This window comes from Sorex araneus, chromosome 5 (genome assembly GCF_027595985.1).
Source record: "Sorex araneus isolate mSorAra2 chromosome 5, mSorAra2.pri, whole genome shotgun sequence".
NCBI lineage: Eukaryota > Metazoa > Chordata > Mammalia > Eulipotyphla > Soricidae > Sorex > Sorex araneus.
This window is the reverse complement of record NC_073306.1, coordinates 174,247,063-174,368,958: the sequence shown is the minus strand read 5'-3', so window position 1 is coordinate 174,368,958 and position 121,896 is coordinate 174,247,063. Positions and strand designations below refer to the sequence as shown.

At 41.1% G+C, this 121,896-nt stretch overlaps 2 protein-coding genes across 2 annotated transcripts; both read right to left on the bottom strand.

The window, feature by feature from the left end:
- Positions 1-825: 825 nt before the first annotated feature.
- SLC30A9 (solute carrier family 30 member 9) lies at positions 826-73,689 on the bottom strand. The gene is made up of 18 exons (XM_004608007.3): positions 73,439-73,689; positions 62,362-62,526; positions 55,920-55,982; positions 53,183-53,282; positions 51,038-51,130; positions 49,792-49,874; positions 47,100-47,158; positions 46,334-46,401; positions 42,636-42,738; positions 35,216-35,271; positions 34,156-34,291; positions 32,063-32,102; positions 31,053-31,124; positions 30,442-30,549; positions 25,536-25,701; positions 21,869-21,998; positions 19,437-19,550; positions 826-4,844 (listed from the first exon to the last, which is right to left on the bottom strand). Exons 1-18 carry the CDS (start codon positions 73,542-73,544, stop codon positions 4,800-4,802), a joined length of 1,707 nt encoding a protein of 568 aa, XP_004608064.1. The 5' UTR covers positions 73,545-73,689; the 3' UTR covers positions 826-4,799.
- Positions 73,690-92,689: 19,000 nt separating this feature from the next.
- On the bottom strand, positions 92,690-113,121 carry TMEM33 (transmembrane protein 33). Its single transcript, XM_055139202.1, has 8 exons — positions 113,007-113,121; positions 112,758-112,827; positions 108,908-109,002; positions 108,424-108,611; positions 103,923-103,990; positions 102,933-103,066; positions 100,765-100,848; positions 92,690-98,944 (listed from the first exon to the last, which is right to left on the bottom strand). The coding sequence occupies exons 2-8, from the start codon at positions 112,800-112,802 to the stop codon at positions 98,815-98,817; spliced, it is 744 nt and encodes a 247-aa protein (XP_054995177.1). The 5' UTR covers positions 112,803-112,827; positions 113,007-113,121; the 3' UTR covers positions 92,690-98,814.
- Positions 113,122-121,896: the final 8,775 nt, after the last annotated feature.

Sequence of the window (121,896 nt, the reverse complement as noted above, 5' to 3'; positions counted from 1 at the left end):
AATCTCAGAAGTAACAGAATTCCTTGACTTCCATAAATGTCAATGTCTCACTCAAAACCCATGTTCCTTCTTTCCTCAGTAGTCCAAGTCAGATCCAGCCATTTCTACCAAATTCATTTTTATTCAAATTAATTCAAATTCAAATCAATTCATTTGCTTATTTTATAATAGGAGAAAGAAATACTTCTTCCCACTTTCTATACCATGTTAATTATCCTGGGCCTATCAGCTCAGTAATGTCAAACCTCTTGAGTTCAATTTCTAATTCTGTCCCTTCCCAGCTGTTTCTCAAGAACATTATATACATGTAATGTCTGTATATAGCATATATATATGTATATATACAAGTTTCCTATCTGCCAAAAAGTGACAGTTCCTACCTACTTCATTTGTCCTTAAATAATATATATAAAATGATACTTGGCACTAAGAACTAAAATTATTCTGTTGATCACTATTATAATAAAAATAGGGATGTTTCACTTTTAAGACTATTTAAAAACCTCTAAGTGCTTAGAAACACAGGCACAATTTACATTTTACTATGTATTTTCTAAACTGTAGTGATTCTATTTTTCAATATGTTTTGATCTGGGGACAAGAACTAAATCCTCTCAAAAGACTCAAAAGTATTTGAATAATTACTTTGGCTAAGTTTATTGTGAAGTAAAATAGAAAAGGAAGTAACAACAGAACTTCCCACAGGATTAGCAGAGAATTCAACTTGAATCCCAGTATAGACTAGCTGAAGATGGTCACTTTTTGGTGTTATACAGTTTATTCCCTGCCCCCTACCTAAACAATATAGATACATCACAAAAGAAATAAACTAATATGTTTAATTTACTTTTGTCAAAATGTACTGATAATATATATTACTAAGAAATACAACTTTCTAGATTTACACTTTTACAAAACACTTTACCCTAACAGACTATTAGTAATAGTTCCTTTACACTGAAAAGTTAATATAAAATAATTAAAAAGTGTTACATACCAGGAACCTTACAAACAAGCATACTCAATAACAAACTGCTCACAAATACAGGTCATGTATTTAAGGTAAAATCCATCAGATCAGAATTTGGTTTTTAGCACATTAAATACAGAAGTATTTATGTTCCACAGACTTTCATTTAACAGGGAAAAATACCTCTACTAGGTAAACTGCGCTTATTTACATGATATTTCTAAGGGGGGAAAAGCATCCTGAGGGATCAGGATCATCTTAATTTGTCAGTGAAATCAAGACAAATTAGGTACAATGCAATAGGAACAAAAATTTTCTTTTTTTGCACAAAAACAAGTCTAAAAATGCTAGTAAGCTGAAATGCAAATATAAAGGTTGCCAAACCAATCTTCTATATAAATGCCTTCCAAAGTTCTATTTAGGAGTCAGAAATGAGGGATTTAGGGAGAGAATCTTTGAATCAACATTTTACCTTCAATTCTTTGCTTCACTGACTTCTGACAGTTTGGCAAATTGGGGGTCATCACATTTAAAGGAAATGCCAAAGCTTGACAAATGCAATCTAAGAAAGACAGTATAAATCCTAAATGCCTATGCAATTTGCTTTAGTTTCCAGCCTTCTACCTCAAAAAAAAAAAAAAAAGTTGTCCTATTTCAAACTTAAGCCATTTTCTTTCAATGGTATAATTTCAGGGGCCCGAATAATAGCACAGTCGTGGGGCGCTTGCCTTGCACACGGCTGATTGGGGTTCAATTCCCTGTATTCCATGTAGTCCCCCAAGCAGAGCCAGGAGTAATTCCTGAGTGCAGAACCAGAAGCAACCACTGAGCATCACTGAATATGGCCCAGAAACGAAAACTTAAGCCATTTTCTTTTGATAGGATAATGTATAATTTCAGCAAAAAAGGCATTATTCGAATTTTGAGATAACTGAGGTAACATTAAAATCACATTTCCCAAGTTCAAATCGAATGCCATTGTTATTCTGGGTTATATATATGGGGTGTGTGTGTGTGTGTGTGTGTGTGTGTGTGTGTGTGTGTGTGTGTGTGTATGTGTGTGTTTTGGGGGAGAAGGTTGTTTAGGAGTTCATAGAGATGAACTGTTTCTGAAAGCATTTGGAAAACTTCCAATCTGATCCGATCTCAGTTTCCTCAGCGTATGTTCAGTAATCACTTTGGCGCTGGATACAGCTGACCTCCAACACTGTTCATTAAAAACAGGTTCTTCATCCTCCCATGCCATGGGTCTGGAAAACTGCTAAGGGACACGGTGGGGCTGCCGCGGACAGCTGGTTTGGGATCCAGTCAGAGAAACAAATCCAACTTCCCTACTTCACATTACTCCGAGGAGTCAGGAGCTTTGGCAGGTGTCTTCTCTGCCCACTGCTTTTGAGAGAGAAACCATTTGCCTTGAAAACCATTTCAGAATATAAGGATTCAAAAACTATGTCAGGGCGAGATAAAGTAAGATGCACTAACTGAGGGAGAGGCAAGCGAGAAGAATTCTGAAGGATGCGCTGCTCGTCGACTTTGACAGAGGACAGCCCAGCACCGGGCACTTGTTCTGCGTGTGTCAGGAGACCCAGGACTGATTTCTGGTGTGGGCAGGCAGGGGAAAGAGTAGAGAAACACAAAAAGAGGGCTCAAATCCCTGGTTTCTGAAGTTCAAATTTCACGTTAATATAAAAGAAAGAGGGTGGGTGGGAGGGCAGATCCTGCTTCCATAGAAACACTCACATTCCTAGATAGGCTGTTCTTCTTTATGTCAAATTTCCTAAAATATGTGCAGAACAGGGCAGGAAAGGAATAATGGGATCATAAGTCTTCCATTACTTTTTGGGTATAGGTCTGAACTAAATCAAAATCTGATTCTTTTTACAAAGTGAAACAAAATAGTTTTTATTCAAAGAAATTTAAAGAGCTAGGAGGAGATAGCACGAACACGGGCTTCTCCAGGGGAAAAAGCCTCAACTTCAGATTCGTGAGACTCAAGGAAATATCAGGAATTGGCCCCTTTTTGGAAGTCTTAAAACCCAGTCTACTCTTTGGAATAACTTCTGCACATCCACGGTGAGATATTTTTTATAATGAGCTAATTATTCTTGTCTAGCTATGTGAAATTTTTCAGAATAATTTTACTAGGAGGAAACTGAATATAATTTGGTACTTTCCCATATGGCAGTGACATAGAATAACAAATGGCAGGTGGAAAGGGAAAGGTTGGGAATAAATTAAAATGGGGGGTGGTGGTGTTATTTTTTAAATTAGGGGTGAAGAACCTGAAGCCATAACAAATTGTACCTAACAATTTTATATCTTAAAAAATAAAGCTGGAATGTTATTTTAATTAGAATGTACAGCATGCAAAATGTTATGCAACGGTAAAAAGTATATACATGAATGCAGATTTTCCAGTAAAGCAAATGACATTTCTGGATGAAAAATTACCATTACAAATCCTTTAATCAAATGTTTATTTTCTTTCCACCATTACAATTCACTGAATTAATAAACTTCAAACTAAGTTTCCAGGTAGTGAGGCCTCTAGGTCGTCAGACCCTGGGGCTAACCACTCGCTGCCCCGTCCAGGGCTGACCGCTCTTGCACGGACCACACTCACAGCTACTGGAACAATTTAAAGTGCCGGTGAGTGGTTCAGATGGAGACAGAACTGTCATTTCTTGCTGCATTTTCAATTACTGGATTGTATCTTGTTTCAACCTGATAACTGATGAAGCTGTTTATATAAATGCTCAAGCCATACATTATGCTAAGTGCCCGTTCAGACCAGCAGGATGCTCCCGTTACAGACACACTCTGACTGTGATGTTACACAGAACATGACCACAAGTTTCTGCATGAGAATGACCTTTCTTTCTTTCAAAGCAAGAAATAGCCTGTAGTTCAGATTTACATAAGTAGTGCCTCCTTTTAAATAAATTAAACACAAAAAGCCATTCATTCTGTCTGTAAAATCATAAATATTTCTAGCCCAATTTATAGACTGTTCCAATGCTTACAAATGTACTTTCTCCTAGCAAATACCCACTACGGAACTAAAGCCAGTTTATAAAAGACAAAAACAAAAACAAAAAAAAACCACAACAACCAGAAAAATAAGTCACTCCTGACTCATGGAAAACATAGAGGGTTACTTTACCATTACAAAAACTACACCAAATTAGGGGGGAAGGCAAAGGGCAGGGAAGAAACTTGACGAAATGGGAAACCTGACAGAATGTACTGAAATGTTTCCTTCCAACTCGGTAATGAAGCCATTTCTGGAATGAACATTTCTGGATAACTAGGTAAGGAGACTGGTTGAGGGCATCATTTCTCTGGGTACAGAAGGAAGGGCATATTCTGACACAGAGTGCTTAAAAACCAGAACTGAGAATTTGCCAGAATGTTCTGAGCTGGGCAGGCTTTGAGGAAGTGAAATCTTTAGTAGCCACACAATTGAAAATCATAATCCCACGGCTGTGCTGCTTCTGTTTCCCACTGTGGGGAAGGAAACATGATTGTCAGGTACAGCACACCCTGGCTGGGAAAAGTCAGAAATCAGGGACAACTGAAGTTAACTAAAAGCTTTCCTACTGAAACATAGAAACATGATTTCCTCACTGATTTAACTCGAAATATGTCAGTTTAGAAATAAGAAGTGGCTTTAGTTCTGTGGACTGTTGGATGGACCTTTATACAAAATATCTCCCCTGTCTTTAAAAAAAAAAAAAAGGCTTCAGAACAGCACTGACACCCTCAGCAGGCCCCAGCTGGCTGGCCCCACGCCCAGCGCTCCTTCCACCGTGCTTCAATGCCGTCAAATCTATAAAATCTCCAAATCAACATGTCGAACTTCAGGATTTCGTTCCTGGAAAGGAAAAAAAAAAATCACATTACTCACAGAGCAGAAAAACTGTGGTTTCCTTATATGCCTTCAGATTACTAGAGGCACTGGAAACACAGGTCAAGCCGTCTCGTCATCATCTACAAGCATAGCTGCACAAGGAAAGGCAGGGCCGATGGACGTGCAGATACGTTGCGAGCAGCCCCACCTTCCTGACATTGCTTTCATGTTCTTTAATAGACAAGTTTCCAATGACATCTGCACTTATATGTTCATCGTGGCACTGTTTACAATAGCCAGAATCTGGAAAAAACCCGAGTGCCCGAGAACAGATGACTGGTTAAAGAAACTTTGGTACATCTGTACAATGGAATACTATGCAGCTGTTAGAAAAGATGAAGTCATGAACTTTGCATATAAGTGGATCAACATGGAAAGTATCATGCTAAGTGAAATGAGTCAGAAAGAGAGGGACAGGGGCTGGAGCAATGGCACAGCGGGTAGGGCATTTGCCTTGCACACGGCCGACCCAGGTTCGATTCCTAGCATCCCATATGGTCCCCTGAGCACAGCCAGGAATAATTCCTGAGTGCAGAGCCAGGAGTAACCCCTGTGCATCGCCAGGTGTGACCCAAAAAGCAAAAAAAATAAAATAAAAAGAGAGGGACAGACATAGAAAGATTGCACTCATCTGTGGAATATAAAATAACAGAGTAGGAGACTAGCACCCAAGAATAGCAGTATATAATACAAGGAGGTTGGCTCCATAGCTTGGAAGCTGGCCTCACATGCTGGGGGAAAGGCAGCCCGGATAGAGAGGGGAACACCAAGTAAAATGTGGTTGGGGATCCCGCGCAGGAAGAAAGATGCATGCTGAAAGTGGACTAGAGACTGAACATGATGGCCGCTCAATACCCTTATCGCAAACCACAACACCCAAAAGGAGAGAGAGAACAAAATGGAATGCCCTGCCACAGAGGCGGGGTGGGGGGGGTGACGGGAGGGATACTGGGTTCATTGGTGGTGGAGAATGGACAATGGTGGAGGGATGGGTCCTCGAACATTGTATGAGGGAAACACATGCACGAAGATGGGTAAATTTGTAACTGTACCGTCATGGTGACTCACTAATAAATAAATAAATAAATAAATAAATAAATAAATAAATAAGTGACACACAGGCACAAAAAATAGACAAGTTTCCAGTGATCGTGCTCATACGTAGAATATGATGAAATAAAGCAAGAAATTCCAACAGTCCTCAGTGGAAACAGGGTAAACCCTGCGGTATGGCAACAGAACTGTGGGAGCAAAAATGGGGGTGAGAGGACAAGAGACCTGGGGACAATAACAGGATCCTGGCACTCTGGTGGTGCACCTGGTGTGGCAGCACTGTAAGTATACAGAATAATAATAGTACTATTTTTCAAAAAATACATGATACTCCGAAGAAGAAAACATCCAACCCCATCAAAAAATGGGGCGAAGAAATGAACAGAATCTTTACCAAGGAAGAAATACGAATGGCCAAAAGGCACATGAAAAAGTGCTCTACATCACTAATCATCAGAAAGATGCAGATCAAAACAACCACGAGATACCACCTCACACCACAGAGACTAGCGCACATCCAAAAGAACAAAAGCAACCGTTGTTGGAGAGGATGTGGGGAGAAAGGGACCCTTCTACACTGCTGGTGGGAATGCCGACTGGTTCAGCCCTTCTGGAAAACAATATGGATGATTCTCAAAAAATTAGATATTGAGCTCCCATTTGACCCAGCAATACCACTGCTGGGAATATATCCCAGAGAGGCAAAAAAGTATAATCGAAACAACATCTGCACATGTATGTTCATCGCAGCACTGTTTACAATAGCCAGAATCTGGAAAAAACCCAAATGCCCTAGAACGGATGACTGGTTGAGGAAACTTTAGTACATCTACACAATGGAATACTATGCAGCTGTTAGAAAAAAGGAAATCATGAATTTTGCATATAAGTGGATCGGCATGGAAAGTTTCATGCTAAATGAAATGAGTCAGAAAGAGAGAGAGAGACATAGAAAGACTGCACTCATCTGTGGTATACAGAATAACAGAGTGGGAGACTAACACCCAAGAATAGTAGAAATAAGTACCAGGAGGTTGACTCTATGGCTTGGAGGCTGGCCTCACATTCTGGGGAAAGGGCAACTCAGAGAAGGGATCACCAACTATAATGTAGTCCAAGGCCATGAGGGGAAGGGTGTTGCGGGCTGAATGAGGGCTAGAGACTGAGCACAATGGCCACTCAACACCTTTATTGCAAACCACAACAGCTAATTAGAGAGAGAGAACAGAAGGGAATGCCCTGCCACAGTGGCAGGGTGGGGTGGGGGGAGATGGGATTGGGGAGGGTGGGAGGGATGCTGGGTTTACTGGTGGTGGAGAATGGGCACTGGTGAAGGGATGGGTTCCCGAAATTTGTATGAGGGAAGCATGAGCACAAAAGTGTATAAATCTGTAACTGTACCCTCACGGTGATTCACTAATTAAAAATAAATAAATTAAAAAAAATACATGATACTTTTGGGAAAAGAAGCCAGATACAAAAGGAAAATAAATAAGGAGAACTTAAATTCTAATTGTTTTGCTTTCACAGGCTATGTAAAGATGACTGACAGGGCCAGAGAGATATAGTACAGGGTCAAGGGACTCGCCTTGCACAGGACCAACTTGGGTTCAATCCTTGGCACTACAGACAGTTGTGCCTGAAAGTCAGCAGAAGTGATTCCTGAGCACCACCAGATGTATCCCAAGTCTCAACCACACACACACACACACACACACACACACACACACACACACACACACACACACACACACACAATTGTTCTTGACACCCAACTTTTGAATATTATGTTTAATGCCCTTGATCTGATGAAGGCTGATTAACAAAATTTTAAATGTACCAGTTAAAAAAAAGATGTATAAGATGCAAACTTTTTTCAATTCATCAGTGAAAAAGATGTATAAGATGCTAACTCAAATTGGATTCATTAAGAGCTGCTCCAGCTCATCTGATATTCATGCTTCTTGTGACCAACCCAGGCCCTCTGTAAAATACCAAACCTCTGCTTACTCTGCACACAAACTGCCACACAAGTAACATAGGCCTTCTTGCTACCGGCAATCAAACCTTAACTTCTCATTTCAGGGTGGTTTATTTTGGAATGCTCAATATCTGATCATTTTTATATTTGAGCCACACCTGGCTGCACTCAGGACTTACTTCTTGGCTCTGTGCTCAGAGATCACTCCTGGGAATATGCATGGAGCCATGTGCAGTGCTAGGGATGACACCCGGGTCAGCTGCAGGCAAGGTGAACAGAACCCCCTACCAGTTATTCTATCTCTCTGCCCCAAGAACACTCGCTATCTTTAAGAGAGAAATAATGGCCCTGTGACATGGTTCTTTTCCCGAAAGCCTCCCCGGGCTCTAAGTAAGGAAGAGACCCTCTCCATGGCCGTCTCCTCCCAGAGCCCCTTACTGCTTCTGCACTTGGAACTTCCGAACGTTTCCAAGGAAGGTTCTCAGGAATTTCTAGGCTGGGTTCACGTGAGCAAATTCAAGCATTTGAAGCTAGTGGCACAGAGGGTTTACTTTTTAGGGAGGGCCCAACGTTTCTTCGGGATGAAACAGAAATTGCAACTCAGGAAATGAGCCTTTCGGTCAGAGAACGGGCAGAGGAAGCCAGAAGCAGTAGGTCCAGTGCATATGCTGCCCGAGCCCATATGCTGCTGCATGTGGTGCCCGAACACGTGTGTCGCCCACATCTCCCCTTCTGAGATGTCTACTTTCCTTTCTACTGCTGAGGATGCATACTGGGCGCCCTCTCCACTCTGCAGAAGCCCGTGTTTGTTTCTCTCTCTCTCTCTCTCTCTCTCTCTCTCTCTCTCTCTCTCTCTCTCTCTTCTCTCTCTCTCTCTCTCTCTCTCTCTCTCTCCTCTCTCTCTTTCTTCCTTCCTTCCTCCTTCCCTCTCATTTCTCTCCTCCCTCTCTCCCCTTTCTCTTTGCCCCTCACCCCCCCACACCACAGCTCCTCAGAACATCCAAATTAAAAAAGAAAAGAAAAAAAGAAACACCAGATCCAAGAGACCAGGACAAGTCATTTTATGCCTCAGAGCAAAAGCAGCCTTCCCAGTGAAGCTAAGGAAAGTAAATTTGCAGAGACCAAGAGCAGCACCCCAGAAAGCTCAGAACCAGGACCAGGGCCTCTGAAATACCAACTTACAGACCGGTCTCTGTTCTGAGACTCGATTTAGTAAAGGAGGATGCAGAACAAATTTAGATCAGTCATTGAAACTGTTGCACTTGTACGTAGTCTTGAGGCAGGCACTGTGCTGGGAAGTGGAGACTCTCAAGACCCTGAGAGGCATAGTCAGGGAGACGAGTACAGACATGATCACTATAGCCGGGACACAGGAATTCAAAACGGGAAAATCCCTCTGCAGAAACGGGAATTAGGAGCAAACTCCGGGCGATAAATCACTTCAGGAGTTGAGAGGGTCCGAGAAGGTAGTAAGTTACTCCCAAAGACCAATGGACCAGAGAAAGCTATGGAAAGTAAATTCCAACCAGAGACCGATGAGGACCAAGACTGTCAAAAACAGGATCTGAGGGGCTGTCAATACAGGATCAAAAAAGTGGGGGAAAGGGTTGCTGAAAATAACTTTGAGAAAGTACCTGTAACTATGGGAAACTAGAGCAGGGTGTACCTATCACTTAATGCATGATCACCCCATGTGCTTTGATGCATACTGTCTATAAACCTTCATGTGAATGAGGCTTGGGACTCAGTTTTCATGGCGTGAGCCCGATCGAGTTTGCATGAGTAAATATAAACAGCTGCTCCCTGTTATCTCTTAAGTGTCGGCTGGTCAAATTTCGGTAACATACAATACGGTCATAATTCACATCTCCTGAGCGTTTACTCTTGTGTCAAGTACTGTGCTCAGTGTGGGAATCCTCCCAGTAACATAGTGATTTTCATTTTATGTAAGGGGGAGAAACCAAAGTGGGAAGAAATGAGCCTGTCAATTCAGTGACTTGAGTCAAATGAAACAGTTGCTGTTTGACAGTCTCACAAGGAATTAAGTGACTGTGCCAGGATATGTTTCAGGCCTGGTTCTACACCCCCTGCTCCCCAGACACCTATAACAAGGCACTAAATAATAACCCGGGAATAAAAGGGTGAGAAGGATGACCTCACTGAGACACAGAACCCGAGTCAGATTTAAGTGTGTGTGTGTGTGTGTGTGTGTGTGTGTGTGTGTGTGTGTGTGTGTGTGTGTGTGTGTGTGTTGGGGGTAAAGGAGGGGTCCAGCTAAAAGAGACAGCATGAATGAGGTGTGTGGGTAGAAAGAGATTGAAAGGACAGGAAACGCAAGCAGAGGACCTGCTGGGAAGGTCAGGCTAACTTTAATGAACTTCAATTCAAAACAACAAAATGAGGGACTGGAGTGACAGTACAGTGGGTAGGGCATTTGCTTTGCACGCGGCTGACCCAAATTCGATTCCCAGCATTCCATATGGTCCCCTGAGCACCGCCAGGAATAATGCCTGAGTGCAGAGCCAGGAGTAACCCCTGTGCATCGCCAGGTGTGACCCAAAAAGAAAAAAACAAAAAACCCAAAAAACAAAAAACCCAACAAAATGATATTTCCACTACATGTTCATTCTATGCCAGGCACTAAGTATGCAATGAGGACAGAAAACAAATATCACCCGCCTGTGATGAAGTTACGTCTAGTGAGGAGCTATATGTAAAAAAGCAGGCAGTCAAAAAAGATACATGAAAAAGTGCTCTACATCACTAATCATCAGGGAGATGCAAATTCAAACAACAATGAGATATTATTTCACACCAAGGAGACTGGCCCACACAGAAAGAACAAGAACAACCAGTGCTGGTGCGGATGTAAGGAGAAAAGGACTCTCTTTCATTGCTGGGGAATGCCAACTGGCTCAGCCAGCCTTTTTGGAAAATAACATGGGCATTCCTTCAAAAGCTAGAAATTGAGCTTCCATATCACCCAGCAATACTACCTCTGGGAATATATCCCAGGGGTGCAAAAAAGCACAGTAGGAATGACATCTGCACCTGTATGTTCTTTGCAGCACTGTTCACAATAGCCAGAATCTGGAAACAACGCAAGTGCCCTAGAACTGATGACTGGTTAAAGAAGCTTTGGTACATCTACACAGTGAAATACTATGCAGCTGTTAGGAATAATGAAGTCATAAAATTTGCTTATAAGTGGATGGACATGGAGAGTATCATGCTAAGTGAAATGAGTCAGAAAGAGAAGGACAAATATAGAATGACTACACTAATTTGTGGAATATAAAATATCACAATATGAGACTAACACCCAAGGACAGTAGAGACAGGGCCAGGGGGATTGCTCCATGGTTGGAAGCCTGCCTTATGAGCTGGGGAAGAAGGCAGCTGGGATAGAGAAGGGATTACTAAGTCAATGATGGTTGGAAGAATCACTCGGGATGGGAGATGTGTGCTGAAAGTAGATAAGAGGACCAAACATGATGGCCTCTTATTGTCTGTATTGCAAACCATAATGCCCACAAAAAGTAGAGAGAAAGTAAGAGGGAAATGGTCTGCCACAGAGGCAGGGGGTGGGGTGGGACGGAGGAAAGGGGGAGGGATACTGGTGGTGGAAAGTGTACACTGGTGGAGGGATGGGTGTTCGATCATTGTAATGACTGAAACTCAAACATGAAAGCTTTGCAAGTGTAGTTCACGGTGATTCAATCAAAAAAGAAAGCAGGCATTGACACTGTTCAAAACCTAGCCAAGGAAAGTGCGTGCATTTCTCCCATACATACATGAGTACACAAAGGAATGATACTGAATTAGGGGAAATTACAAGTGCAATAAAATGTAATATAATGAGTCTATTAAAATGGAAGACAGGAAAGAATACATAAAATAACCAAATCATCCTATCAAAGAATAAACAATGTTTTGTTTTTGTTTTGGGGTCATGCCCGGTGGTACTCAGGGCTTATTCCTGGCTCTGAGCTCAGGGATCAATCCTGGCAGGGCTCAGAGGACCATAGAGGGATGCCAGGGATCAAACCCAGGTCAACTCTGTGCAAGGAAAGCGCCTATGGCAGTCCTATCTATCCAGTCCCAGAAGAAACAATGTTTAAATCAGGAGGAATTTAAAGGATTTTATGTGGATTAAGAATATAATCCATTGGACGCCTCTCAACTCTGGGGGGTGGGAAATTTGGACCGATCCAGTGGTACTCAAGGATCACTCGTAGCTCTGTGCTCAGGGATCGCTCACAGCAGTTCTCGGGACCCTGGGTGCCGGCACTGGCTGCATGCATGGCTGTGTCTTAATCCCTGTACTATTTTTCTGGCCCCCTCAACTACTTACTAAGTTGAGAACAAATAACTTCTTAAAAGTTACAAACTTTGTAGTTCTGTTTTGACTTTCTAAACTTAATGCATTATTTGGTAACAAAATCAGTAAGGGGAGGAAAAACTGAGATTCTGATGATACAGTCAGGATTAATGATTTTTGATTTTTGAAATAAAAATACCCTTTAAACATTTGGTAACTCTTATGAAAAGAATCCACCATCAAACAAAAGCTGGTCCTGACAGTGGAGCTGAACTCCCGTAAAGCATTCCGCTCGATGTGCGCCGAGATCTTTCTAGTCACTACACTCAGGCTACCAAGGGCACTTTTCTCAGGTCCTCCTGTGAGCACAGCCATGGAAGCTACCAAACATGGAGGGCACTTTTGTTCTATGTTGTATTTTACACTTTTCCTCACGGATTATAGACATAACTTCTTAAAATGTAGATGGCATAGAAACAGATTTCCTCCAAGAGAAATGAATGTTACCGTCCCATTTCAATCTACCCTTACCTATTCCGATACAACTGGAAACTTTTCAACTGGAAAGTCTAGAACTAGTGTACACGGGAGCCTGAGCGAGGGAGAGAGCAGGACAGACTGGAGTCATGCTTGTGTGCAGGAGCCCAGGTCCGGTCCCTGGTACTGCACAGTCCCTCAGACACTGCAGAGTGAGCCCAAGGAGAAGGGTAGGAATACATTTCTGTGCAAGGAGGGATGGGCAAAATAAAACCAAAAAAATGATATCATATGTATTAATACCAATAACTACAGAAAAAAGAACCTTAATATACTATGCTTTCTCTACCGAACTCCTAAAACGTATTCAACACACAGATGATATTCTTGAACGAATAAGTAAAAGAAATAGGACTAATGTTCCTAATTGTCTTTGCTTAAGAATTTGGGTCACACTCAGTGGGGCTCAGGGTTGCTGCCTATCATTTAATTTTTATTTTCTCATTAAACAAACAGATATTGATCTGTAATATCTCAATCACTGTTCAATGCAACTGAAATAATGAACATACTACTGATCTTAGTCCAGCACTCACAATATAAGTTTACCTAAGAGATAATAACCAAATTATGTATTTTGTAATGCTGTACATTCATGGTAAGTAAATGTTCCAGGAGGAAAGAGAGTAAAGGAAAGATCATTTGCCAAGAGCATTTATCAGGAATTTACAAGTGCTATAGCATCTTTCCTTTGAATTAATTTCCTTTCCTCCTAGCACAAAAACCTTTATGGAAGGATAGAGGAAGGTCTATCCAATGAAATATAGCAACAGAACACACAAAGAGTTTAATAGTTCAAAGAACTTCAAAATAAGAACTGACTTTAGTTCACATTTCTAATATGAAACTTTATATTACTAAAATCTTTACAGAGAATCAGATGAGCTGTGAGCCACAAATATCACCTATTCTAATATGCAGATGAAAGGCCTCACTCAGTATGAGTCAATACAACTAATAGGATTTGTGCAGATTTTTATCAGACTATGCATTTCCACAGTAATTCAATAACTATTAAAATTCAAAATTAAAGCAACTACACGTAGATGCCAAAAAGGAGGAAATAGGCTAGTGTACGGAGTTTTACTTTACAAAAGAAAGTCATATCATTTTCATGCAAGGAAGAAAAATTATATCCATGTATTCGATCGCAGAGGCTCAAATGAATCTTTGGTATCCAGAGATTTTACTGCAACTCCACAGTCCTCTGCCCAAGTGACTGACCTTTTGTTTCCTGCTCTCTGGGGAAAAAGTTGACACCTTTTTTTCTGGAGGTAGAGCAGATGCTTTGTGGCCAACTTAAACAAAGTGATGATCAGGCAGGACACTTTCTTCCTGTCTTAAAATTAAGTCTGCTTTAATACTGTAGCCAAGATGTTCTCACATTAAAGTGCAGATTAAATCTAACTTACTGGCGTAAAGATATTATATAAACCAATACACCATGAGGTGGTTCAAGTTCTTATTTTCTTTTAAAGAAAAAAATCAGCCAAATAAAAACAGATTCATTTTAGTGGAACAAGAGTAAATGCTTTGAGAATGACCAATTTATCTTAAATCTGGCTTCTGACTTTCTATTCAAGTGTGAAACAAAACAAAGATTTATTTTTTAAAAATGCATTATTTCCCTTGCCAGGGAATTAAACAAGATTGAATAGAAAACCAAAAAATATTCAGTTTGCATATGATCCAGCACAAAAATAATAATCTCACATTTTACTTAGACCTCAAAAAATCACTGGGATCCTAAGACCTGGAGAACTACAAGGTCAAAACTACTTTCATAATAACGCTATGATGTTCTTTGTCTTTTGAGACTGTGCTGACATTTCGTCCACTATGGCAGGAAGCAATGGTGGATGGAACTGTAGGAAGGAAGGAAGGAAGGAAGGAAGGAAGGAAGGAAGGAAGGAAGGAAGGAAGGAAGGAAGGAAGGAAGGAAGGAAGGAAGGAAGGAAGGGAGGGAGGGAGGGAGGGAAAGAGGGAGGAAGGAAGGAGGGAGGGAGGGAGGGAGGATGGAAGGAAGGAAGGAGGGAGGGAGGGAGGGAGGAAGGAAGGAAGGAAGGAAGGAAGGAAGGAAGGAGGGAGGGAGGGAGGGAGGGAGGGAGGGAGGGAGGGAGAGAGGGAGGGAGGGAGGGAAGGAAGCCCAATACACAGATTGTTATTATGCTCCTTTGTTGCCATACCCTTAACCCTTAAGAAAAAAAAAAGGTGGGGGGGAAATCTAGTTGTCCTTTAAAATGTTCTTCACGATTAGAAAAAGTACTGACGTATTTAACCTCAACCCTAAGGACAGTTTAAAAGGCATTTTGTAACAAAAATGGGTGCATAAAGCCCTCCACTTGCTACGAAGTCTGAGTGCTACAAGGACCCGCCCCTGCCTGAGTGATGAGGGGCGTAGGAGCCTTTCTAGAGAATACCACTTTGCCCTGAAAGAATAGCACACTGTTGGTATTCAAATCAGTTATTTGACAGACATCTTTTTTTTTTTTTATTTTTGGGTCACACCTGGTGATGCACAGGGGTCACTCCTGGCTCAGGCACTCAGGAATTAACCCTGGCGGTGCTCAGGGAACCATATGGGATGCTGGGAATCGAATTCGGGTTGGCCGCGTGCAAGGCAAACGCCCTACCCACTGTGCTATCACTCCAGCCCCAGGCATCTTCTTTAAAATAAAAAAAAAACTGAATCTGCTAGTTCAAGAAAAACAATAGTAGTTGGTAGTGGTAAAATGCCTGTTTTCAAATGAAAAATCACAAGGCTGGAACATTCATCCTTGGACAAGAGCCTTAGGGCTTCCCAACTGAGCAAAGGAACCCCACCTGAAGGCACCACACTCAGAGTACAAATCCCATCCACAGTTACTCCGCAAGTGGTCAACTATAATGTTACAGAATTATGTATTGGTAAAGGACCCATTTAGACCACATCCAGCTAGAGTCACAAGAGGGTGGGGTTGGAGGCCCATGGACCACCCTGGGACCACACTCTGCAGTGCTCAGGGAGCCATGCAGTACGGGAGATAGAAGCCTGGGCCTTACCACTAATCTATCATTTTACTGTCTCCCTGACCCAGACCAACAGATTTTAATCTGAGTAGACGTAGAGAATCAACTATATCTACAGAGAGGTCTGGTGTCTGGGCTATCAGAAGATAATTTTCAGGCTCATGAAGTGTCCTGCCTGATCATCACTTTGTTTAAGTTGGCCACAAAGCATCTGCTCTACCTCCAGAAAAAAGGTGTCAACTTTTTCCCCAGAGAGCAGGAAACAAAAGGTCAGTCACTTGGGCAGAGGACTGTGGAGTTGCAGTAAAATCTCTGGATACCAAAGATTCATTTGAGCCTCTGCGATCGAAAATGCTCCATGGAACTTGCCAACCAGAGAGAAACACACCATGACTCCACGGGGAGCAGACAACTGAATTTTCACGTCTGAACTCTGCCCACAAATCTCCTCCCTGGTTGGCTTTAATCAATCTGCATCCTTTTATGTATTAAGCCATCATCATGAATAGCAAAGGATTCATTCACAGAGTCCTGTGAGTCCCAGTGACTTACCAATCCTAAGGTTATCCTTAGGAACCCTTTAAAAATTGCAAATACTGTTAGAAATGATGATGGTCTTGTGGAGTATGCCCCATGCATGCTATATAGTTTATAGAAATATCACTGATGCAGCTTCAGATTCCACACTGCAACAAAGATAAGAGGCTACCAATTGTTAATTTTTGCTGTAATATCAAAACAGACCATCACAATGATCTCAGAAGACTAAGGGTACTTAAAAAGACTATTCCCTTTCTTTGTATTCGTATGTCAAAAGAAAGCATGGCAACAGAATGAAGAAACAAAGAGGGCATGTAACTGTCAAGTTTTGCAAAAAGGCAAAACAATAACATGAAAAACATAAAGATGTTTTTCATTTTCAAAAATAGCTATCTTACATTGAAGTATTATTCATATTAACATACAGTTGCTTTGCTGTGTTTTATAGAATAAAAATGTCTTTTAATTTATGATTTGGTAAATATAACTATCATCATCATCATCCCACTGATTTTTCTCAAGTGGTTTCAGTAACGTCTCCATTGGTCCTAGCCCTGAGATTTTAGAAGCCTCTCTTTACTTGTCCTTTCCAATGGTGCCCCATTGGAGGCTCTTTCAGGGTCAGGGGAATGAGACCCATCATTATTACTGTTTTGGCATATGAATACGCCACGGGGAGCTTGCCAGGTGCTGGACACAGAGCAGGGCAGGAGCAACTCCATCATGCCCGGTTCCTGCTCCACGTCCTGTTTTACTTAAACCTTTTTGTTTTTTCTTAAGCCCCCCGCTTCTCCCCCCAGTCATCTGTGAGGAAAGGTCATTTGGGCTGAAAACTCGGCCTTGGCAAATAGTTTCATAACTGCTATTCACTGTTTATAGAAGCCATTTAGACACAAATAGGGTGAGTAGCTGCCAGAATGTTTTGAAAACATGTCTAGATCACCTCTCTGCCTATCTGTAACTGCTTGTTTATACTACTAGAAGCCGCCAGAATGTTCTGAAAATATGTCTAGATCACCTATCTGTAACTGCTTGTTTGTACTATTTGAAAGTATGTTTCCTTCTGAATCATGAAACTTGCATTTTTACTTATGCTTTTGTTAAAATTCGTACGTGTGGGTTGGGATACAAGCAGATGTAAGCACTGATTATAAAATTTGTGGCTTTTCCCTTGTTTGGGGTCTTGCTTGGGCCTGTGTGTCTAGAAGCCTGACCCCAGCTAGCTGGCTAATAAACTCCACTTGTTTATTACATTACTGGCTGAGCTCTTTGTGCAGATCCGGAGGGGGAAATTATCATCACCGGACCCTAACACAGGCTCTCCCATACAGCTGTGTTGCTCTCACAGCCATCTATATTGGAAGAAAATGATTAATTTCTGACATTCAAAACATAGTCATGAGATCTTTGGACCGTCTTCTTTGTTTTGTTCTGTTTTGGTTTTGGAGCCACATACAACAATACTTGGAGATTAGACCTGGCTCAGTGCTTGGGTTGCTCCTGGTGGTGCTCAAGGGTCCATGCGGTGCCAGAGACGGAAACCAGGGCCTCCTGCATGCAAAGCATGTGCTTAAACCTGTGGGCCTCTCCACATCTTAAGACCAAAATATCTGACAAATGCTCATTTGGAAACTTCAGAAACTGGGCTTGATGAACTATAAAGCCTGTGAACTAAAAAATTAACCTTTATGTCACCTTATTTGAAATGTTTTTATGAACTCAATCTAGAATCTAGATTATAAAAAAAAAGATAATGAAGTAGTGGTAGAAATATTTCTCTTGTTTTTGTTTCTCTTAATTTTTAACAAAGCTAAGCAATAGTTAACGCCAACTGGAGGAAAATACACTGTCATCAATAAGCCATATATATTAATGATCACTTACAAGTTTTATTCACTGAAAACAAATAGAACTCAAGGGTCACTAAATGTATGAAAACACTAAGGCATTTAAAAGTGTTCTGAATAAGAAAATCAGATACACTGAAAGCTAGACATATACTTAGATGTACAATCAAGTTCAACTTATTTCTAACTTTTGATCAAAGCCTAAATTCTAGAAACTTGTGAAATATTCACAAATATTCACAATTCACAATTTAAAAATTAATAAAAGGAGTGGAGAGACAGTACAGTGGGTAGGACATACAGCCTTGCACACGGCTGACTCAGGTTTGACTCGGCACCACCCCATATGGTCCCTGGAGCCCTGCCAGGGCTGATCCCTGAGAAGAGAGACAGGAGTTTGGCCCTAAAACCCAAAACTAACTAATTCTTTTAAAAATGGGCATCGGTGGGGCTGGAGCGATAGCACAGCGGGTAGGGCGTTTGCCTTGCACGCGGCCGACCCGGGTTCGATTCCCAGCATCCCATATGGTCCCCTGAGCACCGCCAGGAGTAATTCCTGAGTGCAGAGCCAGGAGTAACACCTGTGCATCGCCAGGTGTGACCCAAAAAGCAAAAAAAAAAAAAAAAAAAATGGGCATCGGAGAGCATCAGCATCCCTGATTCAAATCCATGGCACTATATATGATTCCCTGTATAGTGAAAGGGTCACTCAAGCACAGAGTCAGGAATAGCTCCTGATCACGCCAGGTGTAGCTCAAGTCACGCCGACCCCAGCAACCCCTACTCCCCCACACGCACACCATAGACACACCACAGACAAACCAGAATCATGAAAACGACCCAACTGCTGCCTGGTGCAGCCCTGGTAACCTCCAGCCCCACAGAGCAGGCTGGGCACTGACCCCGCAGGCCCGCCCCTTTGGGCCAAGTCCCACCAGCAGTGTTCTCTGGGCGGCCCAAGCACCAATGGGCGTGGCTCTGAACTTTCGACTTTAAAATGTCTTAGCCCTCTGACTACTTTAGAAACTAAACTACAGAATAGCGGTTAAAGGCACAGAGTTTAGTGTTCGAGTCCTAATTCCCCTACTTTCTCAGGAAAATGAAAAATAAACCTAATTATTTCCTCACCCAGTTATTTTCATACCCATCGTGACCAATTCTATCGTGAAGTAACTGAGGAGAATATGTGACTCAATTAGCAGAGTGTTTGACGTGGACTCTGTACTCCAAAAAAAATAGCTGACCTAACGATTATGAACACATCTTACTTTCAGTTCTTTCTCAAGTCTATCCACTTCAGCTCCCAAAGTGTCAATAATATTTTCTCCATGTTTTAGCATGAAAGTCTCTAGTTCTTCAGGAGTTTTCACTTCTTGTATTTCCTACAAGGAAATGAAAGCAGAAAAACAAACACACATTTTAAATATCATACTGTTCTTTGTAACACTGATGGTTTCTTTTTTAAAAATTATCATAGTACAGTGGGCAGGGCGCTTGCCTGGTAGGGCACGCAGCTCATGCAGGTTTGATCCCCAAACCCTGCCCGGAGTGATCCCAGAGCAGAGACAGGCGTAAGCCCTGAGCACAGCTGGGTATGATCCAAAACAAAAACAAATTATTATAACAAATACCAGCAAGGTTAATGAAAAGCTTAAAACTTTCAAGCCACAGGCAATGGGACACTGATCTCAAAGAACAAAACAAGGGGGTCTGGAGTGATAGTATAGTGGATAGGGCATCAGCCTCGCAGGGGGCTGACCCAGGTTCGATTCCCATCACTCATGTGGTCCCCCCAAGCACCACAGGGAGTGATCCCTGAGAGCAGAAGGAGTAACCCCTGAGCATAGGTGTGATTCAAAAACTAATAAATAAATACGCAAAATTAAAAAATTGATGCAAGAAAAAGTTAAACAGGTACATCACAAAATTTGTGGTGAAAAGAATGAATTATTATCATTAGTGCCAGGGCTATTCCATTTTTAAGAGCGAAAGAAAACATTAAATCTCTAACTCAGATAAATTTAACAAACAATTCTAAATGAATTAAAAACCTAATGGTAGAAAATAAACCATAAAACTTTTGGAAGAGAAAAAACATTTTATGAGATAGCAAAAAATGTCAAGGAAGATAGATAATAAAAAGCACAGTAAAAATGATGATAAATTTAACATTAAAAAGCACATTAAATCTGCTGTATAACAAAGTGAAATGTTAGTTCACAAAGCTGAAAAAGACATTTGCTAAAGAAGAATTAAGTACCCAGCATATGAAAAATGTTGCTAACCCTCTCAGAATGATTAAACAAACAGGGGGCGGGAACAACAGTGCAGCAGGTAGGGCATGTCGCCAATCTGGGTTCGACCTCTGGTACCCCATATGGTTCCCAGGAGTAATTCCTGAGTGCAGAGCCAGGAGTAACCCCTGAGCAACGCTGGCTGTGACCCAAAAGAGGAAAAAAAATAAAAGAAACATTTCCAATTTTGAGAAATATCGATGCTTCCTACCTGACCTCACTGTTACCAGGAAATTCTATACTAAAAAATAATATACCATTTCTTATCTATCATGATGATAAGACTATCAATACTATCTAAAAAAAAGGTGAAACAGAAACTTAATAATAAAAGTTAAATTGACACACTTTGAAGTCAAGTTTACCGATTTATAGGGAAGCTGAAGATATTTAATGACCCTTTATTTTATATTTATATGTGTCAGTGTAAAAATTCTTGCACATGCACAAAAAGAAACTTGAAAGAGAATGTTATAATTTCTAAAAGTTTAATAAACAATATAAATGTCCACCAGCTGAAGACTGGATTAAAAACCTATAGCAGTCACAATATGGAATGTTACATAGAAAAAAATTAACTAAAGATATATTGAACAGCATTTTAAAAAAATCCTCAAAAACCTGATGCCAAGCTAACTGCAGAGAATCAAATCATATGATGTCATTTAAATTAAATTTTAAACACCTAAAAATGTTTAAAATATGCTCTGCTAAGAAAACTATGCTGAAATCATAAAAATCTGCATGAAAACGATAGCTACTAAATTCATGATAATTGTTCACCTCAATGATGGATGGATACGGGGATATTCATCTTTTTGTAAAAATTTCTTTAAGATCTTAAGCAAATATAATCCAGTGATGTTAGGATTTAACAAAAGCCTAGTGGTAATTTCTCTGCAGCTTATTCTATTAGCCTCTGTAAATTTTCTTTTAAATTGATCTAAATTAAAAAAAAAAAGTATGAGTTCTAGAGTCACAGAGCTCTAAAGTTAATAACTGACATAACTACAGCTTTTCAATTTTTTGACGTTAATCTGTGTCCCAATTTGCCTATATATAAAATGAAAATATTTACCTCACAAGCTTGTACAGAATAAATTAGACATCACATATAAAATGCCTGGCACATAAAAAGCACTTTAATAATAAATCTGTTCTTCTGCTGTCTTCTCCTACCCACTCTATGGTAAATAAAAGGGTCTCTGTCCAATTTTGGAGCCCTAACAAGTTGAAAGCTGAAGTGACTTTAATATCTGCAAAAGAAAAAGTTTTATTTACTTAACACATCATTTTTCTCACCACATTATTTTTCTCACCACTGTGTATATGTAAATATATGTGTGTGTATATATATATATATATATGTACATATATATATATATTAAACCAATATGTGAACTTACTTGTAGCATTTGGTCAAAATCTTGTTTCTCCAAATATGATCTTGTAACAACTCGTCCATCAAAATCTACTTCTGCCTTAAATCTTACTTTACCTAATCCCATATCTGTGGCCTTAACATCATGAATTGCCCTGCAATCAATAACAAAGCACACAAATTATGACATACTTTATTTGAATGACACAAAGTCTAGAATTGTTCTTCCTCCCACCAGTGATGAAAAAAAATACCCTGGTCTCACTTTCAGAGAAAGGGTCACCAAGAAGTGAGCCTTCCATTTTCCAACAAATACCCATTTAGCACTTTTTGTTGAATGTTAATAAAAGCACAAACATATACATTATTTTGTGGATGTTTTTGTAAACATGAATATTATAAAGTTTATGGATTAAAAAAAAATCAACTCTAGGGGCTGGAGATATAGTATAGTGGCAGGGTGCTTGTTTCGCATGCAGCTGACCAAGATTCAATCCCTGGCACCCTAGCTGGTCCCCTGAGCACTGCTCAGTGCAGTCAGGAGTAAGCCTGGAGCACTGCCAAGTGTGATCCAGAAATAAAACCAAAAAAATCAACTCTAAATTGTTCTTCTATAAGATTCCCATTTTATATCATAATCTTTTTTCTTTTCTCAATAGCACCCTTAAGATTCCTTATACAATTCTGTGAAGTATTCTATTAGAACAAAGAAACAACAACTACCCAGCAAGGTTGGTACAGGGAATAGTGAACCAACACATATCCAACATGCCTCATAGGGTGCCAACTACACGGCTTGATTCATAAAGCATGATGGCATCTTACTTCACAGATGATAAAAGGGCTGCAGAGGGGCATTTCTGACTTGCCCTAAGGAATTCAGTTCATTAGTGGCAGAGCAAGGACTTACCTTCCCATCTTTAAACACCCAAACCCAGTGGCCTTCCCATCATACCATTCTGCCTCCCAGGAAAGGGAGTAAATGGTCAAACTAACCTTTTTTTTTTTTAGTGAATCACCATGAGGTACAGTTCAAACTTACAAACTTTTGTGTTTGCATTTCAGTCATCCAGAGATCATTTACCCATCCCTCCACGAGTGCCCATTCTCCTCCACCAATGTTCCCAGTATTCCTCCCACCATCCCCACCCCATCCCCCACCACCCTATCCTGCCTCTGTGGCAGGGCATCCCTTTTGTTCTCTCTCCTTTTGGGTGTTGTGGTTTGCAATAGAGGTATTGAGGGTCTTCATGTTCGGTCTATGGTCTACTTTCGGCACGCAGCTTTCAACTCGAATGGGCCTCCCAACATCCAACACTAGAGTAGTGTTCCTTTCTCTATCTGAGCTGCCTTTTCCCCTCAGCATGTGAGGCCGGTTTCCATGCCATGGAGCAGACCTCCTGGTCATTTTCTCTATTACTCTTGGGTTTAGTCTCCCATTCTGTTACTTTATATTTCACAGATGTGTGCAATCTTTCTCTATCTGTCCCTTTCTTTCTGACTCATTTCATTCAACATGACACTTTCCATCAAACAGAACTATTCTTCATCCCTCCTACTCCAACTCTTGGGAGTCAAACTTCCCTAGAAAACCGCTAAGAAACTCTTCTCTTTCTCTGATAAAAATTGTACCATATTCTCCTTATAATATGAAAGTAATACTAGTCTCAGGTGTTTTATAAAACTTAGGAGAGTAGTTGGGCTTACTTTCCAAGTTCATTGAATAAATACTGGAAGTTTTATATCCAAATTCCAATGATGCGCAGAACAACTAGGAAAGATCAACAACAGAGAAACAGAACACTTGAACACTAGAAGCCAACTAAACCTAACAGTCATCTAGCTAATTCTCCTAATTCTTCTAATACATGAAACGTTACCCAAGATGGAACACATGCTAAGCCATAAAACAAACCTCAGCAAATTTCAAAGGACAGAAATAATACAAAGTATGTTCTTGACACTACAGTGGAATTAAATAAGAAGACATTTAAGAAACTCACAAATATGAGAAATGAAACATCACATTAAGTAACCAATGGCCAAAGTAGAAATCATTTGTGAAAATAGAAAATACACTGAAATGAATAAAAATAAAGATATATCAAAATTGATAGGATGCAGTAAACATAATGCTTAGAGGAAATTTTAGAACAGCAAGAGCCTACGTTAAAAAAAAAAAAGTGGGGCTGCAGCAATAGCACAGTGGGTAGGGTGTTTGCCTTGCACGAGGCTGACCCGGGTTTGATTCCCAGCATCCCAAATGGTCCCCCAAGTGCTGCCAGGAGTAACCTCTGAGCATTGCTGGGTGTGACCCAAAAAGAAAAAAAAAAGGTAACAAGTAAAACTTTGACCCACCATCTTGCACATGGCTGACCTGGGTTCAATCTCTGGTGTCCCACATGGTCCACAAGCACCACCATGAGTGATTGATTCCTGAGCTCAGAGCCAGGAATAATATCCTGAGCAACACCAGGTATGCCCCCCTACATCACCCCCAAAAAAGAAAAATTAAAAAGACAACAACTTCACAAACTTCCTGCCAGAATAATAGTTAACTACCCTTTATTCTAAATATTTAAGTATATATATAGAATGTTAAAGGAAACTCTGAGAGACAACTAAACTGCTTTCTTGAAAGGATGCTATTCCGTGTGAATACAGTATTCACTTCACGAAATGCTGGAGATTAAATGAGGACAGGGTGCACTGAGGTCGCCAGGCCAGTGCCTGTTCCCTGTGCCCAATCAGGCCTGAGGGCTACCGTTAAAAGTGGGATGGGGTGAAAAAGGAGAGAGAGAACAAAAGGGAATGCCCTGCCACAGAGGCGGGGTGGGGTGGGGGGTGGGAGGGATGCTGGAATCATTGGTGGTGGGGAATGGGCACTGGTGGAGGGATGGGTACTTGAGCATTGTATGACTGAAACACAAGCACGAAAGTTTGTAAGTCTGTAACTGTACCTCACGATGATTCACTAATAAAAAATTTAAAAAAAAAAAAAGGAAGTGGGTAGGGTGAAGAGACCCTGCATAAGGCTGCCACAGAGCTTGCAATGGTTCCCATACCTGAGTCCTTAGCGCTACCCCTGAAACAACAAAGCTACTATAAAAAGTCAGTGCCCAGGAAAGGGCTCATTCTTTCATACACTTCAGTGACCTTCTATAATTTTAAAAGAAAAATTCCCCAAAGACAGTCATTTTAATACATGAATTTCATGTATTAAACTGGGCTTGGACTTGATGTGAAATGTAAGGATAAACACAACCTACATTTGGGGCTGGAGTGATAGCACAGCGGGTAGGGCGTTTGCCTTGCACTCGGCTGAGCCGGGTTTGATTCCCAGCATCCCATATGGTCCCCTGAGCACCACCAAGAGTAATTCCTAAGTGCATGAGCCAGGAGTAATCCCTGTGCATCTCCAGGTGTGACCTCAAAAAAAAAAAACCAAAAACAAAAAACCACCCTGCATTTATAGATTCAATTGGAAGCAATGCTTTCAAATAAAGTTTGAACCACCTCCTAAAAAAAAAAAAAAGAAAAAAAAAAGAAAGGATGCTATTCTGAAGAAGTAATAGAGCAAAGCGCTCTGAAGGTGAGGGATCCAAAATCCCTCCCAGAAGTGTGTGACAAGCAAATATTTCCATTTCTAAAAAAGTTCTAGACTCTTTAACAGTGTCAAGGCACAAGCTGACCTGACTGATGGGTCATTCTCCAGGAGCTCAGTAAGCCGCTGCAGCTGATCCGGCTGGATGGATCTCCCCAAGAGTGCTTCTGTGTTGGTGTAGATGAGGAATGCCGAGACAACACCTAACAAGGTGCCCACACCCAAAGAGCCGAGGCTGTCATACAGCGGATTGCCTGGATAAAGCACAAAACACAACCAGTCAGTTCTTTAGCATCTCCCACTATTTGACTCAACTCTTGTAAGCAGAGAACCAGAATTTACAAAGTCAAGGAACCTGAAATTCTTTCCTAATTTCTTTAATAAATGTTTCCTAATGACTATACTACAAAATGGGAATAGTATCTCATATGGGAAAAGTATATTATATGGTGTGATTTTCTTAAGACGTTTCTTGCATTTTTCAGATGAGAAATATCATACACATGTGAGTAATAGAGTGAAGACTCCATTTCCTTCAGGTCTGTCAGTAGCATTTTTCCCTTGGCTGCAATGACAAAATAACTATGAGATTAACAGCTGAAATAACTTTGGTTTATGTCTTACTCTTACCAGCTTCTCTGAAAGAACTAAAACATATAAAAAATACTAAGGGTTGGGGGGCAGGGAGATGACCCCTAGGGCTGGAGCAGATGCTTAGTGTATAGGATCTCCAGAACTGCATGGTCCCCAAGCACTGCTGGAGTGCCCCCCTCCAAAAAAAAGATAAATGAATGATGATACAGGTCACTCTTACTTATTCCCCTAAGTAGTATACATAGCTATTGCCATTCCAGACACTTAAAAAAGGACTGACTCACTGCATGCCATGAATACACGCAGCGGTCCTCAAGGAGTGATCTCTTGGCTAGCACATCAACATTATTCCAACACTCTCCAACACTCGACAGAAGTGTGAATGCTTTGGTGAGGGATGGTTCAAAGGACTGGAACACATGTTTTGTATGGGATCCTGAGCACAATCCCCAATCATCCCTGGAGGTGGTCCCTATGAACTGCAGCTCTGGGTCTGGCCCAAAAAGGAAGTGGAAACTCAAGAAGTGGGATCCAGCATTCCTCATCTTTGAAAACTCTCTAGGTAATTTAGATTCTAGTATTTGCTTGGGTCTACAGAACTTAATTCTTTTCTAGAACTAATTAGAAAAGCTTCACCATGAATATATAGGTCAATCTTTATAATAAATTTTACATACGTGGTTTTAATGATTAAAAATGTTTTTATTCTAAACATGAAATACCATATTTTAAGTTTAAATTTAACCCTTTTCCCCAGGCTCCTCCCCCAAACTTAACTATCTTACTGCTTGATAAAATAAAATTAATTTTACTATTAAAAAATCAACTTAGCGCATATGCTGCCTAAGCCCATGTGCTGCTTGTGTCCACCTGGCCAAGCATATGTGGTGCCCGAGCACATGTGTCGCCCACATCTCCCCCCTTGTGATGTGTACTTTCATGCTTTCCTGTCCAGTGCTAGGATGTGTGTAGAGCTCTCTCCATCCTCGGAGGAGCCCGCGTTCTTTCTTAAGCGTGTTACTCCTGCTGTTTTTTCTTTTCTACTTATCCCTTCCTCCTTCCCTAAAACCCTCTAAAATAAAATCTGTTACTTCAAAAAAAAATCAACTTAGTCTTACTAAGAATTTCATCAAAACGTAACATTAAAAATAAACAGATTTAGGGCCGGAGAAATGCTCCGGACCCGAATCCGGGCCAACAACACCAGGGATCCAGACGGAGGAGGTACAGCAGGCACACCTTCTCCGGATGGAACCCTGGCGACACTGAACAGCAACTAACACGGCTCCGGGTTGCGGGACTGGAACACATCCGAGCCGCGGGGGGGGCACTGGAGTGGGGCAGCACCTGCCCGAACTCCAAATGGTCCCGGCCGCCGGAAGTCCCGCCCTCGACCCACCCTTGGCGCCATCTTCCCACCTTCAACAGAGAAGAGGCCAGGCAGTCTGGTGAGCAACGCGGCCGGAGAAATGCTCCGGACCCGAATCCGGGCCAACAACACCAGGGATCCAGACGGAGGAGGTACAGCAGGCACACCTTCTCCGGATGGAGCCCTGGCGACACTGAGAAGCAACTAACACGGCTCCGGGTTGCGGGACTGGAACACATCCGAGCCGCGTAAGCGGCCGCGCGACCTTTTCTAAAAACTGAAAACATACAATCTTTTAATGACAAACCAATTATCAAATGCTTCCTTAGTAGGGCTGTCTTCCTTGGGGGGAAACTCCAACAACAATAGTGAGTTTTGTTTTGCAATATGGAATGTAATCAAGGTAGAGAGAAAATGAAGTGAAATTCGTCAGTTATACAGTTGGGGGGGGGCTGTGGCGGGGGGTATACTGGGGATTTTGGTGGTGGAATATGGGCACTGGTGAAGGGATGGTGTTTGAATATTGTGTAACTGAGACATAAACCTGAAAACTTTGTAACTTTCCACATGGTGATATAATAAAAATTTTTTTAAAAAAATAAATAAATAAACAGATTTATTTGTATACAAAACTGCTCAAAATATAGTACACCAAAATATTTGTAATTACAATTTATTTTTATTATTTTATTTTATTTATTTATTTATTTTTTGCTTTTTGGGTCACACCCGGCGATGCTGCACAGGGGTTACTCCTGGTTCTACACTCAGGAATTACTCCTGGCGTTGCTCAGGGGACCATATGGGATGCTGGGATTCGAACCTGGGTCGGTCGCGTGCAAGGCAAATGCCCTACCCGCTGTGCTATCACTCCAGCCCCTGTAATTACAATTTAAAATGAAACACTACTCATCAAATTTTTCACTTTTTGGTTCTGGAGCCACACCTAGTGGTGCTCAGGGGTTACTCTGCACTCAGGATTTCCTCCTGGTGGTACTCAGAGACTATACGGGATGCTGGGAAGCATATGGGATGCCGGGAACCATACAGAATGCCAAGAACAATATGGGATGCCAGAGATTGAACCTGGATTGAAATCCAGGTCAGGCAGGTGCAAGGCACATGCCCTACCTGCCCCAAAATTTTTACTATTTTTATCTTAAAAAAATAATCTCCCAGAAATCACAAGAATATTAACTGGAAATATTTGTTTCTTGGCATGTGTTTAATTCAAGAAAAATTTAATTCACAGGAAATATTCTAACATTTTTAAAAAATGTTTGATTTGCCTAATTATCATAAGAAAAGAATCCATTGAAAGTTGACTTATTAAAAAAAAAGGAAGTTGACTTATTTATCATGTCACCCTTTTAAACTAAGTCTCATTTATATCCAAAAATTATCTAAAATAGTAAGGTTAGCCTTAGGAACAATCAAAACTTTCAGAAACATTTGGGACCAAAGTAAACTTCAAAATGCTAGTCTTAAAAAGCACATCCCAACGAGAAAGACCTATTCATACTAGAGACTATTGTAAGAAACTGCAGAACTATGGAGAACTATGGAAGCTCATCACCTAACATTATTTTTATTTTATTTTTTATCACCTAAAATTATTTTAAATATACCAGGATTAATGGCTAGGAGTGGGAAAGTTATATTCCCAAAAAACCCCAACTTTAGAAATTGGATCTTTCATACTGAATTTTTTTTTTTTAATTTAGAAGATAAAATCAGTTTCCCTGTATTCTCATTCACCTCTATTCTGCTGCCCTTTCAGAGGTATGGCTGTGTAAACATTGCTTTGCTAGCTACCAAAATGAGGGCAAAAACAACTTGAGTCACGAAAAACAAAAAGTTACTATATTAGCACTAATATTAGAAAAACAAAAACCAAATGAACAACAACTACAATATTTATTTACTTATTATTTAGAACTTCAGAGTTCATCACTTTCTCTCATATATTATCTAAACCTATGTGGTCATGAAGACAAATATCATAAATACTTCCTTTTATGTATATGGTGTCAGATACTGAACCCAGGAACTTAAAGTATATGTGAGCTATACTGTATTCCCAGTCTCTCAAATTTTTGCAAGGTAAAGTACTTAAAGCTCAGAGGGTTCTATTACTATCAAGTCACACAGCTAGAAAGGTTTAGAGCACTGTAGAAATACTCTATTACCTGAGTAATGCCTTCTCAGCGGTGCTCTGGGGGCCAAGGCCACACTCAGGACAAAACCCCAGTGTTGCTTGAAACAAGGTGCCAACTTTGGAGACTTGACTGCTCCACCCCCTTGAGCTACCTAATTTACAGAGCCTTTTATTTTAACAAAGAGAAACTTCTAACTCAGAACTCTGAACATCTTTCGGGGGGCAGTGGGGGCCTTTTTGGGTCACACTCAGTGGTGCTCAGGGGTTACTCCTGGCTCTGCACTGGTGGTGCTCAAGGGACCATATGGGATTCTGGGGACATAAGCCGGGCTAGCCTCAGCCTCGTGCAAGGCAAATGCCCTACCCGCTGTGCTATCTCCCTGCCTGAGAACTCTGAACATTTTTACTCCCCAAATAGCCTAGCACAACTGAAATGTTTACTACAGAATTAGCATGTCAATATATTGATTTAGAATCACAGTGGGGGGCAGGGGAGATAGTAAGAGAGGTTAAGGTGCATGCCAAGTTCAATCCCCAGCACACACGGCCACCCATGTATCTCTGGGTTCCCGAGCACTGCTGGGTGTGGCCCTGGAGTCCAGCACCAGTGGGACCGGGTCTAGAGGATCCTGGGCCTTGCGGCCCCACGCAGCACTTCCTCTGCTGTACTGCTGGCCCCAAAGGGCCTAGTTTTGCAGGGAGTGCCCTCACTCCCAAGCCTCTTAGCACTGTGTCCGAAGCCCCCTGCAATAACATAAAATATAAACTAAAATTCTACTGGCATAATATACTATTGAAAATGTAGTATAAAAACATACATGTTAGAGAATTAAACAAAACAAATAGATCACCTGTAACTTAAGAAACATTTACCTGTTAGAGAAGTGAGGCCCATACAGGTGGCTGCTATTATCACCCCCAGGACGGCTGCAGTATCTTCCAATAATATAACATTTGTACTAGGATCTCGACTTTCCATTACTTAATTATTGGGAAAACAGGGAGAGAAGAAAAAAAAACTTAATGAAATCTTACCTTACTACCAGGTAATATTTAAAAAGAATCCATTTTAAACTAACATACAAATTGAAAAAAAATGTTCAAGATCTTGATTTTTCATCAGTGTAAATACAATTTGTTTAAATACTGACATAAACTGATATTTAAAGTCAAATTACTTTTACAAGTCATATAAGCATTTAGAGAAATATGTCAGCTCACAAATTAAATAGAAAGTACTGTTGTTCAGATAATACATATATATAACATACATTTTTTTTTAAAGTGCTGATGTATATGTAAGAACCACGTCAAGAAGCCACATAAAGGAGACATATTTTGCATCTATAATGACAGGTATATTCTAGGGTATGCATATCATAATGAACAAAGCAATGACACTAAGTAATTTTAAGCAAATAAAAGGGTAATTTTAAGCAAATAAAGGCTACTGAAATAAAACACCTGGTTTCTAAATGACATACCATACTTATAAAATGACATTCCTTTGGCCCGAGCACTCCTACGAAGTTCATTTAAAGCAACAAGCAGAGTTGCTGCAAGGGGGAAAAAAAGCATTCATTATCCACAAAGCAGAAACTTCATGCCTCCAAATTTTAAACAGGCCATCTCAAAAAGATAAATACACAAGCACTGTACTTTCACAGAGTGCTGAAATTTTCTATATTAACTAGTTATTCTCTAGGTCTAATTAATCATCAAAATGTAACAAACCTACATTTCCAAATCATGATAATTTATATAATACTACCACCACCACCACCACATGAATTTACCGGATTCCTACTATACATCAGACACTACAATAAGCACAATCACTTTTGATTCCCCAGCCTTTGGAGGCAGGTGGCATTATCCCATTTTACAAACTGTCAGAGATGAAGGGAACACTATGCATAAAAAGTGGCAGTGTTTCTGAAGTAAACACATTCTGAGCAGAGCAGTAAATTAGGCATTCATACATGACAATAACACTTCTCCGTCCTAATACTTCTACACCAAAAGCTTTCAGAAAGTCTGAAATATTGTATTACAAAAAGACAGCTTTCTCTGAGGAGAGCTACTAAAGCCTGAGCTTCACAGACGTAGTATAATTAGACTGTTTTCATATGCCACTTCAGATGTTTCAAGCACTATGATATGATATGAGAACAAATATAAATAAATAAATAAAAATAAGGAGTAGAGATGTGGCTCAGGGAGAAAGTTCATGTCTCCAATGCACTGACTGTCTCTAATGCATAAGGCATGGACTCAATTCCTAGCACTGCAAAAAAAAAAAAAAAAAAGGCAAAATAGTTCTCTTGACATGTGCCCCAGTCATTTCTGTCCCCAACATAGAAACAACTAAGCATTTGCTCCCTTAAAATAAACAAAACATAGACATCTATTCCTATCATTTTAATGGAATTTTAAGAAGATTGCTGAATATATATTACTAAATTGAGACTGAAGAAATGTTAATAGTACATACCTCCTTCAGACACCAATGATCCTGCTAAAATACAATAGGCCTAGAAAACATTACAATAAAAAAAAATTAACGTTTTGCTGAAGACTCACAACTGCTTATGTAGATGTAATGTTTAAAACAAAATCATAGGGGCCACAGAGATGGCTCAAGAGCTGGAGTGCATGCAAGCCCCGACACCACACAGTTCCCCAAATACCAACCAACACAAGTACTCTTAAAACCAAACCACGCTAGTAAACAGAACATAAATTTGAATCCGATTCAGGTAAGAATCTTGATGAGAAATAGCTCAAATGGAAACAATGAGCTATAGAGAATTTTCAGAAGAAATAGATAAAAATTTAAAACTATAATGGTCATATTACAATAATTGTAATTACAATGACAATAATCTGTATAGCCAAATCTATAGAATGTTATAACAGAACCTGAGCTAATGTAATAAAAGATTAGTGTAAAAACTTTTGAAGTTCAAAATAAACAGAAACATTAGAGACCAGAATGTTCTAAACATTGGGACTCTGAGTACTAGAGGCTCTGAAATCTATGCCCAGAGGAATTTCTGGATCGATATATCTGAATACCCAGTACCAAGGGAATCTTTCCTAAATCCTGGTTTAGAAAATTAAATAATTATATATAGTCAATATATAATCAATTGGGGGTGGTGGTAATATCGCTTTCCTCACAGTATACAGGATACTATTGAATTAAAGGTATCAAGAGAGCTTTTTAAAAGTATATATTTTATATATTTAAGAATATATTAAAAGCTACAGCAGCAGACAAACTTTAATAAATTTTTAATCAAAACTCTTAACCAACCATCTGCAGAATTTTCAACATCATTCTTTTAGAATGCCAGACTTCCCTGAAATAGAGGTTTGAACGTTTTGAACCTAGTCCAATACTCATATTGTTAGGAACTATTTCCCAGGACTACGTGATTTGCTTGAGTACACAGAAATAATACCAATTTAAGAACTAGAACACAGGCTTTACCACCACAATTCTAACCCTTTTACACTGCCTCTTATTGCCAATCTGAAAGGAAGCAATTAAGCTTTTCCTTTATACCGGGGCCACACCTAGAGGAGCTCAATCACAACGCTCACTGGCCTGGGGTGCAGGTCTGCTGGTCTGGTGTTCTGGTTCAGCACTGCAGTGCTGCTCAGGGTCTCGGGGTAACACCCGGCAGTGCTAGAGGGGTCTTGGGGTGCTGGCATTTGAACTGAACAACTCGTACATACTATTAGGTAGGGGCTCTACCACTTGAACTAAGTCTTGGCCACATAATTCTTTTTAATCCTCTCTGCTTGAGAAGGGACTTAAGATCCTCTTATCATCCAATAAATAAAAGGAGACAGGATAAATCAACCAGGTCTGAGATGAAACTTAACAAACATGAAATAGCCTGTGGGACACTAAACTCAGCCCAGGAAGTGTAAGGGGGGCCAGAAAACACAATGGATGGCACTCAGAAAACTGCACAGGGACGCTAGGATCACTCTGGCGGCACTTGGGGTCCTCCAGGGCCACACATGGCAGTACTCAGGGGTCTCCAAGGTACACCTACGGCAGTCAAGGGGCCATGTCTCAGATAGTCCTGAACACTGAGCCATCTTCCCGGCCCCTGAATGTATTACTTATTAAATTAGAGTTGTAGTCTGATGGAACTGTTCCTATATTAGTTACGGAAAGACACGTGAGGTTCCAGAAACCTTAAAACTCACACACAATTAAGTTAGCTAATCAGTCCCTAAGTTCAGAGTGATCTGACTTTTTTGCCTAGGAACACAATACTGTATGAGGTGTATGAGTGGAACTGAACATATTACTTACTGATGGATTTCTCTTGGCACAAGAATAAAGAGAAGTCTAAATCTACAATAGGAAGTGGAGAAATGAATGAAACTGCCCAAGAGTTAACAAAGGAGCAGTTCTTACTTGCACCTCTAGAGACATTGTTCAACATCACTGAATCATATGACAAAGATATGTCCAATGTTTTACACCAATACAAAAAAAAGAATTCTAGCATACGTAATCCCTATTTCTTATTACTTCAAAACTGATCAAGGGAAAAAGATTACCCATAGAAGGGATTCTATTGGTTGCGGATGAAGCAATCCCATGATTCCATGGTACCAAGATAATCCTGCACCCATCATGAATATTCCAACACCACTAATCAGTGAAGAAATATAACGCATATTTGAAAATCCATACCTGAAAAATAAAAACGATTATGTAGTTTAGGAGAAATACAAAGAGTCTTCAGGACACAAAACAAAAATTTTAAACTTCCTACAGTATCAAGATACTATGACCTTTTATTTAAGTAAACTATTGAGTGCCAAGCTCATATCTAATCAAAAAATCAACAAAGTGATAAAAGTTACAAGATATTTGAAAATATACTTTAAAAAGGAACTATGATTTAGTTGTTATTTTCATGTTAAATGACATTACTGTCATTTTATATGTCTAAAGAATTAACAGGTTCTAAGTGAAAATTTCAATTATTTTGATCTGTACCGTTTAATATATAACTAGCTATGTAAACCTATTTAATACTGAAACTAAATAAAATTTAAAATGTAGTTCTCCAATCAAACTAGCCACATCTCAAGTAATCTTCAGTCTTAAGTAATAAAACATAATAAACCAATCTATTTCTACCACTGGAGAAAATTCTATTTGGCAGCATTAAATTATTGAAAATACTTGGAAAAAAACTTCAGAAACTAAAGTTTTCAAAAATTTTACTGTATTTCAAATTTTTGGATATATATATTATATATATTATACATATATTTATAAAACTAGTCATGCAAAATTGTTTTCTTGACATAATGTACTGTAAATATGTATAGTTAGAAAGCTAACTGTCCTCTACACTTGCTTACCAATAGTTCTAGAATATTCAAAATATATTATTAATTAATATTAAAAAGAAAATAGTAGGACTGGAGCAATAACATAACAGGTAAGGCAATGTACTATCGCTCCAGTCCCCAAATCAATTAACACAAAACTACAGGTTTGTAAAAATTATAGAATATTTCTAAAATTCAATTACGTTTTCCCCTTTTTAATTTTAAAGACCTACTACCAAAACACATAGAAACAAAATAAAGACAATTTCCTTACGGATGAGTAGAATCTGGTGTTTGAACAGACTTACTGATGCCCACTGCTAGTAAACCCTATGGAGAAGAGAAAATAAAGAATAAACAAATCATTAGCAAGATGGGAAGTATAGGAGTAAAGCCAGTCTGAAGGGCACAATCTGATGATGACCAAGAAACACTTGGCATAGGCATTTTCAATAGTCTAGCAACTCTGGATTCCAGGACTTACCCTAAGAAAACAAAGATGAACGCAAAAGGGTTCAAAACTTACTGCTTATATAGAAGAAAAATCTAGAAATCATCAGTGAGTAAAGGCAAATGAAGGTCTAGAAACACCATGAATTACTCCTACAATAGTTTAAAACAGGTTCAAATAGGGGCTGGAGTGATAGCACATTGGGTAGGGCGCTTGCCTTGCAAACAGCCCACCTGGGTTCTATTCCCAGCACCCCATAAGGTCCCCTGAGCTCTCCAGGAGTAATTTCTGAGCTCAGAGCCAGAAATAACCCCTGAGCATCACTGGGCGTGGCAAAAATACTACAACAAATATATTTTTAAAAGTAAAAACAGGTTCAAATTTATCTGACCTACCACCAGTAGAGGGACAAAATATTGCTCACCTCTTCAAAAATCTATTATTCTTCAAGCAAGCAAAGTGTCACCTGCCTCCCAAGCCCACTGCCTGCATTATACCCAAGACTACACCTGCCTTCTCCTTTTTACACACCACCTATAATAAAGCACAGGAGACAGGCCAGCAGAATACACAATTTACCGTTTATACCTCTAAGATGAGCATAGTCTGTAAAATGATTTTTCTTTGTTGGAGTGGGGGGAGGGCTCAGGGTTGGACCATACTCAGGCGTTAAGAGGCTGCTCCTGGCTCTGTGTTGAGTGACTCTGGTTGTGCTTGGGGCACCACAGGCAGTGCTGAAGATCCAGCTGGGGTCAGCTGCATGCACGGCAAGAGCCTTCCTTGAGTGCTGTACCATCTCCCTGGCCCCAGGTCTTTAAGAGAGCTGTCATACGTTACTAATGAGTCTTTCCACAGTGCTTTTGGTTTTACTTTTATCTTCTATTGGGGGGCCACAATCAGCAGTGCTCAGAGCTTACTCCTGGCTCTACACTCAGGGATACTGAGTGTATCCTGGCAGGCTCCTGGGGACCTGGCAGGCTCAGGGGACCACATGGGTTCCAGGGATCGAACCCAGATTGGCTGCAAGCAAGGAAAGAACCCCACCTGCTGTACAATAGGGCTGTAGCCCTGAGTATTTCTACTGCTTTTTCTCCTGGTTGTGAGTCAAATTTTGGTAGTCTAATGACTTGTTTTTATTAGACGTATATACTGTGTTATAATGCATTTGTTGTCTTCCCTTGTGAGTTATGATAAGGTAATTAAATTATAAAACCAACATGATCCTCTAAAGCGGTGATGGGGAATCTTTTTTACCTATAGCCACGGGCATTTGGATATTTATAACATCATTCACATACAATAGAGGCAGAGGTGCCACAGATATTGTCAGTTAGAAACATGCATGTTCATCCTACACCAGAGTCAGACCAAATGATTTCATAGACCTTATATGTGAATAAGACATTCCCCACCCTAGTTCTAGAGTATCTGTTAGGAAAATTCTAGAATTGCTTTACATCAAAGTTTATTCGGTCCTGTTAAGGTATGAGTCTTCTACTGGCTTGAGACAATCAATGATGACTCCCCATGTCACATGGTTTGGTGATTACAGCCTGGCCTTGTATATAGGAGCTCTAGGAATTTCTCAGCTTAATGCAGAGTGCTTCTTTGGCCAGACCCATAAATTCACCCTTATACATATAAAAACTTAACTTTTAGCCAAGTTGTAACTCAAGAAAAACCCTCTGCTTATTTCTGCAGTACTCTCCTTGCAAAGCTTCCTCTGCTGTGAACTGCCTTGTCATTTCTAACTCCCTCAGACTATTACACTCTAACTTCTGCCTTCTCAATTCCATGACACTATTATCTTCCACTCTTCTGCCTTATTCCACATATGCATCAGTCAGAGAGATGAGAGCTCAACTCAGCTGTTGCCCTTCTTTTGAGACTCATGGTTTTGAAAACCACTGCTGTCCAGTGTTTGAAAATACTCTTTCTTATTTTTTTTGTTTAGTTATTTTAAGTTGCTTACATCCTTATTAGTCTATTTGGTGGAAGTACTTCTTATTTATGTGTTTGCAACTTGATTACATACCCGAGTTAGAGTTGTCACTGGTCAGCAGGTACAGCAATCTATCTACCACATTCTCTCAAACTCTGAATGGTATTTCAGAGTACGGGTACTTAAAAACATTGTAGTGTTTTAAATAACAATGAATTCTGAAACTATTAATCATGTATATTTCCCTGCCCACGAGTAATACTGGTCAAGCTCAGGGGCCTCTCCCAGTTCAGGACATGGGAACCATGCAGTACTGGGTACTGAGCCCAGGGTTCATGCATGTTAAAGAATGTGCTCCATCCAATCGGTCACACTAGCTCTCCAGCCCTGTGCGATATTTTTTTAATTTCAATTTTTTTATATTCACCTATTTTTTCAACAAAATATACTACGTATCCCTCCCCCAAATGTCACTCAGACCAGCTGGGGAAATCAGCTATAGTTACTATCAATTTAATATAAAAATGTAAGTACAATATTGTGTTTATATTAATAGCAAAGTATAAAATTTACTTTCATAATTTTTAAATTTTTTTCCAAAATCCTGATTTTTAACAAGAATTTAAATGTTTCATCGATCTATTTTGGGGCCACATTCAAGGGCTACTTCTAGCTCTAACACCCACCGTCACCACTGGTGGTGTCTGGGAAGTGTGACGGCAGAGATGGACCCTGGGCAGCCCACAGGCCAAACGTGCTCCTGAGCTACTGCTCCAGGTTAATAAAGGATTTGTTTGATTGGTCGGTCTTTGTTCTGGATCCACACCCAGCAGTGTTCAGGGTTATTCCAGCTCTATGCTCAGGGTTCGCTCCTGGCTATGTTGGGGGGTAGCGGGGCCGGTGGGGGGAGGGGAGGGGATGTGGGGAACACACACGACCGTGCAGTCCCAGGGGTCAAACTGAGCCTCCTGCATAAAGTGCATGGTAAGTCCATTCAGCTATCTTTCTAGCTCCCACTCAAGGATTTCTGATGCGTCTGACAATGTATTAGAAGAGGTGCCGGAATCCATTTCCTACTGTTACAATGACAAGGGATCAATCACACCTCTGATATGCCTTTGGCTGTGGCGCTCACACATTGCTCACCAGTAGTCACACCTAGCTTCGGTGCTTGTGCATACTGGGCTGTGGTGCTCAGGGGATGATACCCTGCTGCGGCTCTGGCTCTGGCTGGCCCACAGGGTGGACACTCCAGAATCACAGTAGATGCATGTATCCAACACTGGGGATCAACCTGAAACCTCACACTTGCTAGGCCAGCAGCTTGCTACTGAAGCACCCCTCAGGTTTGACTTTACACAGAGCCAATCCCAATGGTTTCCAGGGGATTTGGGGGGTGGGAGGGAAACCACTGACCACTGGTAATGCTTCCTCGAGAAGTACTCAGGGACCACAGGGTCACACCTGCCCAGCAGAGCTGTGTGGTCCCCAAGGGGAGATTCGCTCTTCCAGGAATGAGACTTGGGGTTCTGCACAGGTCAGCCACAAGCTCTGGCACCTTTGTGATCTCCCTGGCCCCTCAGGTTTAATTTATTTTGGAGTCGGGGGAGAGTAACGGAAAACAAGTTTGGACACCCAGTGGTACTCAGGGGCCTCTCCTGGCTCTGTGCTCAGAGTCCCAGTGGTGCTCAGGGAACCTTGTGGCATCAAATATCAAAGATGCTTTTTTTTTCTTTCCTTTTCTTTTTTACCAAAAGGTGGATTGAAGAAGATTGTAACAATCTCACCCAGAGCCAGGAAGATCCCTCAAGGCATGGAACAGGGCTTGTAGCAGGGCTAGAAAGGACCCCAAGAGCAGCACAGCCCTAGGGAACCGCCGAGTGCAGTCCCATAGCCCCGGCACCCCCAGGCCTGAGCTTGGGCACTCAGCCTTCTCCGGAGAAGGTTGAGGGGCCACTTGGAGTGGCTGCTGGGCCACCTAAGCACCACGTGCTAGGTCCCCACAAAACGCCTCGAGAGGGCTCACTGGCACATGGAGAGATGCTCCACATCACACCCCAGGGAAATGCAAATCAAAACCACAATGAGATCCTCACCCCACATTGGCGGGAAAGGCCTGTATCGAAACAATGGGGAGAAAAGGAACCCTGGTACACTGCTGATGCCAATGTGATTTAGTGGAATGCTGACTGACGTGGCTACTAGGAAAAACAATATGAAGACCTGAAAATAAAATGAAAATGGAAATTCCATATGATTCAGCAATACCATTCTTAGGCATTTATCTGAAAGATGGAAAACACTTATTTGAAAGGTCATTTTTCTGGTTTGGTTTGGTTTGGTTTGGGTTTGGGGTCATATCCAGTGATGCTCAGGGGTTACTCCTGGCTCTGCACTTAGGAATTACTCCTGGTAGTGCTCAGGGGACAAGATGGGATATCAGGGACAAACTCAGATTGGCCATGTACAAGGCAAATGCCTTACCCTACCCATTGTACTATCACTCCGGCCCCTGTAAGGTCATTTCAGTATACCTATGTTAATAGCAGCATCACAGCAGCCAAAACATGGAACCAACCTAAATGCCCATCAACAGATGACAGGATAAAGGCACTAGCATATATACTCAATAGAATGTTGCTTTGCTGTTAAAAATAAATAAATTAATTAAATCTTGGCTTTGGGGACAAAATATAGGGCTCCTGTGGTGATCACATTTAGCGAAATAAGGAAGTAAAGACAAATACTGAGTGGTTCAACTATGTGTGGAATATGAAAGACTAAAGAAACTAGGGGTAGGGAAATTAATTTCAAGATTCAGTGAATACAGGAAGGACTGGGGCAGAGGCAGTGGGATGGGATTAGAAGTGGTAGCAATCACACACAGAGGTATAAAGCCAAGTCCCAGAAGAATTATAGCAATATAGTATTACAAACCAAAGATAAGCGAAAGAAAAAAATCTTTGATTTGAAAACTCCAGGAGAGAATTCAAACTATTAGTCTAATGTGAAAAGTATTTTAAGATTTTAAGAGGGTCTGGGATGTGACAAAGTAGTACACATACAAAACACATGTCACATGAGGCCCACATTTGATACCAGGCACCACAAAAAAATTAAAATTATGGTTTTCATGAGAAAGTCTTAACAGCTTCCAGTGGCTGGAGACATAGTACTGCAGGTAGAGCGTTTACCTTGCACGCATCAGCCCAGGTTTGATTTCCAGCAACCCATATGGTCCCCCAAGCTGAACCAGGGGTGATTCCTGAGCACAGAGCCAAGAGTAAGGTCTGAGCAAAATATGGTGTGGCCCCCCAAAACAAGCAAACATAACAATCTTTACAGTTTTATCTGAAGAACTCATATTCAGAGGCCGAATTTCTTTTTTCTTTTTTTTGCTTTTTGGGTCACACCTGGTGATGCACAGGGGTTACTCCTGGCTCATGCACTCAGGAATTACCCCTAGTGGTGCTCAGGGGACCATATAGGATGCTGGGAATCGAACCCGGGTCAGCCGCGTGCAAGGCAAACGCCCTACCCGCTGTGCTATCGCTCCAGCCCCAAGGCCGAATTTCTAATCTAAGAACTTCTTCTATGTCTGAAATCTCCAAGCTCACTCTGAGTTGGGAATGGGCGACCTCTCCCATCTCACTGTTCTTCCAGGAAACTGGCAGTCACACTCATGACATACCTCTGGAGCCATATAAGCTCATTAATAGCCATGTTTCAGAGACTCACAGATAAATCTCGGAAGAGAGCAACAAGCTGCAAATATGCTTCTGGACCCCAAAGTCACCATCCAGTTAAAAATTAAACTCCAGCTGTATTATCCCACTCAAGATTTTAAAATTCCTGGAGCGTGCAAAACATCTCATACTCTACATCACTGATACACCAAGAGTAGTATACCACATTTGATAGGGTGTAAAGTAGAAGGCAACCAATCTCACACACACACACACACACACACACACACACACACACACACACACACACACACACACACACACAGGTACATGTACACAAGGCTTAACTTTTAAGAACATGTTACTAATCTCTTATACAAGGGCTTAATGGCTCCAGGGTGAGATATAACAATCTTCAGACACCTTCCTTTACAGAAACTTTTTTGGATCATTTTTAGTGGATTATTCATAACAAGCAATACAAAATAAAATTATTTAGATCCTGCTTTGGGGGCAGGCTTTGGGGGTGGTGGGAAAATCTAAATAATGGTGGTGGGAAGGTGTAATGACGGTGGGATCAGTGTTAAGATATTGAATGTAATAAATTATTGTGAACAACTTTATGAAAATAAAATTAAATTTAAAAAGAATCTCCTCTAGGGGGCCGGAGCGATAGCACAGTGGGTAGGGCGTTTGCCTTGCATGCGGCCGACCCGGGTTCAATCCCCGGCATCCCATATGGTTCCCCAAGCACTGCCAGGAGTAATTCCTGAGTGCAAAGCCAGGAGTAACCCCTGAGCGTCACTGGGTGTGACCCAAAAAGCAAAAAAAAAAAAAAAAGAATCTACTCTATAAAAGTCTGCCCAAATATTTGGTGACTGGTCATCCCACACATCATACTCACTTATTGGAAACTCTTAACCACCTATTTTGAAACACAGTGAAGATGGGCCAGAGAGACAGTACACGGAGTAAGACACTTGCCTCACACACTTTGCTCCCTGGCACCATAGAGAGTTGGTCCCCTGAGCAGAGCCAGAAGTAAGCCCTGAGCACAACGCAATGAGGTGTGATTCAAAAGACAAATTTAAATTAAAAATAATGCAATACTATGATCATATGTTTGTGTATTTCATCAATCAAAGTAAATTATTAATTTATTCTGCCAACTAAGACTTTTTTATTTTGTTTTTTGGGCCACACCCAGCAATGTCCAGGGGTTATTCCAGGCTCTGCACTTAGGAATTGTTTCTGGTGATGCTCGGGGGACCATATGAGATGCAAGGATCAGCCACATGCAAGGCAAGCTCCCTACCCACCACTGTACTATCATTCTGGTCCTAGGTTGGTCTTGTTTAAAAAGATCAACTTTTAGATATAAGACTTAAAAAAATAAACCTACCTTAAAATCACTAAGGGATGTGATTCAATGGTAAGGATTTAAACCTTGCAAATGTAAGAACATGAATCTGTTCTCTGGCTTCAAGGACTGCATTTCCTAGTGACACCAAGTGTAAACTCTGGCACTCCACAATCAAGTAGTGAGCACCACACCCAAACATGCAGACGCCGACATCAACAATAAAGGGAAAGGGAAAAAAAGCATATTCCTCACCTGATTACATGTATCTGATAAAGAGTGTATAGCTTCAGAGAACATACTTGCTGAACCTGTATAAATCCAGGCTAGAAATTTAAAGAAGCAGTTTAATCCATTGCTAGAAGAAAAAAAAGACAACATTTTTTAGTACAGGTATGGATAAAAATTTCACTGAAATGTTTAAATCAGCGTCTAGACTTTATACTAGAGAATCTACTTGAAATAAATTAAGAAGTACTCCTAGTTTTTAGGAACTCTGTTTTAAAATACAATTTGAAAAATAGATTATGGTATCACTGCTCAAGGAGTCATGAGCTATATCAACAGAGTAAGTGCTTTTTGAGAACGATTATGAGAAATTTTGTTTCTGGGGTAGGTCAAAGAGGATATGCTCTTGATGGTGTCTAGTAAACCCTGGCTTCTTTAACTGTGGGTCCTGACACAGTAACTAAATGGGGGTGGGGGGTGGGGTCATGAAAACAAGAAAAGGTTTCTAAAGACTGACCAAAAATTAACTCAAAATCAACTGCATAATGAATCCAAGGCGTTACTGGCTATGCTCCCCCATATGACATTTCTCAGGCACTGGAAAGTTTAACACACCCTGTAGGAGACCGATATGAAAATCAAGACTTCGGACACAGTCTGTTTGCTTCTACAGGGCAGATGGATGCCAGCCAAGCATCTAGGGGATGAAAGGGACATACTAGAGGATGAAAGATGCTAAAGTAAGTATGGTCTACTCTGAGGAAGCTGATGGCTCAGATTCCAAAAGGAACACTGGTAGAACAGTACATCATAGAGATGCCTACAGACCCCGCGCCAGGCTGTTTCATTCGGGCAACCCGGATGGGGGTGGGTGAGTTCCCCTCTCCATCCCAACGGAGCCAGCTCCTGCAGCCAAAAACCTCCAGAGCACAATCACCGCCATGCTCTCCACATCTTGGGTCGAGTATACATACGTGTGTGTGTGTGTGTGTGTGTGTGTGTGTGTGCGCGCGCACGCGCGCATGTACATATATATATATGTGTGTGTGTGTGTGTGTATACACACACACACACACACACCATAAGGGTCAACTTTTAACAACATGTTACTAATCACTTATAGAACGGCTTACTGGTTCCTGGGTGAAAGACAACTATCTTCACACATTTTCTTCTAAGAAAACTTTTTTGGATAATTTTTAGCGGATTGTTCGTAATAAGCAATAAAAACAAATTACTTTGGTTCTGTTCAGGATAGAAACATTCTAAATATGGTGGTGGGAAGGTATAATGGTGGTGGGATTGGTATTCAAATATTAAATGTAATCAATTATTGTGAACAACTTCATAAAAACTAAAATTGAATTTTTAAAAAAAAAGGAACACTGGTATGATTTACCTCAGGCTACCTCCAACTACCCAAGTCACTACATCTTTATTATAACTCCGTGACAGGAATATAAACAACTGCATTTATAAAACTTATCAAATGAAGATGGACAGCCCCCTTAAGCTACAATTTCACCTTCTCCTTCAGGTAATTTCTAGAAAGAACTGTACCTGCTCTTGCTGTCTGTTTAATCCATACCTGTTGGATAACTTTGGGTTGTCCTTGCTCCTCCCGAAGGGAGTTTAGGCTTATTGCGCCACTCCCACACGAGTGCCTCTTAGGCACACCCGATTCCATCAGGCACTAAGAATCCTACATTGCTTTTCTCTTTCCTTTATGTCACTTGCATGGTTTAGCAATGTCCTTTTTTATAGACACAGGAAGACAGTTCACGCTATGCTTTTGTAGCAAGGGAGTTAATTGACTCCAAGAAAATATTTACTTCTGGGCATCCATCATATTTACCAGACCACAGTGCTCAGGCCAGGTTAGTCTTTCCTAACCCCAGCAGGGTCCTTATTCAGTTACTTCTATTTGGGTCATGACTCACCAAGTTTTCAAACCACTGAACAATGGTTTCTACCTTAGATACCTCGTGAGATGTATCTTATCATAACTGCCAGCCATTTTCTGTTCCTAGGCTCCTGGAAACCTTTTAGCATTTTCCTTAACCCTAGAAAGTATTTACTACTTCTTAAAAGAATAAACAGCTTTCCTGAGTTTCCATGACAGGTTCCTTCCTTGTTCTTTATTCTTTCTCCGTCTCCTCTGTAGAATCTTTCTCCTTCACCCACATTAAATTTTTTATTTTACAAAGTAGTTCACAATATTTGATTACATTTAATATTCAAACACCAATCCCACCACCATTACACCTTCTCATCACCAAAATTTTCATCCCGAACCCCAAACCCTGCCCCAAAGCAGAACCAAAATAATGTAATATTTCCCTCTACGGTTGTTTGCCTCCTACTGTGAATTCCATCAAATGTGGTGCAGTACCCTTGGAGGATGAGTAGGGTGTGTCCTATGAACTGTCGAGTGGCCAAAGGTGTTGGAATTTTATTTTTATACAAAAGGTTCACTCATGGGTGAAACTTTAGAGACCCCAAAACTCTTGGGGGAGAGCTCAGAGACAGAAGCACCTCCCTTACAGATGAGTGGTCTTGAGTTTGATTCCAGTGTCATCCAGATGCACCAACTATGGTTCTGGGCAGCTCTTCTGTCTGAGACCCACCCCCACACCCATACCCCCAACAGAGTGTTCTCTCCTGCACACGGTGGCCAGGTGTGTGCAAGCACTAACACTGAAGTATGCGACACCTGGTGAGCAGCAAAGTATTGGTAAGCCTGTGTACCACCAGGTGTGGTATACCTGGCAGGCACCCAAATTAAAAAAGATGCACAAACACTGCAGCCAGGGGTACCATCCCTGGCACGTACGTGTGTGACCCCAACTGAAATGTACCAGCTCTGGGCTAGAGCAACAGAACAACAGATAGGAAGCTTGCCTCCCATGCGGGTGACCCTGGTTCAATCCCCGTCACCCAATAAGTCCCCTGAGCCTCACAAGGAGTGATTCCTGAGTTCAGAACCAGGAGTAAGCCCTGGGTACAGCCAGATGTAGTCCCAAACATAAAATGTACCACCCCTGACAGGCATCACAATGAGATGGGTGACCTCTAATATAGACCATAGTCAAATGTAGAATGCCATGATCAAGTGTGTATATGATCCTGACACCCTCTACCCCCCAGTCACCAAAAACAACAAAAAAAGCAAGAAAAGATAATAAAACATCTGTGGCTGGAGGGAATAACTATAATCTTGGCCAATTCAACTTTAAAAACAAAACAATCAAACAAACAAGAAAAAAACTAACAACTCCAAAGAAATTGGGAGAGGATTTTCATTCAGATACCAACTATTCTTGAAGGAAAAAAAACTTCTTTTAGGCTTAGGGCCCATACCTGGTGTTACTCTGTACTCAGGGGTCACTTCCAGGATGTTCAGAGCACCATGTGGTGTCAGGGATCAAATCTAAAGCTCCCACATGCAAAGGATGCACTTGAGCCCTATAAGTGATGTTTCAAGCAAGTACTCTGAGATCTTAACCATATTAAAAAAAAAAAAATACACCCAGAAAAAGAATAGATATGTGTGACCTCTTTCCCCAAAAACTTTACTGGCAAAAACAAGGATTTACTCGTACTTTCTCCTAAATAATATAAGCTTCCAACTCCTCATCTAGATATGTGTACTAAATGTATAAATTCAAATATATACATATTAAAAACTGAAGCATTTCTATTTTAAACGGTTTTTCAGTACTCACATACAAATGGCAACCATCACCACTTTTCCTGGCCCCTTCAAAAAAACTGATGTGAATCTGGAGCGTGGCTATTAAAAAAAAAAAAAAGAAATCTCTAAAACTTCCTATAAAACACTTAAAAACATTTAGAAGCAACTCTGACAGAAAATACTTCTTCTATCCAAAACTTTCAGTAACAAGACTTCTTATTTTTTTGTGTCCAGATTTTTTTTTTTAGATTTTTTTTAGCAGCAATTAAGGTCAGCAAAGTAGCCAAAATGCTGAATCCAGGCCTTCATTAGGCAAAGTATGTGTTCAGCCCTTTGAGTTATCCTTCTGAACCACTAACTTTTTCTGTTCCTTGAATAACTTCTAAACAAGGAATAGCACAAGGTTCCCTGAGCCCTGCCAGGAGTAATCCCTAAGCACAGAGCCAGGAGTAAGCCCTGTATACCACCAGGTGTGGGCCAAAACAACAACAAAGAGGGAGAAATAGAAAAATAAAGAAAACAGTATATCGAAAAGATCTAAATCACACTAAAACCTCATTAATTATCCCTCTTCTAATCTATATTTATGGATTATAATTGTTACATATTTAAATAAAACTTACATTTTTAATTCAAAACTTTTAAATTACAAAAACGTTAAAAAGAAACAGGCTAAAAGTCAGTAAATTTCCAAGTCTCTGGACTAGGATCGCAGACATGGTAGAATTTCACAATCCATGAGTGCTAGAATTTCACTTTGCAACCCAGACACAACATTATCGGAGAGATACCTTTACCTTAGTGTTTCCCAGGAAATCTGTATATTCTCTTAAGATTTTCTGGTTTCTAAATAGTCCTGCAAGAAAGGAATTTCATAATATATTTAATTTGTAAATATTCTTATCATATACTTTATCCTACATTTTTATGGGTTACCCTCTGCGCTGCTCAGAGGCCCCGGGCCACTCCCAACATGCTCGGCCCTGACAGCTCCGTGCTCAGACCCAGGGTGTGGTGCTCACAGTGCTTTGACAGGTTACGTGGGTGGGGAGGACCACTAGGGACACACCAGCAAAGCTGGAGATGAATCCAGGGCCTCACATATGCTCACCTGTTCTCTATCACCCGAGCTATCTCACCAGGCCCTGTCAGTGCCATCTCAGATGATCACAACTGTCCTCTTTAAGGTTGTGTTCAATACGCCCACTAGCTACCATCACAAACACCAGATTATAGAGGCAAAGGGTGCAGTTCAAGAGGCAGAACACATATTTGCATATGCGAAGACCTAGATTCCATTCCCAAAACAGCAAATGTCCTGCCCCCACCCCCACCCCACACACACTCCACGCCAGAGGTAGCCCCATTCTGATCCCAGCACCCCAGCGTGTGGGGGAAAAAAAAGTATACAGAATATGAGAAATCTGGGTTTGGTAAGATAGCACAGCAGGTAAGTGCTGGACCTGCACACACCAACTAGGGTTTGATCCTTGGCACCACAACTGGTCCCCACAAGCCTACCAGGAGTAACCGCTGAGCAAAGGACCAGGAAGAAGTCCTGAGCAACAATGGGTGTGGCTAAAATTAACTAATTAACTAAAATGGGGAATCAGGAGATAGTATGGAAGGTATGCGCTAACCCAAGTTTAATCCCCAACACTACATGAACACTACACAAAACATAATAGGCAGCTGTGTCTCTGGGGGTCCCCGGCACTCTGGGGTGGCCATGGTGATCCTCGAACTGCATCCTTGGGCCCTACTACTGAACTGCCAGCCCAGCTGGCAGAGTATTGCTGCGTGTGGCCCCAGGCCACCTGAGCACCACTTGGGAAGATCCTCCCCACCCCACCACAATCTAAAGCAGGATCTCAAAGGGATACACCATGTTCACAGCAGCACAATTCATAAGTGCCAAGAAGTGGAAGTAACCAAAACATTCATGAACAGATGAATGGAAAAACACTGTTAAATACAAACAATGGAATTACTAACCTAAAAAAGGGAAGACAGTGCTGATGGATGAACATGAAGCTAAATGAAATAAGAAAAACTAATAGGGGAGCTGAATACAGGGGTTAAGGTGCTTAGCTGCCTGCTCCCCGCCCTGGTTTGATTCCTAGCACCACATATGCCTGGTCCTCAAGCACCTCTAAGCAGCGATCCCTAGCAGAGTCGAGAAAAGCCCCTGAGCCCTGCTAGGCGTACCCCCAACCAGTACAGCCAAAGGAAGATAAATATTTATATGTGAGATAGCACACATAGGTACAGAAATTCAAGTTCATAGGAACAAATAAGAATGGAGGTTGTTACCAGTGGCTGGAGGTGCTGGGAGGGATGTTAAGGAATTGTTATTTATGGATGTAGTTTCAATTCTGCTGTACCAAAAAAAAAAGGTTCTGGAGATGCGTTTCATGACAATGTGAATATAGCTAATGCTTCTGAGTGTCTTGTGCATTCTCATCTCCCCCAAAGTGCTCATGTAAAAGGTATCCTCCTGGTAATCAGCAAAGAAACATTTCTGTCCCCAAAGATAGAGGTCAAGGTGGAGAGAATTTTGTACAAACACACCTTATCAAAGTTACTCTCGGGACGGGGGAGAGGGGTGTGGCTCAATGGTAGAGCACATGCCTGGTGCGTGCAAAACCCTGCGTTTGATCAGTGGTACCACACATCCCGCAGCCCTGCTGGTGCCCCTGAGCACTGCCAGGTTTGAGCACCCAGGGTAAGGCCTGCACTACCAAGACAAGCATCTCCAGGAGTGAACCCCAGCACTGCTCAGTGTGGCCTCCATAAAAAAAAATTTTTTAAAAGAACAATTATCTCCTTTGACTTCTCACCTCTTTTAGTTACTTTTCCATAATTGCCTCTCTTTGTTCAATCAAGATTAAAAAAAAATTCTGTAGGGCTCCATTTCCTTATAAAGGCTAACAGGTCACATAAAAGTTTCTATCCAAAAATCTGTATTTTTCTCCTGTTAATATATTTTATGGAGATTCAATCCCGAAACCTAGTCAGAGATCCTAAAAGGACAAAGCTAGTATTTTCCCAACTGCAAATTTCATCTGTTAATGCTCATCTTTAAAAAGTCATACAAGAAAACAAAATAATAATTCTGGGCCAGAGAGATAATTCAAATATTAAGGTGCCTGCTGAGGATGTGGCTGCAGCCACAACCCTGACTCAAATCTCCGCCCTGGGTATGGTCCCCCAAGAACCGCCAGGCACAGAGCCAGGTGTGGTCCCTGAGCATGGAGCCAGATGAGGCCCATGTGCATTGCCAGATAAGCTCCCCACCTCAAAAAAAAAAATTTTTTTTTAATTCCTACAGAAGAATTGAATCCCAAAATAGAAACTTGTTAGAACCAACAGAGCCCAAACCAAAAGACATGGAACCAGAAGAGAATACTCAGTTATCACAGGTGCAGACCCACAGGTGCAGCCGACATGCTGCATCTCACATGCTCAGCTTCAGCTTATTATACTCACTTTCTCGGTATTCTATTTCTGCTTCCTTACGCAATTTTCTCTCTCTGGCAAGAGCTTCAAGACTTCCCCACACTTCCAAAGATCTATGCACATAAACACAAGGCCAATCTTAACCATTTTACTGAATCATATTTAAATCTAGATGTAATACATATAGGAGAATCTTACAAAGCATAGATCCATTAGGAAAATGATGATAATGAAGCTGTGGCATGCACACATAATGGAATACTATGCAGCCACGAGAAATGGTAAAATTATGAGGTATGCTGCAACCTAAATGTTACTGGAGGATCTTACAGTAAGTGAAGTAAATCAGAAGGACAGAACTACAGGATGTTCTCACTACTCTGTGGTTTATCAAAGAACCTGTCTAAGAAAAGTATCAAAGGTGGGCAAAACATTGGCTCCAGATAACAAAAACAACACCACCAATGAAGGAGAGAAAATGAGGAGTGGGCAATAAGAAGCCTGGAAATAAGAAAGGGGCAAGGACCAGGGGCCTTGGGGGTCCCTGTGGTATAGCAGTAAGGCATCTGTGTATCACTAAACCAAACAAACTAGAAACAAACAAACTGAAAATTTGGGACCCAAACTAAAATCATTAAACTCAAAAATTTATCTGTTAAGGGGCCGGAGCGATAGTACAGCGGGTAGGGCGTTTGCCTTGCACACGGCCAACCTGGGTTCAATCCCCGGCATCCCATATGGTCCCCAACCATTACCAGGAGTAACTCCTGAATGTAGAGCCAGAAGTAACCCCTGAGCATCGCTGAGTGTGACACCAAAAAAAGCAAAAATAAATGAATAAATAAATAAATATATCTGTTAAGGTGCCAGGAGAGGAGATGGGAAGAATCTGAGGTCACTGGCAGAGGGATGGGGTCATGGGGTGATGAGATTAGATCTGGGAACACTTTATAGCTGAAACCCTATTGTACACAATTTTGCAAATCCTGGTGCTTAAAATAAAAATTATAAAGGGAAAAGAAAACTATAAGGTATTTAAAGAACTTTTCAAAACTAAATTCATAACATAAGCTCAATAGCAAATGTCTTACAAATTATAGCTATTTTAACTATAACATAGCAGTCACTTTAAGTAATTAACTTTGCAGATATAATATTCTGCTTTTAAAATGTTATTTTAAAAAGCTTTCAATATATCTGCAGTGTATTTTTATTAATCCCAATTTCAGCTTGTACTTAAAAACAAACAAAACAAAAAACCCAACTGTGTTCTTACTTTGCCTCCACATCTGATCTCAAAAACACAGTGAAAGACTCGGTATCTTCATGGGGACTTCGTCGTCTGATTTTTCGAAGCTGTTCTAGATCACTGAAGAAAGAAATTTGTTGGAGCATTCAGATAAACTTCATATAGTTTATGTACTTAAGAAGAATGCTAAAGTCAGATAAGAATATTACATTGTTTCTCATTTTAGACTACAGAAATATATAGTTTTTAAAGATCACTAGAAAGACTGTATTTGACACCAAAACTGGCCTAAAACAAGGTCAAAAAAATATTTATGGGGCTGAAGCGATAGCACAGCGGGTAGGGTGTTTGCCTTGCACGTGGCTGACCCAGGTTCAATTCCCAGCATCCCATATGGTCCCCCAAGCACTGCCAGGAGTAATTCCCTGAGTGCATGAGCCAGAAGTAACCCCTGTGTATTGCCAGGTGTGACCCAAAAAACAAACAAACAAAAAAAAATCATAAAGCTCAATCTACAAGTGATTAACATAATATGCAGAGATTCAATCCCTGATCGGTGGATGTCATTCATACTCTATGTGCAATGCAATGTATAAAGAGGAGGGGAGGCTGATGGACAGAACATAAAGTATCAGTCCTCAATTAAAAAATTTGAAATTAGGGGTCGGAGCAATAGTACAGTGGGTAGAGCGTTTGCCTTGCACCAATGGCCCACCCAGGTTTGATCCCACCTGGTCCCCCGAGCGCCCCCATGGGTATTCATGAGTGCAAAGCCGGGAGTAACCCTTAAGCCTCGCTGGGTCTGACTCAAAACGCAAAAAAAAAAGCCAAAACCCCTGTGCATCGCCAGGTGTGACCCAAAAAGCAAAAAATAAATAAATAAACAAACCTATACTGCTTCACTAGGGAAAAAAAAACCCAAAGATAAAAATAGAGTATTGTGAAATTATGTTACTAAACTATTTTCCTTTTTCTTAAATTCTAAAAGGTTTAGATATAAACTTTCATCAAATAAATAGCTAAACAGTATTTATTTGAACACTGGTCTTCACAAGAAAATTCTGAAAAGGCACAGAAAAGTCAAGAACAGGTACCAAAAAATATGTACTTGTGTATAATCTGTCACAAACTCACTGAACAAGGTGGGTCACTGACATCTTTTACTGTGTCCCGGGACTATTATCTAGAGACAGCAAAATCTAAGTTATTTAATTCAAAGATCCTTTCTAAAAGCTGAAACTAAAGACTCATCCGAGAAAAATAACACAAGAATCAATAACAATGCTATATTGTTTTAATAGTTATTTAAATTACAAAATTGATTATAGAAATTCTTATTTCCATATATTTTTCATACTAAACCACAGAATGCATGACTACAGAGGAGGACAAAAAGGCTGACTTCTGATCACTCTGAAAAGTCAAGTAATTTTCCACACAAATATTGATTCCCTAGTAACACAAAAAGGAAAACCTTTAATATATAAAATACATAATAAAAATATATAATTGATCACAAGAATTTATAACAAAATATAACAGAAAGTAAAATAATGTATACTTAACAGAAACAACAGACTATGCACATAAAGACAAATAAATGTATTCAACTCTGCTAATTACAATTAAAAATCAAAGTCTAATCTGAAAATATTACTAATAATTCTGCTACATGTAACATAGCAAACAAACTCCTGTATAATACAGATTCTTGAAGACTTTGTTTTATTAATTTAAAGATCCTAATAATAAAATAAATTTGAAGATCCAGAAAAGTTAAAATTGTTCAAGTTGCAGCAAAATTCAGTTTCATAAGCTAACAATTTTGACATTCATCTCACTGAATAAAAATATTTTCTCAGGGGCCAGAGCAATAGCACAGTGGGTAGGGCATTTGCCTTGACGCGGCCGACCCAGGTTCGATCCCCAGCATCCCATATGGTCCCCCAAGCACCGCCAGGAGTAATTCCTGAGTGCAAAGCCAGGAGTAACCTCTGAGCATCGCTGGGTGTGACCCAAAAAGCAAAAAATAAATAAATAAATAAATAAATTTTCTCAGGCTAAGAAAGAGGCATGGAAAAGTTTTTACATGAATAACAGTATGTAACATACTAAGAAATAAGTGGTTGTTTAGACAAATCAAATGACCACGCTATAAAATAAAGTGCATACCTGGATTTAAGGCAGAACTCATTCATTGCTCTCACTCCAGTGATGAAATTATTCTTAGTGTACTTTGGTCCATATTCCCTCTTCTTAAGGACTGCTTTGACTAAAATTAAAAATATAAAAGAAGGGGCTGGAGAGATAGCACAGCGGGTAGGGCGTTTGCCTTGCACGCGGCCGACCCGGGTTCAAATCCCAGCATCCCATATGGTCCCCTGAGCATGGCCAGGGGTGATTCCTGAGTGCAGAGCCAGGAGTAACCCCTGTGCATTGCCAGGTGTGACCCAAAAAGCAAAAAAAAAAAAAACATGGTATGAGGGAAACATGAGCACAAAAATGTATAAATCTGTAACTGTACCCTCATGGTGATTGACTAATTAAAAAATAAATAAATTTAAAAAAAAAATAAAAAAAATAAAAATATAAAAGAATACATAAAGAAGATAGCTGAAATTGCTAGAGTGCAGGCTTTATATGAGAAAGCCCTGGGTTTGATCCCCAGCACCGACGGTCCCCCAGCACAGCTGGGAAAGGACCCCCCAATACCGGCAGGTCAGGTCCAAAATCAGTAAATAAAACCAAACAGGTATTATATACAATGAACATCACATTGAAGGATAAATATATTCTGAGGGTTGCAAACTCCACACGTTACTGACATTTCTTTTTCCTCATGCTGCATTGGGGGGAAAAAAGCTCTCTGTGCAGAAAAGGATGAAATTATGTTTGTAGCCATTTAACTTTTGATTCCACATTCCGTATGTTAACTGACATCAAAATGCCTGATGGACACCTTGCTTGTATGGTTATTACTGGTCTGTCTAAACTGTTCAAATACAATTTAAATTGCTTACATAAGGGGTAAGAGATAGCTCAAAGGGTCAGAGTACAAGCACTGCATGCTGAAGCCCCGTGAGCACCAAGCTGGGAGTAGCCTATGAGTACCACCATATGTGGCCCCGAAACCAAAATAATTAAAAATTAAAAACAAATAAATGTCGGTCCAGGCGATAGTACAGCAGGTGTGGTGCTTGCCTGCTTGCATGTGGCCAACCTTGGTTCAATCCCCAGAGCCTCAATCGTTACCTGAGTGCTCCAGGAGTGATCCCTGAGCACAGAGCCAGGAAGGAGGCCGGAGTACTGCTGTCCAGCAGCAGAGCACCTGCCCTGTACTGTGTGAGGCCCTAGGTTCAATGTCCAGGACTACCAAAATAAATAAAAAGATGTTTTTGCTTTTTCTGGTTTTGTTTAGTACTTTGAAAAAGAAAACAATTATTGAATCACTGTAAGACAGACCCTTGCAAAGCTGTTCGTGATTAAGTTTCAGTCATACGAATCATACCGCATCCAACACCCATCCCTGCACCAGTGTACATTCCCAGCACCAGTGTCCCCACCTCCCATTACGCCCCCCACCAGCCTGCCTCAATGGCAGGCGCTGTTCTATTCCCTCCCTCCTCCCCTCTCCCTCCCCCCTCCCCTCCCCCTCCCCCTTCCCCCACCTCTTCTTCCCTCTTGCTCTCCTTTTAGGCAATGTGGTTTGCAATACAGATACTGAAAGGTTATCAGGTATATCCCTTTGCCTACTTGTAATGCCCAGTTCTTGTCCAGTGTGATCATTTCTAGCTATTGTCAGACTGGTCCCTTCTCCATCTTACCTACTCTGCCCCACGTGCACTGTGGTTGAAGTTTAGTACTTTAAAGCAGCAAGAAATCCTTGCTGGCCTGTCCTAACCCAGAAAGATGATGGCGACTGCAATCACAATTACTCTCCATTGAGGCTGGATACTATATATCACCTTCAAATCTATACTAAAAAGATCTGTTGTTAACTTTAAAAGAAAGAGTGCTCAGAGAAGTCAAGTAAATTTCCATGGCCATGCGGTAAATGGGTGCTAAAACACAGATGGAATTTTGCCCACCCCGAAAGCCACAGACTTCAACATTCCTAATTGCAGGCACATGGAGCGGCTCACAGTCCTGACCCCGGGGAACTCGCTACTTTGGAGGGGGAACCCATCTGGCTACATAAAGACCTGCAAATGGGAATTCATACCCCTCCGCTGCTCCTAGGAAACAGTAAGACAATAATGCCCAATGTCTGCCTGAATTTTAATATTCAGAATAGCTGTAGCTGCAGCTGGAAGATGATGTTTTTTTCCCTTTTCTTATCACATTCCTTTTCTAAAACTGATAAAGCAATCAATGGTTTATGTCATCTATCATTATTTTGGGCGTAAAAGAAATAATTACTATGAAATTTGTGATTAAACTTCAAAGTAAAATTCAGACAAAAGGGGCTGGAGTGATAGCACAGCGGGTAGGGCGTTTGCCTTGCAAGCGGCCGACCCGGGTTCGATTCCCAGCATCCAGTAGAGTTCCCTGAGCACCGCCAGGAATAACCCCTGAGTACACAGCCTGGAGTAACCCCTGTGCATCACCGGGTGTGACCCAAAAAGAAAAAAAAAAATTCAGACTTAACTCTTAAACTATATAAACATGTAGTGTGTCTACTGCTGATTATTTAATGCTGATGACTGAACCCAGGGCATCATCATACATGCAAGGCATGTGCTCTACCACTGATTCATATCTATCCTGGTCCCTTAGTATTTAAATAAAAGTAAATGTGAGCTATACTCTAAGAATAATACAATCATAAAGAGTGCTATATAAACTAATTAATATATACATGTATAATTCAAAAGACATTATTACAAAATATAAAATAAAGTATACTTACCTCTTACTTGGAGAGGGTCCTGCTTCAAAAGTGGAGCTTTGAGCTTGTCACCTATATTTTCTGCTACAAAGGAATTTTTAAAATGTTAACATTAAGGTCTTACTTTCATACGAATCTATAAAATTACTATCAGCTAACAATCTAGCAACGTATAAAAGATAGTATATTCATTTCCTGCCAGTGAGAATAGCATATACACAAAAACTGAAAACTGCCAGTATTGGTAGAAATATGGTAAAAAAGAAACTCTCGTTCACTGTTTATATGGGAATGTTATCTGGTTCAACCTCAATGAAAAATAGTAATGAAACTGTTTTGTTATCAAAAAGTAAGAAGAGAGTTTCGATATGAACCAAATGATACCACTTCTTGGTACCTACCCCCAAAATACAAAAACATAAAATATATATATGCGTACTTAGGTTCACTGCAGCACTAATTACAATAGTCAGGACACGAAAACCCAAATGTCTAATGACAGAGCAATGGATAAAGAATTGTGGTATATACAAGGGAGTATTACACAGCTTTAAGAAAAGATGAATTCAGTTTCCTGCAATTTGAACAATTTGAAAGGAACTGGAAGGCATCATGTTAAGTGAAATAAGATAAAGGAGTGGGGAGGAGCATAGCATAATGGGTAGGGCATTTGCCTTGCACGCAGCCGACCTGGGTTCGATTCCCAGCATTCCATATGGTCCCCTGAGCACCACCAGGAGTAATTCCTGAGTGTAGAGCCAGGAGTAAATCCCCGTGCATTGCTAAGTGTGACTCAAAAAGAAAAGAAAGAAAGAAAGAAAGAAAGAAAGAAAGAAAGAAAGAAAGAAAGAAAGAAAGAAAGAAAGAAAGAAAGAAAGAAAGAAAGAAAGAAAGAGAGAGAGAGAGAGAGAGAGAAAGGAAGGAAGGAAGGAAGGAAGGAAGGAAGGAAGGAAGGAAGGAAGGAAGGAAGGAAGGAAGGAAGGAAGGAAGGAAGGAAGGAAAGAAGGAAGGAAGAAGTTAGAGGAATGGGAACAATACCAGATGACCCTAACTCATCAGTGGCACACAGAAAAACAAAACAATAGATAGAATCAAATAATCACAAGCCCCTGGGCTAAGATTACAAAACTGAGAATCCCAAGCAAGGAGCTGGAGGGGGAACGAAAGAGGTAAACTCAAAGTGAAGAGGACTGCGGGCAAGCTGCTGTGGGAGACGTTTAATCACTTACTAACCAAAACCATCAAAGTTACCACTACCCGAGGCTGGAGGGACAGGAGAGGAAGTAGGGTGCTTGTTTTGCACGCAGTTAACCCAGGTTTAGTCCCTGGCATCCCACATGGTCACCTAAACGCCATCAGGAGTAATTCCTGAGTAAGAGCAAGGAGTAACTCCTGAGCATCACGAGGTATGACTCAAGATCTAAATTGGGAAGGGGGCCGAGCGGCAGTGGGTGGGGTGGGGGGTTTATGTTACCTAAACTAAATGTTTTTTTAAATTAAGATAGGTTTATCATAGATCAAGTTAGCTCTATCCTATGAATACATGAATAGTAAAACAGAAAGGCTACTAACTTCCCTCATTAACAACTTAAAGCTATAAAAATCATTTCAGAAGTCAAAGAAGTAGAATTTCATAAAATCTAATTACTCATGTGACTTTCAAACACTTTTAAAAAAATTAAAACAAAAAAACAAAAGAAATTTCCCTAAAGAGTAAAACAAATACATAACAAATACTGCATTCATGGTGAAACATAAGAGGATTCCTCTGAACTAAGGGAAAAACAAGCGCACACAGTGTTGATTTCTCCGCTTAAAAGGATTATATACTATACAGTGAAAAAAGGAGGCTCATTAAATGATTATTGAAAAAACAGTACTCTCCAAAAAATAAAAAGTAAAAAAGAAAAGTAAATAAATAGAAACTGAAGGCTATCTTACAACACAACCAGTTCCAGGTAAATCAATGACTCAAATGTCAAGGTGTTTACATGCCTCACAGATGACAATACAGAATTTTTATGTTGCCTCCTTCCTTCTCTTCTTCCTTTCTTCCTTCCTTCTTCACATGCCAGGGATCAAACCCAGAGCTTCCCACATATAAGGCAAGTGCTCTGTGGCTGAGTTATATCCCCACGCCAAGAAAAACATTTCTTAAATCAGATGTAAACAACATAAGGAAAAATGGATAAATTCTGCCTAATTAATTTTTGGAACATATTTTCACCAAAAGACCCTATTAAAGTAAAGGGGAAAAGTGAAATTTTATCAAATAGAATCAACAAAGTATCAATAAAATTTAATGTTTCCAGATTAGTAAGAAAAACAACACACTAGAAAAACAAGGAAGAAAACACTTCCTTAAAAGAAGAAATGTAAATAGCCAATAAACATAATAACTGTCTCATTATGAACAAGATCCAAATGAAACCAGAGGACATCATTTTATTTTACAATGATCCGATTTGAAGAAATGAAAATATTATCTTGGGAAACAAGTTGGCATTATCTAACATAGCTGAATACAAGCATAATTTATGACCGAGTAATCTACTTCCAGAGCAGCACTTGGTTTATAGAAATTTGTACAAGGACACAATAAGAGATATATGAATGTTCAGAGCAGCAATATGATCTGTTGTTTCAACTAGAAAAATCAAATACCCTTAAGAGATAAATATCCCGTTATATTTAGACAACACTTCATGCAGCAATGAATAATAATAAACTTAATAATGGTCTCTTTCAGTCCTTACTGTATGCTAGCAATATTCTTGAGTACTTTACATGAATTGATTATTTTAAATCATAACAGCCATTAAAGATACACACCACAATTATCTCCATGAAACTTAATGAACTAGACACATTTACCATTATTATAAATCTTAGCAACAAAATTTAATGAAAAGAGTATATCACAAAAGAAAAGAGACAATATGCTACCATAATAAAGCATAAGCTAAAGAGAGTTATACAAATGTCTAAATATAATTGTCTTCCCCCCTTAATTAAGAGACCGAAAAAATAAAATTCAGGATAGTCACATATATGAGTTTTTTAATATTTGAGGCTGGGAGACAGCTCAAAGGGCTGTCTTGCATAACCAGGGCGCCGAGTTTGATCCCTGGCATCGCATGTCCTCATTCCAGGGAAGGCCCCGGCCATCCCCAGGCCCAAAGGGACGAGGAGCAGTGCCTCACGGGGTCTATGCTCACAGGACCATCAGGCCACACCATACTAAAAGTTGCAAAAACAGTTCTATTCAATTAAAAACTAGTTTTTAACAATAGAAATTAAATAATCAAATGATTATTATGATTTTTTTTGGTCTAGACAGAGCAAGCAAAAGCCAAAGCATCTTTAGAGACACTATGTATCAATTTCTTAAAGTTTTCTGCAGAATAAAGGAAAAGCAGTGCAGTGAAGTAATTGGCTTTTAATATTCACCCAATGTCTGAACAACTAAAATCTTGTCCTGAGTTTCAGAGACAGCCCTTCTCTCCACAGTGATCAAAGCCATTCAACCAAATCAAACAAAATGAGCAGCTCCAAGAATGATATTTCTGGATAATTTTCTTACTAAAAACCATCTAGGTGTTACTAATTATACAATGTTAAGAATCATAGAAAAGAGATACTCATAATTGACTCAAGCTCAGATATAAATACTCATTTTACATAGCACCATCTGAATCAAACTCTCAGGGTTTACCTGGATTAGAATCTTTATGATTCCAGTAAGTCGCCAGATATTCTATCCATGACTACCTCAAAACACTTCCTTTAAAGCTCACGCCCTGGCTGCTTGCCACACATCTGCTGTCATTAACAAAATTAAAACTAATTTTACGAAAATTTAAAACATCTGAATGCTCCTTAAAAACTTAAGGATTCTTTAGTAATTCTCTGCCTCTTAATGAGCTATTCCTGACTTGATCGTGTGATCTGAATTATTCAAAAGTTGATCTCAAACCCTTAAATGCACAAATTAGCTTTCAATCAAGAAATTACTTGCTGTCTAACTGATGGCTAACAAGGTCTAATATGGCCAAGCAAATGCTGTAAAACGGAGGCAAAGTGAAATTTTTTAAATAATATATTTCTAGTACAAAAAAATAAGCTAACATCTTTATTCTGGCCAGCAGAAAGAAAAACTACTTGATTTTAACTTCAAGCATTTCTGTATGAGAACCACCATTAAATGTGTTTGCCTGTCTGAGTCTATGTTCACCACAGAAAAAGCATTACCAGGTATTTTCACTCTTAACTGCATTCCGTTATTATCTGTTTCTTCTCCCATTCTATGATCTGATAAAATGTTCATCTCTGGAACTTAGGGACTTAGTAGCTCTCCATTCCTTCACCCTCTAATATCAAACTTTCAGCATGTAAAGTAGTTCTCCATCACTATATGGAAAAGAAAAAGCAATGGCTCAAACTGCACAGGAAGGCCAAAGTGAGGACGGGGTACAGGCAAAAGAATGAAAACTTCAGAAAACATATTTCTCAAGGAATCTGTCCCATTGTCCCAGGAAAAACAGCCATTGAAAGGAAACACTATCGTGAGAAGTTTTATTCTTCTGGGGCTGAAGCAATAGCACAGCAGGTAGGAGGTTTGCCTTGCATGCCGCCTATGCGGATTTGATTCCCAGCATCCCATATCCCATATGGTTCCCTGGGCACTGCCAGGGGTAATTCCAGAGTGCAAGGCCAGGAGTAACCCCTGTGCAACCCAAAAAGCAAAAAAAAAAAAAAGTTTTGATTCTTCAGATACACTCTTGTAATATTCTATCTGCCTGGATTTTCATTGGCCTTAAAGCTGCTGCACCTCAGCCACCTCCCCCTTACTCATGAGAATTATTAAACAGGAAACATACGATATAAAGGTTTAGCACACTGACCCGGGCACTGCCATCTGTGTTGATTAAACCACAGTCAAGGAGAGCAACAGGCCACAGAGATGCCTCTAGACCCCACATCAAGCTGTCTCACCCAGGACACTCAGATAGGGGTGGGTGAATTCCCCCAGCTACCCCAACAGGCCTCACAAATCTCTCGGAAGAGAGCAACACGAGAGCAACACACTGCAGAGATGCCTCCGGACCCCAAAGTCACATCGAGTTTTTTTAAAAATAAATTTACCGGTGAAGGGATGGGTTCTCAAACATTGTATGAGGGAAACATGAGCACGAAAATGTATAAATCTGTAACTGTACCCTCACGGTGATTCACTAATTAAAAAATAAATATTTTTTTTAAAAAATTAAAAATAAAAAATAAAAATAAAAATAAATTTAATTAACCTCAGCTGTATCACTGTATTTAAAATTTTTGAATTCCTGGAGTGCACGGCTGCATAACATCTCATACTCCAAACTACTGACATACCAAGGCAAGGGCTAATGGCTCCAGAGTGAAATACAACAATCTTCACACACTTTCCTCTAAGGAAACTTTTTTGGATTATTTTTAGTGGATTATTCATAACAAACAATACAAAATAAATTACTTAGGTTCTGCTTTGGGGGTTGGGGTGGACATTCAAATATGGTGGTGGAAAGGTATTGGAATATTAAGTGCAATAAATTATTGTGAACAACTTTATAAAAACAAAATTACATACAATATTAAATTAAATTAAAAACCCTCCCCCCCCAAAAAAAATTTTAATAAAACCACATTCAAGTAGTTTGAGCCACCAGTGGTACACACCAACACCAACACATTAAAAAAATATATGGCTTGAAAAAAATAACAAAATGCATACAAATGATGGGATTAAACTAAAAATGAAATAAGCAGGCCAGAGCGACAATACAGCAGGCAGGTCATTTGAGCATGGCCAACCCAGGTTCAATCCCCAGCATCCTATACGGTCCACTGAGCACCCCAGGAGTAATTCCTAAGTGGAGAGCCAAAAGTATCCAACATTATGGCTAACAAGGTCATAGCCTAAGTAAATATTCAGATCCCTGAACAACACAGAGTGTGGTCTATAAGATAAATAACATTAAGAATGAAAACATATCACATACTTATTCAGCATATAAAGAGAGAATCAACAACTTTATGCTAAAATATGTTTAATTTAGACTATGTGGGCAAGTTCCTAGGGAGGGAAAGACAACCAAAAATGAGTGAAAAATCCACTGTCATCCTGTTATTCATCGATTTGCTCAAGAGGGCACCAGTAACATCTCCTTTATGAGACTTGTTACTGTTTTGGGCATATCAAATACGCCACGGGTAGCTTGCCAGGCTCTGCTGTGGAGAGAAAAATAAATAGGAAAAAAAAAGTTTTCATTAAATCAACTGTTGAAATAGCTTGACACAAGAAAACACTAGTCCAGAGTTTCATAGGTAAGTTTCATCAAACTTACACTCTAGAAACAAATGATTTTATGCCAAGGATTCAGGGAGAAACAAAGGAGAAAAGTAAGTTAAAAAGATTTATACGTACCTGCATTATCAAGGGACTGTTCTTTTCCCTCTTTGTGACTCTGTGACCCCTGTCCTTTCTGATCATTTGTAGAGTACAACTTGACTTGACTCTGGGCATGGATGTATGGGTGACTGAAGGGAACTATACTGGAAAAGTTTCCAAATGTCACTAAATTCCGCCATTCTAAAGCAAAACAAAAGGCAAAAAATGCACAATAAGGATCTTATACTCAATAAAACACAACTACTATGAGTAAAGTGCAATTTTATAGTGAATTAACAGATAAAATAACAACAAGATAGCAGTACAATTGTCATACTGCTAGAAATCCAAATGCATCATATCAAGTCTCTCAGCTCTCAACACAGGAAGTGTTTAATGGCCCCAAGGTAAACACAAGAATGTGTTTTCTCTAATTCGTAAACTTATTTATGTGAAAGCTTTAACATATATATATGAAAAATAAAATATGGGGGCTGGAGTGGTAATACAACAGGGTGCCTGCCTCACATAACCTACCCCAGTTTGACTCCCAGCATTCCATTTGGCCCCCCAATGTAAAGGTTTAATATTGGTATTTAGTAGGGTATTTCATACTTATTCCTTAAGGTATAAGACTGAATCCTGCCAGGATTGATTGATTCCTGAGTACAGAGCCACGAGTAAGCCCTGAGCAGCAAAGGTGTCCCAAAAGCAAAAAGACAAACATCAAGTGAAATAGCTATATTTAGTGATTCTACTTTGCCTGCTACTTATATTAAAACACTTGACATACTGTAATGTACCTACAGAGTAGAAAACAGAGGGCAAAGGTAAGGAAAACTTTCTGCTCAAAATTACCCATGTCACTATGGATGCAAGCAAAAAGTCCTCGCATTTTCTGCCTGTCTGACTGTGACAGCCCAGATTAAATGGCGGAATACAGGAGAAGAAAAACAAAGAGCAAAAAAGAAACTACCCATGTCCCCTTATGCTAGCTGGAGACTTATTCCTCTTTCAGTTTACAATAATAAGTGATTATATTAATCAGTCATTTATACAGTCACTGATTTTTTAATCAGATAATTAGATCAACATTTGGTGTAATTTCTCAATATATGGGAATTTCATTTGAGGGAAAAATAGAAAACTAATTATGAAGCACTTCAGCTGCTGCCTCTGGGCTGAGTGTGGGTGTTGGAAAACTGAAATGCAAAAAATATATATAGTTCAGAGACGACAGAAGAGATAGAAAAGTCTGTCTCTAGTCTCATGAGCCTTTTGTCTCTATTTTAAGTATGAGTTTTTAGAACTGTAAAGCCTTGTCTGAATATAATTTGTATTTTCCTAACTGGAAGTTAATAGCTCAGCGGGCCAGAGCACACACTTCACATATGAGAGGCCCAGGTTAGATCCCTGGAACCTATGGCTGCCTGAGCATGGCTGCAGTGAACCACCCCCCCACCAAGCACCAAGGCAGGTGTGATCCTAAAAATTTAAAAATTAATAAAACTTTGGGGCCGGAGCGATAGCACAGCGGGAAGGGCGTTTGCCTTGCACGCGGCCGACCCGTGTTCGATCCCTGGCATCCCATATGGTCCCCCAGGCACTGCCAGGAGTAATTCCTGAGTGCAAAGCCAGGAGTAACCCCTGAGCATCGCTGGGTGTGACCCAAAAAGAAAAAAAAAATTAATAAAACTTTAGGTGAAATAATAAAAATTATATCACTAAGAGCTACTAAATTTTTCTAAGAGTTTAGGGGTAAGTATTTTAAAAATTGAAACTTTGGGGGCCAGAGAGATTGCACAGCGATCCTGTGCAATCTCTCTGTTTTCCATGCAGCTGACCTGGATTTGATCCCCGCCACCCGACAGGATCCCCTGAACCCACCAGAAATGATCCCTGAGTATAGAGCCAGGACTAAGCCCTGAGCATGGCAAAGTGTGGCCCAAAAACTGAATAAGTAAACCTTGGAACTTTTCTAGGCCAGGGATGCAGCTTAGCAGTAGAGGACTTTCCTTGAATGTGTGAGCCCCAAGATTGCTCTCTGGTGGCATAAATTTAAAAAAAAAAAAAAGAAGCTTTTTTTAAAAGCCCACAAACTTTTCTAAATGACTGACATGAAAATACTGTTTGTATTAATACAGAAATATAAATTAATGTATGTATACATATATATGTATACAGATAGATGTCTGTGTCTTTTTAAATAAAGGACATTTTGACATGTCACAGAATGCATCAGGAAACATTAACCACAGGTACTGGGAACAGTGAATATAATCTGAAGGAAGTGCAGGAAGCAACACAGCCAAGTACTTGGCAATTAATTGTTGAAGGTCCAGCATGCTTTTGGTTACTTGCCTCAATTTTTTTTGTTTTTGTTTTTGGGTCACACCTGGCAATGCTCTCAGAAATTACTCATGGCTGTGCTCAGGGAACCATATGGGATGCTGGGAATCGAACCCAGGTCAGCCATGTGCAAGGCAAACACCCTACCTGCTGTGCTATCACTCTAGCCCCATTGCCTTGATTTCTTAATGCTAAGTAGAGCAAATACAAGTTTATATTTCAACACACTAAAATGTGTAGCCTATTAATAAAACTAATGAAGCACAGCTAATGTTGTATTCTGCAAAGAACCCTACTCTGCAGGAAAGCAACTTTACCAGGGCATTGGGGTTCTGACATGTCAGCCCTAGACAGATAGTTCTCTGATTATTACCTATATGGACACTATGCTCCTAACATCCTTTTTCACCCACTGATGGAACAGCTGCACAGTGGGAAGATGTCTGAACTTTCGTGGAGCTGCCCTTCTCCAACAATTACCAACTCAAGGCCAAATCTTCGTCTCTACCTGCAGCAGTATCCCCTAACTTCCACAGCAATTTTTTATATAATACTTTCTCTCTCTACCCAATTTTGTCTCTACTTTTCACCAATACAGTTCTTAGTTCTTACAGTATTTACTTCAATAATGCTCCATATAAACTATTTTTCCGTGTTTTGTTTTCTGGGTGACACACCTAGTGGTTTGGGGAGGCTATTCTTAGCTCTCTGCTCAAGAGTGACCCCTGGTGTGCTTGGGGAACCAGATTCGAGGCCAGAGATTGAATGAGGATCAGCCACGTGCAAGCCAAGCACCTTACCTCCTATCTTACTTATGCCTGCAATCTATATTAATTTAATGCAAATCTCATATAGAAGAATTTTATTCATTATTAAATTATGTGACTGATTATGTCTTTTTTTTTTTTTTTGCTTTTGGGATCACACCTGGCGATGCACAGGGGTTATTCCTGGTTCTGCACTCAGGAATTACTCCTGGCGGTGCTCAGGGGACCATATGGCATGCTGGGAATCAAACCCGGGTCGCCTGCGTGCAAGGCAAATGCCCTACCCGCTGTGCTATTGCTCCAGCCCCCTGCTTATGTCTCTTGTAAGCTACAGACGTCTTTTTATTTAGTGCAATTTTCATACTGAAAAAACCAAGGCATTTTTCCTAGATTTTTGTCCTGGCAGTTTTCCAGAATATTGCTAAGTAGATTCACATGGCTTTATCTTGTTTTATAGTTTCTATCATTTAAACTTAGAACATTTTGTTCTAAATTATGATGTTGATTTTTGTTGTTGTTGATGCTCTGGAGCCATACCTGGCGGTGCATAGGGGTCACTCTCAGCAGTACCCAAGGGACCACGAGTTGCTGAGGATTTGATAGGCCTCCAGTACCTAAAGCAACTGCTCCAGCCCACTGACCTATCAGCCTGCCCCTCATACTTCATTAGGACAAAGCTAGGTGTTAAACATGGATGAGTCCTTTCATTCAGACTCGCATATAATTGTCTTTTTATTTGTGACAGTATTTGTTGGTCAATGCCTGAAATCATTCATTCTTCAGGTGGTAATTTTATCACATATTTATTAGATCCAGAGACTATATAAAACAAAAGCACGTGGCTGACCTCTTATAGTCTAGCCCACTGATGTGCCTATAGCAGCACACGTGTTTGGTTTTAACATACTTGCTTATATTCTGATATACATTCTTCGTCCCTCTCGGAGAGCCTAGCAAGCTCCCTGCGGCGTATACAATATGCCAAATGTAGTAACAATAACAGGTCTCATTCTCTTGACCCTGAAAGAGCCTCCAATCATTGGGAAAGATGAATAAGGAGAGGCTACAAAAATTTCAGGGTTGGGAAGAATAGAGATGTTACTGGTGCCTGCTCAAGCAAATCGATGAACAATGTGGTGACAGTGATAGTGATACAGTGATTTATTAGTTTGAATACTTCAATAAAAAAAATCTCTAATTTATTTGGCAATCCAGCAGTATACTTCATCTATTTTATACTTCATATATTCCTACCAGTTACTCAAAATAGTAAGTTTATAACCTTCCATAAATGAAGCAATATATAACTTTATAATTTCATCAATTTGAATGCTATTTGATGTTCAATCCATTTTAGTTACCCTGAAAATCCTCAAACTGTCTCAGTTTTGGCCAGTAGGGGTCTCTTCAAATTTACTCCTGCCTTTTGACACTATCCTAGCAATTTTTGATAGTGTCCTTATTAGCTGGGTTTAAAAGTTCTTAATTTTTAACTGCAGAATTTCAGGTATTAGCAACCTTACAAGTACACATCTCACATTAATACAAGGCCAAAAATTACACAAAATCTGAAAACATTACTGCCATTAACATCTTATATTCTAAAAATAGACATGAGACACTTGATTCTACCTTTAAAAAAATAAAGCAGTAGGAACAAAAATTTGCTGAATGAATTACCAAATTCTAAGAGGCAGATAGTTACATATACATATAAAGCTCATGATCTGAAATAAGGTAAAAGAACTATTGTCTAAATGTGTATATTTGTTTGTATCTGCATTGGATTGTTAGAATAACTGAACTAGAGAATCTTGTGAGTTGAAATAATTGTGTTACCTAAAAACAGGTTCAAAGAGTAATGGTATAGTTTGAAACATGAATTTCTAGAGTTAAAAAAATTGGTTGCAAAACTTATCCTACCAATGTTTTGTTTGATCTGAGACTTTTTGGTAACTAAAATTTCAAGAGCTACTTAGCAAAGAGTTATAGTGAATTAATCTCAGATGTCAGCCTCATACTCTGAAACCTTAGCATTGCACCTTGGTAAAAAGTTTGAGATAAGAATGGAGAATTTCATGGAAAATGTGGGAACTTTTACTGACTATCAGTCTGGCCAGTATGTGAAAATGCATGCTATTATTCTGACCTTATTTCATGTAAAGCCTTGTCACCAGGTATCCACCTACTCCTGACCTTCAGAGAACTTTGTACACAAATGTAATATCCTTACTGTTTCATGGTAATCTATGAGTATTTTAATCCTAAGACTGAAGCAATAGCACAGGGGATAAGGCGTTTGCCTTGCACGTGGCCGACCTGGATTTGATTCTTCCCTCTCAGAGAGCCCACAAGCTACCGAGAGTATCCCGCCTACACAGCAGGACCTGGCAAGCTACCCGTGGCGTATTCGGTATGCCAAAAACAGTAACAAGTCTCACAAAGGAGACGTTACTGGTGTCCGCTCAAGCAAATCAATGAACAACGGGACGACAGTGATATATATATATATATATATATATATATATATATATATATCATAACATCATTACTCTTCATGGTGACTTCTAGATTGAGCTTCCCTGGGAAGAAAGGTTAGTCTTTAATGTGGCACTCACTAGTCCACGGCCCCACCAAGTGGAGCTCACAGCTGCGTGCGGAAGGGCTGTAGCTTCCTAGGCTGCTGAGCTACTGGGACTTATCACAGGCTCACAGTAGTCACCGTCTCTGCTTTTATTTTATCCTCATTTCCTCTGTAGCTCAGGGTCACTGCCACTAGCTACCACCTGCCACCCTCAGCTTAATCGGGTTTGTTATCTACCAGTGACAAACATCACCAAATTCAAATCTACCATCTTCGCCTCTTGGAGGAAATTCAGACATTTTTATCAGAATAACAAGCCAGAAACTCCTTTTCACCCATGCAAACTGACAATTCAGTCAACTATGTAGGTTTTGCGTCAAGAACAGAAAGATTCCTTGAGGTTACAGTGCATTATTTCATATTTCAGGATCAGAGTTCAACATTTAATGTAAGACTTGCAGGGGTCAGTTTTTGAAAACAACTACTAAGGTAGTTTCAGATTTGTCAATATAATTTTTATTTCAATTTAATTTTTGTCATCAAAAAGCAGTGACAAATACTTTATATAGAGATTTATATATATGTAATATATATATACATTATATATATATACAATATACAGGGATTGATTCAGGATCAGCCATACGCAAGACAAGCACCCCTTTAATTTGGGGGGATGGAAAAATAGTGCAGCAGGCAGGTCATCTTCCTTGCACGCAGCTGACTCAGAGTGGATCTCTGGTACCCTATAAGGTCACTGGAGTCCGTCAAGGGGTGATCCTTAGGTGCAGAGCAAGGAGTAACCCCTAAGCACCGCTTGGTGTGCTCCCCTCCCCTACAAAGAAAAAAAAAAACCACTGACAAGAAATACTCAATAAATATTATACTTAGTGCGTGCATTTTAAAGACACACAATGGGGAAGGGAGGTGGTTCAAAAAGTTAGAGCACATGCTTTCTATGAGGACCTGGCATCTAGTGGCCTAAGCATGGCTGAGAGCAAGCCCCAGTAATAGGACAGGAGCAACAAAGGTGGCCTCACAAAAAAAACTCCAAAGAAGCCTTGTAGTAATACAGAAAAACAGTGTCCTAATACTGCAGGGGAAAAGAAGGAGGTCAACTACAATATGATTTCACATATTTAACATATTAAAATGTGAGTGGTGAAATATTTGGATTGTGAGTAATTTTTACTGTATACCTGATGCTTTTCTGTATTAAAAAAAAAGCCCAGAATTTCAAAACCTAAAATTAATCCACAGCTAAGTGATTTTTAATATTACCATAATGATTATGTTTACTTTTATGCTTTCAGTTAAGCAGACATAAAGGAAAACTCCTTTTTATAACTAATCTCTAAAGCAAGTGTGACTTAGACACCTCCATGATTTTTCTCCAAAATATATTGACTAAGCAAGAGGAAATCCTTTTTAAGTGTATAAAATAGGAGACACTGAAAAGTTTCTGTACTGCTTTCCGCACACATTTCTACTGCCTTAACTTTTTTTAATCTTCACACAGAAAAAGTAAAAACAGGAATAGTATCTAATATATTTCGGATTTACGTGGTGCCCAATATGGTCCTGAATGTTTCACAATTTATAATGTGACAGAATGCAAACTCCACTCACAAATCACATCAGAGAGCTTCCTCTCTCCCTCTCGGCTAACAACCCCGGCCCACCCAGCGGCTCTGCTTGGCTCGCTCTCACCCCTACTCTACTGCCACGAGGCCCAGCCCAATTCATTTTCCACTTTTAAAGCCTTTTTAAAGAAAAAGGGAAAAGAAGTCCTCTGGTCTTCAGGAATCATCACCTCTCACCCTCCCGCAGCTACTGCCGGCTGATTTCTGCTTCTGCGGACTGATCTCTAGGGTTCTGATCTCTAGAGTTCCTCTTGATCCCAGATATTCACCTTTCCTCGGAAAAGCCGGAGTGCTGGGCCAGTATGTTTCATGGAACGCTGGCCCTCCATTAATCTTTCCATTAGCGCACTTAGATGCATTTTCTCATTCGGCACTACATACCACCAGATACCATTTCTGGCACTTCTGTACTGAATGGTCCTCTCACAGAAACCCTAGGAGACATGAGGAACTTCCCACTACTAAGCTGATATTTTTTACCGTTAATTCTATCATATATTAAAAATTCTATCTCTGCAGAGGGTCCTGGAGCTCAGTAGCAAAGCATATGCCTTGTGCCTGAAGCCTTGGGTTTAACCCCCAGCACCTCCAAAACAACACATATTATATAAACAATATATATCCTATCAACATTAACATAACTATACTGTTAGCTGACCAGTGCTGACTTCTCTAACTGTCACTGTTCCTACCAGTTCAAGGGAAAGAGTGTCAAGGAATATGGTGATACAGGCAGAGTAGAGCCAAAGCTGAGGTTTTATTTCTTATTATTCGAAAACATTAGCAGTCACTCTACTGAAATGTACCTAGTCAAAGATGAGCTGGCAGTAGGAAATGTAACACTGTTCTTTGAAGATTTAGTACAAACATAAATGATCAAACTTTATAGTAATATATTTAAATATTTTGAATATACTGGAAAAATTAATTTCAGTTGCTTTTACCTTTTTAAGTTTTCAGACAACTCAAAACTATAACACCTAGCAGTGATGCTCTAGAATATTGCTTTCACCTAAATAATTTTTATTACTCTGACAGACATCACTCATTTTTATTGAACAAAGCAACTGCTTCCCTCAAAGTTTCCCCTCCTTAATTTTTATAAGCTTGTCAAAGAAATTCTAGAAGCACAAGCTAATTTTATCTCTTGAGAAAGCTTTTTTTTTTTCTTTTTGGGTCACACCCGGCAATGCACAGGGGTTACTCCTGGCTTTGCACTCAGGAATTACTCCTGGCGGTGCTCAGGGGACCATATGGGATACTGGGATTTGAACCCGGGTTGGCCGGGTGCAAGGCAAACGCCCTACCCGCTATGCTATCACTCCAGCCCCAAGAAGCCTATTTTTTAATTTTCCCAAAAAGTTTTTCAACTGTTCTTTTCTTCCTACAGCATACCCAAATAGTACGCGGTTTCTAAACAATTTCTAAATTTTACCATAAATTTTGACCTTTTAAAAATCATTTCAGTGTCACGGGGACTAAATTTTCACAGACATAGTTATTTTTAAAACTTAATGAGTGTCTGAAGTGTGATAACACATCTTAAATTTTCCGTGGCGATAAGCATTCCAAAGAACTTTGCAAAGTTATACTGACCAGTGGAACAGGTAACTATTCTAAGTTCAGGAATGGGACAGAAACACCATTTTCGACAAGGAAGTGACAGAGAATAGGGATTTACAAGTTAAAGTATTGCAACTCCTTTCAACAAAACCTCAACGGGCAATTTAAACAAAATTTAGCCACCTTCATAAAACCTAATTTAAATGTACAACATTGAAATTTCATGGTCACTTGAAGTTACCATGCTAGGAAATTTACTTGGGTGATTTTGGAAGACGGCAGAACTGAAAAAGACTCATTGCTGTTCAAGGTATACTGTGAACGAGGGAGTGGAATGGTCAACAGGTTTCATTTTTCTATTTTGACTGAAAAGTGCTGGGAATAGTGCTGTCAGCTGGAATTTTAAATTCTGCCCTCTGAAATTAATCTTAAAATTTTGCCCACCTGATAGCTTAAGCACCAGCTTTCACATGCACTGCAAATAAGCTACGAATTAACTTATCGCACCGCACAGGAAATGCCTACAATTTATTGCATTCGTATAAATTCGAAGGGCGGCAACTCCCAACAACCCCTTGGAGGTCCCAACTGGCGTGAAAAGTCTTTCTCAGCGAGTGTTCGGGGAAACGTCTCTGCAGAGGCTCCTCGCAAAACTCAGCCGGAACCGTGGACCAGGCGTCCAGATGCACCGCCACGCCAAGGCGAGACTGATGGGAACTTGGTAAAAGCCCACTATTATTTTGGAAACCAGCGGATGATGCCAACTGGAAAGGATTATTGATGACGAAGAGGGGCAAACGCCTCTGTCAACAGCCTTTTTTTCTCTAGGTCAAGGCAGACACTTTCCACCCTCCCCTTCCCCATCCCCACCCCGTAGTGTTCAAGGGAACTGAAGTTTTTCCCGCCCCAAACTGGACTGACCAGTAACTGTAGGAAGGTTGGACCTGCATCCCGCATCCTTTAAAATGATCGATAAATGCTGAGTAACACACACACACACACACACACACACACACACACACACACACACACACACACACACACACACCGCAAAGGGGCTCGATTAAGAACTGTGGGCAATTTTTGGCAGGTTTGAGTGATGGTGAGACTGGTATCAAAATATCAAATGTAACCAAAGGAGAGAGAGAAAATGGGAGAAATTGTCTGCCACACAGGCAGGGGAAGGGTTGGAACGGGGTTGTGAGGGGAAATACTGGGGATTTTGGTGGTGGAAAATATGCACTGGTGAAGGGATGGGTGTTTGATGATTGTATGACAAGCTCAAACATGAAAGCTTTGTAACTGTATCACGGTGAATCAAAAAAAGGGGTTGGGGGAAATAATAAAATAAAATTAACATTCTGAATAAAAAAGAAAAAGTAAAAAAAAAAAAGAGTTCAAAAGTTAAAAAAAAAAAAAGAACTGTGGGCAAGGGGCTAGACAGAGCGCTTGCCTTGCACACAAACAGCCCAGGTTTGGGGTTCCATCCTCAGCATCCCATAGGGCCCCCCAAACCCCACCAGGAGCGATCCCTGAGTGCAGAGCCAGAAGTCTAACCCCTGAGCTTCTGAAGGGTGCGCGAGCGCGTTACACACACACACACACACACACACCAAAAAAAAAAAAAAATTCTGTGCGACAAAACTGGAAGTCAGCGATGTTCCTTCCTTCCTGGGGGATGCAGCACGACCAGGTCCGAGCACTGAGCACTGAGCACCAGGCTTGTCTCTGCACCCTAAGTGGCCTCCGGACTCCCGATAAAGCGTGCCCGTTAAACTGGATGTATGCTCCTTGATGTGGTCCCGCGAGCCGCTGAGGGCACTTTCAGGGCATGACTGCACGAAATCGTGGTTAAGTCCTTAAAATTTTACTACCTCGTAACTAAGGATCGAGAAGAAACCGTCCGGGGGGGCCAGGGAAGACGAGACCGCGCGCGCGGCGCGTTTTTCCTGTGGCACAAAGGGATGGTCTTCGGGGCAGGGACCCCCCGCCAAGTCAGCCCGGGGAACTGGGTGAGCCCCAAGCCCCGGGAGGCCCGGGCACAGGGCGCCGCGGGCCAGGCGGGAGGGCACGGGCAGGGAGGCCTCGGGGAAAGGTCCTGGGCGTGGTGGGCCCAGGCGAGCCCAGGGTCCGAGCCCACGCGCGGCCCGGCGCCGTCCCCCCGGCCCGGCTCCCGCGGCCAGCAGCGGCCGGCGCGGGACACTCACCCTGGAGGTGGCTGGAGGCCGCCGCCCCGCCGCGCACTCGGAGCCGGCACAGCGGGGACCAGCTACATCGGTGGGCCGCGGCGGCGGCGGCCAAGCCCGGTAACATCCTGGCGGGGTGAAGATCCCCCCTCGGACACCGCCTCCTGCCTCAGCGCCGCAGCCGGCACCGATGGACTCCATAGACCGGTCACCTGCCGAGAGCGAAGCCGGCGCCGCCACCGGCGGCCTAGGAACCCGGAAGTGCTAACTGCGTTTACGCCGCCGGCCGGCCGGGGCGGCGGAAGTGACGTCAAGGCGGGCCAGCCAATCGCGAGGCCTCGTCGCTGCTCTGGGCTGCCGGTGGCTGCTGGAAGCTGTCGGCCGGCTCATCCCGCTGGACTTGGACGGCAACGCGCTGTTTCATCTTACGAAAAGCCTGGGGAAGTGAGCGCTTTGCGGGCGTCCTCCCCTCTTCCTTTGTTCTGAGCTCGGCACGGGGGGCCCCTGTACTGGAAGTGGAAAGTGGGGGAAGCATGCCCACTCGGCGGGGTCCTCTCCGCGGAGCCAGGGGGGCGCAAGCAGAGGAAAACCCGCTCTCGGTGCTCTGTGAGCCTTTTTGCCCCGGTACGTTGTCTCCAAATGATGTTCGGTAACACCATTGTGTAGCCAGTTCCATGAAGGCGAGTCGGAATCAGTTACTTGCCTGTCTAACTTTTAAACCCCCAATTCTCCCCCGTAATAAGAGTGATTGATCAGCGACTCAGATCTGTTCCAGTTTTGGGTCTGGGTAACGGGAGGTGTGCAGATATCGGCAGGGTAGACGGTCTGGTCCCGGACCCGCAAGGTCTTTCCGGCGGCGTTAAGCTTTATATCTGTGTCTGCACATGCTCAGCTGAAACCCAGCTCTAACGTCTACCCACCCGCCCACCTACCTTAGCATAAACCTGTTTATTCTCCACCTCGACGCTAGAAAACACTATCACTATGTGAAGTTATCTGGGTTGTGTTGTGGTTTTTTTTTTAATGTGTTAAAGGAAAGACAAAACAAAACAGGTCTCTTAGGGAATATGACTTTGTTTATGGGGGCTACACCTGGCCTTGGGCTAGCAGCTACCCCAGCTCTGTCCTGGTGAGTCACTCTCAGCAGCACTGGTGGGATCACACACTGGTGGGACTCAAACCCCAGTACCCCGTATGCCTGCCTGTACTCAGCCTTTAAGCTCTCCATCCTAAAAGAATTATTTCCAATAATAACATTATCCCACTCTCTGATTCTAAAACCCTTCTATTTTGAGCGGCTCTTAGTCTACTTGTAAGATGACACAGGCTGGATTCATGGATCATGGAATTAAAGTCTGTTAGTTCTTACAGTTTGTTCGGATAAATGTTGGGTTTTGGCATCTATCTCTTTGAATTGGAAATAAGCTTCATGATGCTGGACTCGGGATTCTGCATATCACCAGTAGCAAGAGGCTGACACAAATGAAGTGAGCACAGAGCTCGTTTTCAAATTCTTCTAAGTGGCTTAATATAGCATACAACAATTTTCAAAATCTTCCTAACTTCTGAAAATGAAGGCAATGTTAGTTTTAGAGTTACTGAGGAGATAATAGAGGAGCAAATCACTGTTCACTGTATCAGTGTCATCCCCTTGATCATCAATTTGCTTGCGCGGGCTCCAGTAACGTCTTCATTCGTCCTAGCCCTGAGATTTTAGCAACCTCTCTTTACTCGTTCTTCCCAGCGGTGCCACACTGGGGGCTCTTTCAGGGTAAGGGGAATGAGACCCATCATTATTACTGTATTTGGCATATCAAATACGCCACGGAGCAAATAAATAAATAAGTCTGCCTCTCACTTCAAAATAAGTTTGGCAAAGGGTAATTTCACAAGAGCAGACTTTAGGGCAGAAATGAGACAGTTTTCGAAAGGGAAAGCTCTTATCAGTGAAGAAGATAGAATTTAATTTGTTCAGTACTCCTGCCCTAATAACCTTCCTAACTTACCATTCCTTTCTTTTTCCCAAAGAAGATGGTATTAGTTTAACCAGGGGTTTTTTCACTTTTAAATCTTTATTAAGGTGCTGTGATTACAATACTGTTAATGATGGTTTTATAAGAGGGTTTCAGCCTTTTTAGACCTGCAGGATAGCCCAGGTCAATGGTTAAAGACAACAGAGCTAAAGTATATAAAGATAGCATAAAAAAACACATCAAAAACAAGTAAGTGCAAAACTCATTTGGGATATTACCAGTGGTTATACTGATCACTAATTAACTCTTATAACGTGTAGGTGCAGTATCTTATTTAAAACACCTTAGCAAAGGGCAGGAGTGATAGTACAACAGAGGTTGTTTGCCTTGCATGCAGCCAACCTGGGTTCTATCCCCAGCATCTTATATGGTCCCCTGAGCCAGGAGTAATTCCTGAGTGTAAAGCCGGGTAAAATCTTTGAGCATCTTCAGGTGTGGTCCACAAACAAACAACAAAACAGCACCTTAGCAAGCTTTAAGGGAGAAATCAGACTCAAATAACTTACTCATAACCATCACACTTTCTTTTCTTTCCTTTTATTGATTTTTGACCCATGCCTGGCAGGGTCAACTCCCTGCTCAATGCTCAGAATTAATTTCTGACCATGATCAGTAGATTATGTAGTGCCAGGTGTTAAGCCCAGACCTCCTGCATGTAAAACATGCACTCAATCCATTGAACTATCTCCTTAGCCCCATACTTGACTAAGCCAGTCAGTTTTGTCCATGATTCTGCAATTTGACTCTTCTTTGACGTCATCCTTTTTAGAGCTGGGGGGGAAAATGACTCTGATCATAAGACAGGCTTGGCTATTTGAAACTGAGTTAGAGCCACTAGTTTAAACTTATAACTTTCATGAAGCTTACAAAGAACACAAAGTTAATCTTGAACACATAAATATGTTGGCATCACTAGAGGACTGAAGTACAAGGGAGCCTGGCTACTTGAGCACAATAACAGGAAATTTCATGCCTGTGGATAAAAGGTAAGTCTGCTCTCATCCAAGGCGGGGGTCACTTTCTGCTGTTCAACCAAAGTCAAAAGCCATGGGTCTGCCTGGGTCAATCTTGTGTATATAGGTAGCTCTTTCCTATGTGATAACGGCTTCTGATCACTTGGCTCATCTTCATCAATCAGAATTGAGAGACATTCCCCAAATCCTCTTCACTGCAATACTGCTTAGATTCTCGAGGAGAGAGGTAGGTTTATTGGTTGAGGTTTTTTATGGGTCATTCCTATACACTATGAAGTTTTCTTCTTTCAAATATGTGAATTAACCATAGAGTACCACTATAGGGTAATCTACCACCATTAAGCATAAGTTCATTAAAAAAAATTTTTTTTGGAATCACAGTGAGATGCACAGTGACAAGGTTGTTCATGATTGGATTTCAGTTATATAATGTTCCAACACCCATTCCTTCACCTGTGTACACTTCCCACTACCCATGTCCCCATGTTCACTCCCACCCCCGTATACCCCACCAAACAAATTTATTATTACATCCAAGACAAAAACAGGCTACAGAATGATTTCTTCAAGGAGGATATATTTCTGTGCCCTAGTTTGTATTCAACTCTTCTTAACTTCTCCAAAAATACAATTCTGCAGTTCACCCAGTAAGGAGGGGAAAAAATTCCACCCTGTGCCCTCCTCCCTCTCCTTTCCTCAAACTTAATGGGATTATAGAAATACAGTTGGGGAAATCAAGTTACTCTTATCAAGAGAAACTGAACTTTTCCGTATGAAGAGAGAAACAGGAGAAAGAAGATATAATTCGGTCCTTTGCGGGAGAACACCTGAAAATACAGCCTTCAAAGATGAAAACCAAACTACCCATGAAATGGGGAACACGCTTGACCATGACTTTAGCATCTGGATAATAAGGAATTAATTAAGTAGTTCACATTCCTCCTCTCTCTAAACAGTGGATCCGTGAGCCATGAGAATTTCCAAAGAATTGGAATCAATGGAAGGACAAAATAAAAAGAAAGGAACTAAACAATTATAAGGAAAAATTAAAAGTAAGCAGAAAAAAATGTTTTTGGAAAAGCTAAAAATACATTTTAGAATGTGTCAAAGGAATAATCACTAACCTCACATGGCTGTGACAAATGATTTGCAGAGGCCAGAGTACAGAAGGGAAATTATTCATTAACTTGTAGCATCAATGACATGATATTCCAGCAACTAAGCTGTGCTGTTAACAGTGAATGCTAAACACTAATATCCAAAAATTTACCATAGCTACTCCTGTTTCATGTTGGAAAAAAAACTCACGTATAAAAAGTAAAGGTACTAGAAGAATAACTAATATGAGAACTAGTCATAGACTCAGTACATAATACAGCAACTACTATATAAAAGAGAAGCTCTGAAATAGGAGCTAGAAAGATAGTACAGAGGTTAAGGCACTTGCCTGGCACATGACTGATGCAAATAAATTCTTCTAAGCCTTCCAGGAGTGGTTCCTGAGTGTATCTAGTGTTAGGCGTAAGCTCTGAGCATGCTGGGTGTGGTTTAAGAATAAAAAATAGAAAAAAAAGAATCTCTGAAACAGTCCATATTTTATACCCTGACTGCTTTTTTCTGGTATTGGACTTTACATATGGACTTCTGTGTCCGTAAGTAAAGCATTTGTTTTAGTCATTTCACCTCCCATCCAAGGAGTCTGGGGTTTATGATGCAAACCACACCTGCCACAAATGAGTTTTTGGCTACCATGTACCAGGATATCAAATGAGAAAAATGTGACTAATAAACTGGAAGCAAGATAGGCGTGAAGAACATTTGAAAATTGACAGTTGCTATTAGAAATCAATTCTGGATTAAAGAAAAAATTGACTCATTTCAGGTCTCCTGCCCTGAATTTTATGATAGAATCCAGTGCTAGGGAAGACATTTTGCATATTTTGTAGTCTTCTGAGCATACTTTAAACAGTCTTCCACTGCCCTGGGAATTTCCTCCCTTATGATTCTACCTTACAAGGAAGAAGGCTGGAGGAATCTTTGGCCATCAGAGACCTACCACAGACTTCGATTGGAAAACAAGTACCAGGAAGCAAGTCATCTTATGAAATATAATTTAACAAGTGGAGATGCATGAGGCGAAGATCCATCGAGTTTTCAGGGGTGTCAGGAATAGAAGTTTAGGAGAGTACCGACTGTCTCCAACGGAAACAGAAAAGCAGCAACAGTGAGGGGGCGGGAGTGAGCTGAAGAGGGGTGGGGGGGAATGGGAACAAACCCAGGGCTACATACACGCTAACACTGCTCTCTACCACTGGCTACTGGAACATAATGGAACATACCCACTGTTACTGAAGCTGACCACTCACTATTTTGTTATGGCACCTGAATAGACTAATGAATTATGGAAAAGAAAGAGAATTAAATTTATAAAAAACAAAGCAACAAAACATTTACTTTTTTTGTTTGTTTTTTTCTCTTTGGGTCATACCAGGCAATGCTCAGGGGTTACTCCTGACTCTGCGCTCAGAAATTACTTCTGGTGGTGCTCCAGGGACAATATGGGATGCCAGGCATTGAATCCGGGTGAGCCGTGTGCCAGGCAAATACCCTATTCACTGTACTATCACTCCAGCCTTAAAAAAGTTTTCTTTTCCCTATTTTTTTTAAATAAAATTATCTTCAACTTGGCCTAAAGGTCTAGCTTTGAGAATTATTTTTTTTTAAATGTAGGAGTACTGCTATTTATTCTGCTATTTAATTGAGCTGATTGAATTGGGCATGAACTCCACATTACTTTATTATTTTTTTTTTTTTTTGCTTTTTTTGGGTCACACCCGGCGATGCACAGGGATCACTCATGGCTCCGCACTCAGGAATCACCCCTGACGGTGCTCAGGCTACCATATGGGATGCTGGGAATCGAACCTGGGTCAGCCGTGTGCAAGGCAAATCCCCTACCTGCTATGCTATCGCTCCAGCCCCCTACACATTACTTTTTTAAAAATTCAGAATATTAATTTTATTTATTTTTCTTGAATCACCATGAGATACAGTTACAAAGCTTTCCTGTTTGAGTTTCAGTCATATAATGATCCAACACCCAAACCTCCACCAGTGCACATCTTCCACCACCAATGTCCCCAGTAAACCCCTCCTTCCCTCCCCCTGCCTCTGTGGCAGACAAACTTCCCTAAAAAAGACAAACTCTCTTTTGTATTGCTTGTTATGAATAGTATAAGATGTCACACAGTCGCAAGAACTGCCACGTGCTCCTAGAATTCTAAAGTTTTAGATAATTAGGTCTAGAGAAATCTCCGAGGTGAGCTGCTCAGTTCGGAGATTCTTTTGTGTCTCTGGATCATGGCTTTTAAGGAGCTTAAGTAGCAGCCACGACAACGGGGGGGGGGGGGGGGGAGGGGGGAGGGGAGATGAGAGGGACTGGTCCACCCCCTATCCCTTGAGGCCTGGAGTTTGTCCTCACTGAACCCATATACCTGCACTTCTCATTGGGTTCTGGAAGTTGGCAGCTGCCAGGCATTTTAGGGTAAAGCTCTGAGAGTTTTATCCTTACCTAATTCCTTCCTATCCCTTCATTTTGAGTCACTCTCTTTCTCCCCTTCTGTCTAGCTGTCATTCCTCAACTGAGGATTTGAAATACCTGTTTCTTCCTGCCATTTTGATCCTGCTTCCTGGAGTTTTCACACTCAATTTCTCCTTCACTCTCCATTCCCGCTTAGTTACTATCATACATGCAGTCATTACTCAACTCACCCTTCTTTGGTTACCTATGAACACTATAAAATCTACTAAGTGTTTTTGAGGAGGCCTCCACAACATTGCGTAAGAGGTCTGGTGGCCACTTCCAGTGATCTTTCCTCAACACTGTGGGTCTGATGGTTTAGTACTTGGGCTGACAACACATATTTTTATGCATAAATTTCAATTAAATTTGTATATATATTTTAAAAGTTAGCAAAAAACAAAATCATGAAATTTGCTTATAAATGGATGGAGATGGAGAGTATCATACTCAGTGAAACGAGTCAGGAGAGGGACAGATAAAGAATGTCTGCATTCATTTGTGGGATCTATTTTTCCTTATTTTCATAGGGGTCATATATCCAAAAACAGTAACAAGTCTCACAATGGAGACGTTACTGGTGCCTGCTCAAGCAAATCGATGAACAACGGGAGGACAGTGCTACAGTGCATATTCAAATGCTGGGGATTGGAGGTAGGAAGTTCCACTCCTGGAGCCAAGTGATGTCAAGGACAGAACTCAGAGACTTACATGTGACCAATCATTTGTATGCTACCATTTGGGCTATCTTCTAGGCCCTAAAAATGGTCTCTTGGGGAGGGTAACTGGGAGGGAGGGCGGAACACATCTGGTAGTATTAAGGAAATGATATTCAGTGACCCTGAAATAAAACAAAGCAAGAAAGTAAGAAAAAAATGTAGTTTTTTAATGTTAATGTAGCCTTCGAAGAGTCAACATTCTAGAAAATGGAAGAGATTGGCAAGGATGAAGAGCCATATGCACATTAATATGTTTGGTATATTACCCAAGTTCTGTATGAATGGTTACTTTTTGAATGGTTACTTTAGTAGTAACCACTACTAAAGCTTGGATTCTAATCGCCTTATTCTTTTTTGTTTGCTTTCATTTTTGTTTTTGTTTTTGGGTCACACCCAATGACACTCAGGAGTTATTCCTGACTCTGCACTCAGGAATCAATCCTGGTGGGCTCAAGAGACTATATGGGATGCTGGGTATCAAACCCAAGTTGGCCGTGTGCAAGGCAAGTGGCCTACCTGCTGTCCTAGCTCTCTGGTCCCACTAATCCCCTTATTCTATATTCTTGCCATTGTATCACGATTTAATATAATTTCCAAAATTTAAACTTTGACAGCTCAAAGTTTTGCTGGGTGGGAAAAGTGGGACCTGGTCACATTACAAACACTGATTATGACTAAACAGAACTGGGAATATAAACAATAACTATTTTCTACTGCTTGGGGAATAGATAAGTATAAAATTATATTCAACACTCACTTTATTCAATAGAGCACTCCACAGAATCATGCTAAATTACAAATGACAGCCAAAATGTTTTGAACCCTTTTAAGTAAAAGTACTCCATACTAAACACTCTATTTGCTGATTTTATCAGTGTGTGATGTTATCATGTTCAGTTTATAGGAGAACTGAATATATAGCTAAGAAGTACTAAAACCAAGTTTGTCAGAATTCAGTCCGAGAGAATGAGAGCTTGGCCAGGCTCCACTGCCTTCTGGTGATAATTGTTTCATCTTTGCTTCTTCCTAGGTATCTCATTTTGAATAAGAATCAAGCGGGGGTAGGGGTGGGGGGAGAGATAGTATAGTGGGTTGTGTACTGACCAAAGGACTACGAAGCCTGTGGCTCTCTCTCACCACCTGCGTTCAGTGGTCTCTCTGCTCCCCACCTGGGGATGGCAGATTCCATGGGTGGACGAAGGAGGAAATGAGGAAATGAGAGCCAGGCTGGTTGCTGATCAGTTGTCGTTTATTCCATCCTATCCACGCGCCTGTTCCAGTCTCACACTGCCCCTCATTCCCGTCTCCTCCTGTCTCCCTTCTCTCCCACTCCAACGCCCCCATTTGGGGGTAGCACAATCAACATATGGAAGTCCTTCCTGATCACCAGGGGATCAGGCTCAAGGGTGAAATGTCACTTAGGGGTTTTTCTCCTGTCCTTAGTCCAACAGCTTAATTAACATCTTAATTCTACTTCTTAATATTAGTTATTTTGTATGGACACAGTCAAAGGTACACTAAGCTTATAGGGTGGCTCTTGGCTCTCCTGGGAACATCTCGCTATAGATCTCAGACTACAGGGCTCAGGCCAGATAAATCACTCCTAACCCTAGCAGGGTCCGAATCTAGTTGATACTTTTTGGGTCATGACATAATTTGTTCATGACCAAGCTCTTACTTATAGTTAAGTATTTTGGCGCTTTGGGCTTGCCCATTTCGAAGCCAGGATAGCTCACAGCTTGCCCTGGGTCCATCCAGTCCCTTATTGAAACCTTGCTTTTGGGTGCTAGAAAGTAATGGCAACTGAGGCCTAAATTCAGAGAACAGATACCCAGGAATGAATATTATTCAGAATCAATAAACTCCCAAGTTACAAAAGCATAGCATTAACTGCCTCCCTGTGTCCATACAAAAAGGACATTGCTCTGAATTAACTATGCAAAGGACTTAAAGAGAAGAGAAAAGCAATATTTACAAGTTAACAGTCTGATTAAAAGATAAAGGTGACTGACTGGTTGGGATTGATAGAGCACAAAGAGGTTACAAACACACACAGAGGAATGGGAGCACTGTGATGGGAGTAACCCAATAAACCTAAGCTCCTGTGGCACTGTTATCCTACAGTGGGTAAGGTGCTTGTCTTGCACTCAGTCAACCTGGGTTCTATGTCCAGCAACCCATATGTCCCCCAAGCACTGTCAGGAGTAATTCCTGAGTAAAGAGCCAGGAGTAACCGCTAAGCCTTGCTGGGTGTGATCCCAAAAAGAATGAAGCTAAAGATACAATTTAATTTTTTTAATTTTGGGGTCACACCCGGTGATGCACAGGGGCCATTCCTGGCTCTGCACTCAGGAAATACTCCTGGCAGTGTTCAGGGAACCATATGGGATGCTGGGAATCGAACCCAGGTTGGCTGCATGCAAGGCAACTGCCCTCCCCACTGAGCTCTCTCTCCAGTCCTAAAGATACAATTTAAGTGGTGGAGCATGTATCATGTATTATGATATTCTGGGTTTGATTCCTGGCAACACACAGATCCTCAAAAGTTGCAGGTATTGTTGCAGTGGGCCCCATGGCCCATGAAGACTATCTAGGGAACTCTGTCCTTCCCGACTCCCCCCACAACTAAAAACAACAAAACAAAGAATCAAATCTCCCATATTTACAGTCAGGTTCTCTAAGGAAAAACAGAATTCTAATCCTCGACTTGATATCTGTATGTTATAGATAAATTCAGTTCTGAAAATTTCATCAACAGTATTTGCCTTCTTCTCAAGCATTTATTTGGGATAGTGAAGAGAGCACAGTTTGATGAGTACTCTGTTGCTTGCTGATTTTGAAGATGTACTTCTGGATAGAGCTCTTGTAGTTACAGAAGCGAATCTAATTTTGCTAAGTAATGGTACTTTTGCTTTCCCCCTTCCATAAGCTTTCACATCCCTGAAATTGTGAAAATTAAAAAAAAAAAAAAGTTCATCAGAGGGGCTGGAGCGATAGCACAGCGGGTAGGGCGTTTGCCTTGCACGCGGCCGACCCGGGTTCGATCCCCGGCATCCCATATGGTCCCCCAGCACCGCCAGGAGTAATTCCTGAGTGCAAAGCCAGGAGTAACCGCTGAGCATCGCTGGGTGTGAACCAAAAAGCAAAAAAAAAAAAAAAAAAAAAAAAAGTTCATCAGAAAAACCCAGGTATTCAGGACTTGTGCCTGAAAACTCCAGGCTCAACAGAACCGGGAATGGGTGACCTGCCCCCATCACCCCCTATTTCCGGTAGCTTGGCAGTCACCCCCACGAGCTGCCATATAATCTCATTAACGGCCATGATCCAGAGACTCCATATAAACCTCCCAGAAGAGTACAGAATGATACGCCATGGTCATGCAGCTGGACCCTGCACCACGCTGTTTCACTCAGGGCAGCCTGGAGGGGGGCAAGTGAGTCCCGACCCCCCACCCCCTAATGGAGCCAGCCCCGGCAGCCATAAACCTCCAGAACTCAACCACCGCCATGCTCATGGCCGCCCTACACACACTCAGGCTGAGCTTCACCTATAAGGAAAACTATTCCTGGACATCTCATACTTTACACCACTCATATACCAAGAGTAGCACTCCACATTTGGTGGAGCTTAAAGTACAAGGCTTTAAGGCTAACCAATCTTAGAGGGAAATATATTTATACAGATATATGTATGTACACACATGCAGGGGAGCACACACACAGGCATGCACGTACAACCAAGGAATTATATGCAATATTGTAAGTACCCTCGGAACGCCCACAAGTAGTGGATCCAAACTCTGGGTATCCCCTTATTTTCCCTGGACTTCAATTTCGTCATTTGTGGGTAAAAGGAAATTATTAATTTACTGACGGGGGCTCCCATGGGGGGCTCAGGTGGGACTGGGAGCTTCCTTCCAGGCAATTCTCAGGTTCTTAGGTAATATGTTCCACAATTCAATGTCAGGGCTCAAGAATGTGCTGCTGCTCTGGCTCTGTGGTTCTGTGGTTTTCCAAAACTACCCCCGTTGTGTTTGGGGGTCTTCAGTACTACGTTCACCATGCTCTGCAAGGGAGGACGGGCGGGGAATGGTGCTGGGGATCGAACCAGTGCTGTGCATGAATCTTAAGCTAGGTATTATCTTCTCGTCCCTAGCAAGTTATTTTGAGAACTGTTTGAAGTGATAAAATCCATTAATATTTTATATGCTTTATATAATATCAAATTACACCATTTTACCACAGGAGATCCTGGGATTCTTGGAATGAAAACGCTTCCCTCCAGAACCTACTTGATGAGTCATTGTGGTTGCAGTTTATATTACCATGTTTAAGTCAGGAACATTCTAGCCAAAAATGGAACTCTGAACCTGTTAATTTTTCCTCTTTAAAGCACAAACCTTGTATTAAATGGGGTGTGTGTGTGTGTGTGTGTGTGTGTGTGTGTGTGTGAAGCAAGATAATTTTTATTGAAACTTAGAGAGATGTGAGAGGAGAGGATGAGAGGAAGTACCAGTTTAAGAGAGAACACAGGCTTCTCCGGAGTAGAAAAAGCAGAGAAAGTCAGATATGTGGTCCAGACAGAAAAGGGGCTTGAAGAGCAAGCATGAACTTTTTTTTGGGGGGGGGGAATTTAAAAAATTTTTTTATAAGATTGTTCACAATATTTGATACCATTTATTTGAACACCAATCCCACCACCATTACACCTTCCTACCACTTTCCATCCTGAAACCCAAACCCTGCCCCCCAAGTGGAACCAAAATAATTTATATTGTATTGCTTGTTATGAATAATATGCTAAGAATGAGAGAAAAAAGATTTCTTAGAGGAAAGTGTGAAGATTGTTGTATTTCAACAAGGAGCCATTAAGTCCTTCTATGAGAGATTAGTAACATGTTGTTAAAGGTTGAGTCTTGTATGCATCACTTTATCACCGTCATCCCGTTGCTCATCGATTTGCTCAAGTGGGCACCAATAACGTCTCTGTTGTGAGACTTGTTGTTACTGTTTTTGGCATATCGAATATGCCATAGGTAGCTTGCCAGGCTCTGCCATGCGGGCGAGATACTCTTGGTAGCTTGCTGGGCTCTCTGAGAGGGGCGGAAGAATCAAACCTGGGTTGGCTGCATGCAAAGCAAATGTCCTACCTGCTGTGCTATTGCTCCAACCCTCCAGGATTATATTTTTTAATTTTTTATTAGTGAATCACCGTGAGGTACTCCAGGATTATACTTAGAATAAACAGTATCATTCCCCAAGTTAGGCTTATTGCTGTGTTCTCTAATTCTGTTCCCCTTACACCTAGTTCCTTTAGATTAGCCATTTCTCATCCCAGGATGTTCCAAGGGTGCCACAGGTGAAAAACATGAACATGTAGGCCACCAGGAGATGAAAGTAGATTAACAGGGGTCACATTGGAAAGTTGAGGAACATCACTTTAGAAACTTGCCAGACAGATTTTCCTTCTGTTAATGCTACTTGTTTTAATTTTCAAGGGAAGGACCAGGGAGGTGGCTCAAAGGATTGGCAAGTGTGTCTTAAATATGAGAACCCCAGGTTTGATCTCGGAGCACACCCCAAGTAGTGAGCCAGCAGCAGAACCCAGTACTGCTAAGTGTGGCTCCCAAAACAAAAATAAAACAAAATAAATGACAGAATGGATAAACCTCAAAAATCTGACTTTGTACTGATTTTTCCCCCAGTAATATGGTCAACTAGACACTCCCAAGAAATATTTCAGCTCAACTATCCTTTAAAAAGTCACATTTGGCTGGAGATGTGGCTCAGTGGTAAAGTCATATGCTGGGAAATTCATGAAATACATGAAATTTCTTTGTTTACATAGTCAATCATATTAGAAAGGAAAAATATGTGCAGCTTCTACCACACATACATGGGGAGTAGGCCCTGGACAGCAAAATGTAAATTATGTTCTAGCTTAGCAGAAACTCTTTACAAATGTGGGATAATAGATGGGAACTAGACCTGGAAGCCAGAGAGGAGAGGGACCACCAGCGTGACCATCCGTCATAGGGTATGTACTTCCGTTTGCAGTCTAAAGAGACAGCACAGGGGCTGGAGCGATAGCACAGCGGGTAGGGCGTTTGCCTTGCACGCAGCCGACCCAGGTTCTAATCCCAGCATCCCATATGGTCCCCTGAGCACTGCCAGGGGTAATTCCTGAGTGAAAGAGCCAGGAGTAACCCCTGTGCATCGTCGGGTGTGACCCAAAAACCAAAAAAAAAAAAAAAACTAAAGAGACAGCACATAAAATTACCTTTTTTTGACGTTGGTACAAGAGGCAAGTGAGAAAAATCTTAAGAATTCATAATCATGGGCCTGGGCAATAGCTCAGCGGGTAGGGCATTTGCCTTGCATGCAACCGACCCGGGTTCGATTCCCAGCATCCCATAAGGTTCCCTGATCACCGCCAGGGGTAAATCCTGAGTGCAGAGCCAGGAATAACCCTGTGCATCACCGCATCACCGGTATGACCCAAAAAACAAAACAATTCACAATCATGGAGTCTGGTGTGATAACACAGCAGACAGGGCATTTGCCTTGCACACAACTGACCCTGGTCCGATTGCCAGCACCCCATAGGAGGCCCACAGGAGTGACCTCTCAGCACAGAGCCTGGAGCAACCCCTGAGTACCCTCGGGCGCAGCCCCAAAACAAAAATTCGTAAGGAGGTGTTGGGGGTGCTGTTCAGTGACTCAGTGCCTGCCTTGCATGCATGAGACCTGGGTTCTATTCCCCACCCTGAAAAGAAAAATCATCACCAGAGCTGAGGGAATAGCTCAAGTGGTAGCACATCTGCTGAGCACATTTAGGTCCTGGGACACTGCAGCTGGGAGTGGCTTACAAGGACTGCCAAGTGTGGTCCCAGACACACACACATACACACACACACACAAGGACTGCCGAGTGTGGTCCCAGACACACACACACACACACACACACACACAAAAGCTCAGCTGAGAGTGGCTTACAAGGACTGCCAAGTGTGGTCCCAGACACACACACACACACACACAAAAGCTCAGCTGAGAGTGGCTTACAAGGACTGCCAAGTGTGGTACCAGACAAGCAAAAGGATCACCTTACATTCTTTCCCCCTCTCTGGTTTTTTATTACTGCCAAGTGAGAACCACCAGAATTATTTTCAGAAGCAACCACCAGGGGGCAGTTCGCCTGATTTTTTTAAAACTTGATTATCTAGTAACTACCGGTGTTAAATGTAGAAAATAAACCAAGAATGATGTCACAAATCTGTGTCGAGGTTATCTGTGCATTCTAAATATCAAAGGACTAAGAGATACTGATGCCACAAAAGGTATTTGTTACTCCTGCCCAAAACCATTTTAAAATAACAATCAATGAACACAAAAAAACCTAAGAAAGTTGTACCAAGTCTTACAGATCTTTTGGCCTTGCTGAAACACCAAATGGCAAAGGTGAGACCGAGAAGAGAGCACGCAGGGCTGGAGTCCACGCTTCCATGTGGACGCCCAAGGCCTGATGCTCACCACAGCAGTTTCCTGAGCACTCTGGGGAGCAACCTTCAAGAATAGAGCCAGAAGGGGCTCTGTGCTTGGAGTGGGACTGTTGGCTCCAAGCAGAGCCAGGGGTACGCAGGTCCCGTACCAAAGGGCACGGGTATCACCCTCCTCCCCGCAGCTTCTATAGCCCTGGAAAAAGAATCTGATGTTTAAGATGGGAGAAAGAGAAAGGAGAGAAAAGACAAAGACAGAACCAAAGACAGGTCTGACAGGTTCAACACTAGGGCATGTTCACTACTCATTTTGAAATACTAAATCATTCTGAAATATACATATATACATGGACTCGCATAGATAAAGCATGTTTATGTGAGAGTCAAGATTAAACTATTTTTTTCAAAAATTATTCCAACACCTTGGTAGGAAATGTTCTGCCTCTGGGGCTAGAGCGATAGTACAGCGGGTAGGGCGTTCTCCTTGCATGCGGCCTACCCAGGTTTGATTCCCAGCATCCCGTATGGTCGCCCCAGCACCACCAGGAGTAGCCCCTGTGCATCGCCGGGTGACCCACAATGCAAAAAAAAAAAAAAGAAAAAGAAACGTTCTGCCTCTGTACTTGAGATAGTACAGCGGGTAGGGCTAATTGCCTTGGATGTGTTCAATCCCTGGCATCAACTATGGTTCTCTGAGCCCTATAGGGAGTAACTCCAGAGCTAGCAGAAAGCCCTGAATGCTCCTGGATGTGGCCCCAAAACAAATAAACAAAAAAGTTCTGCTTCTGGGTCCAGAGAGCTAGTCTAGGGGCTGAGACACTTGCCTTGTCTATGGCAGACCCCAGCTCTGTCCACAGCATGTCACAGTACCATTTCAAGCAGAGCCAGGGGTAGGCAAGCCCTGTACCACAAGGCAACATCCCCTCCCCCACCACCCGAAGCTTTTATAGTCCTGGAAAAAGAATCTGATGTTTATGGGATGGAGCGATAGCACAGTGGGTAGGGTGTTTGCCTTGCATGCAGCTGACCCAGGTTCGAGTCCCAGCATCCCATATGGTCCCCCGAGCACCGCCAGGAGTAACCCCTGTGCATTGCCGGGTGTGACCCAAAAGGCAAGAAAAAAAAAAAAGAATCTGATGTTTATTAAAAACAAACACACACATTAAATCAGAGGCTGGGAGATGTAGCTCAGCAGTATAACACTTGCTTGCACATGTGAGGCCCTTATTTTGATCTGTGACAGCACAAAAATAAGTAATAAATTCAAAACAAGCTTAAGTACAATGAGCACCCACACACACGCCAAAAAAAGCGGGGGGGGGGATAGATTTCTAGATAAAGAGGTAAGGGCTGTTCTTTAAAATTTTTTTATATTAATTCAGCTAACAAGGTTACAATGAAGTTTATGGCAGTAATGTACAAAGTCTCTGCACCCCTCACCCCTCCAACATTGTCCAGGTCACTTCTAGTCCAATCTTTATTCCTCCACAGCCCTCTGGCCGCCCACCCCACCCCACTGCCAGGTAATTAATGTTTGTCACTGTTTGGTACCATTCTCCTTTTGTTCTATACACCACACATGAGATCCTCTAAGATTTGTTCTGACTTAATTCACTTAACAAAATATCCTCCAGTTCCATTGAAGTTGCAGCATAAAGGAAAGGTAATTTCTAAATACTTCAAAAGATAACCTACATAATTTGGATATCACTAAGATTGTCAAGCACGATCAGTTCACAGTATCTAAGGACCACTGTTTCAGATCAGAAAAACCTGTATATACAACCCTTTTATGATTTTTTTTAAATGGACATGAATTTTATTCTGAATCACTGTGCCTCATCTTGAGAGCTTTTTATTAAAGCATCTATTGCACTTGATACATTAGGGAGTAATAGTTTTACATTTCCAGAATTTCATAAAAATGATTACCAACTATCAAGTATCCTATTTCAATCATGATGGCAGTGCAGGTGGAGTTTGGGATTTAAGTTGGGGCTCCAATATGAACTTTTTTTCTGTTTTTGGGTCAACACCCAGCAATACTCAGTAGTCACTCCTGGCATTGCTTGGGGGACCATATGGGATGCCGGGGATCAGACCCGGGCAAACGCAAGGCAAATGCCCTACCTTCTCTCTCTCTCTCTCTCTCTATATATATATATAGATAGATAGATAGATAGATAGATATAGACAGATATAGATATATATATACCCTAAGTATATAACTAAAAAAAAAAAAAGCCTTTTTGAGGCACAGTATATCACTAATAGGAAATGTAAATTTAAACCAGGAGTTATGGCTTGGAGTTTAGAAAAGGAAATGTTTGAGGGCTAGAGCAATAGCACAGCGGGTAGGACGTTTGCCTTGTACGCAGCCAACCCGGGTTTGATTCCTCTACCCCTCTTGGAGAACCTGGCAAGCTATCGAGAGTATCTTGCCCCACAGCAGAGCCTGGCAAGCTAGCCGTGGCGTATTTGATATGCCAAAAACAGTAACAAGTCTCACAATGGAGACATTACTGGTGCCTGCTGGAGCAAATCAATGAGCAATGGGGTGACAGTGACAGTGATATTTGAGGGTGCTGGAAGAGTGTGAGGGCTGGGTGGTAATCTAAACATTCAATATCCTCTTCTACTTTTTTTTTTTTTCTTTTTGGGTCATACCTGGCTCATGCACTCAGAAATTACCACTGGCGGTGCTCAGGGGGACGCTATGGGATGCTGGAAATCGAACCCGGGTTGGCCGCATGCAAGGAAAATGCCCTACCCACTGTGCTATCACTCCAGCCCCTACTCCATTTTTATGCTCAATACTCACCATAATAAAACTTTTTAAAAAGTTTGACAATCATCTGCCTGATTATTCCCTAAGACTGAGACCATGGTCTTTCCCTTCCCAAAATTCAAAAATGATTTCATAAACAGCTTCAATATTCTTTTTTTTTTTTTTTTAATTTTTTTTTTTTTTGCTTTTTGGGTCACACCTGGCGATGCACAGGGGTTACTCCTGGCTCTGCACTCAGGAATCACCCCTGGCCGTGCTCAGGGGACCATATGGGATGCTGGGATTCGAACCCGGGTCGGCCGCGTGCAAGGCAAACGCCCTACCCACTGTGCTATCGCTCCAGCCCCAACAGCTTCAATATTCTCACATACTAAAGAGCATTATGATCAGTAATGTGTATGTCTTTTTTTTTTTTTTTATTTTTTTGCTTTCTGGGTCACACCCGATGATGCACAGGGATCACTCCTGGCTCTGCACTCAGGAATTACCCCTGGCGGTGCTCAGGGGACCATATGGGATGCTGGGAATCAAACCCGGGTCGGCCGTGTGCAAGGCAAACGCCCTACCCACTGTGCTATTACTCCAGCCCCTACTCCATTTTTATGCTCAATACTCACCATAATAAAACTTTTTAAAAAGTTTGACAATCATCTGCCTGATTATTCCCTAAGACTGAGACCATGGTCTTTCCCTTCCCAAAATTCAAAAATGATTTCATAAACAGCTTCAATATTCTCACATACTAAAGAGCATTATGATCAGTAATGTGTATGTCTTTTTTTTTTTTTTTGCTTTCTGGGTCACACCCGATGATGCACAGGGATCACTCCTGGCTCTGCACTCAGGAATTACCCCTGGCGGTGCTCAGGGGACCATATGGGATGCTGGGAATCAAACCCGGGTCGGCCGTGTGCAAGGCAAACGCCCTACCCACTGTGCTATCGCTCCAGCCCCATGTGTATGTCTTTTAGACTTTACACATTTAATCTTCAGGGAATCAATTTTCTTGATACTTTTTAAATGTACTGGGCTGTCATATACTTTTTCTCTTATTTGGACAATTAATTTACTACTCCATTATTTTTTACTGCTTCTCAGTCTTCCAGCTAAGATCAAGTTATAGTATCTATTCCTATCATTATTTGTCAGAATTGCATTTACACAACGGATTTCTATCATGTCTCTTAGGTGGTAATCTAAAGTGGAAAGGGATTAGGTTGCTTGTGGAATGTTTTGCTTACCATCAGTGGTTAAAACTGCTGCAGGACATACCGCCAACTCTAAACACCAAGAAGGAACACACATTACTTAATGCTACCTCCTATTAACTTTGGGTATAAATAATTTTTTGAGTAATAAAGCTCTTAACCATTGGGCTATACACTTCACCCAATACAAGTACAGAAGCAAGAAACAAATATATGTAAGATGTGGTGTAATTTTTTTCCCTATTCTCATCTTAGATCACATATTTTTGTTGCTGTTTTTTATACTAGACTACAAGATGGCACCATTTTATTAACATGTGATGAGTTGACGACAATGGAAACATTCAAATTCACCTTATTCTTAACAATAAAATGGAATACTGAATTCTATCTTTTGCAACACTTTAAAGTCTGCTCAAATTTAGAGATCTTATTACTCATTTTGATTTTTACATCAATAAAATCTCAGATATAACAATACAGATGAACAATTTAATTTGTATTGAAATAAATATTAAATATACAAAGCACATACAGTGAAAAAAGGGTCACAATAAATTACAAGTGACAACATTATTTTGCTCAATCACCAACGAAAGCCCTTGACACTTCCAATTTCACACCATCAAATTTATCATTCTTGCTGATTTAAGCAGAACACAAAACAAATATGGATCTCAGGGCTTACTTTCACAGGTACCAGCATAGATAATTTACTACAGTGATCCAATTTGGAAATCAGTAGGGACCAGTAAATCGCTGCATAAAAGAAAGAGCGAATGAAGCCCTTTTTCCTTAGTGTCAGCAGGCTATGATTATTATGTTTATTAGATTTTCTTGAAAGGACTTCACATTTTCTCAAACATTCAGGAGAAATATATTTCCCCTCTGAGCCTTACATTAGCATTTATGTGCTTTGGTCTGAATACTAGGGAATGATGAATTTTTCAATTTATTTTATAAATTTATATAGTCCAGATAGTACTAGCTTTTTTGAAGAGTCTAACTCCCCAACCTGTACAATATTAGATATTAAAAATGGATTAAGGAGACGTTCCTAAGAAATGCTGACATACTGTATATACAAATTCTTTAGTTCAATATATCCCATTATATAAAGCACCAAAAGTAATGCATTTATAAATCAAGCCTTTTTTTTTTTATGACTCCTCCTACATTTGCAACCCTTTTACACTTGCTCCAACACAATACATGTGAGTGTTTATGTCACTGTGTGCGTAGGTAACAAATGTTACCTACCCAGGACTGCCCATTTGGTCTTAACTTACAAATCAGTATGAAAGCAAAATTTCACATTTAAAAACATTTGTGCTGTTTTATAACTACAAAAGAACACAGTCAAAGTTTGGAATCAAACTGTTAAAATCAAGAAAAAAAGTTAGTGTAAAAAGTACCAAGCATATTAAAACAACAATAGCTTCAGAAAGCTATAAGGAAAAAAATAAACTCTTGGGCCCATCTATCTCCTGGAATATAAGCGGACTTTGATATTCCAGGAAAGATACCAATCATTTTTCTCCCTAACATTTTCTAAGAAAAAGAAACTGCCTTTTGATTAAACAATACTTTACATATTTCTCGTCACACAGATTATCTCAAATGCACTGCAAGCCAGCCTTGGATTTTATTTTATAAAATTTTTCAACTTATTTTGTAATTTGAAATATAAATTTTCTCCTAAGAAGAGAAAGCCTAGTGGAGGGTAAATCTGCCCACAGGACACCGAGTCACTTCTCAGAACCCACCTGAATATCCCTTGGAAAGAAAAACATGTCCTAGAATTACTCATCCCGGGAATCCTCCCGAACATTGAGCAGCTCCTTGATCCAGCAACTTTCCAGTAGATCCTTAGGTGACTGCCCTGAAGAGTCCGGAAACTCTTGGACTCAGAAATGCATGACTTTGGTCCGTACGATCTACTGAGCAACTACCCGAGAGCCTCTGAGAATACTCCAATGCCTAGAAATATTCCTGTGAAGTGTTAGTTATCTCTGCACCTTGTGCTGTATGTACGAATCTGGGTATTATTCCTGACATTACAGCCAAAGATTCAAGATGCTGAAGCAAACTAGACCTATAATGACCATAATTTTTTTTCTAAGTACCACCTTCGTACACACCTGAAAACAAAAGACGGTTTTACTATCTGGTATGCTTGGGGGATGCAGGCATAGGCACTTGCAAAAGAAAGGCAAAATCTGGAAGACTGTGACCCGAAGGATGTCACTCCCAACAGTGGTCTACTGCACACTGCTTACTTGGAAAGCAGCTATCAACAGGCTGCATCACTCAGCTTCGGAACATTTTGTTATTTTTAAAAAAGTACTCAGAGGAATTGTCTAATGAGCATCATGGAATTCAGACGCTTAGTCTTATAGCTAACTCAGCACTTCTGAGTACTTCATTTTCCAAGGTGGCCTGTAAACCCAGGGTGGAGTGACTTGTGGGTACTACTTGTGGAGCACAGATCAGGAATGAAACTGTCCCTGGTTACTTTTTCCTTGGAGATCTTGATGTCAAGTATCAAAACTAGTCTAAACTGGGGTCATAGCTTTGATGCTCACAGACCCTAAGGGGATCTGTGGGAGGAGCTTCAGCAAACTATATTAATAGAACAAACCTCTTAGCATTATGAGTTTTTGTCACAACCCTTCCAAATTAAACTTCAGTCAGGGGGGCTGGAGAAATAGCATAGCGGGTAGGGCGTTTGCCTCGCACACGGCCGACCTGGGTTCGATTCCCAGCATCCCATATGGTCCCCTGAGCACCGCCAGGGAGTAATTCCTGAGTGCAGACCCAGGAGTAACCCCTGTGCATCGCCGGGTGTGACCCAAAAAGCAAAAAAAAAAAAAAAAAAAAAAAAAGTCTTCAGTCAGGGACCAGAGATGGCTCAATGGGCTGGAGGGCATTCTTTTTGTGTGTGTGTGTGTCACACCCGGAGATGCACAGGGGTAATACTCCTGGCTCTGCACTCAGAAATTACTCCTAGCGGTGCTGGGGGGACCATATGGGATGCTGGGATTCGAACACGGCTGGGCCGTGTGCAAGGCAAACGCCCTACCCGCTGTGCTATTGCTCCAGCCCCTGAAGTGCATTCTTAGCCAACAAGAAGTCTTAAGATTCCCAGCACTTCATAGTCTCCTAACTAATGGGCCAGGAGTGAATACCCTGAGCACAGCCAGGTGTGGCCCAAGAACAAACAAAATTTTAATTTCATTCATTCTGATCTCAAAATTAAAAAAAAAAACAACTCTAATTCTACTTGTATCATATATATTGACTTTTAATATTAGGATGAATACTATTGACGTCCTAAACTTGAAAAGCTAATCTGGATTCATTTATCATTTATCCTGGAAGAAAGAAATTTGATAATTTTAAGTTACTTTTGTAACTTCTTCAATAGGTGCATGCTGATTTTCTCTATGAGAGTTTCCTGAATATCTTAATTTGGGAGGGGGGAGGCATTGGGCCACACCCAGTGATGCTCAGGGGTTACTTCTGGTTCTGCACTCAGGAATCATTCTTGGAAGTGCTCAGGGGACCATATGGAATCCCGGCGATTGAATCCAGATTGGCCACCTGCAAGGCAATACCTTATCCACTGTATTATCTCTGAGGCTCCTATCCTCCTATCCATTTTTTTTTTTTTCTTTTTGGGTCATACCCGGCAAGGCTCAGGGGTTACTCCTGGCTTTGCACTCAGAAATTACTTCTGGCAGTGTTCGGGGGACCATATGGGATGCTGGGGATCGAACCCAGGTCGGCTGCGTGCAAGGCAAACACCCTACCAGTTGTACTATCACTCCAGTTTCGGACCCTAAATTTAATTTTTTAAAAAGTTTTTCTTGCTAACTTCCAAAAGAAACTACCAAACTTTATTTCCAAAATATCAAATACAAATTGTTATTGAACTTTCTCTACTCATGTTAAATCAAAGTTTAAACTTGTGAAGAATCAAGTACACAAAAGAAATAGAATCCTTGTTAGAGCAAATAGATTTTGAATATGGTTTCCATCTATCCAAGAGGGTTTAATGTCTGTCTTAACATCATCAAATCTAAAAGTGCTAGAAAACCAATAGCACTATGCCACTTTCTGAAGAATCAGATATTCTGGATGTTAAATCAACTTAATTTTTTACCCTGCAAATGAAAATAAGTTGAGTTATGCAGCTATATTAATTTTTTTCTCCTGCATTAATTCTGTTATTTTATTTCCTAAATTTTCATCTGACAGCTGTGCATGCTAAACTGTAATTTTAGGTGTCAAATCAATTAGTATATTGAACATACTCATTTTGCAAAATTTCTAACTACAAGTTCATGCAAACAAACATCATCTGATAATGCTCCAATTTTAAAATGCATTTTTTCATGAGCTTAAAGCCATGAAAAAGTTCAAACCAAGCCTCTCTTTAAAGAATATACAGAAGTATATTATCAGGAATAGACATATGTTATGTGATTAAAAGCCTCAACTTTCAAAAACAGGGTGTTTAAATTATAATAGCTTTAATAAAATTCTTTGTGTTAAAACAAATTATTTAAGGAAATATTTTTGATTGATAGTAATTTTCAAATTAAAAAGGAAAAATTCAAAAAGAGGCATAGTTATACATCAATAAAAGTGTAAGACAATCATGGTAAAAACAAAGCATTCAAAAAGAAATTCTAAAATATGGAAAAGCTGGTGAAATCTGAGTAAACTATACTTTAGTTAATAGTTTCATTCCAGAGTTAGTTTCTCCAGTTTGGTAAATGTTGTATAGTTACGTAACGTATTAACTGACATACATGAAGCTGAATAAGACTACAAAGTAAAGAGTACACAGAAACACATAGGAATCTCTGTACTATTCTTGCAGCTTTTTTTTTTTAATACATTTTTAAATTATCTCAAGATTTAGGGCAGAAAAACGAAAGGAAACAAAAAACCTAGTTACTTAAAAAATATTTCAGCTGCCAATTTTTCATAACATTTAATTTTTAAAAACATCACTAGAAATCAATAATATACTAGTTACTTAACATTACAGTTATTTTATTGCTCTAAAAAATTTAGTTCTTAAAACCATCAGAATACATACAGAGTGAAAATGTGGCTAGCCCACACACATACACACATCAACTGAATGGTAAAAAGCAACTTCTCTAACTTAGTAGATAAATATTACAAAAATACAAAAATAGATGGTTACAGCTGAGTTATCAAGGCAGATCACATTTTTATGTTGACTGGGAGTTAAATGAAAGAAAACTAACGTTATTGTTAAGTTAGTAGTGTGTGTGTATTTGAGAAATCCGTATTACATGCAGACAGAAGAAAATTGGTCACAAAAATCATTACACTATACTAAAACTTTTGCAATGTTTTAAACATTTTCAATCATGCAACGATAATAAAGATCAGAGTGAATTTATAAAGAAATGTATGGAAGCTCAACAAACAATTTAACATCTTCTACAACTCAATCACAGTTGCATAATAAACCTAATTTTGTCAAAATTACCTATGTTTTACGAAACTAAAATGCACACTTTACCCCCAACATCTTCTCCAGCATCCTTCTTAATCATTACCTTTTGATCTAACCTTTTATATCAAATTTGATGGGTAAATATGTAATTTATAGGATAATCTTCATTATTATTTCTGAACAGAAACCAAGTAAAGTTCACATGCTCAATCTTCAGCTATATTCCTTTCAAAGGCATCTGAACTGCTGCATTTGTCTATGAAAAGTCAAGCCTAAGAAACCAAGAAAATTGGCAGTCAAGAATCTTATCTAGTTAACTCTGTAACTTAAAATAACACTAACAACCTCGGTGTCTACACTTGGAAAAGAGTTTCCTATTTGAGAAATATTACTTACTCAATGGGTCTCTGAAAGCAAGCTGTATGACTACTGCTTTCTGATGTAAAATGGGTAGGTGACCCCAAATATTAACCAATTGGCTAATAAGCTTAAAAAAAAAGTCACAGAAAAAATGATGGAAACAAAATTTTGAAAGATCTCACAGCCTAAGACAGAGAAAATTCCTCAGAACAGTACATCCAAAATAAGCTTGTCCCAACAAAGCAGCACAAAATCACTTTAAATAATTTGAAATTAAATACAGTGTTAAAAAATCATCAACTAAAATTACTGAATGGCAAAATACTGTCTCGAAATATACTGAATTCATCTATGTTTTAATATCACCATAATGAACTCAGGTCAGATATAAATTCAGGTTACCAATTAGGTCTAAATAAATTTTAGAGCTCTTTCCACAAGAGAAATAAATGTACTTCATGATAAAGGCACAGCAGCATCTAAAAATTTTTGATACAATGATCATAATATACAAACTTCCTTAATCATTAACAACAGAGCACAGAAAAATTTTTCTCGGGAACTTTTTTCAGAAGGCTTGATTTAACATGCCAGGTACATGATTTCCATTGAGATGCATTTATGTGAATTACGTAAATTAGATTGAGGTCAGTGTTACATTTGGAATTAACAATCCCTAACAGAAGTACCAGCTGCTAAGAATGCTAAGATTATAGATAACTTAGCTGGATATCAAACTACGCAACTGTTGGAGCCAGTCTGCTTATAAAGGCAATGCTCTGGAGACAAAGTCTTCTCACAAACAGGGGGCAAGCAGGTTTCATTATTATATGTTCAACAACAATCCGTAGTTCATTGAACAAAGTCCTGCAAGATAGAATATTTCAGAAATGTAAGATAAAAAACTCCATAATGTCCAAGTTCAATCCTGGCACCCACATTAAAACCATCCTCATCACACCCCCTCAGGGAACAGGTGAAACTGAGGGGGCCAAGGGCTTGTCTGAAGTTGTATGGCTTGTTCTCTTATTCCTGGCTCCAACACTTCTAGCTTATCATCTAATGAAGAAGAAATCAGAGTTCCTTTGGAGCAGGCCAACAACAGAAATTTATTTTATTTTGGGGGTGGAAGGGAAGTGGTTAGGAAGAGTAGGAACCAAGGCTTTAATTTTATGCCTGTAATTAATCCGAATGGACATGTGTGGCTAGTGGCCACAGTACTGGGAGGACAGGTCTGGTCACCGACAATAGGCAATTTTGAGGGACTGACAGTAAGAAACATGAGAATAAACATGATGATGGGTGGAAGTGGTATGAAATGGAGATAAGGCCATCTCCTTTAACAGTACAGAAAATACAATAAACACGCTACTGTGTACATTAGTATTCCATTGCATTAGTGACACTAATGTACTTTCAACTGCTATTCATGGTTTTGACTGCAATGTGTGCTCTTCACTGAAGACATATATGATCACATATTTATATAACCTTGATTACAGTTGTTTCTTTTATCCATCCATTTGAACATATCTACATTTCTTGTTGTCATTTGAGGATATATGAAGAAAATGAGTGTGAGGAAGAAAAGGGTATAAAGAATCTGAGGAAATTCTGCCAAACCTTTATCTAAAAGATAAACTTCTTATCCAAAAACTCAAAAGTTTTCTAGGTTCCAATATGCCTCTGTAATCTTAGCTCCAACCACTCATCATTTAAAATCTCCATTAGAGTCACACATGATGTCACCCAACATGCTTGGGGTTGGGAAACACCCAAACAGTGCTCGGGTGAGTCCAAGGCCACCCGCATCCTATCCAGCCAGGCTACACAGGCCTGATGGCTCAGTGCTGGGGCCGGTCGGCGAGGGCAAGATGCTGCTTGAGTGGTGCGGGGGCCACAAGTCCACAATCAGCATTGCTTGGGAATGGGGATGTCATTTGGTGCCGGGGACCAAAACAAAACCCAGGCCTGCACTCCAGCCCTCAGAGCCAGCCCCTCAGTACCCCGTGAACCTGACTCTTACTTCTGTATTCCTCTAACCTAAACTGGATTTCCTGGGGCCAGAGGAATACAGGGGGCAGGGTGTATGCCCTGCAAGCGGATGACCTGGGTTCAGTCCCCAGCGCCCATATGTCTCCAAGGGAAAGTCCTGAGCACAGCCAGGTATGGCCCCAAAACAAAGATAATTAAAAAATTAAAAATAAACCTATTTCCCGCCTATTTTCCCCCTATTATACGAACTTAAAGGTTTTAATTCTTCCAAATCCTGTTAAAACTTTTGAACCTTTCCTGGTTCTTACATCTTCGCACTCCCATGGATTCATACCAAATAAAGCAAAAGCTTGAGGATCAAAGAGCTGGAGCACATACTTTGCACAGGAGTTGGGAATAGCCCCCAAAACAAATAAAAAGAGCAAACGAACATGGTCATTCATCATACACCAATTCTCACCTTGTGAATACTGTATCATGGGCTCTACTCAATTTTATTATCTGACATGTGCTTTGTTTTTACAACTAGAGTTCCTCACAGTTATAAAGTTCTGGAAATCTCTGATACTGTTTTAGAGTTGGTTAAGATAATCTGAGTCTCAGTTTCTGTAAGACATCCACCTCCTCACCAAACCGTATCTTACCTCACAATATATCTGACAAGTAAAACAAGACTAAACCAATCAGCTTACCGACAATATGGATTTCTTCTCGAGGAATACCGAAGAGTAAGAAATCTATAGTATATAAATGGCTGGAGTAAACTTCCTTGACCACTGAAATAAACCAACACAGGATAAGAAATATGTATTATAAATTCATAAGTATACTCACAAAACCTAAAGGCAATTTAAATGAAGAACATCAAAAGTCTTAGGGCTAGAAAGTACAGTGGGTATGGTGCTAGCTTGTACATGGCTGACCCTTGTTCGATCCCCTGCATTCCTTACGGTGCCCCGAGCTCCACCAGGAATAATTCCAGAGTGCAGAGCCAGGAGTAACCCCTGAGCATTGTGGATGTGGCCAAAAACCAAAACAACAACAACAAAGAAATCTTTCTCAAATGTTCCTAGCAACAGCTGTTGCTAGAGTGAAACCCTGGGTCTGGGAGACAGTTCCAAGGGCTGGAGCACAGGCTTCCTCTGCAGGAGCCTCAGGCTCCATCCCTGGCATCACCTGCCTCCCCGGCCCTCACCCCAATAGCACTGCTGGGAGTGATCCCTGAGTACTGTACTGTTACAGAGCTGGAAATGCTTTTATTTTTTCGAGGGGGGGACAGAGATTTGGGGCTTGTTTGGGGGGCACAGCAGCAGTACTCAAAAGCCTACTCCAGGCTCTATGTAAATAAATAAATAAAAACAAAACTGTGTGTCAACATGACTAGGTCATGGAAATACACTATATGGGTGAAAAAAATCAAAAGCAAACAACTGATGCGTTATGACAGAGTATATCCGATTTACAAAAAAAAACAAACATAAAATAAAAAGAAATAAAATCTACACCCCTCCCTCCCATGTATTTTCTACATAGAAGGTTTTGCTGTTTTGATTTCTGGGTCACCCCCAGAAGTGCTCCAGGACTGTTTCTGCAAGGACCAGGTGGTGCTGGGGCTTGCTCCGGCCTTCTGAAGTCTTTGTCTGGCCCTTAGATAAGGACTTTGAAAAGACTACACATAGGTATGCAGGGGTCAGTGATAGTACAATGGGTAGGGTGCTTGTCTTTCGTGCAGGCAACCTGGGTTAAATTCCCAGCAATGCATATGATCTTCCAAACTGGCCTAGGAATAAGCTTTGAGCCTAGCTGGGCGCGGTTAAGAAAAAGAAAAAAGAAAAAAAAAACCACCAAACAAAAACATACATGAATCCATATTGAGCACCTTAACTCCTGGAAGAAAAGACAAATTTGCCACTAGGATTCCTAACCCAATTATTTTAGCTTTTTCTGCAATGTGGTACTACTAGTGAAACTAAAATCAAAAAAACCTAAATAATTTGGTTAGAAACAATTCTGAAACTTAGAGATATTGGTAACCAAGCAGTACTAGCTAAATGTTCTAATGTTTAAAAGGTTTTCTTTATTCACACATTACTTCCATAATCAAAATACAAAAAAAAAAAATACGGAGGTGGTCAGGGTCACGGAGAGGCTTGAAGGCTACTGCTCAAGTTTTAGAAGCCCCAAATTCTCTCCCAACCGTGCATGGTTTTCTACCACTGCTGGGAGCAACCTCCCAAGCACTAAGCCAGAAGTAGCCCCTGAACATCGCTGCTATAGACCCAAAACCAAACCAAGCCAAATAAAAATGGACAGGTGTAGGCAATTATTAGTATGACCATAAATTTTTAAAATTTTAAGTTTTTCTTTAAGTGTTAAGAAAGAACTCCAAATAATAGAAATGACAATATTTCCTGAGATTCTTTCAGAGCAATAGTTCTTTTTTGCTTTGTTTTGTTTGGGGGCCACACCCAGAGATGCTCAGGGGTTACTCCTGGCTCTGAACAAGAAGTAATTTGTCTTGCTGTTGCTTGGGGTACCATATGGAATGCCAGGGCTCGAATCCAGGTCGGCCAAATGTAAGGTAAGTGCCCTACCCACTGTTCCATAGCTCCTACCCCTTTCAAAGTAATTCTTAAATTTTCAAAATGTTTAATTATCACAAGAAATAAGTTTTAAAGTTTAATATCACATGTTCTCTTCTTGTTATAAAGTGAAAAAACTGCTATAATCTATCTAGTTATGCTTATCTATACTTGAACTATACTCGTACAGAGTTAAGCAGTATAAAATCCAAGTTAATATATTTAACATGTTCACTTAAGTCATTAGTCACACCAGATAATATTATTTTTATTCTTACCTAAAAAGCATAAAGACTGTAGCAGGCATCAAGAATATTTCATTACATGCAATGAATTTCAGGATATTTTGTTGATTAGCACTTAATTTATCCAAGACAGATCTCAGTAGAGGTAAACTATTTGAACCCTTTGCCTAAAATATAAGAAATAAACATCAGAAGAAAGCACTTTTAGTCCCTCAATTGTCATCTCTTTTAGATGACCAGCCTGTCCCACAAATAACAGAGCCAAAGGACAACTATTTGGAAATGATATAGAAGTTTATAAACTATTTAAGGACTCAAGCTAGCACAGTTACCTGCCTTATTCTATTTTTTTTTTCTTTTTGGATCACACCCAGAAAAATAAAAGTTATTTTTCTCCAGCCATAATAAGATGCTTCTACCCAGTAATACAGAGGAAGTATTTGTGACATTCTAGTTAATTAAAGGTAAAAACTGGAGTCCAATTAAGCTTTCACCAAAGAACTGCAGACATAAAGCTCACTATAAGGTAGACAACTGGAAATTTTTATTCCAATACAGCACACATGCAATCAATCTTCCCAGCAGGATGAAGTTAGGCTAAATACTTCAGGGGGAAAATATTTTAAGAAGCAGCAATTGAGTATCAGTCTAAAAGAAACTCAGTACATTTTACTTACCTGATAACAGATTAAACACTGATAGAACAAAAGATCTCTGACAACTTATCAAATCTAAAAGGTAGAATTAGTTTAAGAAAAAGAAAAAGAAAAGATCTATTTCAAACTTCAAAATTTCCTTTGGGAATCAGGACAATTTCAGGAATAATCTTATATCTATAAAATATACTTTGCAAAATAAACACTAAAATATTCAAAATTCCAAACTTAAAACTTTTCAAATCACTGAATAAGGTAGAACGAGTTCATTAGAAATAGAACCTTTGTGACAAATGCCAAAATCTTAGAGCTTAAATGCAAGTCAATTGTATTTAAAAAAAAAAAAAAAGGCACAGCTTTTACTTACATCAAGGACCTTTTTCGTGTACGTAGCTGCATGAAGCAAAGAGAATAGCAAGACTGGGAAAATACTCACTGAAGAGAACAATTAAGGAAAATACGGAAAAAGCATGAAGTAACTTTGCAAAACAGACCAGATCATGTCCAAACAGATCTAAAGTGATTATCTACCAAGATGAATTCAGTTTTTCAGGTGGCTTTTGTTTTACTGATAAACTTAGCAACCAAATAAAATTCACTTCTTTAGCCTATAGTAAGGTAAGCTATTTTATTTTCTAAAACTCACTGTCCTAAAAAGAAAATACTGAGAATAACCCCCCAAATGCCATCCTGGCCAGGATAGTTTAACCTTCAAGTACAAATATCCTTGGAGTGCTTTCATCATATCAATGCTTATGAAAGAATCTGGGTAACAGTGTAAAGGGCAGTTTCCAAATTTTCCACTAAAGACTATTTTTTTTTTCTTCAGGAGGAAGTGGGGGAGGGGGTGGTCCCTGGTGCCCCTCAGGGCAACAGCTGGTGGAACAGGATGAAGTCAGGGCTTCTTGCCGGCCCCTCTGGAACCCACCACGAAGGGTCCTTTCTCATCTCTTTACTAGTTCGGGACCCGAACACTGCACCTATCAAGTTGGTAATGTTTTTTTTTTTTTTCTTGGTTTTTGGTTTTTGGGTCACACCCAGCGATGCTCAGGGGTTACTCCTGGCTCTTCACTCAGGAATTACCCCCGGCGGTGCTCAGGGGACCATATGTAATGCTGGGATTAGAACCCGGGTCGGCTGCGTGCAAGGCAAACGCCCTACCCGCTGTGCTATCGCTCCAGCCCGGTAACGTGTTTTAATTTGCAAATATTTTTTTAAAAAAGTATATGTTTGGGTTTATGTGCTACCAACTAAAAACTTCAAAGTTCTATGATGTAAAATTTTTGATTCAGCTTTCTAAAAAAAAATAAAAATTTCTCAGAAGACCTCATTCACCTTCATTTCTTCTGCCAGGGTAATATCAAGTAGTTCTGAATACTAAATTCACTGTAATCCTAACTCATTTAAGGCCCATAGGTTCTTAATATCCAACTCAAGACGCCAGTAAGATAGTAACTATTTGAATTCTAATTCTGTACGGTGGTTCTAAAAATGATAATGTTATGAACAATTCTTTCATTCATAAAAACGAAATAAAATGCCAATTTCCTGTATGTACATACATACACACAATACATATAGCAACTTTACACTTCCAATTATTTTTTATTTACTTTTTAAATTACTAGATCCCTTTCAAATTAATAAAGCTTCAAAGCTCTCCAAAGGCTAGAGCTAGGTAATCCTAAACTAGAATTCTAATACTCTGAAAATAAGCCAATTTAAACTTTGATACACATCCTATCTTGACACCTGATTTAAGGAAAAGGCAATGTCAAGCCAAGGTATCTGGGCTCCAGTTCTGCTTCTGACACTTTATTTCCCTAGACCAAGTTTCATTTTCTATCAAACAAACATACAGACATCGAAGCTAAAAGATTTCTAATGAGTCTTTCATTTTTAACATTTGTAGTTCAAAATCCTTGCCAGACACTCATCAGATCAGACAGTCTTAGCTTTTAATGTCACCTTTTTGTTTTTGTTTTTTGGGTAATATCTGGCTCTGCTCTCAGGGATCACGTGTGCTAAGTTTGGGGATCATATGTGGTGGCGGGGATTGTATCCCAGTTGGCCACCTGCAAGGTGGGAGCCTTACTTGTTCTCTCTGGTCCCTAAATGTCACCTTTAAACTGTTTAGAAAACACAGGTGGGGAAAAAAAAAAAAAGAAAACATAGGTGGAAAGTCTACAAAACCCTCAGTACCTGTCACTGTTAAATACGAGATATCACTGTTGCAGAGAGCAAAGAACTGCGTAAAATGACAGCAAGCTCACCTTTTTATTTATGAACATACTATCCAGCTACCTTGGGAGTCCAATGAGCATTTGATAGCTGCTAGACACTGTTATTCCTCCCATTCCCAACTCTCCTCCCTTAAGAATTAAAGAAATACACAATCTTTTCCATAGAAAAGAGCTTGCAAATAATCATGTGTATACAAATACTAGAGAATATCTTCTAAGTCACAAGTTTCATTTGGCACCATCAGAAGTAAGTAAACTTACTACCTGTTCTTGTGTCACATACTGACCCCAAGGTCAATACTGATAAAAGTGATTTAATTTTATATTGTTTGAAAAATACAGTTTCTACCATACCTACTTCTTTCTCTAAAGACATACCCTGACACTATTAGGTATGGTTATTAGCACTGCTGGGTGTGCAAACAACAAAACCAGGGTCTCCGTATTTATTATATGTACATGGGCCTTAGTCCACAGACAGAAATATTTCTAAACTACAGTTAGAAGCTGTGCATCTGTTCACACTCTAGATTAGATATACCTTTCAGGCCAGACATCACTACTTGCCCACATTACTACTTATTAACCAATGAAATATTGGGAAGCTATTTTCAACTTTGGGGGTCATGTTTTCAACTCTGGTTATCTCCCAGGCAGAGGAGTACCTGGCAATTCTCGGCAAGTAGCCAGAAGTTCAAGGCAAAAGCCAGTGAGTGCAGTGGCAGGCGTATTGAGCTTCACTACCCAATAATGAGATATATGGTATTTTTTCCCAGGATATGGCAAGGATATGGTATGTCCCATTCATATACGTTCTCAAAATTTGTGACAAAAATGTATTTCCTCCTTTTCTCTTTTCCCCAAAACTTATGAAAGTTTGATATGCCACATAGAAAATCTCTCAATAAGGAAGTATGTCTTAGACATTGCTTTAGTGCTTTCCATTAAGTATAGCTGTGTCTTAAATATGGGCTGGAGCGACAGCACAGCAGTAGGGCATTTGCCTTGCACGCGGCCGACCTGTGTTTGATTCCTCCGTCCCTCTCAGAGCCCGGCAAGCTACTGAGAGTATCTGGCCCACACGGCAGAGCCTGGCAAGCTACCCGTGGTGTATTGGATATGCCCAAAACAGTAACAATAAGTCTCACAATGGAGACGTTACTGGTGTGCGCTCAAGCAAATCGATGAGCAACAAGATGACTGTGGGGGCCGGAGCGATAGCACAGCGGGTAGGGTGTTTGCCTTGCACTCGGCCGACCCGGATTCGATCCCCGGCATCCCATATGGTCCCCCAAGCACCGCCAGGAGTAATTCCTGAGTGCAAAGCCAGGAGTAACCCCTGAGCATTGCTGGGTGTGACCCAAAAAGCAAAAAAAAAAAAAAAATGACTGTGTCTGTCTTAAATATTCAAAACCTTTCATCTATACATATGGTGCCTGGGATTGAACCCAGGCACATTAAGGCAGGAACTCTACCACTAAGCCACATCTGACCTTAAAACCTTCATATTCATTTTGATGCCATACCCAGCAGTGCTCTGGCGATCAAGCAGTGTCGGGGAATGGACCTGGGCCTCCCATAGACTCTACTTCAGCTCTCTGAGCCACCTTTCCAACCCCTCAAGGACTCCTAAGAGCACTACCACCTAAACTCAAAAATACTTTTTCTAGGAGCCAAGGTGATAGTACAGCAGATAGGCCACTAGACTTGCATACAGCTAATCCCGGTTCAATCCCCAGGACCACCTAAGCACCTCCAGAAGTGATACCTGAGCACTGCTAGGTGTGGCCCCAAAACAAAACCAGAAAACAAAAACCTTAAGGGATGATCTATAACCCAGGGGGTTGGGTCTTGAACTGGACAAGATTAGGAAAATTCTTGCTAGCCTCATAATGTGTATTAGCATACTGAAGGTCGTCCTACAGTAAAGAGACTGTAAAGAAAATCTTAAATATTAAAATAATTCCCCACAAGCCTAAACATTGAATCTGAATTTTAAAATAATCACTGCTGCGGGAAACTACCCAAGCAAGAATGAACGTATTAAGTTTAGACAGTCTCCGTGAAAAGACAGAGAGAGTACAGGGGGGCTAAGGTGCTTCCCGTGCACATGGCGAATCCTGGCAAGATCCTCAGCACACACACATGCCCTGGGCTCTAGCACTCCTGCAAACGCCTCCACCCCCACCCCGCCCATAAGCACCGCCATGAGTGACCCCCCAAACCAAAATAATAAAATAAAAATAAGACTCCCTTACCAGAGTCAGAGAGAGACCTTGGGGGCTGAGCGTGTGCTTTGCACACTGGAGGCCTGGTTCAATCCCTGGCACCACGGAGCACCCTGGGGAGTGATCTGTGTGCACACCCTGGCCCCACCCCGCCAGCAGTGCAGTCCCAAACCACACACACAATGATAAGAAAATACCCTCACGAGTTCTACAAAATTCTGATTTTACACTTCAGAGCCAGAAATGTCTTGAACTGAATGTACACTGATGGAAGCAAAATGCCAACCCACCACCCGGGGTTGTCTGTGCCCTGCTTCACTACTGAGCCTTCCCAACAGCCAGAAATGAGAGGCTCAATGCTCTGGAGGCTATTTCACTTTGAAGGAGCAAAGGATACTTGTAACAGGGTAGGAATTGACAAAGATGAGTGAATACAACAGGTAGTGGCAGCTGTCCTCTAACAAGGCCTGGGCCAGGAACGCTCTGCTGAGCTGGAAGTGCGGTAATCTCTGGTGCAGCCTCAGAGCACTGGTAAGAGCATTTGCCAGCAAAGCCCGCTGATAAAAGCTTGCCGCTTCGTGCAACCTGCAAATTGTCAGAGGAGAGGTTATCATGAGACAAACAACTACCACATCTCTTCCTCCTTTGTGAATTGCATCATAATTGCACAACACCTAAATCTATTACTTAGCTAGAGAAAAAAATGACTTGAGACGGTACCATCTTAGAAGCACCACTTCATAGAAATACCCAACTGGATTTTCTAAAGCAACGAAACAATACAAACTCAAGGAGTTCATCCCATCCCTGCACATCCATTTCCCCCCCATATGTTCAATGGAAACTACACACTAACACACTTAAAGACACATAATACATACCCAAGAAGAGGCAGAACAAACAAAGCAGAGCAGTAAACTGTGAATAGGCGAGAGAGCCACATTGCTGTGTCCAGTTTATTGGTCATCATGAATTGCTGAGTTGGAAAAGAAAAAACTTTGTAAACTAGGTCTGCAAACCATTTTAAAGCATAAGATGATGTGGTCTTATTCTTCCTCAAATGCTTCAATAACTAGCAACATTCCCCCTCTCCCCCAAAAGATAACATTAAGAAAAAAAAAAAAATGAGGGTGGGAAGTTAGGGCCACACCTGGCAGCGCTCAGGGAATTGCTGTAAAGTGTCTACTGTAAAGTCAACAGCTTCATGCAGGTATTCAGGACAGATCCAAGCACCTTACCGTTTGGGGAAGTAGAAAGCATGAGAGATACTTATATTATATAGAAAGAGATGCCAGTTGGCATTAACAAAAAGGTGAATTAGGGGAAAAAATAATCTGAGAATTTATAATTATCTATATTCCTTTAACATGTGTAATATTAGCTTCATCTATAAAGAGTGCTAAATAGGAACTAATTGCTCTCAAGAGTACCGTAATATCTATTCTTAGAAAAGTCTCAAATTCAAATAGTTAAGTCTTAGATCTGACTAACCAAAAAAAAAAAAAAAAACCACCACTTGGTCCCTTTTTGACATGGACCAAGTGGCAGGGCACAGGCGCTGCAAGGGCAAAGCCCTGGGTTCAATCCCACCAGAGAGAAAAGAAAAAAACAAAACTGAAAGACATCAAATAAATTCCTTCACAACAAATAAATGTAAAATGACAGTACTAGTCATTCACTAATGAACTCACTGGCCTACAGATGACTGTCCACACACAGCCCAGGTACACTGCAGGTGCTCATTACCCTGCGGGCAGGTGTTAGAAGGCACCTTAGAAGGCACCTGACTCTGGGAGACTTACCTTATTCTTCACTTTGAAATGCGCCTGTCAGCGGTCTGAGCCTAGATTCAGGGATTCTAAACTAGACCTCCATGTACCCTTTCTTCTCATTCTGGCACTTCCTTTGCTTTTTGGCCAAAGGATGGGTCCATTACCACAAACACAACAGCAAGTTCTGTCAAAATGTATCTCATACTCAACTTGAAAAGTGGTCCATATATTGAATAAGATCTATAAGAATAATTTTAACACTCAGGGCCAAAAAGATAGTACAGGGTAAGTAGCTGAGTCTGGTATGTTGCAGACCCAGGTTTAACCAACAGCACCGCATGGTCCTCCCAGTACCGGGAGTGATACCTCCCCCCCAACATAGAGCTGAGAATGTCACCCCCAACTTTTTAATTTTTTATTAGAGAATCACTGTGATGTACAGTTACAAACTTATGAACTTTTATGTTTGCATACAGTGATCGTGTACCCATCCCTCCACCAGTGCCCATTCTCCTCCACCAATGATCCCAGTATCCCTCTCACCACCCCCACCCCATCCCTGACCACCCCACCCTGTCTCTGTGGCAGGGCATTTCTTTTGTTCTCGCTCTTTTTGGGTGTTGTAGTTTTCAATAGAGGTATTGAGTGGCCTTCATGTTCAGTCTATAGTCTACTTTCAGCTCGCATCTTTCAACCTGAATCCCCCAAATTATTTTCATAAATCACATCCCCCCTTTATATCAATCCCAGTATCAATATATGTGGGGGATACAAGCAAAAAGTTCTTAAAGCATTTCTATCCTTTTGAGTATTTTCATGGTTTGACTAAGGTGATTTCAGACCTCAGAATCTCACCATGGGGTGGTGAGAGGGAGAAGAAAAGGGGGGGGGAGATGGGAGAAAGAGAGGTGGGTGGGGAGGGGATGGAGAGAGGAAAGGAGACAGAGAGAGGGAATAGGAGGGAGAAAGGAGGGGTGACAGACTATCATGGGGGAATGCCAGATACATACACTGGTTAAGGGGTGGGTGTTAATACTTTGTATCACTCAAATCCAATCATGAACAACTTTGTAACTGTGTATCTCATGGAGATGCAATTAAAAACAAAACAAAACAAACACGGCATACACACTATACTATGAAAACTATCTTTTAAAAAGAAAACACTAAATATTTTCAAAGTTTTTACAAACTTTGTGGGAGGGACCGAAGTACATTTGAAAATTCAATGGTGGGGCTGGAGGGATACTAAGCAGGTAGGGTAGACCTGGGTTTGATCCTTGGCACCACCAGGGTGATTGATTTTTCAGAGTGGAGGCCCTGAGCACCAAGTGTGACCCAAAAATAAAAATTAAATAAAAATTCATGGGTATTTTGTGTGGGGTGTTCACTTTGTGATAAATCACTGAACTATGCATTTTATTTTGTACACTTTTATGGATATATATTTTATTATACAATAAAACATGTTTTTAAAACTGTGGTTTACACTCAGAGAACTGCCCAGCCATGTCATAAATGGTTTAGGCAAAAAGTACCAATGAAAATCTGAGTGAGAAACTAGCATCTCAAATCATTACACCACAGATATCACAGGGAATGGGATGGGAGAAAACCTGGGGTACATCACTAAACCAAATAACCAAACTCGATACCTACAGTGATTGTAGAAATGAACACAAAATGTTTTCTGGCAAACAATGCACTGACGAACATAGAATATCACTTGTGCAATTATTCATGTCAAATGTTTAACTTAATTCTAGTCATCAGAATTCCAGTCATCAGAAAAAAATTAAAGCCTCCAGACTCCAATATGAAGAACACTGTAACAAGGGAAGTTGGTCTAGACTGAAAGAAACCAAAGACAGCATGCATGCTGGTTTTTTTTTTTTTTTAATCACACCTGGAGGTGGTCAAGGCTTACTCCCAATTCCAACCTCAGGCATCACACCTGGCGGGCCTTGGGACCATATAGGGAGCCGGGGAACGAATCCAGGTCGGCTGTATGCGAGACAGGTGCTGTATCCACAGTTCTACCACTCTGGTACCACCATGCACGCTTGCTGACTGAATCTCCAGAATAAGGAGGAGCAGCCTTAATATGCAACTGATGAAATTCGAACGCGGATTGTCTATCAGCAACGTGAATCGCTGTCAATTTCCCCAACTTAACGGCAAAAACTAATGGCTGCATTACGGTCATGTAGAATACTTAAGAAATTAACGGGTTCAAATGATGCATACAAACGAACTCTCCAACGGTTCAGCGAAACGCAGAAAACGTGTGTCCGGAATGGACGGTGCCCAAAAGAATGCACAAAAAGAAAAGCTTCCCGCTGAACTCACAACCTAGTCAAGAGTGTTTCATGAAAAAGAGGCAACAATGCTTCGTCCACAAAAGCCGAAGACTTGCATCTTAGCGATAAAAAAGTAAAAATAAAAATAAATGTACAGGAGCGTCTGTTGCTTTACACACACACACACACACACACACACACACACACACACACACACACACACACACACACACACACACACACACACACACACACACACACACACACACGGTCAAATGACGAAAGGAGTTTAAAAAGAAAAAGCTCACTCCGGTGTCCGTAATTTTTACCTAATTCCCGGGGTGCCCACTGCACGGGGGCCGGGCCCGACCCAGCCGGGCCCGGTCCGGGGCAGAGCCGAGTTTCTAGAAAGCCCTTCCAGCCCTGCGCGCCGGCACGCGGCTGCGGAAGGAGGCTCCGGGGGCACATTCCACCCCGGCCCCCGGCGCCGGCGAGGGGGCGGCGGCTCCGTCCCCGCGGACCCAGGTGGGCGGCCAGGTGCAGCCCGGGGGACACGCGCCGGGCGCCTCGCCCGCTCCCGGCCCCCGCCCCCGGCCGGGCCCCCGCACGCTCGGCGCCCCCCGCCCCGCCCCGCCCCGCCGCGGACCCCGCTCACTCACCACGGCGCCGGCCCCCTGCGGGCCGTTCGGGGTCGTATCCGCCATCCGGGACTCGCGGGCGCCGGGGACGCTGCAAGCGGGAAGAAGAAAGAAAGAAAGGAAGGAAGGAAGGACGGAAGAAAGGAAAGGAGACGGAGGGCTGTCAGCGCCGGGGTCCCACTCCGGGCACTCCAGCCGCCGCGGGGTGTTCCCCGACCGTCCCAAGGCGGCCCCTCTTCTCCCCGGGTGCCCACGGGGGCCGGGAAGTACCTGTCCGGCAGGTCGGGAGCACAGCGGAGTTTCTAGAAAGACCGGAACGGAGGAGGAGCTTCGAAGCGAGGCCCGCGGAGCCGAGCCAATGCTGCCGGCTCCAGGTCAAGGCTCGACCCGGAAGTACTCCTCGCACTTGCGTGCCGGAAGAGGCCGCGACCAGGAGGCGGGCCCGGTGTCCCGAGGCAGAACGGGAAGTGTAGTTTTTTCCCCCTTTTTCCTGCGCGTTTCTTCCGCACTCCAATGGGTTCCGTAGATTCAAACTGGGCCCGCGAGTTTCCCCTTTATCTCTGTCTCACTGATGGTTCTCCTGTCCTGCCTGTGTTCACACGACAAACTTTCGCTACCGTATAATGCAGAAGTCTAGAGAAGTCTGCCGTTTTCTCCAGCTGAGCAAGACCGAGAGTGTTACCGTGTGATTTCCATCAGTCCCTAATGAATCTGTTGTGATGTAGACGTCGTGCTTGGCACGGACGATTAGGAGATCAATGTGACGCAGACTGCAAGTGGGACAGACGAGGAAGTAGAAATGTCAGCTCAGTAATTGTATAATATAGATAGAGAGCCAGTTAAGCACAGAAATGCATAGAAGGAGGTCCGAATCATACCAGATCTAGGCAGATTCCGTGGAAAAAGGAGTTCTGGCTCTAAGCTTTGGAGAGGGAGAGGGTTCAAGGCAGAAGAACAGAATGCCTTGGGCAACGGGACCCAGTCAATATGGTCAGAACGGCGTGCCAGCAAAATGTCTAGACTGGAGAGGCAGGAAGGTGTGCTGAGGGAAGGCTCTGAACTTCAACCTGAAACCAGGAACCAGGGTACAATTTGGGGAGGGGAGGGTGTGGCTCACACCCTCAGGTCCTTGGAGCCTACCTACAGCTGGTTCTGCGCTCAGGGTTGGGTCTCTCCCAGCAGTGCTTTGGGACCTCATGGTGCTAGTGATTGACCTGAATTAGCCAATTCAAGTGCCTCAATAACCCTATACTCTTTCTCCAGCCGCCAAAGTACAATTTTTAGCAGAAATGTGATATCCTGATATACAGAAAGACTGCTCTGAGCACAGAGATGATCAAGGTGTAAGCAAAGAAGCTAGAATATTAAATGATGTATTGAAGCCATTACATACATAAAGGAGAAAAGCAATGAAATTCTTGAACTGAGGCAGTGATTATGAGAGAAGTCATGACTTGGAGAGGCCATCCAAGATTTGGTGACTCACTTGGAGGGGGAGGGTAGATCATCTTTGAAAATCTAAAGAACTGTGGAGAAGGGAGAATTAAAATAGTGGATTGACAATAAATTCTGAGCAGGTTATGAAAAAAGTTGATGAAACACATATAGGGCTGCACTTGAAAACCAGGAACCACTGTCCCTGCCTCTCTGATGAGGAATTTTAATCAATATCCTTGGTGCTAACAGTACTACTGGTACTAGACAGTAATAGCAGATTAAGCAAATGGTGCTCTCTTGTAAACTTATTTTTCCTTTCCTTTTCTTTTTTTTTTTGTCCCCGCCCACCCCCTCCTTTCCCTTTCTGTGTGTGTGTGTGTGTGTGTGTGTGTGTGTGTGTGTGATTTTGTGACCACTTGCAGTGGTGCTCAGGAGCCATCTCCTGGGTCCTTCAAATTGTGTGTGTGCTAGGAATGGTGTCGGGAGGGGTTGGGGGACACTGGAATCAAACCTAGGATCTCACACTGGCAAGACAAGTGCTCTATCACTGAATCACATCCCAATTTGTGTTTTTCTATGGTCACTCACCACATTTAGTACTGCAAGTTCTCCAGCTTAAATTACCTTTCCCCTAGCTAAGCTAAAATGCCACCTGCTTTGCATGATTCAAATATCATTTATAGCACTAGTTAGTCACTTGTATACTTACCAAGAGAGAGAATGTGTGTTTGTGTGTGTGTATGCATGCATGCATGAACTTGAACTGCTGTAATAAAAATATTATCTTTAACTGGGTGATTAAATGTGGTTCCTCAAGCACTGCCAGGAGTAATTCCTGAGTGTGGTGCCAGGAGTACCCCCTGAGCATTGCCTGGTGTACCCCCCCAAAAAAAGCAAAAAATAATAATAAATAATAATAGTAGACCTGATAAGATAGTATAGCCAACTCACCTACCACTTCAGACACTGTTTTAATCTCAACTAAAATAAAGAACTCTATAGAGTTGTAGGGCTGGAGCGATAGCACAGCAGTAGGGCGTTTGCCTTGTGCGTGACCAACTCAGGTTCCATTCCTTTGCCCCTCTCAGAGACCCCGGCACGGCAGAGCCTGGCATGCTACCCATGGCGTATTCGATATGCCAAAAACAGTAACAACAAGTCTCACAATGGAGACCTTACTGGTGCTCGAGCAAATCAATGAGCAAGGGGATGACAGTGACAGTGACAGTGATTTCTCACAGTATTGGAGGCTGGTAAGTCCAAGAGTCAGTGCTGGCTTCATTCTGAGGCCTCTTCTTTTGACTTGTACGTGATCTTCATTTCACTGTATGCTCCCAGGTTCTTTCCCTGGTAGGTATATATGTGAGGTGAAGGAGGGAAAAGAGAAAGCTTAGCCAGCCACTGTCAGTCTCTCTTGTTTGAATTTGGGGCCATACCCAGAGTTGCTCAGGAACTATTTCTGGTTCTGTGCTCTGAGTGCCTCCTGGTGCTTCTCAGGGTAAACCACATGTGGTACCAAGGATTGAACTGAGTTGGCCAGAAGCAAGGCAACCAACCCCCTCACTCCCTGAACTGACTCTCCAGCCCTTTATTTTTGCCAGATTACATTTCACAATACATCTACCTTTGTGACAAAAACCTGTTAATGTTTCATTAATTGTTTTAATAAGGTGACTAGTTTGAATTTATGAAGCCTTCAGACATTAAGTTGAGGAAGTTAGAGTAATTACAGCATATATGATCATACTCAAAATAGAAAATTAAACCAAGAATAAGACTTTTTTTTTTCCTTTGAGGTGCTTTGGGTCAAACTTTATGTCTCTCATATGTGAGGAAAGTGCTCTACTGCTGAGAATCTCCAATCTCAGAACAAGACTTTTTGTTTTGTTTTCTTTGGGGGCCACACCCAGTGGTACTGAGAACTTACTCCTGGCTCCAAGTTCAGAGATCACTCCTGGAGAGCTGGGTGGAGGGGGACCATATGTGGTACCAAATATTATATTTGGGTCAGGCATGCATGCAAGGCAAGTGCCCTACCTGTTGTGCTATTGATCCAGCCTAACATATATACTTTAGTAAGTGTATATAAAGAATTAAGCAAGCTGTGGAGAAGATGACCAAGATATGTAACTTAGGAAATAGCTTAAGTATAATTTCTTTCAGACTATTATTAAAGTTACTTCATGTCATCTTAAAAATCCTTTATTGTAAAGACTAGTCTTTGTTCCCCTTTACTTTCCTTGCTATTTTTGTTTGGGATGAATCAGGTTTGTACACTTGCCAGCTGTCACACTTTAGTTGGACACAGCAGGTTTGGGTGCTGGAGTTCATACCCATTTTCATTTGTATAAATATTTACTTTTGCTAATGGAGCCATTAGCTCTCTCGTTTGCCAAGGCCTCGAAAATCAGATGGGCCAGACACATAATGCAATTTGGAGATGACCACTGGACTAGAGCTGTTACCGACTGGATTCCACGGGACATCAAAAGAACACCTGGCCGCCCACCTATGAGATGGTCAGACTTCTTCATCAAGACCCTGAATGAACAGTTTGAGGCTCTTCATGTTCCTGAAGTGAGCAGACGCCACTGGGCTACACTAGCATGCAACAGGGTCGAATGGAGGTGTTACTGGCGCCCTCTCAAGCAAATCGATGACCAGCGGGATGACAAGTGATACAAGTGATAGTGATACATATATATATATATACATATATATAACTTTTTTTACTGATTTGAAGAATTCTCTTATTGTAAATCATTAAAGTATTTTGTCCCCTACAACAAATTTCATATACCGTATTGATGTTCACAGAATACTTTTGGTTTTTATTTTGATTGGACTCTTGTATTTGCTGAAATATATAGTTGCAGTTAGTGAACATCTACACTTATGATTCCCCTAATGTTGCTTCTTACCTTCATTAAGGAACAAAATGAAAGTGAAACAACTGAGACATAGAATGAAACATTCCTTTTCAACAGTGTTGTAATCAACATCTTTGCTGAATTATGTAGTAACTGTTGAAGCTTAGAAAAGTATTTACTCTTTTTTTTGACAGGGTATATGTTGGGCCACACCTGCCAACGCACTCAGGAGTTACTTGGGGACCATATAGGATACAGGGGATTGAATCTGAGTCTGCCACATGCAAGCCAAGTGCCCAATCCACTGTACTAGCTTTCCAGCCCCTACTTGCTAAATTTTTAAATGCTTGTCACAATGTAAGAGCATCAGATAACACACTTGAACTTTATTTATTTATTTATTTATTTTGCTTTTTGGGTTACACCCGGCGATGCACAGGAGTCACTCCTGGCTCCTGGCTCATGCACTCAGGAATCACCCCTGGCGGTGCTCAGGGGACCATATAGGGTGCTGGGAATCGAACCCGGGTCGGCCACGTGCAAGGCAAACGCCCTACCCGTTGTGCTATCACTCCAGCCCCCACACTTGAACTTTAATCTGGGCCACACCCAGTGGCTCAGGAAGGGGCCATTAGGTACTGGGGATCAAACTGGGGTCAACTGTAGGATAACATTTATTGTCTTTTCTCCCTGGCCCAGGGAGCTTAGATTTATTGGGTTACACCCACCACAGTGCTCCTATAGCTCTAAAACGTTTTAGGTTTAACATTGGTATGTCCTTTCTCCCTTGCCACAGGGAGCTTAGGTTTATTGGGTTACACCCATCACAGTGCTCCTGAGGCACTCCCATTCCTCTGTGTTAATCTGTAACCTCTTTCTTTGTGCTGTGTCCCCAACCAGTCAATCACCTTTATCCCAAAGTCAGACTCTGCTGACTTGTAAGATCATATCCATCTAGGACACTGGATTTGTATTTGTAAGTGTAATACTGCTTTTCTCTTCTCCTTATGTCCTTTGCATAGTTACTTTAGAGCAATGTCCTTTTTGTATAGACACAGGAAGACAGTTAATGCTATGCTTTTGTAACTTGGGAGTTAATTGACTCTGAGTAATATTTTTTCCTGAGCATCTGTTAACTCAACTTAAGCCTCAGTTGCCCTTAGTTCCTAGCACCCGAGAAGCAGAATTCTCACAAGGGCCTGGATTGACCCAGGGCAAGCTATGAGCTACCCTGGCATTGAAATGGGCCAGACCAAGCATGATAATACTTAACTACAAGTTAAGAGCATGATCATGGACAAATTCTGTCATGATCCAAAGAGTAACAACTGTATTAGGACCCTGCTAGGGTTAGGAAAGTCTAATCTGGCCTGAGCGCTATAGCCTGGGGTTTATAGCTAGATGTCCCCAGGAGTGCCACCCTATAAACTTAATGTATCTCTTACTGTGCCCATACAAAATGTGTAATATTATTAAGGAGTAGAATTAAGATGAATGTTTAAGTGGCTGTTGGACTGAAGGAAGGAGAAACGCACCCCTAGATGGTATTTTGTTCTTAGGCGGGTCATCTTGCTGGGTGAGAATTTGTCCTAGATAAAGCTTTCCCTGAGAGGAGGACTTAACACCTGTTGATTGTATGACCACACCCATGTGCAATTGCTACCCCAACCCCTCATAATTTGGGATATAACTATGGCTGTAAGAGTGAGTCGGAAGGAGAAGAAAAGAAGGAGGATGGAGGAGAAGGGGAGGAGAATTGAGGAGGATTGAGGAGAATCGGGACGAGATTGGAATAAGTAAACTACAACTGATCACCAACCAGCCTGGCCCTCATTTCCTCCTTCATCTGCCCATTGGCCATCCCAAGGTGGGTGCGGGGGGTAAGTGGCCCAAGACCACCGAACACAGGCGGTGAGAGAGTACTGTGGCTTTGTATTCATTTTGATATGCAAGGCAAGTGCCTAGTCTCTTCACCTTCTACTCTCTACTTCTATCTTATACTATCTCCCCACCTTATTTTCACGTTTTCTCCTTGAAACTTTTTGGCTATTTAAAAAATATTTTCTAGACACATGAAAAAGTGCTCTACATCACTAATCATCAGAGAGATGCAGATCAAAACAACCATGAGATACCACCTCACACCGCAGAGACTAGCACACATCCAAAAGAACAAAAGCAACCGCTGTTGGAGAGGATGTGGAGAGAAAGGGACCCTTCTACACTGCTGGTGGGAATGCCGACTAGTTCAGCCCTTTTGGAAAACAATATGGACGATTCTCAAAAAACTAGAGGTTGAGCTCCCATTTGACCCAGCAATACCACTGCTGGGAATATATCCCAGAAAAGCCAAAAAATATAGTCGAAATGACATTTGCACTTATATGTTCATCGCAGCACTGTTTACAATAGCCAGAATCTGGAAAAAACCCGAGTGCCCTAGAACAGATGACTGGTTGAAGAAACTCTGGTATATCTATACAATGGAATACTATGCAGCTGTTAGAAGAAATGAGGTCATGACGTCTGCATATAAGTGGATCAGCATGGAAAGTATCATGCTAAGTGAAATGAGTCAGAAAGAGAGAGACAGACATAGAAAGATTGCACTCATCTGTGGAATATAGAATAATAGACTATAAGACTAACACCCAAGAATAGTAGAAATAAGTACCAGGAGGTTGTCTCCATGGCTTGGAGGCTGGTCTCTCATTCTGGGCAACTCAAAGAAGGGAACACCAAGTAAAATGTGGTTGGAGGTCATGTGGGGGAAGGATGATGTGGGCCGAATATAGATTAGAGACTGAACACAATGGCCACTCAACACCTTTATTGCAAACCACAACACCTAATCAGAGAGAGAGAACAAAAGGGAATACCCTCCCATAGTGGCAGTGTGGGGTGCGGGGAGACAGGACTGGGGAGGATGGGAGGGATGTTGGATTTACTGGTGGTGGAGAATGGGCACTGGTGAAGGGATGGGTTATCGAACTTTGTATGGGGGAAACATGAGCACAAAAATGTATAAATCTGTAACTGTACCCTCACGTTGACTCACTAATTAAAAATAAACTATTAATAAAAAATCTTTTCTGAAAAATATACTTCTTTCCCTATTGGGTTATCTTTTATATTTACCGATTAATATCAGTTTAAGTTTCAAATCTATGTTTCAAACTTAAAATTGTATTTTGATACCAGCCTTCTGTAAGAAGTCCAAACTTTCGCCATTTCTTTTCAAAGCTGAATTTAAACAGTAAGTGGCCCTAAGCATGAGGGATAGAGAAACAGTCTGTTCTGCACAACCTTAACCATCAACTTGGGCTTCAAACCGCCAGTCCCTGGCTCCATGAAGCTGCAAAATCAAAAGACAGGAAAAGGGGGCAGCCACCAGGTTGCTTTCCAAATGGGTCTGATTTTGCTTGGCTGATTTATGAAAGATGATACTTCCCATTAAAACTCTTTTTTAATAGCTTGACTTCATTTTGCTGACTAAATCAGCTTAATCCTATTATTCTAATAATCGAGTTATTTTGATTTCATTCTCCTTGCTTCTGCCAGCTCAGATGTGCCAAAGAAAGACCATAAAGGATCACAGACAGGGCCACAGTGCAGGTTTTAGAAAGGATTCATAGAAGAGTTTGTTTTGAATGGACTAAAATGCAGGGCAAAGAGTTTATCATATTTATACTCTGGTTAGTCTTTTAAGTGGTGCTCACTTTTAGTAAATGCCGACTGTCCTCTTTTCTCTCTTTCTTTTTTTTTTCTTTTTGGGTCATACCCGGCAATGCAGAGGGATTACTCCTGGCTCATGCACTTGGGAATCACTCTTGGTGGTCCTCAGGGGACCATATGGGATGCTGGGAATCGAACCCGGGTCAACCTTGTGCAAGGCAAACGCCCTTACCTGCTGTGCTATCACTCCAGCCCCCTCTTTCCTTTTCTTGCCTCTCCAGGGGCATCAGCCTCTGGGCAGACTATAAAGTCTCCATTTCTGGGACTTTCCCCAGGGTTTCCAGCAAAACAATTGCTGCTGATATGGGTTCAGGCAATTTAAGGACACTGTAAAATATCCTGAGGACAAATTGGGAGAAGTTGGAGCCACTTTCTGCAAGATCTTTTAGTGATTAATGTTAATTACTAAATACAGCAACAGCTATCATTTTTTTTTCTTTAGCACGAAGTAGGGAGAATTATGTTTTGTGTTTTGCTTTACATGTGGATGATCTTTATTTAGCCTTTCTCTTTTTTTCTTTAAACAGTGGAAACAAGTCTTCCTTTTTTCATACCTTCCTTACTGGATGATGTAAAATTTGTACTGGGCAAGTCAGAGGGGCTTGTATTGGTAAGTCAAAGAGGTAAGGGGCTTGTCTTCAACATGGACAAGGCCAGTTTGATCCCTGGAAATATACGGTTCCCTGAGCAGTGCCAGGAGTAAATTTTGAGCACCACTTCCTGTAGCACAACTACTCTCCTGAAATAAAAATAGAATAATATTGGGATCGGGTTGGCGGGATGGTTTAAAGGGCCAGGCATATGACTTCTGTGCTAAAGTCCTGGGCTACAATCCACAGCACCATGGTGGTCCCCTGAGCACTGATCCAGGATAAACCACCAAGCATTTGACTCCCTTATCCATAAACTAATAATAATAAAAATAATCACTGTCATCCCGTTGCTCATCAATTTGCTCGAGCGGACACCAGTAACGTCTCTCATTGAGAGACTTATTGTTACTGTTTTTGGCATATCCAATATACACGGGTAGCTTTCCAGGCTCCGCCTAGAGTATCCAGGCTCGATACTCTCGGTAACTTGCCGGGCTCTCCGAGAGGGGCGAAGGAATCAAACTC

Excerpts from the sequence above, each read along its gene's own strand:
- SLC30A9 (XM_004608007.3), bottom strand. The coding sequence starts at position 73,544 with ATGTTACCGGGCTTGGCCGCCGCCGCCGCGGCCCACCGATGTAGCTGG. Across the intron at positions 62,527-73,438 it reads GGCCTCCAGCCACCTCCAGG|AATGGCGGAATTTAGTGACA; the intron begins GTGAGTGTCCCG and ends GTTTTGCTTTAG. Across the intron at positions 42,739-46,333 it reads GTGATGGTTGCCATTTGTAT|CAATGGATTAAACTGCTTCT; the intron begins GTGAGTACTGAA and ends TTTTTCTTCTAG.
- TMEM33 (XM_055139202.1), bottom strand. The coding sequence starts at position 112,802 with ATGGCGGATACGACCCCGAACGGCCCGCAGGGGGCCGGCGCCGTG. Across the intron at positions 109,003-112,757 it reads CGCAGGGGGCCGGCGCCGTG|CAATTCATGATGACCAATAA; the intron begins GTGAGTGAGCGG and ends TTTCCAACTCAG. Across the intron at positions 103,067-103,922 it reads ACACGAAAAAGGTCCTTGAT|GCAAAGGGTTCAAATAGTTT; the intron begins GTAAGTAAAAGC and ends CTTATATTTTAG.